Here is a 144179-nt window from a genome sequence, read left to right as displayed (position 1 = left end):
TAGCACTTCAGCAAAATGTGTGCAGCCTTTCACTGCGGAGTGAAGTAAATATCCAACATGGCTCCGAGCGCTCCCAGAATGCATTGCGTGCCCGCACCATTTTGAACCAAGCATAAATCAAGCAGAACAGCACCCGAGATTGAAAACTGTAAGGAATACTGGGGGGGGGGGACACCCGAGAGAAAACTGTAAATTTGCCTTGTTCCTGCGCTTTAAAGAGTGGTCAGAAGGAACTTGAACCCAGAGCCCACAGAGAGGCGGACGCTAGGCTAAGATGACGTTTAAAGACGTCATAAAGGGGTAGTTCAAATCCCATGATGGGGTAATAATTAGAAGGCAGGTATACGTTGATCAGCTAGTGTCTGTTTAGGCTGTCAAGCGTCTGTCCTACATATTCTGTGTATGCTGAATGTGGAATTATTGTGATATTAAATGATGACAATGCATTTTGGTTTTCGCAATTCTGTAAATGAGAGGGAATCGCCACTCAATTGATGTGTCTCGAGTAAAACTGTTGGTGTAAAAAGTTTGCGGAAAAGTTGGATTGGAGCTTGCGTATGTGGTGCTCGCTCATAATAGTGTAAAAAATTGAAACACTGTGTGATTATTGTTGGTGAAAAAAGTTAAGAATGGAAGAAGTTACCCCACTTGCACACTTGTGCAAGCAATTGCCAAAACATGCAGCAAAGCTGAAGAAATACAGCCAGGAGTGGGTTAAGGGCACCGCAAATAAAATGTTTATGCTGTGGCCCCAGTTTGGGTCATTGCCTGAGGCTGTCTTACAGCACATGACCAGGTTCCTACACGCCACATATAGCGGGAAGAAACTCGAGAAACGCCTTGACGTTCTCGAGCTTTGGAAAATGTTTGAACAAGTAAAGGAAGAAGAACCTCCCGCAGACTGGATATTAAATGTATGTACGGAGGGGGGTGAGACGCCTACTGCGCCACCTGCCCCGCCAGAACCAGTTGTCAGAAGGCCTTTACCCACTATGAGAACTTAAGGCAGCCACAGGTTATAGCAACTCTGCATACGAGTCACCTGCGTGTAGCAGTGACGAGACGAAAGAGAAGGAACAGGAAATTGACTCGGCCTCCACAATCCCGTGGGACAAAGAAAGGCGAGATAAGGAAAGGAAGGACCAGGCACAAACAAGTGCACCTCTCGATATAGAGAGAGAGGGAAAGAAGCGGAAAGGAACCGATGAGGTAACATTTGCAAAGGTAAAATGGATGGGAGGGTAGATACCATTGAAATTAGATGGAAAAGGAAGTGATGACGCAAGGCCGAGTGAACGGTCTGTTGAGGCGCAAAGTAAGGAAAAGAAGAAAGAAATGGCTATGAGAGACGAGAGGACAAGAAAAAAGGATAGGTTGAGGCAAGGCCAACTATATCGCGAAGAGCAGAGTATAACGCTCAGTTGCACGCAATATGCAGCCTATGAAAAGTACAGGCAGGACATGCTAAAGTTGGAGGAAGAAAGGAGGGTGCACGAAAGGAAAGTGAAGAAGAGAGAAGATGAGGAAAGTAGAAGGGCAAAAGAACGTAGAAACGAACGGATGAGGGAAGTAGATAAGGCTACAGAGGAGGCGAAGAAGCGAAGAGAAATGGATGAAGAAGCAGAGCGTAAGCGCAGGCAAACGGCACACGATTTAGAAAATTTGCAGCGGGAAGTGAAAAAACACAAGCCTGTTGTAGACTGGGAAGACATAGAAGAGTTCTTTCCAGCAAGTGATGCAGTACCAGGTACAAGCGGGACAATTATTGATGATGACTTCGACACCAGAAGCATCGGGGAAGCGATTGATAAAATATATGATGAAATGGGACTGGGACAAATCTCCCAAGAGGGAAGGGAAGATGAGCGCTTAGAGAGCACTCAGTTATATGACACTGAGGATGTCACCCAAAGTAGTGGGAGTAGGGGACGTTCCCTAGATAGACTCGAAGTAGAGCAGAACGAAGATGATACAAGAAGCTGTGTGAACTGGGAGTATTCAGGGTCTGACTCTGAAGGGGAAACGGAAAAAACTGTGTATGACGAAGGGAGGCGGTGCGAAAAGCAGCACCCAGGGACCCAAGAGGTACGATGGTCAGATGCTAGAGGGTCCACAAGTAGGACACCGAAGTCCGCTGGACAGTCCAGCCGACACAAAGAGACACACCACGGTCAAAGGGGGGCATCAGCCCCTGCCTATGCGGACAGGCTAAGAGCATTACCATGCAGGTGGCAAGGCGGAAACGCCACCCTGGCAAAAGACCAAAAAGATAGAGAGGGCTGCGCATTCCAATTCCCGCTATTAGAAAAGGGCGGGAGCAAGACCGCAATATATTCCATGGCCTCACATGGACCGAGAAAACTTAAAAAATAAGCTCCCAATGCTGACATCGGGGGCTGGAAAGTGGATACACGAATTAGAAAAGATGACCGGGGGAGTCACTTTGGCAATAGTGGATATTAAGGGATTCTTGATTGCCATACTTGGTGAAAGGGCTGATGATGTGTGGAAACGGGCAGAGTACCCAAGGGTAACCATTACCAACACAACCCATGATAGAGCCCCGTTTAATAATTGTAGAGCCGCAGTGTGGAAAGCGCTGCGAACACTATGCCATTATGACTCGGAAAATGAAGGAGTCGGAGGATCCGTTGCTTTATATCCAGAATTTTCAAGACGCGTGGGTGCTTGAAACGCATGAGTCTTGGACGCAATCTATCCCTGTATTCTATCATATATTGTGCCAAGGGTTACCAGAACCGGTGCAAAAACAACTCAAAACATTGGTAGGAATAGAACTTAAACCGTGGTCCGAAATCCAGTTGAAAATTGCCCATTATTGTAGGCTGTTGCAAGAAAAGAATCGAAAGAAAGAGGCAACGCGTAAGGGAGAAGAGGCGAAGTTAGTGCAAAAGAAGCTCTCGAAGTATGCGCTCGAGGGAGACATGCTAACAAGCCCAGCCGATTCGAGTGCGCAATGTGCCATTAACCCGCCGCAGAACAATCAGGGTAACGCAAGATATTATCCGAGAGGAAGGGGATTTGGAGCAAGAGGATGGCAGGGTAATCAGGGAGGCTTTAGAGGTAACCAAGGAGGTTTTCAAAATGTTCAAGGTGGTATCCAGAGCGCACTAATGGGTAGTCCAGCTCTGCCAGATGGACAGATGGCCCGACCACCACCAGTGTGTTGGCTGTGTGGAGTGACAGGACATGTGGCATGCATGTGCAGAAGCCAAGGCATGTGGCAGAACAACCAAGGCATGGGGGCAGGCACAGTGAATCAACCGGTAACCCCACAACAGGGCAATTCACAAAACTATACCTTGCAGCAGCAGGCAGCTGGCTTGCAGCAAGGTGCACAGCAAGTGGTCCAGCCACAGAACATGGCGAATGTACCACAGGGACAACCCCAGCAGGCACTGCCAAAAGTGCATGGGGAATGTACCACAGAACATGGGTAATGTACCACAGGGACAACCCCAGCAGGCACTGCCAAAAGTGGTTCAGGACACTCATTCCGGTGGGGGAAACCCACAGGCATACAGTGGACCGAACCTATATATGAAATAGCATGGCTCACAGGGATCTCTGATGTGCTCTATCCTATCGGTGACACCAGACCCTAAGAGGGAACTGAGGGTAAATGTCACCATAGGGGGAAAAGAGTATTCCTTCTTAGTTGACACAGGCGCGATGCGTTCGTACATAAGAGAAGGAAAGTTTTCCTTGTCCGGCGAGGCAATAGACACGCAGAGTTTCACTGGAGCTCATAGTAGAGTTCCCTTTACAGACACTCTCCCGGTCTCAGTGGAAGAGCATGAAATTAATGTGTCTTTACTGTACTCCCGTCAGTCCCCAGTAAACATCATGGGTCGAGATCTAATGACAAAGCTGAATATGTCAATCTCATTTACTGAGGATGGCATAGTGTGTTCCACGCCAGGAATGCATTATTCCAACGTATGCGAAATGATCAGAGCATACTCGGGACGTGCAGCTATGAGAGCTTTATCGCTGGAGCCAGAGGTCTTCGAATATGGCGTGCGAGTATTTATGGCGGGATTGCCGGGCCTCGCAGGCAAAACCATGAGGACCCCTGATGAGTTTCTTTTTAGACCAAGGATACCCATGCATGAAGAAGAGGGACAAATATTTCCTTTAGAGATACAGTTTGCCGCAGTAAAAGGGAAGGTGGTTTTAGTAGAAGGATATGATGACGAAGGAAGGCAATGGTGCGCTGTTATCGCCATTGAAGAAGGGTATCGAGTGACTGACGTCACAGATGATGATTTGTTCAAAGAGCACCCTGACTTAGAGGAGACACGGGTGGAAGTAAGTCTCATATTCTGGGTCAAAATGGTCAAAACAAGAAGTGCCACAGCAAATGATGCTAGTGATGGCACGACCAGAATACTTTGAGGAGGACATGGCCCAGGTGCCAGTCACAGTATGGACAAAAGGGCCTTATGACGTAGGACTCCTGAAGGGGGCAGGAGAGGTGAAGATTAAACTCAAGCCTGGAGTGATCCTACCAAGAGCGCGACAATACCCCATGTCCAGAGAAGTGGATGAGGGGATTGCAAAGACAATCTCTGCCATGATGGAACAGGGCATTCTGGTATCGTCAGAATCCCCTTGTAACACAGTGATCTATCCTGTCAAGAAATCGAAGGGAGGATCTTGGCGTTTAATCCAGGATTTACGAGCATTGAATGACATAGTCGAAGACGAGTTCCCTCTAGTCCCTAATCCATCCACCATTTTGTGCAACATACCCACGGAGGCAAAATATTTCACGGTAATCGATTTGAAGAATGCATTTTTCTCGATTCCATTGCACCATGACTCACAAGACCTGACGTCATTTACTTTCAGACAAATGCGCCTGAAAAGTACAAGGCTGCCACAGGGGTATTGCGAATCTCCGTCCATTTTTAACAGAGTCCTGCAAATGGACCTAAGCAACATTGCGGTAGACAGTGTTGTATTGCAGTATGTAGGTGACACTCTGATCTGCAGCACCACTGAAGAGCAATGCCGACACGACTCTGTTCAGCTATTGACCATATTAGCTGAGAAGGGATACAAGATGGACAAGGGCAAGTTGCAATACTGCCAACAGGAGGTGTTATACATAGGGCAACTATTCTCACATGAAGGGAAAAAGGTAACACCAGAGAGGGCTTAAGCTATCATGAACACGGCTAAGCCACTCACTGTAAAACAAATGCAGAGCTTCTTAGGCCTATGAAATTATGTCAGAGCATGGATCTTCGATTACAGCTCATATACCAAGCCCTTGCTCCAGGCCTTAAAGAAAGCCCAGGCAACAGAGGGAAAAATTGAATGGACTGAAGAAATGGAAAAGGGGTTTGCAGAGCTAAAGGGGGCAATTTGTAAGGCCCCAGTTCTCATGATCCCCAATTATGCAGAGGAATTCTATCTCTTCTCTCATACCGATGGCAATTTTATGACGGCAGTGCTCGCTCAGCGAGCATCGCTGGGCTACAAGCCCCTAGCGTACTACATTGGGAGCTTGGACCCGGTCATGAGGGGCCACTTCCCATGCGAGCAAAATTTAGCAGCCGCCGCGTTTGCCATCGAGAAAGCATCATCCATTGTGATGGGATGCTCTATGACATTATATGTTGAGCACTCATTATTTGCCATATTGGAGAAGCCAAAAGGCACCTTGACTTCACAGAGAGCATCCGCATATGAGGTGATTATCTGAAATCCATCGATCAAAATAGTGCGATGCAAAACTGTGAACCCTGCTATGTTTATTGCTGAGCCAGTCACAGATGGAGAACCTGTGCATGACTGCACCAACTATGAAGAGTTTTATGGTGAAATCCCCAGAGTAAGAGAGAATGCTCTGCCAGGCGAAGAAGTCATCTTCATTGACGGGTCATCGAGAATTGACCAAGAAGACAGGCAACGGTATACAGGCGTGGCTGTGATCAAACACATGGCAAATGAAGAGTTCCAAGTACTTGTCAGTGCACGAATATCATCCCACTATTCGGCACAGGCTGCAGAACTAGTGGCATTGATACTCGCCATTGAGAATCACGCAGACCAGGAAGTAACAGTGTACAGTGACTCCGCCTATGTGACGTCCACCGTGCACGCAGGCCTGGCACGATGGAAAAGGAGGGGCTACCTCCGAGCGGACGGCACGCCAGTGCAACATGCAGCCTTGTTGGACAGGCTGATAAAAGCACTACAGCTCCCAGTGTGCATAGCGGTCGTTAAGTGCGCTGCTCACACCAAGGGAACAGATTTCGTGTCATGTGGAAACCATGAAGCGGACATGGAAGCCAAACGCATGGCATCCAAGGGTGAGACAATCATGGGCGTGAAGGTGGCACGTACCCATGAACGAATAATGATAGCCCGAGCCACTCCAGAAGCCTATAGCAATATGGGGCAGACACAGTTAATGGAACTCCAGTGGGAGGCACCTCAGGATGAGAAGAATTTATGGAAGCATTGAGGGTGTTCTCTAAACCCCTCTGATGGGTTATGGAGGCAGGACAGCACTGGTAAACCAGTAATGCCTGTTACCCTTCTAAAGTTAGCGTTAGAACAGCTCCACTACCCTTTCCATATGTCAAAAGAAAATCTTGCGGCAATGCTTTCAGAAGAGTGGTTCACGCCGAATCTATCGGAGCATGTTGCATTCTTTATGGTCAATTGCATAATTTACCAGCAATTCACCTCTGGGCACACATTGAAGGTGATGAGAGGAATCATTCCCAGACCTGAAGGGCCTTTCCAACACCTGCATATCGACTATGTCGATATTATTCAGGTGTGTAATGGGTACAGGTATTTAACTGTTGTGGTGTGTCCATTCTCTAGATGGATAGAAGCAGGGCCCTGTACACACCCTGATGCTGCCTGTGCTGCAAAATTCCTGGTGAGGGAGGTTTTCCCCAGGTGGGGGGTGTGTGAGGTTATGAAGTCAGACAACGGGCCCCATTTTGTAAGCTCAGTATTTGAGCAGATTAACTTGTTGCTTGGTATAAAGCACAAGTTCTCGTCGGCGTATCACCCAGAAGGAAATGGCATATGTGAACGGCTCAACGGCCTGTTGAAAGAAAGGATAGCCAAATTCAAGCTCACATTAAAGAAGGGATGGCTGCACTGCCTACCACTGGCACTATATGCGCTACGGAACCAGCCAGGCTCCGACCATCACCTCAGGCTGCATGAAATTATCACTGGTGGAAGGATGAGAACCCCTCTTACCCCCCGGGATAGGGCTAGATGTGATGCCCAGCCTGCTAGGGAGGTTCTGGGAGAAGAAATGAAGAATTACCTTGACTGTCTTACCTCTAGTACATCTGTCATTTCAGGCCAGCTGCAGCGACGGCGTAAAGGGAACAGCACATCACAAACCGCAACAGACGGTGCTGAGACAGCATTTTGGTGAGGAACTTTACGAGGAAGAAATGGGACGAACCACGATTTAATGGCCAGTCAAGCCCTTTATAGGTGAAGGCACTCCTACTACATCTACTTCCGAGGAATCCGCAGACAACGGAGAAGAACCTCAGCACGTGCAGACAAGATCTATGGCAAGGAAGAAGGACGCATGAGCAGACAAGTTACAAGAGCGAGAAAAAAAATATAGAAAAGTGAGACTTTCAAAACAAGAGAGTTCTTCAAACCAAGTGAAAGGTGATAAAGGGACAATTAAATGAACATTCAATGTAGCCAACAAAGAACTTGTGTGAAAATCTTGTCCACACTGAACCTTTTCTATAGGCATAAAAAAGACAATAAAAAGGAAGCAAACACCCTGTGCAGCCAAAGGTGCAGGATACATGAAGAAAAACACGTATTCATATCAGCAAAAGCGTTAAGCTCATGAACATTTAAAAGCCACACAAAGCATTGAAAAACCTAAGACTCTGGTAAGCAACAGACCCAGACATTCCTGAGAACTGAAACTGTGCAAAGACTGCTCAAAGCAAAAGCAAGGCGTGTGATTGAGACCCTGCAAAATTAATAAATGTCCCTGTCCCCTGAGGACAGCCTACTAGCCCACAATGTCCTCTTCGGCTTAGTAAATGACTTTCCGGAAATGGTAGGGAGACCTGCCGAACACTCTTCTATAGCATACAGCTACGAATGGAACTGTCCAGCTTTCAAAGGGAGTTTCTGAGAGAATTCCAGTGAAACTATCCGGTGAGGGACAGATTGGGGAGGTAAAAAACAGATCGCACTGCATGGAAGACCTATGACCTAAGAGCCAAAGAGACAGAGCAAATGTCGTTAACACCCGAAGATAGCAGAATTGCCTTCACAGTCTTCTTTCACCTCATTGAGAACTGTCCAGAACTAGTGGGTAGACCCATCACTGTTGATGTGCTCACTTTTATTAATGATCCAGCAAAGAATTCCCAACTTAGCAGGCTCATAAGAGCTATTGCATCACAATTAAGAAGCAATTATGGAGATCCGCTGCTGAGGCAAGCCTTAGAAAGGACAGATCCAAGATAAAACCATTTAGAAGCCCCAGCCGGGGGCAGAGCAAGGAAACAAAGACACAGTTCTTCATGCTTCCAACGTAGAACGAATAGAAAGAGGATAACTACATCCTGAACTTCTTTTCCTATTTTTCTTATTTTTCTCTGTTTTTCATCATCATCCCGCAGTGGAGTAAATGGGGGAGAGAGAGACTTTGCAGCAACTCAACCTCGAAGAACCAAGCGAAAGGAGCATAGCAACGAACTTCACTGCCGTGTTTACTTTTTCAACCTTTTTCTTATTTTTTCCTAACTTCTCATATGTTCACTTTTATTTTTATTTTTGTTTTTATTTTTTCAATGGTTAATCTATGCGTGATGTGCAGCGAAGCCACCCTTTTATGGTGTCACTGCGAACAAATTCCTGCATGTCCTCAGGGCCAAGACGAATTGGGAAGGTGCCCTGGGAATGCGTTGTATACACAAATGCAAGAAGAATGTGATGTGCAAAAACCAGTAGTCTAACCTTTTTCCATAGTCTAGCAAAGGATCTGAACTCCATAACTAGAGACTTCCGTCATCACCCGCAAGAGGGGGGACATTATGCTGCATCCGCCACTTTAGTTTTTTCTGAACTTTTAAGTAACGAAATCAAGATAAGAGAAGTAATAAACTATTGACTATGGACTTGTTTGAGATGGGGGCCCAAAACAGTAATTTAGTTATGCCACCAGTGGATGGGCGCCCCGCGTTAATGGAAGGAGGTGCTGCAAACTGTCATTCAAGGCAATCATATGTATATGTATAGTGATTATTGCAATATTTTTGTTGTTAACGATCAGAACTGCATGTTTTATTGGTGCACGAAGCATCCCAATGTCCGTGCATCCACCAGGTAATGAGCGTCTGGGCCCCACAAAGGCGCACAGACCTTATATTGTCATCCCTGTACCACGAAAAACTGATGATAAAGCAAACGATTTACAGTTAAATGTAATTAGCAGTAATACGTACACACTTGAAGTAATGAATGGTGAGAAAAGCTGGAGACAGGGTCAGCACGAAATGAATGACAACATAGCACTGTCCACAGCACGCACCCACACACTGAGTGCACACGAGCAAGGGCAAGTGTCAATGGCTGTGAGACCCCAGGCCGAACCGACAGAAAACAAAAAGATACCTGTGAAATGAACAGCTCCAGAGAACAGAGAACCAAGCGAGCAACAGGACAGAGATGGCATGACAAAATCCCTCAAGAGAACAGAGGAAGCCACAAAAGAACTCATGGGGAAGACAAATGCGGTAGTCAAGTATGTGTTTCCGCTCCTACTAAGAGCAAAGAAGCTACACGAAGAGCTGAGCAAGAAAACTGCTGCAACTGTGATAACGAGCACACCTGCTCCAACACCAGAAGTAACTACCGAACACACGACACCGCCACGCGTTGGAAGGATGACTAGCCAATGGTGGTGGGAGGAGGTCTACAAGAGAATGTATGAGGGAAGGAAAAGAAACGCAAGACCTCCCCCTATTACTGCAGGTCAGGAAATGGAACCTGTCTCACCGAGGATAATACCAGAGAAGCTACCTGAGCAGAAAAGCAGCACAGACGCATTCAAAGACATAGTGATAGCTAATTACAGGAAAACATTGAGAATCAAGAGAAGCCCATATGAAGCCTACAATGAGCTTAATGACTATTTGGACAGCACAGCCCATCTTGGAAACAATATCTGGTACCAACACATGAAGGAAGTTGGAAGAAGACAATCAGAAGGAGAATGTTTCGTCTGTGCACTCCTGCTATACAACATGGGAAAGTCCAAGATCTTCGTGGCTGTAGAAGAAGATGTCCCCACAGCACACTGTATGTCACACGTAGCTATGTGCAACATCAGAGGACAATTCATGGGAAGAGATGCCTCACTGATATGGGCCAACGAAAAGGACTATCCTGATGAAGACGGGTTTGTCCAGGACATCAAAACAAGAAACAGGGCGCACACCAAGAATCACGTTATTAGATATGAAAACCCCGATGTCAAAGGATCAGGTATAAGGTGGGAAATAAACTCAAGACTGCACGTCCAAGGGAAAACGGCAGAAGAAGCTCAAATTCGGAAAAACCGAGGACAAATGCAGATCTGGGGATCAGTAGTTTCCCCTAACGGATGGAAGGAAGGAGTCGTAATATGCCGAGCTTGGATGGTCCTTGGAGCCCTCAAGGAAGCAGTAGAAAACACACAGAGGTTATGTAAACCTCTATGGCTGAAGTTGGTGAAGCTGTTAACATGGGTCGAAGACAGGAGAGGGCCCCTGCAAATAGTATCGTTGGAGAACCCGAAACTGTGCTTCAGAAGTAATGGTACAAGGAAAATGGGGAAAATCAAAACTGTGGGCGTATATATGTGGCACCAGGAATGGCACAAGGAACCGCAGTCCTGATGGACCGCTATTGGGCGTCTGGATCCAAAGCATACATAAGACTGCCAAGAAATTGGGGGGGCATATGTACATTGGTCACTGTCCATGTTCCCGCACTGGTGATTCCAAAAAACGATCTGAATCTGGACAGCTTCCCGAAAGCAGATGCTCATCTGAGAAGGAGGAGATCCGCAGAACTCATATCCAGAATGAAGAGAGAAAACTACTTTTCTGCCAAATCAGAAGAAGCATTCTATGCGATTCCATACGAACACAGGCTGTCAGCCTCACTTCAACAGTATTCACCACAATGCTCCTGCTACACATCCCAATTGGAGTGAATGCTAAATGGTTGCAGATAACCAGATGGGAGTTACTGTAGACCATCAACACCACAATAAAAGGATTCAATGCGATCAAAGAAGAGCTGAGAGCGGTTAGACTGATGACCCTCCAGAACAGATATGTGCTTGACATGATCAGAGCAATGGATGGAGGTGTTTGCACAAAGATTGGAGAATCATGTTACACGTTCATACCATCACACGATGAAGAAAATGGGACCCTCACAGAGGCCATAATCATGTTGACAACTTTAAAAAACCAGAGGACTGATGAAACGGACGAAGTGGATTATGATAGCTGGTTCGGAAACCTATTCTCATGGGTCCCGCAATGGATGGCAGACATATTCAAGTTTCTGGGAGCATTGCTAGCAATGGTGCTGCTAGGATTCTGTGTTATCAAGATAATCATCACACAGTGCCAGAAAACTGCAAAGAAGGCCATTGGGATGAAAGTAATGGTCGATGTCGAACCAGGCTGGAAGCCCAGAGACCTGACAGATGAGGAGATAAAGGACTTTGTGAAGGCCAGTGAATTTGCAGCAGATGGAACGAGATTCATTTATCCCAAGAAATGAAGAAGGTATAAAGGCAAATGGATTTACTGCAGTCCAAATGGACAATGCCAATTGATGACCTGGAACAAAGATGAGCATGTGAAAACATCAGGAAGCTTGAAAGGGGTGATAAAGATATGGACACCACGATTGCATACTTTCACGCCATCTTGTGTAAACCCAGGAGATGATGAGCAAGAAGCTGAGGAATCAAAGAAATTGAATATAAAGGAGGAAGTAGGAGTGGTCGATGAACCGACCAGAGGGGGGAGTGTAGAGGAGGTCCCAGATACGACCTGCACCCCTGTAAGTTGCCAGTAAGGTACTCGCCAAGGTATGTGACGTACGAGGAGCAGCTGAACCAGCAAAGGGCTGCAATGTGTACATTAGAAGATCAATACCTGTTGAAATGCCCATAACAGGCAACCCTGGGCAGCACGGTACCAATCAGACAACCAAACCTGCCATTGGTACGAAATGACGAGTATTTACTGACTGTCCACAAGGAAACCCTGAAGGCCTTAATGGAAGGCCAATCGAAATAGACTAAGGGCCTGGGCAGCCCCGAGAACGGTCAGAAGTGGCTACTGAAAGCTATCCATGCCAAGACCGACAACTGCGAGGATAATTATAATGGTCGAAGGGGAAAGACACTGTGAAAAACGTATGAGAATGGTGCCATGAGACAAGATGGAAGCAACCGCCTTATTGAACGTGTGTAAATAAGATTGAAACGCAGGATGCTAAGTAATCGAGTCTGCTTGCAATGCTTAGTAGAAGTTAGAGCAGCAAGCACCGACTGAATACATCTACCTCAATACAGCACAATGTACACATGCAACTCCATTTTGTATAAATAGAGGTACTCCCAGGCGGCCAAGGCCTGACTGGCCAAGTTTCATATTCAGGCCCAAGCGGAGGAAAAGAGCGGGATCGAAACTTAACAAAGGATGGCTCATGCCGGGGAAATCGAGGTCAACCAGAGAAGGGGAGATGAGCATGAGCTCACGAGGCTCCAACTTCAGAGCATGCCATCCCGCCCGTGAAGGTCAAGATAAGAGAGGCCCATGCAGGTGGCCAAGCGCATACAGAATTAAATGCACAAAAGGTTGGAAACTGAAGCAGATTCACGGTGGACCAACACGTGACCAGACAGGCGCGAAGATGTACCACTGCCTGATGTCATCCAGAACCAGAGGGTGCCATAACTTTTCCTGATAAGAGACTACAGATCCGAGGCCATACCCAGCCAACTCATTGACACATAGCCCTAAACCACTGATTGATGGAAGGGAGGCAGGGTGAATCTTGGGACACCAGGTACCAGGGTGTCTATTCTGCATGCTGCTAATTAAAGTGGAGATTTATGTTCAGGGGTGTAACTTGCCCAATCACAATGGACTATGTAATCTAGGGTCCTATAGAGACTGTAACCAATAGGACGTCATACTTTTAGTGACATCAATCACGTGTGTTGTAGAGGGATGGGCGTAGACGCCAACCCGATAAGAGTTATCCAATCCATATGCTTTATTTTCATATACAGATATAACACCTATACTTAAGTTACCTTTCCCAACCAATTATATTGCATGATGATTTTTTATAGAAGTGTACGTCATTGATGACGGAATTTGCCAATAAAAAAGGCTGTTTGACTGAAGTTCGGGGAAGTCGGGACGAGACAGGTGTTCGCGATGCTGCTGATATCCATAAGCTGATGTATGTATTATTAAACGGACTTCCCTTTGCCAACTTACTGAGTCCCTAGTATTTATTTCTGCTGGAGTATGTAACTCCTGCACCCTGTCCTCACACAGTGCAGCTATCTTGTATTACAAGTTTTTGAGGGTGAGTGCTGACCAATGGGCCCGTCAGTAATTACCTCTCCTCGTCAACACTAACATATCTTCCCTCAAATCTGGTATTCACAAAATTACGGGCTCAATCCCACCGACAAATGGCAGAGACCCACCAATCTGAAACAGCCGACCTTAAATCACAAAACTCTGCGAATCACGGCAAAAGACTTTAACGTGATGACGTCACATGTACACAAAAAAAAATAATAATATTTGTGAAAACCAAGATATATCTTTATTGGAAGTTAAACTGTATGGTAATTGTCCATTATAAATCTTTACTCTATGCATTAGGTTAAATTTTAGTTAACAGTTTAAAAATGATGCATGGAGCGCACATGTGTCACACAATTATAAGGCTACAAATTGCCTTGAAAAATCATCTTAGTAGTAATAGGGACAGCATCCTGATTATCAGTTGAGCGAGCGTTACCCCAAACAGGGATACATATGAATTGGAATGTGCACCTTTGAAATCTAACCCATTGAAGGAAATAGTAATGGATCTTCGTAACTTAATATCAGATTGGTATATTAAAGGCCACCTTACTGACAAATAGAAGACATTTCTAACTATTGCTAACCCGACAATGCCAACACTGTATTTTCTTCTGAAGATCCACAAACCCTTCGATAACTTGCCACAAGTAAGACCTATCATGAGTGACATTGGCTGGGTCACGGAAGGACTGCCTCAATATCTGGACGAGGCCCTCAAACCTTTTGTTCTCAAAATGAGATCACATATTAGAGACAACACTCATGTCCTGGAGTTCCTCAAGTCTCTCCAATGGGAACCTGACTATCTACTGTCCACCTTAGATGTTACTTCTCTGTACACTAGCATAAACCATTAACTGGCAATTGGCACTATTGATTATACCTTTCGTAACTCATCGGCATCTTATTTAAAACACATAGAGATGTTGAAAGGTTTTCTGCAATTTACCTTGATTAATAAAGGAGAGGCCATGGGTGCTAACTTTGAACCAACTTTGGCTAACTTATTCATGGCTCAATATGAGGAAACACATATTTATAATCAAGTGACTTTTGGTAACAATCTGATTGCTGGGAAAAGATTTATCGATGACATTTTGATTGTTTGGAAGGGGTCACAAGAATCTTTTGATCACTTTGTATTACACACCAATAACAATACCTTTGGCATACAACGGACTAGGCAATCCAACCCAACGCATATTGAAAACCCACAGAAGTGAACTCAGTTTTGTTAGCTGAAAGTAGTCATCGTATAAGCATAATTAGCAACATACCCAATGGTGAATTTTAGAGGGCTAGGAGAAACTGTAGTTTGGTTAATGACTTTGCAAATGAATGTAACACTCTTAAAGTTAGGTTTTAAGAATGGAGGTTATCGGCCAGAAGTAGTCAACGAAGCACATGATAAGTATGCTAATATGCAATAACTAGAACTATTGGGAGTAAAGAGTAAGATGCAAGAATATCCGCAACATATAGCAATTGTTACACAGTATTCTAGGGTATCAACAAAACTATACCAATTAGCCCAGAAACATTGGTATTTGCTGAAACCAGACAAAGACAAAGACAAAGTCTGACTGCCATTTTATCTCTGACAAACCTAAATTTACATTCACAAAAGCATCAACCATCAAACAGCAAATCAGTGCTTCATTTCTTGACCATACCAAACCCAAAACAGGAAATTGGCTAGATATGCAGAAAGGATTTTTCAAATGCGGAGTCCGGCATTGAGTCCAGTCTGCCCAGCCCACTGTGTTTTTCTTGAGAGGAGCTGCTGCTACTGCAACCCTTCAGTCCCATTTCTATTGCAACTGGCTTAGTGCTTAAAACCACCTTTCCCGCGTGGAATGCGGCGCGGAGTCCGGCCTTGAGTCCAGTCTGCCCAGTCTGCCCAAGTTCACCTGTGCTCTCGTGGCAGCATGACTGATTCTCCAAAAACTGGTTCCCTTCCTGGACCCCAGACCCGTCACAAGACTCTTCAACATCGACGGATGTTGAACCCATGGACAGCCGCTCCGCATAAAGGCATGTCCGGCTCGTCTGGCAGCAAGGTAAGCAAGCTAAGTAATCGGGTTGACACTCCGACACAAACCATTCTTGCTACGTCCCTGCCGATTGCCTTGTCTGTGCCACATGCCACACATGAAGCCGCTCCTCAGCCTGCTTCCCAGCCTGCACTGCCGGGGTCTCTGGTATCCACTGTCCCACTCTCTCCGAGTGTTGTTGTTTGCTTAGCGGACGTGTGTGACATTTCTCGGGCCGAGGTGATTGCACGCCCGACTGCGCTGTTGTCGCTGTCAACTCTTGTTTCTGTTCCAGTGTCGGAGACAGAGCTTACCTTGATTTCAAGAGACTCACCTTCGAATGTGGATTCATCAGACATTTACTTTCTCTGTTCGACATTACGGACGCCGAGATCATGAGAGTCTCACATGTTGTCCAGGAAGCTGTGCATGCTGATTCAGTTGAACACAATGGAGTTCCCTCGACTTCACTGGCCCCGAGCCGTGATGCAGTGAACTCAAACATTCGTTTGTTTGACTCTATTCCCGAAGCTGTTCACATTACCAAGGATAGGCCTCGGGTTGCCTGTGAATCAATGGAACCTGCTAACTCGGCATTGCTACCCGAGTTTTGAACTTGCAGGCATCCAACACCTTGCCTTTATTATCCCCTGTTAAAACTATCCCAAGCCTCTCGTCGCAACAATTTGTCAACCTTGCTTCGGGTGCCTCACTTGCTTCCACGCCTCAGCAAGCTTCTTCTCGCCGCTCTGTCGAGAAATCATTGGAAACACAGGAAATAGCAAGTCTGCCTCTACCCTCTAATGCCCGAACTACTTCCAAAAAACTGAGACTGATCCTTGATTCAGCCAATCTTTCACACATGCAAACTCCTCATAAAGATTCATCACGTCGAGCGGGTCTGAGTGCTGACTGTCCTATGACTCCTTCTGTAAAATGAAGTCTCTCAGTTGCTGCTGCAATCCAAATATACAATAACGTCCTCGGAGCATCATCACAAGCAATGATTCCTTTCGTTAAACTCTATGAATCAATGAACGAATCCATCCGTTATCAGACTGCCATCTTGATCACTTTAACCACCAAAATGGAACAAATTGATAACTTCATCCTATTTCTGAAACAACAAATGCAGGCCGAAGCCGAATCGACGATTCAATGGCAACTACGGCTTGCTGATCTAGCGGCACGTCATCACTGTCAAAATGACAGCCTGACTTCCGGCCTGCTAGATGCAGTCAAATGGATGAGGAAGAAGACAAACTCAGTGGATGACTCATGTGGATGCCAGCATAAAAAATCAGGCAAAGGAAACCTAGCAAACTTGGGTGCTCAAAACCCTGTGATATGAATCCATCAGTTACGAACACCCTTGAAACTCCCGTCTCAAGTGATGTATTGATCGCGCCACTAGGAGAACCTCTACCAATGCCAAGTATTGACTTAGTCGCTTCCAGGGGAGTTGCTGGGTCTGGAAAAGACCCGGGGCTACGCTGATGTCGGAACTGTTGGGACTGGGGGCTAGCTAGTCTTTTGGCTGTAGCTCCTGAGATTCTATCCGGGGCTACAACCAAAAGATCAGGGGCTATAGCCCCCTTAGCCCCCCCCTAGCAATGCCCCTGGTCGCTTCTGTCTTGCCAACACACTCCAATAGTGGTGTGGCTCAGTCCATACCCGAGGTTAAAAAAAATCTGGCCAAGTCAGGCTTACCGGTTTCCTCCACTGGACCTGAAAAGCCTCCCCAAAGTCAGCTCCAACTGGACCTGCAAGCACCGTAATGTGCCTCATTTGGCATTTTTGTTGGTCCTGCAAAATCGGGCAATGTCGGTATTTCACCGAAAGTAATGATTGCAGTTCCCTCAGTCAAACTGACGGCACCGTCCAAGAAGCAAAAGTGTGTACCGGCTACAAGGTCCTACAAAAATAAAGGGAGCACTTCTGGTCACTCTAACACAAAAAAATTCATAAGGAACTTGACGACTCCCCCAAGACTGGGGTTATTTGTGCGCAAAGCTGGTGCTGGTGGAGGCACCCGTTCCAAAGTGCTTGACGACACCGTGCCGCCTTCAAAACCACTCTCAAAAAGAAGGCGAATTAGCTCTAATGATTGTTCGTCAGTGACGTCTGTGGTGTCTGTTTTAACTGAGTTTTGTGACTTATCTACGTATCCTTGTTCTGATGAAGATGACAGTCCTCAGATTCCTGATGATAATCTAACTTCGGACACTACAGATACAAATCGTCAAGCAAAAGGTACCAATGGTCCTGCTTCCTCCAATGGCCATGTCAAGTTCCAACCTAAATCTGGAGCGGATATCGTAAGGTTGCTGACAACAAGTCCGATTGCCCCGAGTTTAAATACAAAACTTACTCTGAATCAATGTAAACAACTTACGCATTTCAAATCTCGTGTTCACGATTCTAAATCAACCCAACTGGCTGGGAATAATTGTAAGTTAAGGCTCCAGAACATTCACAGTGATGACAAAGAGCTGAATCTCAATAGAGGTAATGTGTTGAGGCCCCTCCGCTCGATAACTTCAGATGAGATTAAAATCGTTGAATATGTTACGGAGCGGTGCTCTGACTCAGTTTTGCTTCACATTGATTCAGTGGGGGTGCGTAATTCGATTCTTAAAGCTGCAGATGACCTATTGTTTTTTGGCTTTGACATTTCTTTAGAACCTGTGAAAGCCACTGGAACTCGTTCCTCTGACTCTGCTGATTACAAGCTGAAGGCCAGGAAGAGTTTGGATGTGTCTCATGTGCAGACTCTTCTGTGCACTGCTCCAACTCAGAGTCGCCTTGAAAGCTCAAATGCAAGCCATGAAAATCCTGACAGACTCTATGCACAGGCCTAGCCATGATTGATCCCCTTGGAAACGCAAAACTTTATTTTATTATGGAATACCCGTGGATTTAAACATTTATTTAATAACTTTGTGGTCTCCCTAGATCAAGTTTTCGCAATTTGCATGCAGGAGATGTGGTTATTAGACACTCCTTGGAGAGATGGCTACACTATAGGGCCTCATTACGACCCAGGCGGTAAGGGGTTTATGGCAGCGTAAACAGCGCCGACCCTTACCGCCTGAGTACGAGGTCCCTTAGCGCCATGGCGGATTTAAACCTGCTTTTAGCAGGTGTTAAAATCCATGGCGCTAAGGGACCATGGAGTTAATTACGCCACCGTAATTTACGGTGGCGTAATTAACGCCTTCCCCACTCCCATTATGCCCTATGGGGCAAAAATGGGAATGGGGAAGGGTAAATGGGGATTGGGGACTTACCGCCCCGCCAAGGTCGGAATGGGGCGGTAAGTCCGCAAACCACCATGGCGTAAACATAGTTTACGCCATCGTGGTAAAGTCACGGCCCAGGCGGTAACTTACCGCCTGGGTCGTAATGAGGCCCTATGTTAGTTAACCCTGCAGTTAAAAATGCCCAAGGAAGACCAAGTGCTGGGCCACTAATAATGATTCGCATTACTCAAAACTGGTCATCTCCGATATGTTCAAATCCTAAACTTTATGTATAAGTAATCATTATGCACACAACGAATTCCAATTTAGCGACGAGAAAATATCTTCTAATTGTCAACAGCTATTGGAACCCTGTAAAAATCAGTGCAAAGGTTTTTGTTAACACCGTATGTAAATTAATAGATGATGCAATGTTGTTATATAACAACGTAACAATTATTTGTTGTGAGGATTTTAACTGTTCTTGGTTCCAATCTGAGCAGTCAACCAACTGTTACAAGCGGCATCTATTGAGGGATGTGGTGGACAGAGGGCAAATGTGGGCTGACGCAATGAAATCGCATGACTGCGTTATTTTAAATGGTGCTGTCCGCGGCGACATTCCTGCCCAGCCAACCTGGCATCGTGAGCCCCACCACAGCATCATTTATTATTTTTGGGTCTCAAGGAATTTTGAGTTGAAGCTTTTAAGTCTTCAAATCCAAAATATGACCAATAGTGATCATAAGCTTTTGAAACTTAGCTGTCTTCTAGACACTACTATTTCTGGTCAAGTATATAATCCTCTAGTTGAATCTAATAATGTGGGTAATCATCTTCGAATAAATGCCTCACAGATCAGCAGCTTGACCTACAGATTTATCGCCTTATTGAATGGCGTTGATTATCCCACATTATTAACTGATCATCAAATCGCCATTAGGGTTCAGGGTCAAAAGCACACCCAACACAACCATGTGTTCAGCTTAGTTATGCACCAGAAAAAAAAAGTTTTGCGTCGAGATTTGCGCCTAATAAAAAAGAACTCACCAAAGAGCAAGGTACTAGATGCTGTGAGAGTTAGAAGAGCCATCTTTAGGAACTGGGTAACCTCACATAAAGCCATTATCGAACAAGATTGTGCCGAGTTGATGATGAATCTTATAATCACTAAAAATACTCGGGAAATTTGGCAGATATTAAATATGGGTACAGTCGACCGTTTAGCCACACCTCGAAATACCATCTCTGGTGACATATGGTCCAGACACTTCTCTGGTGGTTTTGCTAGCTCAACTACCCCCTTAGTGTGTCACTCGGTTGTAAGTCATGGTTCTTGGGATATAGAAATGTCGCTAGATGAAATTGAATCAGCAATCAAGCTTCTAAAGAACTCTTGTGCTGCTGGCCCTGACCTGATTAGCAATGTGATGCTTAAAGAGAATCTAACGGTCTGGGCCCTCTTTATTGAACGGTTATTTGCCAGTATTGCTTTGCAAACATGTCTACCTGTGTCATAGCTAACAGCCATTATAGTCACCGTCCACAAGAAAGGTAGCTGGGACCTTCCTGACAACTACCGACCTATTGCCCTCCTAGATTCAATCGGGAAGATCTTTGGCTCTCAGCTGCGACTGAAGCTTGTTCAATGGGCGCAGTTAGCCGGCATCCTTGACGTACAGCAAACTGGCTTCACAAAAGGCATGGGTGTCAATGTTAATCTTTTCATTCTCACAATCCTGAAACTTGAAGCTCAGAAAGCCAGGCATACCATCTACCTAGCATTTATTGACATGATGTTAAAACTGTAGATTTTTTCAATTTAAAAAAAACAAAAAGAAATGTGGAAATTGTATTTTTTGTAAATATGCACATGAGAATTGCCAATCATTTACTGACGATCATGGTATAACTGTAAAAATGTTGCATTTTATCAACTGCAGAACCTTTTATGTTGCCTATGCCATAATTTGTGTATGTGGCAAATTGTATATTGGCAGTACGATAAGACAACTGAGAGTCCGGATCAGGGAACACCTGGCGAGCCTCAGAAATACTGATCCTAAACTGCCATTAGCCATACATTGGCAACAGGAACATCAGTTTACCAACAAAGAGGACTTGAGGTTCATTGGACTTATGAAAACTAAGAGGGGTAAGAGAGGGGGGATACTCAACGGAAACTGAGACAGTGTGAATCCAAACTCATTTATTTTCTCAGAAGCACAACTAATAGTCTTAATAGTGACTATGAGATGAATGTGTTTTTATAACTAGTATTCTGTCTTTATAAATCCACCTCTTGTGTCATCTAATTCACTCTGACTTTGTGACCATTGACATGCCATGAGAATGTATAACCCAAGTGGACTTAGATTAAGTTATTTCACAATATTGACTATGGGGAGTTTCTCGCCGGGATCATGATTTGGCCTAACCTCTTGAGCTATTATTTGAGGTCATCACTGATGGATGGTTATATCTCACTTATATTTATAAGAAAAAATGTTTGGAACATCTATGACCCTCAATTGGATTATGACTTGGGGAACCTTCTTGGGCTACCAGCACCTGAGACAATTACTGAGGCTTTATTAGACATATAACATTATAGGGGAGGATTATGTTTCACATATGTTCACCAGACTTTTAGGATATCCATGACCTTTAATAGGTGTGAACCTTTGTGCTATCTGGTATAATTGGTATCATTCCCTAGTATAACTATACCGTTTATTGAAACAATATAACATACCCTTAACATATTGCATCGCACAGAGGGCTATGTTTTGTGCTCTAGTTATTTGTGCTATTTCACTATGTAATCTTGGGTAAAACTGAATTTTCCGATTCATATGTATCCCTGTTTGGGGTAACGCTCACTCAACTGATAATCAGGATGCTGTCCCTATTACTACTAGGACTCCGAACTTGTGCTAAGCTCACCTCCTGCCACCTCCTATCAAATAAGCTGCACATATCCATATAGCTTCCTAACATTTACACCAGGCAACACATTACTACTCCAACGTGCTCGCCAACTCACTCCACATCTAGCTTCACCACGGTTGTGCTCCGATTGCCCAACGGTAATAACCTACTATATTACCTGCACAACTCCTACACCAAATAGCTCCAAACACCATCCTCTCATGCTTCACTGCTCAGATCTGATTCCACTGACTCCATTCTTGCCGGCCCTCAGCATAAAAGAGAGATTCAAGTCACACTCCAAATCCACTCTACCTAAATCTCCAAATAACACCTTATGCAAGCCCACATCAATAGTTCAAATCCCCTTGCTCACGCCACCCGCACACTTAAGAAACTTAAGACTAGTAGCTTGCACATCCAAAGAACCTATCACTAATCACAAATACACTGCTAAAACCCACAGCACACCAGCGCACACAGCACAAAGACCCATGAACACATCACCATACACCCCACTAACATTGCCAAACCTAAACACAGCATAAATAAGACTACACAAATCCAACTTGCTCTCATTAATGCAAGATCAATGCAAACCCATGCCACAAAAATCCAAAACCTAATCTCTGACTTGGAGTTAGATGCACTAGCAAGCACAGAAACATGGTTACATGAAGCCTCCGGACCAGCCATATGCCAGTACCTACCCCTGGGTACATCATCCTCTGCCAGGTTAGACCCACACAAAAATGTTGGAGGGGTTGCCCTTATAGTCAAAGAAACACTCAAGGCTAGACAAATTAAATCTGCCACATCAGACAACTTTGACGCTCTATCTCTGAAGATCTCCTTCTCGCCCAATGCCACCATGACAATGCACCTCATCTACCATCCTCCAGGCCCTCTTCTGGACTTCCAAGCCAACCTTCTACACCTCATAGGTAATGAGCTCAAACCTAACACTAGAGCCATACTCTTAGGAGATGTCAATCTCGGCTACAGGGATGCAAAAGACAAACACAGTAAAGCGTTTGCTAAAGCTCTCCTAGACCTAGAATTCATTCAAAAAGTCGACTCCACCACTCATACCAATGGACGCATACTAGATTGGCTAGCCGACCACAATTGCCGTGTAGACATAAGTTCTAATACACCACAACCCTGGACAGACCACCATCTCATCCACTTCTATATCCCTACAAGTGCCGCATCCCCACAAAACCTTCCCACGCCAGCTGCCCTTGCTAGATCAAAAAGACTGATCACAAAAGAAAGAATCCTCCCTCTCCTAGAAGTCTGAGCACTAGCTTCACCACTTTCAAACAACCCCACGGAATCGGTCGATCTTTACAATACCACCATCAAAGAGGTGATCGATACAATCGCCCCACTAGAGAAAAAAAAAGCTAAAAGACACTTTCACGTCAATTCCTGGTATAACCAAGAGCTTCTTGACTTAAAAGTACTCAAAAGACACGCCCTCAACAAATGGAAATCCTGCCCATCCACCTCCACTCGTGACTCCTACCTGGCTATCGCTAAACAGTATAAAAATGCGGCAGCTTACAATACCAGAATCGACAATGCCAAATGACACTCAAAAGAATTATTCCCCATCTTCAACAAGCTTGTCATACCTCCCACGTCCAAACATCACACTGTTAAGGATGAGAAATTGTGTAATAACATCCAGAAGGCTATGCTGGACAAAATCGAGCTACAAAATCACAACTAACTATGACAACCTACCTCAGGTCACCCGCACAACAAATGTGGCATCTACTCTAAGCTCACTATCCCTCCTGAGAGCAAACCACATCCGCCATTTACCTTTAGGAATGTAAACATTCCTGAAGTCTCACTCATAATGAAAAACATAAAACCCTCACTATGTAAAGGTGACATTTGCCCAGCAAACATAATCAAAGGCTGTTCTGGAGCACTAGCACCCTTCATTACAACTTTTATTAACGCTTAATTTGCCTCTGGTTCACTACCCTCCACAAGGAAGCATGGGTTCGACCACTACTAAAAAAGCCACGTTAGACCCTGACTCTCCAAACAACTACAGGCCCATTACGACTGTGCCTTTTCTGCTGAAAATTCTGGACAGGGCTGCATATCTCCAGATACAAGCCTACCTAGAACTAAACAACATGCTAGGAAAGAGACAATTTGGATTTCGTCCATGGCATGGCACCGAATCAGCCTTGCTTGACTTAAAAAACCAACTCCTAAGAAATATAGACAAGGGCAAATCAGCTATCCTCCTACTTCTCGACCTGTCAGCAGCTTTCGACCTGGTTGACCACAAAATCCTAAAGACACACCTCACTGACACGGCTCACTTTTTCGCTGAGGCCACCACCGGGATCACATCCTTCCTGGAGGGCAGAGCCATGAGGGTGTTCTCAGATCAAGCATCAGCCACCCCATCGCCAATCAGCTGTGGAGTACCACAAGGTTCCTGCACCTCCCCTACGCTCTATAATCTATTTACCCTACCACTCTTTAACGACCTAGAAGAATTCAGCATAACCTTCACCAATTATGCTGATGATACACAAATTCTTATCCCACTATCTGGTGATTACGAACAAGACCTATAAACCCTACAAGACACCCATGCCATCATCCAGTCCTGGATGGCAGCTAATGACCTCTGTCTAAATGGGGACAAAACCGAGATCCTACTGGTTGGTCCAAAAGAAATCCTTAGGAAATTAGACAGCAAATACTGCAACTTCAAAATAGAGAATTCAGTAATTACAGTCTCCTTCTTTGTAAACACTCTGGGAGTGTACCTAGACACAACCCTGTCCATGGATAGACACGTAAGCTATATCTCCTCAGCAGCAGCACTCAGAACAAAAATAATCAATGCGGTAAAACCTCACCTATCCACTGAAAACTGCCTCAACATTGCCAGAGCCACTATAGGTGCTAAACTGCACTATTGCAACGTCCTCCTATTGGGCACCTCCGCCAAAAACATTAACAGATTACAAATGCACAGAATAACGCACTGAGAGCAGCACCCAGTATCCCCAGGAGGGAGCCCATCTACCAAGCAAGACAAAAAGCCCACTGGCTCCCAGTCAAAGAGCGCATCTTGTTTAAGACCCTCACCATCACCCACCGATGCCTAACCCAATTTGCTCCAATCTATCTGGTTGAACGAATACACCCAGTGCAGATGCTCAGACCAAAACGAGACATGTACACACGCACACTCTCAATTCCTACCTTCAACAGAACCAAAGCCGGTGGGTCGAGTTTTGAAGTCCTAGGACCAAAATCTTGGAACTCACTACCACCTGAATTGAGATCTGAAACATCGCTCCTGGCCTTCAGAAAGGCATTGAAGACCACTTTATTCAAATAGCTCTCCTTCCTGCTCCACGGTTCCGATGTAACCTTGGAACATGAGCAATGTCTTTAACTAATCCTGATGACTGTTTCTTCAATATTATACTTATGTCAACGTCAGTACTATGCCATGACAAGAGAGCTCTCTGTAAAAGCGTCACAATGACCTAGGGCAGTTGTGCGCTTTAAAAAGGAAAATAAATAAATAAATAGGACTATTTTTCAGGGCAATTTTTGGCATTATAATTGTGTGACACATGTGCACTCCATGCATCATTTTTAAACTGCTCACTAAAATGTAACCTCATGCATAGAGTACAGATTTATAATGGACAATTACAATACAGTTTAACTTCCAATAAAGATGGATCATGGTTTTCACCAATATTTTTTTTTTTTTTGTTTTCATGTGACGTCACAACCAATTATACGCATGACGTCATCACGTTAATGTCTTTTGCTGCGATTTGCAGAGTTTTGTGATTTAAGCTCGGCTGTTCCAGATTGGCGGGTCTCTGCCATTTGTCCGTGGGACTTAGCCCGTAATTTTGTGAATACCAGATTTGAGGTATGATATGTTAGTAATGGTATTGGTTTGGGACAATTGATCATTTTTATAGTTACAATTCGGTAGTGGATCATGCTTTTGAGAGCGCTTTTATAATACATGTTAATTGTTGGATATGGATCCAATATGCTAGTTTAGTGGCTGGGGTTAACTCTCTTGCATCTGTTGTGTGCTTGCTTTTGGATGCCCAAGTTAATGTTTGTGCTTCTGCACATAGGAAATCTGTCCCCATGTCTCCATTAGGTTGGATATTATGGAATGAGTCAGCCCCATCACTTATGGCTTAAAAGTTTGTGATATAGAGGAGTGTGCGCCTCTAATTATTGAGTATAACTTTAGGACATTGGGCCTCATTACGACCCTGGGGGTACGGGGTAAACGGCACCGTAAAAGGTGCCGGCGCCGTTTACCCCGTACCGCCTCATTACAAGGTCCCCTCACGGGACCCAGGAAGCAACGCCTGGTCAAACCAGGCGTGCTTACCGGGTCCCGCAAGGGGAAGAGGGAGCAAACAACGGGCCAACTCGTAATGGCCCGTTGTTTGCTCCCTCTCCCATTCCCATTCAGCCCTATGGGGGCTGAAATGGGAATGGGGAAGGACCAGGTCCGGGTCCTTGGAGGGAGGAATTACTGGGCCTTCCGAACTCGGAATGGCCCGGTAATTCCTCATTCTGAGGACCCGGACCCAGACGCAATTTCGGCAGCAGCCATGCCGCTAATAGCGGCATGGCTACCACCGAGGTCGTAATGAGGCCCATTGTCTTGTATCTTGTCTCTAGGCATAATTTGAATGAATTTTGCAGATACACATATGGAATCCAGTATTGAATTGTACTACTTAACATCTATATAAGTCAATATGACGCCATTCTACTACTTAACACCATCTAAGGTATGATTTATCCAGTATTCACTAATTTGATGACAAGGGCCTTACTAACTTTCAGATGCTAACAGCAATTTGCATCCATTTTTGCAGAGGTTGGACTAGTGAATTTGTCCCACGATAAATTACAACATATTAGCGCAACTATCTCTGAGAGACTACTTACCTTACCAGGGTATGTGATTTAGATCACACTGCCACTTTATCATTTGGTATATTTGCCACTTGATTGCCCTCGTTTTTGTCACCATGATGACACAGTAATCCTATTATGTTTCAGGGATACCCCATTGAACCAACAGAATAGGGTAAGCTTATCAATTGATAAACCACATATCACTGAGGCACACCACTTTCATAATTAATATTTGTAAACTCATTATTCACTATCTCCAGCTACCTTAATAATGCCTCATGGAACAGAATATCTTCCATCAGCAATGGGAAGATAAAATGACGGGTTTAACATAATATGCCTAATTTAAGAGATCATTGTATGGGCTCCACATCCGCATGACATGTCTAATCACGTTCGCAGGGAATGTCAATATAATTTGAACAACGCAGATGTGACTTGTTAAATATGGAAGGAAAAGTAGAAAGTTGAACTTGCAAAATAAAATTGGTTTCTCTTTTTTATATTAATTTCATACTTGAATCAACCACCTGTCTCCGTCCTGGAATGCAGTATGTTTGGGTGTTTTGGATAATTCTATTTTTCAATTGTGCAATTTGTTGTTCATGGTATTGACTGTTTCCGTATGAATTGTCATGGTATATCGTGGAATAACGTATTTGGCTATTGTCCAATTAGAACAACTGGATTGAACTTTATAATGTCACCATATTGCAAAGAGCCTTGAAAACGACCAGAAGGTTGAAACACGTGTCGGCTGTATCTATCCACTAAGGTGTGGAATAAACCAAATCAGAGACTTCATAGAACTGTGTCATATTATATTTTGTGTACAAATTAATCTTTAATCGGAGCGTAAATTGCCCTCCTAGAATTTCAGTCTCTCCTATACAAATTTTGTCTCAGATCATTGTGGGTGGTCTGTGGGGAGTGGGCTCTTGCAGCCGATTTAGAATCATATCTCTATTTTTCATTTTGAAGGTAGTGAATAGCCCACGGTGTCGGATATATCTGTTATATCCTCTTCCACTTGTGAAGAGTCTGATTCCCTGTCCTCCCCTTCCTCCTCACCTCTGATTTTCCGATGTTGTGCAAACTTCGGGTCATCCTGAGCTCGAGTCTTTCCCTTTTTTTTTTGCAGATAAGGACGACCGTGAAAGGACGCCACAGTGACACCCAATGGGTGAACTGTGGCTACCCTCCTCAGCCGTTGAACTGTGGGGAAAAAGCCAGAGGCATAAAAAACCCCAGAAAGGTATACTTCTGCTGAAGAGATGAGTGGATCAGGAAATTCCAGGGATGGTAAACTTGGGCGTAAAACCAGCAGTAGAATGACTGAGTACCACGGGTTAAGTGTTCCGGTAGCAACAATACAATTCAGGAAGAGGCAGGCAATCCGTTGGGCAGGCAGGAGTCGGTACACTAGAAGTACAAGAATACGCCAATAGGGAAGAGGCTAGGCAGTCCGTAGAACAGAAGGAGGTTGATACACAGAATGGCAAGGCTGTAGGAAAAGGGGAAAGAGGCGGAGAGGAAAAGAATGAAAGAAAGCAAGCCTGAGGGAAAATAACACAAGACGGGAGGAAGGGACCGGTGGAAGATGGGAGCGGAAAAGTAGAAGGAGGAAGGACGAGGATACGGAAGCGAGAGGAAAAGCTGGAGATTCAGAAAGGGAGGACGGGGAGACGGGAGACGGTAAGGAGACAAAACACTGAGGAGCGAAGTGTAAGGAGTACGGCAGCGCAGTCGATCAGCGATACTGTTCGATGCAACGCATCCGACACCGGAAGTGAGTGGCTAAAGTACCGGCGTCGGAATGCGTAGAAAAAAAAGACTAGACCCGTACTCTGCGCTTTGTCGTACGCGAAGGAACCAGCAATGGAGGACGCAGCTTCCATTTAGCCCAAAGCCGCCAGGTTCCCTGAGGTGTGACACACGGTTACCTATATCGATCCCACTACTCTTTATTCATTGTATATCTAAGACATGTTCACTATAACATAATCTGTATATACATTTACAATTAGTAGAAATAAATAGAGACACATGTTAAACCCTAATTATATACTATGTTTTAAAACAAACATATGTAAATACTTAATTGCTTTATTGCAAGAACGATTTGTACACATACCATTTTCTGATAGCACATGAGAAGTGCTTTAAAACAAGGAACAACTATGTATTTGGATATATTATAAGATTTCCATACATGGGTATTGAAAAAACTGATTATTAGTCTAAATTTATCTATATATAGAAAATAAATTAAGTTTTAAAATTTAACATTTGCTTGAAAACATCTACACAGATGTATATTTCTTTCTGTGTGTCTTACGTAATTGATTAGCATGTTAAAATACATACTGCACAAAGTAAAAGGAATCTTTAAATAGTATCCGATTTTTTAATACATTGACTTGTGTGTATATCACGGATGATGTCATTAGGGATGTCATCAATGATGTCATCTGTGATGTCTTCATTGTGGTCATAGGCTGTGCAACAAGGGGCAATGGGCAGTGATTTGTCACCACCAATGTCACTGTAGCTGTAAAAATATCTTTAAAAAAAAAATGATGTATAAAAGATTGCAGGCCTTGAGAACTCCAAGTGTGTTTAGGCAATGTGCTGTGAGATTACATTATTTGCCAAGGATCACACACTTTGGTTAAGCAGTGTGCTACAATCCCCTTGCTCAATGGCCGGTCTCTTGGTGACTGTTGTGATACATCACACAACCCTAACTAACTGCCTTGAAGCAGCACAGAAAAGGGAAATGATAGGAGTTGAGTTGTCGGAAGCGGCTGATGCGGGACTGGATCGCGTTACCAGACTCAGTGCGGCTTGACGACTCTTCCTGGTGTCTAATGCGTAACGCTCTACGTGACCAACACAGAGGGGCCTGGGTAGCTGGGTCCCTTTCTCGAAACCTGGAAGTCCGCATTGGGGCGTGAGGCGCAAGGCGGAAAGCTGAGAGTCCCTGAGAGCGGCTCTGAGGCTGAGAATAGGGGTGTCACCGGTAGCCGGTAGCCGAGGTGTACCTGACCCCGCCTTGGGCTCGGTGGCGAGGCTGGGGCTCAGCAGGCTCAGCTGTAAGATCGAACTTAACAGTGCCTAAAAGCGTGATATTAGGGATGCGATTGCAGTATCCTTTGCCCAGCCTGGCCCATTTTGAATATCTATTGTTTTGAAGAAAGGGTGGAGTAGAGATCTTGGCAGGACATCGCTTGAAGAGTCTCAGTCATCAATCTCTGAGAGGTGCTTTCTGATAAGTGAGCACTGCTTACCTGCTGGCTGGGAGGCGAAGAGGGTTTATGTAATCGCCCTCTGATAGGAAAGAACGCTAGGATAAAGCACCATTTGCCTATGTGCTTGTTTCGACGAGAAATATTGCTCAGCTAACAACTGCTTTTTTCTGACTTGCACATAAGGGAGTAATTGGAGTTGGGCAATCTAAGATTATTAACTGCTGCTAAGGCCAGCTAAAACCTGGGCTTCATTCAAGCAGGTACTTGTGAAAAGTTGTTGAGGCCCCCATATAGTGCAGCAGAAACCGTGTGAATTAAGCGTTAGTCCTTTGACTTAAGCAAGGAAGGAAACTTAGGCACCAGGTGTTGGGGCTAGTAACTGCGATAGCTGCAGAGACTGTAGGGCTTGTGCCCTTTGATCTGTATGCATAAGTAGTACTATTAACCATGTACACACCTGCAACTAACACGAGCAAAAGAACAACTGCTGCTGTAAGCAATTCCCACGAGTACTCTAACCAGGTTACTCACGGATAATAGGACCACTTTATTGGAAAGATGTCTGCTGGCAGGAAGGGTGCAGCCTCAAACTACAATCTTCGCAGAAAAAGTGGAAAAGAATGTGTGACGAATATAGGGAAAAAGGAGAAGGGGAAAAAAGCGTAGAAACCTATCCCAGTAGACGCAGGATCTATTACTTCCTTTTCCGCCCAAGCTTGGGAAATCTGGGAAAGGAAAAAAACTGTGTCTCTTTGGAGACGTGTAATGTAACTAGCACTAGTATCAACGATCTACAGGAGAAATTGAATGAGGAAGTCATTGATAATAATTCACTATTGGATTTATGTTTGTCCATGCAAAGATCAATGGCTACCCCTTTGGTTAGCGAGGAGGCACCTATAGATTCACCAGCCAAAGATAAGCAAGACCCTGTGGCGCAGGTGGAGCGGCTGTCTGTATCTCCAAATCTGGCTGCCCTGTTCGATCATACTAACATGGAAGTAACTGGTGAATCCTTCTCTTGTCCTGATGCATTGATGGAACTACAATCGTCGGTGGCCTCGCTTCAATTTGCCCTGAAAATCTTACTAAAGATGTGTGGCCGAATTTTGGAGAACACCATTAAATCTGCTCCCATAAATATCACTAATCAAAGTTCGGCTGCAGAGGTTGAGAGTAATTTATCTGAGGCATTAAGGCTGGTTGTTGAGCACGATAACATACAGAAGCCTGATAATAAAGTGGAGAATAACTCTGCCATATATTTCTCTCGCAAACAACGCAGGTTGGCTAAAAGAGCTGCTATGAAAGAAAGGCCATGTATGATCGCCTCTCCTTTACCGCCTACGCTACTGATGGAAAAGCACACGAAGAAAACAAGGAAAAGAGCCTCAAGGGCAAAGAAACGCAACCAAAAGGGTGAAGGCTGTCTCACGAGCTGGTTAATCTCCGAAAGGGACAAGATACCAGCAACAGTTGAAAAAATGGCAGATCTTTCACAGTTTTTACTGGAAGATGAAGACGATAAGATCTCATCAACTCCAATAAGTGGAAGGCAAATGGTGGCAACAAGAGATAATATGATTCCCATAGGGGAAGTCAAAGTTTTGGAGGCAGAAGGATGTAAGAAGAATATACTTTTTGTTAAGAATCTATACCAAAGAAATGATCATGATTGGCTTACTCGCACAGTCTTTATGACCAGACTTTATTCAATTCCACAACTGAGAGTACTGCAATCAGCTGATTTTGAATTTGTTGAACCTCTTAATTGTAAGAACACAAATGTATCAGCTATTCACTGTAAATTCCAGTCGATGGCACAATTGATCCAGTTATATAAAGATAATATGCTGGATGTGGAAGTGAATGCAGACCCCGATAAACTTGACTTGTCCTAGGGTGGAGAAGACTCTAACTGAGAGCAAGTCTAGCGTTCCCCTGATCAACAAGAGCAATGCAGCACAAGTTGAAGACATCCAAAATGTGCTTAAGTGGCTAGCCGAATCCCTCCCAGTGGTTTTGAATAAAGATTGATGAGATTATACGATATTATCGTCGAACTGCAGAGATTTTAGCCATTTATTTGCGTTAGATGGTTCTCTTTCTTACATTACTAAATTTTCGATGTTTTGCCTCCAGGAGACTTGGTTGACTACACAAATCGTACTTAATGGTTTCACTTTGTACCAGTCTTGTGCCAGAAAGGGCCTTCGTGGTAGACCATATGGAGGCTTAATTGTTGGGATACCTCACTGGGTCAACACACCCCGTATATCCACTAATTTGGAGGATTTGATTATAGCTGTAGAGTTGGAAATGCTTATGGAAGGTTTTACTGAGAACGTTTTATTAGTGAATGTGTATTGTGCACCTGGTGCGGGTCAGAATGAAGCAATGCAGGAAACATTGCATGGAATTATGATTGATTGGTCACTAAGAAAGGAAAACAAATGTATCATTATTTTAGGGGATTTTAATTGTCATATGACGGGGGGTACTGGCCTTTGACCAACTCTCACCTAAATTCAAAATGTAAAATGTCACACTCAAAGTATGATTATGTGGGCCTCCATTGGATGAGTTTTTTCAAACAGTGGGACATGGAAATGATCACTGTTCAGACGTGGGGAAATGGTATTGCCAAAAGCACCTTAGATTATATTTTTCTTACCCCTGATCTTGCGAACTATGTCAGGGATCTTGAGATTAGCCGTAACAGCTGGAGTGATCATGCGTCTCTCTCTCTCTTTCACTTACGATAAAAGAAATGGCAACTAATCAGATACTGAGGGGCAATATGATGACAAACCTGTTTGCTACGCATATTTGCTGGTCCGAGAAAAACATAATAAATGCGGCCAACGCGATAGAAGCTGAACAACATCCTGACATAATGCATTTTCAAGACATGTCTGCAGAGGAGATTGAAAATTGGATTTCCTTGTTCTCTCTGGCGTATGCCACTGTGGGGTCAGGGATGGAGATAGGAGGACCAATCAAGAGCAATAGTTATGACCGAGAGATCAGAGACGCTAAGAGAGCACTGAGAGTAGCACTTCGTAGGGCTAAAAAGGTGAGTCTCACGTATACTTCTTATCACTCCATCTCTAAGATGCTAAAAAATAAATATAGAGCATGGACAAAGGAAAGAAGATACTTGAGGACTCTAGGTCAATGGCAGGACATGGTACGGATACTTTGCACCAAGAACACCCGTAACATATGGGCCCTACTGGGTGACGCAAGGGGAAATAGGCAAACACCCATGATTAACCGCATAGGTGCACATACTTGGGAAAGTTTCTTGATGGACCGGAATATACCACCAGATGAACTTGATAAGAGCTCAGTAAATGCTAGTCCGCCGAGCCCTCCATTTAATGTAACTGTTGACCAATTGATCATTAGAATTAAAAAAATTAAAATCCTCTCGTGCCCCAGGTCCTAGCGGTCTAGCGAATATTGCTATGAAAACAAAACCGACTTTTTGGGCAGAGTTAATGAAGATACTATTTGACAGGGTTCTAGCTGAGGGGAGGATCCCGAGTTCCTGGCAGAAATCAATTCTTATCCCAATTCATAAAAAAGTTGATAAGCTCGATCCAGGTAATTATAGATTATTATCTATGCTGGATTGCTCTGGAAAAATATTCGCAGGTATTTCGTTAGAAGAACTCCAGGATTGGGTCGACAAAAATAGGATTCTAAACCGATTTCAGAGCGGATTCAGGAAGGGTTATTGTACCATCTATAATCTAATGATCCTGGACACTTTATGTACCAACGCCAGGAAGAAGGGTAAACCTCCTCTGTACGCCATGTTTATAGATTTTAAAGCTGCCTTCGATAGAGTTCGGAGAGAGTGGCTTTGGGTCAAACTGGAACATCTGAGATGCCCTAATGGTTTATTATATTATTTGAAACTCCTCCATGCAAATAATACCACTCTATTAAAGTTAGACTCACAAGGAAACACGACAGCAGAAGTTGATCAGAACCGAGGGGTTAAACAAGGGTGCGTCACGGCTCCTACGCTTTATAACTTGTTTGTTTACGATCTTCCAGATGCAATAAGCTCTGCCTATAATTGTCCTCCATTGATTGGTCAGGAGAAATGCCCAGTGCTTGCCTACGCTGATGACTTGGTCATTCTTGACCATACTATCAGCGGATTACGTAGATCAGCCGAGGCGCTGTGGCAGCATGCTAAACTTAATGACCTTAGTATTAATATGGACAAGACTCAAGTAATGTTGTTTACTAATAAAAGCACTGCCCGCACTAGAGTAAATATACAAGAACTGGAGATTCTATATACACCTAGCCATAGGTATCTTGGCATAGTTTTTGAAAAGGGCAATGGTTATCAACTATGTATACAAGCGAGGAAGGTTAGAGCTGTGCAGTTAACGGCCCTTGCATATCAATTTACTAAGTCGCATGGTGGCTTTACAATTTGGGCAGCCAGACTATTATATCTTCAAGTATTGGCGCCAATGATGGTGTATGGTCTAGAAGCCCTCCAGACAATTGATCTTAACTGGCTGCAGGTAGTTGAGGGCAAGTACTGGAGAAAGATCTTGGGCCTTCCTTCCTGCATACCCATGGCCGTTCTTAGATTGGAACTAGGGCTTACCTCACTGAAACCTATAGTTTTAAAAAGAAGGGCTGAATTATATCTAAAAATAATGTCCAATTCTAGAAACCAACTCTTACTATCTATGAGACAAGAAATCAGTAAGGAGCCTAAGAAGTCCCTCTTTAAGACTAATATCGAGAAGTATTTAGGTGAGATTAACTGGTCTTCGAGAGCAGGGGAATACTGTTCGGCGGTGAAATCTGCTTTAGCCAGGAAGGTCGATCTCGGTGACTGGATAGAGAATTATGATCGATTAGATAGATTAAAAAAATATCAATTTATAAAGTTTGTACTGTACACCTATAAAAAACCTCAGCCATACTTGAATTTATGTCCTGCCCCAAGACTAAGACGATTTATACTTCTAGTCAAGATCAACCAGCTCCCTGTATTGGCCACCACCGGTGTATTTGATAAGATTCCTAGGGCAGATCGTCATTGTCGATTGTGTAAGGACAATAAAGTGGTGGAGACCGGGAAACATCTATTGACTGGTTGTCCTAAGATGCTGAATGTATATAAGAGACACTATGACAAATATGTGCATGATATTAATCATATAGGAGTGGACATATTCTGGTGGCAAATGATCAACACATCCAACTTGAAAAAATGTATCGCAACGTATAATATATGGCTCACTCTGGACAGATTGCTGAAGGTATCAATTTAAATGGTTGTGAAAGGTATTTTCTGCTCTCTATACGCTGTTTATTTTTAGTAAAGAAATTATTTAACTCTGCTAAATATAATTGGATGTAAAAGTATTTTTTATTTTTTTTAGAAACTGTTTTATTTTAAATATGCTAAGTATTTTTATCTGGAATATTGTATTAATTCTGTAGATTTTCGATATCTGCACTTTTGTTGATGTAAAATGTATATATTATGTGAAAGGTTTATTTATAAACTAAAACACATTAATAATAAATTAATAAATAAATAAATAAATAAATAAATACATGGGAACAAATGACTGGCTGCAAGAATGACATATGCCCAGGTACTTTTGCCCCCATAACAAAAATCAAAACCTGGTACCCATGAATATACAAACAGAAAGTGAACATATATCTTAAAGTGAAATATATATATATATAGTATAATTGACCATCCCCTTAGAAGAAAGTGTGAAGAAAAATAACCTAAGAGGAAACGTTGCAATAAATATGTTGGCAAAGTATAAAAGGTGAAAGAGAAAAAGTTCCCAACATGGGAACTCCCGTCTCCTACACTCTATTTGTGGCCCAAAGAAAGTGCCAAAACATTCTGTATATGAATAAGAACAATGGTTTTGTAGGAGTCAGTATTTGAACAAAATAAAGGAATCATACAATATTAGAAAACAAAACTTATATAGTATCAAAATTGTTATTCGCAAAAATGTGCTAATCATTTAAAGCAAAAAACAGCTGAACCCAACACGTTTCTAGAAGCAATTCTCTTCATCAGGGGTGTGATCAATGTAATCATTAACAGGTTCTGAAAATAATCACAAAAAGATTATAAGTAAAAGACTCCTCCAAATAGTCAAATCTTTATATAGCACAAAATAGGCTTGGTAAATCATCTCTTGTGTTTAAAATTCTATCACATCATCCATCGAAACGGAGACAATCTTCCCCATAATATTTCACTGCTACTTGCTAGAAGGTGTAGCCAATCTGTTGGTACATGAAAAACCCTAGTTAAGGTTGTTGTCCACTATCCATGCAACCCATTAGTCTCCACGTGGTATTTTCAATGAGTGAAAACATTCTCACCTAATCATTGATCCTTGGACCATTCCTTGAAAAACAAAGGTCATCCCTTCAAACATGAAATTCTCCTTGGCTCTCAGCCCTAGAGTTTCGGGAAAAATATATACATATAACATACATTGCTAACTTACACAAAAAAATATGGTGTGCTATGGCTACCATATTTAAAGTCAATGGGCCTTATTACAAGGTTGCCGGTAAAAAAAGAAAATTACTGGCATGCCGCTGCTACCGTGACCGTGTAGCACTGCTGCTGGAATCTACGGTAGATTCTGGGTCAGCGTGCAAGCGCATTCCGGCATGCCGGAAACAGTAGCACCGGCATGCCAGTAACTGCCCCGAAACCCCATATACTGCATCCTCGATGCCGCAGCCACCGGCTCCGACACGGATGACGCTGTAATTACTGGTACCGGTATTACTGGTACCTGAAGCAACGTCATTGCAACGGGCGGCCACAATAAAATCACAATCCATTCCAATCCTCATCCTACATGAGTGCAACTGTCAATCCAAGTGCAGAGCTACACTGAGGAGAAAGACATCGACAAGAGGAACCGTCCGTCGCCGCAAACCCCGCTTTAGTGAGTAGGAGCTCAATATGCTTGCGGACACACTAATCGATCATGCTGACATGGTCTTTGGAGCAGATCTGCGGTGCTCAGCACAGTTAAGGAAGAAGGCGATATGGGAGGAAGTGGCCACCAAAGTGTCTGCGGTGGAGACAACACCCCGGACCGTCAGAGACTGCTGTAAGAGGTGGGGCGACTTACGTCTCCGGGTCCATAACCTCCTTGCCGCCGAGCACAGCCAGGGGCTGGCCGCAGGAGGTGGTGTGCCATCCCCCATAAAACTACAGCCATGGGAGGAGACCTGTAGCACCGTCATCCACATAGAGAGTATCGAGGGGGTAGGAGATGCGGAGACGGGAGCAGCATCATCCCGAGATGCCGTTGAGTGCACGTAACTTAAATCACACCCATGTATCCCCAATGCCAATGGTGAAGTCCAAATGACAAGTCAGTGGCACCAGATCCCTGCTGACTTGCCACCCAGCAACAGCCTCAGTGCACGCATGTATGTACCTGCCAGGAAGACAGGCAACAAACCCCACTGAGACACCCCACATGTCCAGGCCTGGACTGGCCCACCGGGACACCGGGAGTTTCCCCGGTGGGCCTGGGCACACAGGGCCTCTTTTCGTGGGCGAATGCATGGACGTCATTCAGGGGTCACCAGAGGTCGCGGAGACTCCCTTGCGACCGCTTATTTTTGGGGGTAAACAAGTTTTTTTTTTTAAACATAAAAAAAAAAATATTTTTTTTTTTAAACAGAAGCTCCTGTGGAGCTTCGCAGCACCCGCGGTGCGGGGGACACCAGGAGCTTCAAGCTCACCCCTCGCTCAGGCTTCTTCATTTGCAGTGCCAGCGCCAGTCCGACACTGGAAACATATACAAATGTAAACACCATAAATAAATGATACATGTGTAACAACAATCGAGTATAGGTTAATACCCTAGACATGTCTACATGTATCTGTACTAGCTATAGCTGTCAGCATTAAATCATGTCGCTTCTATAATAATGAACCGTCTGTACACATCCTCCCCTGCTCCATCAGCCCGTGTCTCTTGCTCACTTGGTGCCCACAGCTGAGTGTCTGGAATGTGGCACACTTAGTGACTGTAATATCACGCTTCAACCGGGTGCTTTAAAATGTGCACCTTCAAAACGTCATCAATGCTATCCATAGTCCAAAATAACCCTGGGTCATGTAGGTCGCTTCCTAGGTGTTCTCCGAGCTGCGATGTACATAATGTGTAAACTGTCATGAACATCTACTGTGTATAACATGTTCTCCTAATAGTGAATAAATGTTATTTACAACGATGTGGGAGTGATTCATATGTGGCGTTTTGGTTATGTGTTAGATACAGTGTACTGTGGGAATGTTTTTTTTTTGTTTACTTACCTACTGTTTGTATACCGTGCAAGGTTAATTTACTAAACAAATTCACTTAATAACATTTGTAAAAAAAAAAAAAACAAATGCACTGTACAATTGTGTTTTTTTCAGATTGTCCGTCCCCTCTCTCTGCTTATAATATTGGTCGGTTGTGAAAATGAATCTCTTACCCCGCATTCTTCCGGTTATGCTCTCCAAAGTGGTGTGCGTTCTATGCAACATCAACATGTGTCAAGTTTGTGGTGTCACGTGCACTGAAGCTGCTAAATCGGCCCGGGCGGGCGCCTCAGTGGTGAAGTGAAAGAGCAACGATAAGCCATGGGGGAAGTTATCTCCTATTTCAATTGTAGAGTTAACTTCTCCATGGCTTTATTGTTGGCCCTCTCATGCCAGATGCTTGGAGGGGTCACAGGGTCAGCGTTGCAGGTGCCATAAAGGCGGCAGCCAGAGCCGCTTGCAATCGCAAATGGTTTGTGTGATGAAGGGCGAGCTTTCAGTCAGTGTGTGTGTATTTTGAGGCTGGCTGTAATGGATTCACATTGCAGTGCTCGTGTTCCTTCTCGTGTGCGGGTCACAGTTGAGTAAGTAAGTGATGCCAGACGGGTTTAATATAGAAGTAACATGAGCAAACCATGGCTTATCATGACTCTTGTGGAGAAGGATTGTAGTGTGAGATATGTTTACATGTGTAATTAACTGTCAATCCGCGCTTCTGGAGCACATTCCCCACCTCAGGGCTTATAAAAAATATGGAGTGCCTTGAATATGGAGAGTTAGCGCTTGTGTTTACAGACAGCAAAATGTTGCAAAAGTCACTGGATTCAGCAACTGCTTTTTTTTTTGCTCTTGCACTTTTTCGTCCTTGTTTATTTTTTGTTGCTGTTAAATATGTTGCCATTTTCCGAGCATGTCCTATTTGTGAGTATGCAAAGCAAAATCGTATGCACATTTCAGCGATTCTTTCAAACCTGCCAACTGTGGGTAGCTTTTCAAGGATTTAAAAATAATCCCCCAAAAAAACCTTCTTTAAATATTTTAATACAACTGCTCGCTGTCGCCGCAGCCAGGCACGTGCATGAGGTTAGTACATTTTTGAAGGGCCGACCCAAGCTTTCGTCCTACAAAGTTGAATGAACCATGTAGTTCGGTTAATAATACATGTATTTGCAAATGTCCCAGATTATATTTGATTACAAAAGTTTTTTAGGTCATCTATGCTGTTTTCTGCTTTTTTCATTTCACAAGTAAATTGAGACAAACGGAAAGATCTTCTGATTATTGCAACTACAAAATCAACACGTCTGAATCAGGCCCAAGCACTCATTCCCAGACGGAAATGTTGCGCTGTTTTGTGAATGTAAAGTTTCCAACGCAGCAGCAATTTCCTTTTATTCAGCCCAGTCATGCTATTACATTAATAGCATGCAGCTGACTCTGATAGCATCTTACAAGGTCTTACATCGCACGTGCTTTACCATTTCAAGTGTTCGCATACAGCTGGGGTGCAACGCCCTCACTTCTACACCTCAAGACTGTTTTCATGTTTTTTAAACTGGCGGAGCAGTCTAATGCCTACCTGCCCACGTTTTCCAAAGGGTAGTTTGAAAGACCTCAAGCCTGCCACAGTAGTAGGAATGATTTCATTTTCTGGAAATGCAGACATCATATAGCCAGGCGAATTAACACTGCAGTGGTTTCTACCAGGCATATTTTGTGAAGTGGTATGATGAAGCAAGCATGATAAGTGTTCTTATGGGTCTTGACTGGCTTACGTTGGAACCAGTTTGCACATGTTTTCTTATTGTGACATGTCACCTTTAATGTCCAAACCAACGGGAGTATGTTCTTACATAGGAGTACTGGCATGTTTGCGGAGCCAGCTTTGTGCCTGGTGCCAGTAATGATACTATAAAACACATCTTAAAGCGAACATGAGTATGTTCTTATATGTGAATACTAGCATATGTTGATGGAACCAGCATGGAAACGTATGGGCACAGCCAGCATGAAAATATTTGTATACTGTACTGGCATATATTGCAAGAACCGGCATGACAATGCATTGGGAAATGCGCTTGTACACCTTTGGTGACTTGCATCTATTGTACTTTTTTCATGAGTATCCCTGCTCCCTACAAAACTGTTAGCATGCCAGGGGAAAGATTGGAAGAGTAGAGAGGGGCAGGAGACTGCTCATTCCCAAAGCAGCCCTTAAATTGGTGCTTTTAGACTTAAAGGAGAGAGTTAACTGCTTGTAACATTGACGCTGCACTAGAATAGTCTCATTAGAATGGGTAAAGAAGTTAGATGCCGCCCACACAAATAGGTTTGCCCCTCCCCAACATCTCTGTAGTTAGCAGCACTCCCAACATTTCAAGGGTTAGCTCCCCCACTCCAATTTTAGGTTTTGTTGCACCCCTAAGGCTGTTCAAGCATAAGCGAGAAAGGAGTTTCAGATTTCATAGCACGTGAGTGACTGACTGGTGTGAGCAATGAATGGAAAGGGAAATCCATATTGGAAGATAGCATAATGTGCCGGTGGAGGAATGGGAGGATAGGGCAGGGACTAAAGACTGATATGTTAAGATCTGGTCATTGGAGGACAGGCGTCTGCGACAGTAGCAGAAATTGTATTGCTCCGGTCGATCGCATCTTTGTCTGAGGCCCTGTGTTTCTGATGTGTTCAAAAATGCTGCCACTTCCTGTTTTGTCAAGGGGTGAAAGGTCATGTGCTATCACTTTTGGTGATGTCACTTGGGGGTAGGGGGGTTCAAATGATGCCACTTCCTGTGATGTCATCAGAGGTCAAGGGTGATGTAATGTCACTTCAGCTACCCCTGGAATTTTGGTGAAATGGCGTCCCGAACTGCTGCGAGTTAGAGCTCTCCTATCATCAGGCCGTCTCATGGAGAATCACGCTGCAAGGGGCAGCTCTGGGTGCCTGCAGCAGGTGGATGTGTGTCTCTGTTTCTCTTTACCTCAGTTAATCCTGTAATGTGTTTCATGCACTGCCTGCTTGCTTATTAATTGCAATCATGTCATTCTCTCTCTCCTGCTTCTGGGTCTCTTGCCTGACACTCTTCTTTTCCCATATGCGTGTATCTCCCTCTCTCTGTTTGCTCCTTCCTCTCCCTTAGTTTCTCTGTTATAGACCACCATCTATCTGTCTGAATGTCTGTATGCATCTGATTAGTCTATTTCTCTCACTAGTTCAGTATCTGCACCCGTGTCTTTATCCACTTAATTACACACATGTTAGGTCACTGTTACAGTCAGTGTTTTAGCAAAAGACCGTTTCTCACTATTTTCCGGGTATGACTACTCGCTGTAATGTCCAGTTCAGTATGAGTGAACATTTAACAAACGTTAGAATAGACATGCATTTGAAAGCATTTGAAAGTCACCAAAATGATACTTTATTTGTAAGGCTTGTACTCTTCCTATCTTCAACATGCAGTTTAAAAAAAAATACATTTGGTGATCAGCAACAGCATTTTTAAAATCAGGTTTGTCCTCTCTTAATATCATATTCCATGTCTTCTATGCCTATACTTGTAATGGGAATAACGAAACTACAGGTTCCAGAAAGCACAGCGTTTTACTGTGGGTGAAAGATCAGGAGTTGCTCAAGATGGCATGTTGCGATGTAAGCTACTTTTAGCAATCTTCTATTGGGGTACAATGCATACACTTTTGGAGTCCTAATGACTTCCTCAAACATTCAAGCATAAGCATCTGAATACTAGGACTACCATTCTGAAATAAGTATTGAAAAGACTGTAGTTCCACAAGACTCCAAAATAGGGTCAGATGTGCTCTCAATGAATGCTAAATATGGCATACCGAAATAGCTAATTCAGACCTTAGGCATGCAGAGGCAGATGAAACTTAGTAATAGCGCTTAGAAGCACGAAAAATGTGTCATAAAGCACAATATGAAATTGAAATATTATTGAGCTATACATGTAAACTAATACGTACAAATATTTATGAATGCGTAGGTATTTACACATTTTGTCGGTATTTTAAATATTTGTTGGTATTTTAATAATTTTCTAAATGATAAAATGGTGCTGTGTTTTGTAGTTTTGCGAGGATGCTGATATTCTTTGAAATGAGTTTAATTTTTTTATTTATTTTAAATGAATGTATAACTGGATTTAAACTTTAAACGTGCACAATCAAATCCCAAGAACATGTCATCATGCACGATCATATACCAAGAACATGTCATCATAGCGCTTTCATTATCCAGCAATCCAGTAGGTGCTTTCCAAGGAAAATAGTGAGGAAGTAGCAGTGCAAATCCAGTGTGCGGCGAATGCTTGAAGGAACGGGCAGATCTGGATGAACACAGCACACTTGAGGTCCATGTAGGATCTGGCAACTCATTCTGCTTTTAGACCACGGAGGTTGGCCTATTGTCATTCAGAGGGTGTAAAAACAATTAATATACAGAAAATGCTTGATCGCGAAACACTCATTTTAATTTGTCCCTGAAATGTATGACGCAAATGGCTCTCACGATGTGTCAGGATAATTTGGCATAAATTCCTCTTTCAGACATGTCTTCTGACTTGGATATATTGTTCTGCACTCAATAACTTGTAAGCAGTAAGAGCCTAGGATGTGCCCTGCCTTGTATCGGTTTGAGCGTTTATACGTTGGCAATCAGTGCCCACTACCAGTGGTGGACTGGCCTACAGGGAACTCTGGAGATCTTCTGGTGGGCCTCTTTTGAGTGGCATGAATACAGAATTGCTTACAAATCATTCAGTTCATGTTAATATGGGGCCACTTTGAAAAACATTTCCAGGGCCACTTTTGGTTCCCAGTCCAGCTCTGCACATGTCCCCTGTAATTCACACACAAGTAACATCTGTATGCACAGACACACATCATTGTCCAACAGCTGCCGTCACCGCTGTGCCACCACATGGCCCAATCCACCTCATGGCAAGATGCACACATCAATGACACCAGTCACCCAACTGTCACTCCCACCATGTGCCTTCCCGCAGACTCAACATCAATGCAGCAAGGTCCACAAGTGGACCACATCCATATCACAATCAAACTGTTCATGTCACAGAGCCCCAGCGGCATGGCCACAACACCCAAGCCACTACACACCAGTACCCCAGCCAACAGTCACAGCGCCCTACATATCCACATTACAAGAGGCTCTTGCTTTGCATCTGTCCCTCAATTTCTAAAAATCATTTTGGGTTGGGTATACTTCTACATCTGTGCACCTCGGTGCACGGATGTAGAGGTACACCCAACCCAAAGCGATTTTTAGAAATGGAGGAACAGATGCAAAGCATGCCTGTCCCTCAATTTCTAAAAATTGTTTGGGTTGGGTCTATTTGTACATCTGTGCACCCCTCTTCACAAGAGGGGTGCACAGATGAAGAGGTACACCGAACCTAAAACGATATTTAGAAATGGAGGCACAGATGCAAAGCAAGCCTGTCCCTCAATTTCTAAAAATCTTTTTGGGTTGGATGTATTTGTACATCTGTGCACCCCTCTTGGCAACAGGGCTTCTATAATTGTAATACTATGCTTTTGTTGAGGCAATGCTAGTTCATCTTAGTGGGGCTGCTATACTTTTGATGGGACAACATCAGCACTTCTCGGTTGAGCTGCTACACTCTTATTCACAAGGCCCCAGCTCTTCTCTGCATCTTTATCATCAGAATAACTCTGTCGTGGTTATACAAAAGCTAATATATTTAAAGGGATGGAATTACTCAGAATGTAGCAGCACTATTCAATAACCCAAAGTGCGTAGGCATAGTTAATGTGAAAATACTACACTTTCACCATTGGGACAGTATTGCCACTCCTCACAGAGGAGTCTACACCTTTTATGTGGCAGCACTGATTCAGCCTACTGGACAGCTTCACTTTTAATGGCACTTCTCAATAGGGCTGCTATACTTCAATAGGAAATGACCAACACTACCCGCAGGAAATTGTATACTCTTGATGCCACCGAAGCAGCACTTCCACCCACCACAGCTGCTTTATTTTTAATGGCACAGTGCGTGTACTTCTCAGCCACTCTGCTTTACATTTAAACAGACCAAATTATCATTTCTCAGCAGGACTGCAACACTATACCATTGTGTTCTGTATGTTGAGTGCTTCTTCACCACCAATGTGAGTTCATGGCACTCTCCCAGTGTCTAAATAGTAGATCTGGCTACATTCAATTGGCAACAGGCATGTCCCGAGCTGCCTGCTGTACATAAGCTGCTGCTCAGAATGTTGGAAGCCGTGATGGGACAAGGGATAGAAGGCTCGAGCTTTTAGGATAGCAGAATCAGCAGGGTCTTAAAACCTGCTCACTTATTCTGGAGTAAGGGACCATGGGGTAAAATGAGACTGATCCCACATACAGGGGGTTGTTACCCCTTTATCTCTCCTTAATGAAAGAATGAGCTCTCTCAGACACAAGTTATCACCCCTGCACACATAATGAATTAATATGGTATGAATCTATAGATCGAGAAAACTGGAGTGAGAATTCAGAGTGTTTTAACAGAAATATAATTGTCTTCCCAGATGGGAGACTGTCTCCATTAATATACATGGGGTCACTGAGATGACCAAGAGTGAAACTGTACGTTCAGTTGTGAGATTACCAGCAACGGGTATACTATGCTCCAAGGAGTGAGGTGCCCACTCAATATATCACACTGTTTAAAGGTGTGAGACCCATCCTGAATGCTTGCCCAGGTTTCACACTGAAGAAGTGAGCATGTGATCCGGGGTCTGCAGCCCACACATACGCATGGGATTCCCATGCACCCACCTGCGAGATTTGCACCAAATTAGTAAGATTGTGCTCCAAGGTAGGAGGCATACGCATAGTCTTTGCTCTGAGGTTTGACACAATCACAGGATGGGATGGCATTGCGTTCTCCCATCCTAGTTGTGTTGCTCTGCCTTTTGAGAGCTACTATAACCTGGATGATAATAGAGGGGTGGAGTAGGGGCAGTGTTGGCCTACTGGTATGCAACTGGAAGGCTGAAACCTCCTTCTTACTTAACTTTAGTATATGCAGTACATGCTAGCCAATGTTTCCACTGTTCAGCGCCCCCCCACCCCCCTCACACCAAGTTTGCGACAACGTGCAAAGGCGGTCATATAACCGCTGGTGATGTCACTTCCTACATTTGGGCACCCCCCGGGAATTTCATAAATCGGCTCCCCTGCTCCTCATTAATACAATCCTATGTTATGTTCCCATGCCCCTCATGGCCCACCCAGCAGACAGGTTGCCTATGCTGTTAACTGCCCCCCCATTCAACACCCCTCATGGCCCACCCAGCAGAAGACAGGTTGTCTGTGCTGTTAACTGCCCCCCCCCATTCAACACCCCTCATGGCCCACCCAGTACACCGGTTGCTTGTGCTGTTAACTGCCCCCCATTCAACACCCCTTGTGGCCCACCCAGCAGACCAGTTGCCTGTGCTGTTAACTGCCCCCATTCAACACCCCTCATGGCCCACCCAACAGACAGGTTGCCTGTGCTGTTAACTGCCCCCCCATTCAACACCCCTCATGGCCCACCCAGCAGACCGGTTGCCTGTGCTGTTAATTGCCCCCCATTCAACACCCCTCGTGGCCCACGCAGCAGACCAGTTGCCTGTGCTGTTAACTGCCCCCCATTCAACACCCCTCATGGCCCACCCAGCAGACAGGTTACATGTGCTGTTAACTGCCCCCCATTCAACACCCCTTGTGGCCCACCCAGCAGACCAGTTGCCTGTGCTGTTAACTGCCCCCATTCAACACCCCACATGGCCCACCCAACAGACAGGTTGTCTGTGCTGTTAACTGCCCCCCATTCAACACCCCTTGTGGCCCACCCAGCAGACCAGTTGCCTGTGCTGTTAACTGCCCCCCATTCAACACCCCTCATAGCCCACCCAGCAGACAGGTTGCCTGTGCTGTTAACTGCCCCCCCACCCCATTCAACACCCCTCATGGCCCTGTGGTTAGATTCACTCAACAGCAATGCGTGATTATTTTGCGTGCATCGCACACCATCTGTAAATTCAGGGAATGGTACAGCTTCCTGTTGCGGGACACTACCTCTACAGCATGCCGGACAACCAGCTCAACATGTGACATGTGTACAGTCGAGTGTACCTATGACGTTGGGCATGCCTGCAAGTCATGGAATGCTACTTTGGTGGTATTCACCTCCTCTGCAATCCGTGGCAGGCTTATGTGGTCGCGTACATGGGAAAGGGGTGCATCTAGCCCCTGGGTGAGCACACGGGAGAAGCAGGGGTGTGAAATTCCATGCAGCCGCCCCACTGTGTGCTGATAGGTGCCTATGGCCAGGAATTGAAGCACACATACTACCTCCAGCAAGGGGGGGTGGTTGTCAGGATGTTGAATACGCCCACCAGGTCATCATGTATGAGGTCCACTACTGTGATGATGGTGTCCCTGGCCAGCTGGTACAGGGTGTGGATCTGGGCAGGGGTTCGATTGAATGGGCTGGCCTATAGGTGGGGGATTGGTGGCTGCCTGTGGGGTACAACTGCTTGAACATTGGGTGTGTGCTGGCCCATTTGCTCCATCCTTCTCCTCCTGTGCATATGCTGCATGCTCTGGCTCCTCATGGAGTAGCTGTGCATGCATGTACTCCAGCTCCAGTACTGCTAGTGCTAATGGCTTGTGGCATTGTGGCTTTGGGAGGGGTGTGGTGTGTGGGAGTGCTCCTTTTGTGCTTTGCCAGACTCCATTGCCTCCACCTGTGCTGATTGTGGCCACTTGTGGCAGGTTTCTGCACACCAGATACCTATTAACAGCTGCACTGTGATGCTGTTGTTAACGGCATCATAGTATCCGTTATTACCGGCATATCTACGCCGGTAATAGCATGTCCGTGCACCTCTTAATGTGCACTTAACTGCAGCATGCCGGTGTCACTGGCACAGCTGTCGCGTGTCAACGCTGATACCAGAAAGGGTGAGGCCGGTCACAGCGGGTCCCTGCCGATGCCGGTGACACTAGCATTGCGGATCGTAATACTCCATTCTGGTAAACAATGCCGTACAGTAACACCGGCATCGATTTGACCAGACCGGCAACCTTGTAATGAGACCGAATGTCTCACCAGGAGTCTCTGTATGTGGAGAAAATCTGTACTGTCTGTATGGTGGGTGTAGGACTTGGGTCCTGAATTTATGTGCCAAATGCCTAAGAAGACAAAAACCAGAAAGAAATGCCAGTTTGTCAAAATAAGTGCCCAGCCTACTTATGCTAGTCAATGAATAGCGATAGTGTCAGTATCCAAAATTGATAAGAAATCTTCTTACCTTAGTAGCCTTAGTGTAGTGTATAATCATATGGTTCAATGGTTCAACAATAAGCTTCATCTTGGTGTCAACCAAAATTAGAAAAATATGCGTGTGTATAAGAACCATTTAAAGACACAAGAATCCCAATAATATTTCCAAAAAATGAAAGTCACCAAAAGACCCATTTCGTGGTCAAGAGCCTCTCTTACCAGAATAATTAAAGTAAAAGTGGCAGCATCTCCTAATGCGAGCATTTCCGTTAGAGTTGCACCGCTGAATGGTCGCCATTTTGTAATGGTGTGTTATGTGACGCAATGATGTAATCGCGTCACTTAGCACGCTCAATAATCAAGTAAATAAAGTTACAACAAACGGATGAGTAAATCATCCTAATATCATCCAGTTAATGCTAAGGCCATCTAAAAGATGTGGTGTGGCCTACGGATTTTGCAAAGATCAATAATCTTATGTAAAAATACATCAATAAACTGGAATCTTTCCCTATTACAAGTACCCGCATGGTGCTCCAAGGTACGTATGCAAACGTGTTATTGAGGGTGGATCTCCTGTTATAACAATTGCCTCCATACATAGTGCAACAATTGTCTATCAAACTGCTTCTTGTCGTCAAAGATTGTCCATGACAAGAAGTCAATGCTGGATCTAGACCACTTGCGCAAAAAGAAGTGGCCACAAGGGGCTAAATGTGGGGTGCCTAGATCGAATTAAAATGGAGTTGTTAGAATAGTGTATTTCCACGTTCCGAGGTCATTGATCAAGCCTGTAATCTCACAATAGTTAATAGTATGAATGTAAATCCATGTACATTCCCTAACACAGTCATCTCTATAGAAAACATTAGTACTCTAATATTAATGAATACTTATTTGAATTACAATCAACCTGTTATCACGTTTCCATATTCCTTACTGAATCCTGAAAGGTAAGACTGACAGTCAACCCAATATCACATGTGATTACAGTATAGATGTCTAATCATAAGAGTACATCTACATAGTCCATCCCACTTGTACAGAGAATGGAATTATGTATGCAAGTCTTATAAGGTGCAATGTGCAAGTCCAACCTTGTAGTCAATTAGATTTCGCAATTACATACAGAGTATAAATCATTGTGATTTCAAAGTCAATGTATACAACTACCACAATGGTAGTTACCAATTGGCTAAAGAGTGACAATGGATGTAATGACCAACTATGTCCACTTCTCTGTATTTCATAAGAATGGGCCCAAATAGAAGTCCTCGTTCATATTAAGGGGGTGAACTGGGTCAAGTTGGTGTATTCAAAACAACTCTGTGTGCCAAAGTTTTGAATGTCACCCCCGCATAGATGTGGATGAATTACCTCCAAAACCACACATCTCTTCTGTTCAATTGTGTGCTTCATTTTTGCAAAGTTATGCAGAGAACCACTTGAACCGTTAGATATCTTGATTGACATTTTCCACAGAGAGGTGTGCTTCATGCTTTTTTTCATTTAAAAAATATAAAAGGTGCCCAAGCAATCTGTCATGAAATATTTCTTGGAAAACAATCTCCCAATACAAAACAAGTGCTTGTGGTCTTGTGGGTGAGCGTCTGCACTAGGAACATGACAAGCTGAGTAAAATCCTGGAAGCCAAATACTTGAGCAAGCTTGCCAACCTAAAAAAACAAGGGGTTGTGTCCACCCTGTGAAAGAAGTTGCGCTGTCCACCTATATGTGTCCTTTACCTGTGCCCTGAAAATCAGTCACAATTAGGGGCAAATAACTACACCAGTGTCCAGGATTGCAAAATCTCTTGCCACATCAGGGGTAAATTCTCCTGATGTACTTGCCCTCTCATCATTTCCCCTCCTCACTGCCATGTCTGGCTTTCAACAATAATCTGCTTTATAAAGATAACTTGAATAATTTGACATACCATACTGTCACTGAAATATATCAATCCTTACAGAAATATGTTAGGCAAAAAGTGTACAATTTTGGAATTATTCCCCCCATTTTCACTCAGAGATTACAAATACCAGAATGTAATTCAGCAAAAGGCAAAAAATTGGTTCTGAGTGCAATACTTTCAAGGACTGACAGTCGCACAGTTTAAAAATAATCCCGATTCTGTGTGTTTTCTTAGTGTGTTATGAGATATTTAAAACTAAGAAAACAGACGGCATCCGGGACTGTGGACTATCTCCCATCCATGCAGTAAGCAGAATGACCCTGCTTAGCTTCAGAATGAAAAAGGTGCCAGCCCCAGCAGGCCATGTAGTTCTAAGTGGTGCCCATTTATTAGACAACACGGCCTGAGGAAGCTGGACACCTCCTTGCTCTGAGGCTAAGACGAATTGGTCCCGGTTACTGCATGGATGGGATACCTGGATGCTTATTGGGTCACTGGATACCTATCGGCCCTTTGGCCATGGCCAGTGATTTTTCACCCCAGATGTCACTGTAGCTGTAAAAATATATGTATATATTTTTTCTATACCCCCAGGTACAGAACTACAGATAACATTGGCTATCTGTAGTCATGCTATAGCCATGAATATCAGAAAAACGGCCAGAAAAAAAAATGCTTTCCTGCCTCCCACCAAGCGTCCCCATCCTCAGCGCCTGCTCCCTCCACTCCCCTGATGGCCTCCTCACCTCCCCTGCCCTCTCCCATTCCCCCCACAACACACAATGTTTCCATGCCGCAGTTTGCTTTCCAATGTCGGCTATTTATGGCTATTCTGTCCATAGCCAAGGCTACAAAAAACACTTGGTGTTGAAAACTCAGTCCCTAGACCCCCCCAACTCCCAAATTTCACTTAGTGTCCCTTTACCTCCACCCACCTCTAGACTACTGGCATTTGCATGTTATTTTTACCTGAAAATTGCTTTTTTACTGCGTTTCATTTTCTGATACCCTCGGCTATAGCCGCAGCTCTCTGCGATGGTAGCTGTTTAATTTTAAAAAAACACCCAGTTTTGAGGAGTAGAGTGGGGACACATACACTGTGTGGGGAGGGTACTGAGGTTCTGATAGGCGTTTTAAGGTACCAGACAACCAGAATGCAGGGCCTATACATGGGTAGTGAAGCTCAGTGGCAGTGCACTGCAACACAGGTTCGAATCCTGGGTTCACGCTTAGAACCCTCTTTGGTATTAAGCATGTTACAAATAACTAATTATATGATAATATGACTCTGCTTACTGTTTTCTATTTTTTGATAATCATTATTGTTTGTGAAGATTCAGCAGCGCTACCAACAATCAGTGGCCAGCATGCAGAATTAAGCATTCGTTTTTTTCTCACAGAGGAAGCAGATCATTGGTTTTAATCGGAATGCGACCTTTTCAAAGAAGGAAGGACCTTCTGGATGACTAAGTTGTGTATTTAAGATGCAAAAAAACCAATAAAAAAGTACATTATTTAATTGTACTAAAACTGTAAACTGGCTATTTTCCAAAAGTCACTATGTTCATTGCTAATGATCACTTCTAGTAGTCATTATAAAAGTGTTACATGTGCCTTACCTAGCAAGAACCTTGAAGAACCAGTTAATTACATTTTTGCTGTGTTATCATTTCAAAATGGTGTCATGCAGCCTGCTGAGTCGAAGAGACAAGACAAAGACAAGTGTCAGTGTTTACTCAAGGTTTAATCAGTTTTTACACGGAGTAATGCGATTTCTGCAGGTGTAGGTCATAACGCAAGGTGAGAGAGGGTGGCAATAAAGAAACTAAAAATCTGTTTGCTTCAGCAGAAACCCTTATGAGTCATCTTGGGTGTTTGGGCTTCACACCCATGATAATACAAGTTTTCTGTTCATGAAAAGGCGTGGGTTACTAAAGGGGTCTAAAATGGAAACTTAAAATGTTGCTAAAACTCTAGTTCCAGTCTCTCGGTGAAAGTCAAAGCAAGCAACAGAGCATTTTTGAAAATACCAGGGGCTGGCCTCAGTATGGCCCCAGTTGTATGTCCAGTCAATAACTCTAGTCTTTGTCGATGTCGGTTAAGTACGATGATCAGGGTCCGTTTCCATGGTCAACTCATTCCTGTCTAAGAAAAAATCCTAAAGATCTCCTCCCAGAGGTTGAAGTGAAGGGGGTATCTATTTAGTTCAGTTTGGTTTGGTGTCGCCAGGTCTCAGGGTTTGGATCAGGCAGTTCCCTGTTTACTGACCAGCTCCCTGCTCTACGGCCCTGGAACCCATGATATCTTCTTCCTGGCCATGCCTATGATATGCACTCTGAACCCCGGTGAAATTACATCATCTCGTATCTCCTCCCCCGGGCTCTAGATTATGTCCTGGACCGACCTGGTCTGCTGAAACCTTCCTAATCTTTATCTCTATGGGGGTACCTATTCCCCTCCCAGTTCTTCAGGTATACTAGACACAATTATGTCACTGACTTTAATGGCTCTCTCCTCCGTCCCCCGCCTGGCCTTTTATTCTCCCAACAGTGGTTCTCCTCTAACCTCCCCACAGTCTTTCTCTAGTTGGGATTAATTGTCCTCCATCCTTGTACCAACTCTTCTCCTCCGGATGCAACTCACCTTTTCCTTGATGTGAGCTTTTCCCTTGGAATGCCTTCATTTACTTCATACAACATCCTCAAATGTCTCTTTTTCTCTAATGGTCCCCTCCTCCACTCCACAAAAAAGTCTTCTCCTCTGATGGCAGCTCTCTCTTCCAGCAACCTCCTCAAGACTCTCCCACCAAGCTCTAGCTTTCTCCTACTTCTATAATCTCAGTACAATGTTCTCTTGCCACTTTCAGCCAAGTTACTTCCTCCAACTCCCACTCTTACTCCTCAGCCTGACAGACAGAAATGGCTTCTTTTTATAGTAGTCTCTCTGCTTCCCTTGGATGGTGTTTAATCATATTGAGGACAACTGTGTACTGAGGGTTGTGCTGTCATGTAATTGGTCTGTGTAATGTGAGCGTGTAGCTTGAAAGAGGGTTGGCCTGAGGTTATATAAAGGCTTGCTGCCATCTTGGATTCCAGAAGGGCAATAGATGGGTGTGGAGCCTTCTTCTCTCCCCCTGGAACTTCTGCTGCTGTTGCCTTGATTAGTATGGGTCCCTCTGCTCTCTGACCAAGTGAACCTGGAATTATAAAATATTCTGGTAAGCATGGGAAGCATTCTGTTACATTTAAATCTCCTTCATCACACTCAAGAAAGGGACGTTAGCAATCTCTGCAACACTGGTAGGCTGGCGTTCGTTTGTTTCCTTGCTCACACATGCCATGTAAATCATTTACTCATTATTCAAGCACAACCTTTTAACCACATGGCTTTCGTGGATTACACAAGTATGAGTCACAACTTAAAATGGTTCCTTCGGCATCAGTGCGGAAGAAGAACATGTATTTGCTTGGTTATCTACAACTTTGAAATGTTGTTCTCTTAAAGGTAGAGGTTTCCTTTCCAATGCTAGATGTTTGGGACTAGCTAGGAACTTGAATTGCCCTCTAAGTGTATTCACCTTATGGGAGGGCATCTCTCTAAGGAATATGGGCACTATCCTCTCTGTCAAAAGTAGGGTTAAAGGAATAGGGTTGTGCTGGGGTGTGAGGGCCCCCAAATTGACTCCCTTAGTGGTCCTGCATTTTAGCATTAGCATGGGGGTGGGAGTCCCTGTGACTACCCCCTTGGGGAGCCTGAAGGTCAACATCAGTGGTTTGCGGGGTTGAATGCCCCTACAACTATTCCACTGGGGCTCCTGCATATCTGTATAAGCAATGGGGGTGTGAAAGCTCTTGTGACTATAACCCAGGTGACTACAGGCATTTGTAGGGATGGTGAGATTGCAAAAGCTCCTGTGACCACTCATTAGGGATTCATGGGTGTCTCTAGGGCTGCGAAAGTATGCATAGATTCCTGCGACTGTCTCAAAAATACCTCCTCCAGATCCAGTATTCACTGGCTCGGGATGGACCTTCGCCCTTTTGGCCACCCATCTTTCAGTCCCTGAAGTTAGACAGTGAACTGTGACAATGAACAATCTGGGATTCTCCCATTCCACTATTATTTCAAAATACACCTATGACAAATAAGAATGGGGAAATAGCACCAATTAGTGTTTCTGACTGTTTTGCATGAAGTCAAACAGCCTTTTGATAACATATGAATGACCATATATATTTATATCTTTGACAATATGCCTGTGATAAAGGGGTTGCATGCTTGAATCGCTAAGTGCATAATGCACACTGGGTTTGGTACCCCTTTCTTTTTTCAAAATGCTCACCCTACCATTCAAGGTTTTGTAACCATGAACCATAAACACTATTTCGGACAGCGTCAGAATTTAGATTGTGAGGCAACTTCATTGGGGTCCAAGAGATCAATCAAAACAGAATCATAAAAGAGGGGCTGAGAGGGGAAGCCAGTGACAGACATTCTTAGAGAATCATAAATTAGAAAATCAGTGACAACGGCTCTGTAGCTATGGTTAAGTTGCACTGCCCTTATGAACACCCTTATTTTGGATGGCTTATAGCTGGAGCGTCTTTAGACAAAGCTGCACAAAACATTTCCCAAAAGAATATAGAGCAGACTCACACTTGTTAGGGAAACTTGCATACGGTTTTGTGAAGGGAGGGTAACATTCTTTGAAAAGTCATTGACTTGCATTTGAGAACATGTCTGTTGTGCCTACAGGCCAAAATGCTGGATTTTATTGCAGTAGATTTTCTTGAAAGTTAGCAGTCTGGTACCAAAAGTGTGCTTTTGTAAATTTGGTGTTAATCCATCGAGCGGTTTGTTTAAAAATTGTAAAAATATAGGTAAAAGAATAGTGATAACTCACTTCAGTCCACATAATTACTTCCAGGTTTTTGGAGTCCACTGACATATTCAACCAATCAAATGAGCCTATGCAGTCCATGAAGATCACAGAAGAAGCTGACTGGTCAATAAGGAAATGTGGGGATTGTTAAAATAATTTGAAATGGACGCCATGTTTGCTCATTGATATTCTGGGAACACAATGGCAGTGCACTGCAAATATTTTAAGAAGAGAGAACATTACAATAGCCCTAAACATGAATCCACCTCCAAAAGGATGTGCAGGGGTAGAATAGGGTTGAATATGCCTTCAAAAGGTCAAAGAAATGTCACCTGTTCTATTTTACTGAATTGTTTGCAGACGCAGGGCCTCATTACGACCCTGGTGCTAAGTGTTTAACGGCGCCATAAAAGGCTGCGGCGCCGTTAAACACTTAGCGCCTTACTACGAGGTCCCTTTGCGGGACCCGACCTGAACGGCTGGTCTAGACCAGCCGTTAAAGTAGGGACCCGGGGGGCGTGGCCAGCTGCGCGATGCAGTAGACGTGTCCTCCCGGAGCTCCCGCGACCGCGGCCCAACATCCTGCTACTTTCGACTATTTGCAGTGCTTGGGGGACCCCCAGGATACCCCCCCCAGTGTCCGACACCCTGGACAGTACCTGGGGCGAATTCCAGCCCGAAACGGTCAAGAACCACGGAGAACGCGGCGAAGAAGAGGAACGCCGAAGCGGCCCTGTGAGGGAAACAAGATGGCCGCCGGAGCGCGCTCTGGGTGAGAGGCGAGTCGTTTCTACACTCCCGGGGCCGGGGGGGACGGAGAGCTCGATGCCGCGAGGGAGGCTCGTGCACCCCTGAGGCGGCCCGCCGGTGAGTGCCCGCTGCTGCTACTGAGGGGCCCCTGCGCGGGACTTGCCCCGAACTGCTCGGGAGACTCCGAACCCGCTGGACCCGATCTCATCCTGTGAAGCCAATACGGCCTTCGGCCACAACTCCTCCCCGAGCAGACATCTTGGAACCTGCTGGTCCGCCGCGCGGGCGGAACTACCCGGTGAGTCCCGCGCCTCCGGGAGGGTCTGCTGGCCTCCCCTCCCCCGAGAGATACTGGCTGACATCGCAGTGGGGTGCGCGGCCAAGCGACGCTTCAGTGACGGTTGGGGGTTTCGGCTGCAAGCGAAGGGGCCACTCGGATCTCTCCTGGCCCCCCCCCCCCCTGGAACTACAAGTATTAAAGATTTAGCACTGGAGGGAAGGATAGACCGAGGGCCGACACCCGACTCTCTACGCCCTTCCCCTCCCCCCCTCCGTCCGGCCTGCGCCCCCAGGTGTGGGCAACGCGCATAAACCAGTGCAACCGTCGGGGTTGGCCTGAACCAGTGTGAGAGAAGGCGCCCCGAAAAGCAGGAACCATGGGAAAAGACAAAATTAGAAGGCCAGCCACGCAAAACAGAATCGACCAATATACGGTTCCCCCATCGCAATCTTCTGACACTCCACTGCTGCCGTCGGTCGAAGGGGACTCTACATCGGGGCTTTCCCTAAGGGATGTTATGGCAGCCATAGCGGACTCCCGTTCATCGATGGAGCAGAAGATGGACGGAATTAGTCTCGATGTGTCCCTCCTCCGGCATGACCTGCAGAAATTATCGGCACGCACTGGGGAGGCGGAGCAGCGCATCTCCAACACGGAGGACGGGCTGCAAGCAGTACAACAACGGCTCCAAGGGATCACTGCCAAACTCAAGACTCTGGAAGCCAAAGTCGAGGAGGGAGAGGGCAGATCCAGGCGTAACAATATCCGCATTCTCGGCATCCCCGAGAAAGCAGAGGGCCCCTGTATGGAGCTTTTCTTGGAGCAATGGCTGACAGACCTGTTTGATCAACGATCCTTCTCTAAATTCTTCTCCGTGGAGAGGGCACATCGAATACCCACGGGCAGACCGGTGCCTGGTGCTCCACCGCGAACGGTGATAGCAAAACTACTGAACTACCGGGACCGAGACGCGCTGCTACACCTCGCACGGACCAAGGGCACGACCACATTCAATGGGTCCAAGATCGCCTTCTTCCCGGACTATACTCGAGAGGTCCAGAAAGCGAGGCAGTCCTTTGAGAAGCTGAAACGACAGCTGCAAGCGATGGGAGTCAAATACGGCCTGCTCTTCCCGGCCCAGCTGAAAATATATCACAAGGGCACAACAGTTCACTTTAACGACCCAAGGGAGGCATGGCGCTGGGCAGAACAGCATATAGAAGGGAACTGGTCGACGCCCCGGCCTAACAGGGACAGAAATCCTAGACCACCACCAGCACACCCTCCGGACCCGGGCCAGCCACCCTCACCAAACCAACCGGCGGTGGCCGGAGACTGAACAAGATTGCTGTCACAGCAGGACTTCCCCCCCCCACAAGTGGGAGCCCGCCCGAATTGGTGTAGGAGAAGATGTGGGAAGTACCACAGCACTGCTATAAGTTGTCTATGTTATCAATAATGCGGCCCGCGGGGGCATCTCTTCCGCCCCTCTATCTGTTAATTTGTTCAAATGTTAATTGTATAAGGGTTTGTAAGGCTGTCACCTTACAGTGGGTAAGGATCAGCAATGTTGAGGCGACAGGTACTTCGTGTTGGGGTGGAGTATGGGGTGGGGGTGGGAAAGGAAAGTTTCATTGGGTTTATTGTTATCCCGGGAGCAACGCGTCACTGCCAGCTCCGGAGTTTTGTTGAAGTTGAAGATCATGGTAATGAGAGGCTACGAATAACTCAGGCAGCACATCACTCAATATTCACGGTACATATTGCAACACACCACTGTAGTCGAGGACGCCCTCCTCGGAATACACCTGATAAACCTCATGTGTGGGTCCTTGAATGGCAACCTTGCAACCCCGGTTGACCCCGACTGAACGTCCCAAGTCCTTCAAGGTGCTCACCTGGAATGTAAATGGGATGGGTTCGGCGATCAAGAGGCGCCTGATCAAACAACTTCTCAGTAGGCACTCCCCCGACGTGGCTCTGCTATCCGAAACCCACTTGGCGGGTTCAAATTGCCTATATTTCCAACGTACAAACTATAGAACGGCCTTCCATGCGGGATATACAATGGGATCCAGGGGCACCCTCATCCTCATACATAAACGTGTCCCTTTCACCATCCAAAACCTAGAACAAGACCCGCGGGGCCGCTATGTGATGATCCTAGGTACGCTTTTGAACATAAGGGTTGCCTTCGTCTCGGTGTACTCCCCGCCCGGTCTAGGACGGGAGCTAATGGACGAATTGACTGCCCTCTTAGGCAAACACCAGCCTGATGAGCTATTTCTGGGTGGGGACTTTAATGATGTCATGTACAACTCCGCTGATCGCACACACCTCAGACATCGTAACCCGGACGCCCCCACAAGACTCTTCAATTTTGCCTCTGCCTTGGGCCTGGGTGATGTGTGGCGGGAGTTGCATCCGGATACCAGGGGGTACTCCTTCCATTCTGGTGCCCATGGCTCACTCTCCAGAATTGATTATCTCTTTATCCCGAATGCGGATCTCTATAAGGTAGTGGCGGCGGAGTTCCTCCCCCGGGGCATCTCAGACCACTCGCCTCTGCTGGTGGAGATCCGTACGAGGGGTGTTTTCCCCCCTAGGACGTGGAGATTGAATACTTACTATTTGGGCTCCCCCGAACTTGTTGATCACCTTACTGAAGTCTCCACTGAGTACTTCGAAATTAACGACAACGGTGAACAGGACCCGGTGGTGATCTGGGAGGCCTATAAGACCGTTCTGCGAGGTGCCTTGATCTCTTGGGTGGCAAATAAAGGACGTGAGAGACTCCGGGAGGTGACAGAGGCAGAGGGTGACCTGGCTCGGTGTGAGAATAAACACACTCTGGACCCATCCCCGCAGACCCAGCTCTCCCTTAAACGAGCCACCGAACGGCTCCGAAACCTCCTACTAGATAATGCTAAACACGCCCATTGGGACTCCAGAGCCAGAATCTATGAGCAAGGAGATAGGGCTGGCCGAATGCTAGCCTGGTTGGAAAGGAGAGATGAGGGACAACGATGTGTGCGAGAGATTGCCAATTCTCGGGGTGAAAGGTTTCAGTCGGACGCAGAGATAGCCGAGGCTTTCGCCCAATTTTATGAAACACTCTATCGGGCTCCAACCTCGCGGCTGGACCCATCCCTCCTAAACGAAATACCACTCCCGGTCCTCTCAGTTCAACAAAGGGCGAGACTAGACTCCGATCTCTCGGAGACCGAGGTGGCAGATGCACTGGCTCAGCTGCAGACCGGGAAAACGCCGGGCCCGAACGGGTTCCCGGTGGAGACATGGCAGAAACTGGGAAGGGTCGACATAACGTCATCTCTCCATAAAATGTTATTGTCAGCCCGGGAGCAAGGTGCTCTCCCGCAGGACCTACGTAAGGCCACCATCGTGGTCATACCCAAACCGAACAAGCCCCAGGAGCACTGTGCCTCTTATAGGCCGATCTCGTTGATTAATGGTGAGGCTAAGATCCTTGCCAAGATCCTGGCCAATAGGCTACAATCTGTGACCGATACCCTGATACATCCGGACCAATGTGGCTTTATGCCACACAAATCGACCCGAATGAACCTGCACCGACTCCATTTAGCACTAGAAAGAGCTCCCGCCATTGACACTTCGCTTGCCCTTTTGGCAATCGACTTTGAGAAAGCTTTCGATTCGGTCCGATGGGATGGCCTCTGGGAGATCATGACACGTATGGGCTTTGGGGTGGAGTTCATGAGATGGGTGAAATTACTGTATACAAATATATTGGCGGAAGTCAAGGTAAACGGGTGGACCTCTCGCTCCTTTCGGCTGGGGCGGGGCACACGGCAGGGGTGTCCCCTCTCTCCCCTTCTCTTCGCCCTGGTGATAGAACCATTAGCCATATGGCTTCGCCAGAGTACATCCTGGATGGGATTCGGATGGCCGGAGGGACATGAGGACCGGATTTCCTTATATGCGGACGACCTCCTGCTATACCTGGGAGACCCCGCCCGAGCTTGCCCTATAGTAACCCAGATTCTTGTCCAATATGGGAGATTTAGCGGTTTAAGGATCAACTGGAAGAAATCTGTTTTCTTCCCAGTGAAAGGTGGGGGACAGCCCGACCCACAGGAATGCCCTTATCAAATAGAACACCTTGGTTTCCGATACCTTGGGATCTGGATCACATCGGACCTAACTGACTACTGCAGACATAACCTCAAGCCAATCCTAGATCGCTTCTCTGCCGATGTACAGCATTGGAAGCTTCTCCCCCTGACCCTCATGGGTAGAGCTGCGCTCTTCAAAATGCTGGCTCTTCCGCGATTTCTCTACGTCCTCCAGAACGCCCCTCTGCAGATCTCGAGGGCTGAATTTGACCGGGTGGATACTCTCCTCAGGGAGCTCCTGTGGGGTGGTGGTCAAGCGCGCATAGCTCTGGCCACACTTCAGAGGTCGGTCTGGGAGGGTGGGATTGGAGTGCCCCGCCTTCAGACCTACTATTGGGCCTCACAATTGGTGGTGGTCAATGACCTACTGCACGGGGATCGGGAACTACCCCACATTAAGGCCGAGGTGGCAACCATGCACGACACCGATCCACTACAGCTATTGTATGACACCCCCCCTAGACCCTCCCCACTAACGATGAGGGCGCAGATCACTACTATTTGGAGGCAAGTGCATAACTTTGTGGGATGGGGGACAAAGATATCAGCGGCGCAACCCCTATGGAGGAATACCAACCTGAAAGAAATGGCGAGGCTCGGACCTTGGCCGTGCTGGGAGAGCGCAGGGATACAAAAGGTGGGAGATGTTCTTAGTGGTGACAACCTTGCCCCGTTTGCCGACCTGCAACACCGGTTTCGACTCCCCGACACTGAAAGATACCACCATATGCAAATGTCCCATGCCCTAAGAGTCCACATAGCGTCAGACGTCAGCATACCGGAGTATTCACCTGTAGAACGTAACATTTTACCTGAATATATTCCCTCCAAATGCACATCCATTCTTTATAACGCCATCACATCCTTTGCGACCCCTGAATTGATTGGCTTAAAGACCAAGTGGGAGGCGGATGTAGGGGACATTGACCCGGAGGACTGGATACGGGTACTGATGCACCCCAGGGAAATTGCTATCTCCACGAGACTCAGGCTAGTGCAACTTAAAATATTACATAGAGTGTATTATCCCAGAACTGCACTGTTTGGGTGGAGACGGGCAACGAATCCAAATTGTCTTAGATGTGGGAGCGAGGAGGGGACCTTTTTCCACATTCTGTGGTCCTGTCCTCGCATCCGATCTTTCTGGGGGGCCTGTTGTAGTGAACTGTCCCGGACACTGTCCACCTCAGTAGAGCTTGACCCGAAAGTCCTAATCCTGGGAGCACCGGGGGAGAATGAACTGAATAAATGGGGAGAACTCTTATTGCACACAGCTGCAGCCCTGATGAAGCGGAACATTGCACAAAAATGGGGGGTCCCCGAACCCCCAACGATGGAGCAGTGGGCACTAGACATGGACACGTGCGCTATGTTTGAGAGACGAGTCTATAGGGCAAGAGGCTGTCCCAACAAAGCCTCTAAAATATGGGAGGCATGGGAGGAGAGAGGGCCTTGAGACACGTGATCCTGAGAAACGTCCTTTTGTTCATTATGTTGTGAATTGTGAATTGCAGATGTGCTCTATGTGAACGGGGATGATATAACACTACTGTTGTATGGGACATGCTGGCCCCACCTGATGTAGCTGCCTCTTTTCTCCTTTCTCCTTTTTTTTTTTTTCTTTTTTTTTTTTTTATTGTTTTTTTTTTTTTCTTTTCTCCTTTCTTTCTTGTGCCTCTCTTTCGGTTATGGTTTACCATGTCTATGTTATGATTAAATGAAAATAAAATATTTTATCAAAAAAAAAAAAGTAGGGACCCGCAAAGGGACCTTGGTGCTAAGTACGGTACCGCAATTTGCGGTACCATACTTAGCGCCTTCCCCATTCCCATAGAGCCCTAGGAGGCAAAAATGGGAATGGGGAAGGGCCATGGTTCAATGGGGAATTACTGCCCCGACAACCTTGGAATGGGGTGGTAATTCCCCATTGAACCATGGCGGACCCGTTACAACACCGGCACCAACCATGGTGCTAATAGCGCCATTGTTTAGCGCCGGTGTTGTAATGAGGGCCGCAGTCTTTGGACGCTGGCAGCACACTAAAAATATTTTCTAAAAGAGAAGGTTAGGCCAGTCTTGCACACAAGATAACCTCAGAGAGGGCGTAGGGTGCTCAGAATGGAGTGGACTATGTGTTAAAAAGGACACCATTTGTTTTGCTTTCTTCAAACATGAAACAATTTCCTCAGACATTTTGGGTGTACAGAAAACATTCAGGAATGCTTTCTGTCCCCAGAACCTTAATTAAGTGCATTAGTAATTATCGGGGATCTTCTTGAGTTCGTACGGTGAACTTAACGATTTCTGACCAGGTATCCACTAAATCTCTTAGGGTGTAAAAAATACTGTGATTTGAATCAGGATTTTTTGTTGCAAATCTGTTCAGGTAGGCCAGCACACCGCATAGCTATTGTGAGTCAGGCCAGTATAAACTATTTACAAGCATTGATAATTGACACAGCAGACTGACAGCAATATTGGCATAACAGTGGACCCCAGTGCTTTTGTCAAATTTAATTGGAAAAGTAGATGTTGAGGCTGACTCTGATAAGGTTTTTAGTACTTCTTTTAATGGGCACAAAGAGGAGTTCTGGTGTGGGTTCATATTTTATTTTTGTGTCTGTTTTAGGGTTTAGATTTTTGAGGTACTGGATGTATCTGCAAGTGTGGTATACCAACTATAAAGTATGCTATATAGTATTATCCAGAACGTAAAGGATGGCTGCATTTGATTTCCTTGCATCAGCATTTAGTCAAAACAGACCTAGGAGTGTATGAACAAATGAGAATTCCACGTAACTCATATCCTGTTTAAAGAATGTATGCCCTATATGTACAAGTGCAAGGTCGAGCCTTAGACATTGAGATTTGTGAACTGTAAATGTGTATGCAAGACAAAGAGAGAATAGTTCTCTTCTTAACTACATATCTTTGAGAAGAAGGAAATGTGCTAATGTTCATGAAATTTCTTGGGTTTCTTTTAGTTTGTCAAATTTGACAATGCCAAACAGGGATATCATCTTTATTGGAAATCGGTTGAAAATCAACGAGTGTACCCGTTTACTAAACATGGTCCATTTCCAGGTTGTGTTGTAGAAACACTATGTAGTTGAGGCAGAAAGTCAATACTCTTTCTAATCCGGCATTGTTTGATACAGATATTTGTAGTTGGTTTAGATGTGCACTGACTTGTTGATGCATAGGGGGTGTCATTCCATGTATTGTGGGTGTCACATGCAAATTACATGCACGTTTGTCAGATAAGAGACATTCAACGCATATCCACGTGTCTGGATCATTAAGGCAATACAGTAGACATGTTTTATATTGGATACAAATATATTTTTTTACTGAAACTGATGAGTGAGTATGACCGACTCTCAGTGCGCTCTAGTCCTAATGGACAGTTAGGCGTGCAGCGTAACTAGAACCTTACGGCTCCACTCTCAACCTCAAAAATATGCACAAGTAATAACAGATTGGTGCTAATTGTTCGCGCTCACCTCGGTAATTGATTATAGGTACGTTAATCGTATTGCTTTTCAACACGAGTTTTGCTTTATTATAGTAATAGAACACTTTACAAAAAGATTCAGCCAACACGTGTTTCGACACTGGGTCTTTCTCAAGGCTGATGGTTGCACAATAATCGACTAGGATCAGTTGGACGAATGTTTGTTAACAGTAACATTTGTATACACAAAATGGTTTTAAATACATTTCATGGTCATGGTTGGGGACAAGAAAAGGGCAGACAGAGACATGGGAAAAACTAAAATTAGAAACTAAAAAAACAGCATTGCTTTGCTAATTGTAAAGCTTGACTCTGAAATATTCATTAGCCCCTTTGTCTAGTGCCATGGGTGGTCATTAACAATGAAGTGTTAGTGGAAGGATGGATTTGGACGGAGCACCCAACATTTCTGGGAAAAGGTTTACAAAGTGGTTGTGAGATTATTAGATTATCAATACACCCATGCATTGTGTCAAGGGTGCCTTGCTGGAAAATAATGCAAGTTATGGTGGTAAATATGTTAGTGTATTAGGAAGACAACGTCAACATGTCGAGTTTTCGAGCATGTGACTTAAATAGTGCTCTCTAGAGGGTGTTTGGTGAGATATCATAAATGAAACTCACCAGTAGCAACAAATTAAACTGTCCTGTAGATCCAATTGAGAAAGACAATTTTGTCAATGAAACGGCAACTATGTCTAGTTTATCATGATCCTGGTTTGGTAATCTTCTATGCAACGTTTCACAATTTCTGTGCTCGGATTACGAAGCAGACGTCCGGGATTCATTTAAGAAACTTGAGAAAAAATCGCCGATGTAAGCTTCCTAAAGCAGGCGCGAGCCGAGGTTTATAAACAGTTCCAAAGCTTCGTTAAGTAGCACCGATGCAAGTTTTGCCAGCAGTTGCCTGGAAGAGGTGTTCCCTGATTGTGAAGTCCCGCCCCCTCATAGAGTGCCGCCCGCTACTTTTCTTTAAGTAGCTTTACCAGCTTTTACTATGTAAAAATCAATTTTCCCCCAAAGAACTCATTATAAGAAGATCTGAAGGATATGTTGGATTCATCCTTCTCATCCTCCTTTCTGCAATACCATTGCAAAATGCAGCAATTATTAAATTCTTTAAACATATCTTTAAACAGATGTATACCAGCGTCCTGGTTATGCAAAAAAGAGGCTCTTTGAAAATAATTGGAGGATGACTGTAGAAAATATTTCGACTTACAAACTGTACAAGGAATACGGTAATTTTGTAAAGCGACGTACACCAAGATATGATCATATTGTTTTATTCCCTTGTAATCATACTAGGAATACTTATATATGTTATAGGATGAACTTATTCCATACTAGGGAAAGAACTGCAAATTGGAAACAAGAAGAGGAGAGCAAATTAACTCAATGTCGTTTTCCATCATGCAATGAGCCCATGGAAACTATGAAGCATTTGATTCTTGAATGCCCTCATTTTAAAATAATCAGAACTAATCGTTTAATGAAATTTGTGAATATTGATTTTGAGGAGTGCTTGGAATTTCTTTGGGCTCTTATGATGCAGGGTCTTCATAAACCGCTCATTTTTGAGCTGGTTAGTTTCTGCAAGCATATAGAAAAAGAAATGCTTAATTTTAATTAGTTCCGCGTTCTCAATTGGACAGGATTTCTTTTTATCTTTGTATTGTAAATAGATGAAAACCTTTTTTTTTTAAATGTGAATGTAAACTGTAAATTTTATGTTTTTAAAGCTCTTTATATTTTGTAAAGGTTATACTTCTATGTAATTGAACCAACAACAAATAAACAATTATATATTCTAATCTTCTATGCACTTACTCTTGATATCGTGGGCCATGCTCGGATAAGGCTTGTACGTGGCTCGAAATAGTGTGCTCATTACTTCTTTAGTAGCTATGGTAGCCTGGTTAGGGAGTATAATTAAGCTTACACCTACTTGGTAGGAGTGATTCATCTTGAACTTACCTCGGGAAGTTGAGGTGTTCATTGGATGCAGCAATGCAGGTTACCATTATCTATTGATGTCCCAATATATGTTCCTGCAAGAAGCAGGAACATCATTTAATTACATTCATAATGGCTGGTTTCCAGAGTCATCCATAAATGCCCAACAGTCTGATCTTATACTGCTCACAATTTGACATGGAGGGTACATATCACATAGAATGGGTTCATATTGTAAACCCCTCACAAGCTTAAGTAGGTAGAATCTTAGTAGTGGTGACAGACAGTGCTGTAACCAAGCATCTTAGTAATTGCAAGCAGAGGTGCTTTCTTACCTATTAGAAGAGGGGTGTCCTGTCTTCTGGAATTATCCCTGGCATCCCACGTGTGATCAGCGCGCAGCCACCATTCCGCGTGTGGTCAACGCGCGGCTGCCATTCCACACCATTGATTATAATCAGAGTAGACGTGTGACGTCACATGCACGGTGCATGTTACATCACGGTGCGCTGATGTCAATATTGACATCAGCGTGCATGGCCACTAAGAGCATGTGTTGCTCATGTTGCCGCTTAAGCACTGAAAGTGATGACTAATTACGTCATGCTGAATGTGGGGGAAAAGTCATTTTTAGTATTAGTAGTAATTCATAGCCATCCATCGAAAGAAAATTTTGCCTTAGCTACCCCTTTAGGTTGATTTAATTAGCCTGTGTGAAAGGCGAAGGCAGATGAGGAACAAACAATGTTGGTAGAGCGAGAAGGGCCAGATGCCTGTTTTTCCGAATACAGTGACAGTCTGGTGTGTTATGTTACTATGCTTTGACTTTCATCTTAAGGCTAGGAGACACCTTGTTTCCTCTACAGTGCTTTAGACCACATCATAGGACAGAACACTAGTGGCCCATAGATCAGTGCTGAGGGGGTTCCAAGCTAGTTAGCCAACAGGCCAAGGTGGAGATAAGGGGCATGCCACGGAAGTGACTGTGCTCCAGAATGGACTCTCAGGCTAGTGTAACAGTAATCTGTGCCATGTGTACACCTGGGAATCCTTTGAATAAAAGGAGGGGTTGTATGTCAGAAATGCAAATTTGCCATGTTTGCAACCCCCACAAACATTTGCAATATTTACCCTGTTGGTTCGACTAAATGGTACAGGGTTTTTACTGTTTGTGCAAAATGTTTAAGGACACTCAGCACTGTCCTCGCCTTTGGGATCCTGTTGAAACCATGCTCAATAAAAAAAGGAGGGCACAGACCTTCTGCTTACATCCCTAAGCCGCAGAGCAGCCATGAACATCCAGGTTATTTTCATTTCTAACTCCTTCTAGAGCCAGGTTTCTAAGTATTTGTTTGATTTCCAAGGATTCGCCTAGAGTTGCAAAAGTTCAAGAAGGGTTTGAAGATCTCTGGGGATTAGGATTCATAAACAGGGGCATGAGGCATATTTACTTTACGGTCTGGATCAGTAATTTGAAGAATTTCTGAATTTTTATTTAGGACACAATTGGAAGCGCCTACTTTCTGCTTAAGGCTGTCTAGCACTATCATTCAAGAAATAGAATAAGCTTTCAGTTTCATTGATTAAAACATTTGCCTCCTCCACCGGTTTTGTAATTCTGCAAGATCTTTTAGATAGATTGCAGGGTAATAAAATGAAAGTTGCTTTTCCCTTCATCATTTTACGATTTAAAAGAAAATATTCCAAATATTACTGAAATAAACTCTAAAAATGTAAATCTAATTCTAATAAATAAATCACTAACAGTATACATTTAAAGTACAAAACACATGCAATAAGACTAGAATCAATCAAAAATCTAAAACAGTATCATAGATAAAGATACGCCTGTGACAAGTCAAATGCCTCCCTGAAGAAACCCCCATCCCCTTGTTACAGATCCTCAAGTCCAAACACCTGCCATTCACATCATATCCAATGTCGCGGACAGTAGGTAAATGTTATATATTATTTATTCTCGTAATCAATACAGGCTCATTGTGTAACTCCACCAGGTGCACCAGGTGCCCCAGCTACACCAGGGTGCCGAACGGCTGACAGCGTGAGGGGCTGCCAGAGTCCAAAACCCCCACCACTAGTAGGTTCACAGGCCAAGTAAAAGACTTTGCTGCACCATCTCTTCGTCAAGAGATGCAGCAGTTAGATGGCCAGGGAAGGCAGAAGGGGAAAATGGAGAAGTACTACTCGTCTGGCCAAGGCGGTTCAAGCAAATTGGACAGTTTTGAAAGACTTCCGTGGTAGAGGATCAACAGGGATCTGCTAATTAATCTAACAGAAAAGAGATGAAGACAGTTGATTTTTACTTTTATGCCACCAACTCATCACCAAACAGCAGACCTTAGTGCAGCCTTTGCTGCTGGCTTCACCCAGGCGTCTGATGTAGTTTCCAGGTTGTTAGGTTGCTGCACTCTGTGCTGCACTCCATGCCTCAGGGTATTAAAAACTGGGTCTGCCAAACCACTGGTCCTCTGCTTCTCCCAGCATAAACAGCAGATGCGCTCTTCGATCATATTTATTTTCTGCTGTGATGTACAAGGCCTATTATTTCATTTTGGTCCAAAATGCATTGGCAATTATTTGCATCTGCAATTACTATTTTTGATTAAATACACAGAGTTTTTTTAGCATTCGGCTTTCAAAGGATCTATTTATTTATTTGTGCAAAATACTGTTACAATATGATCTCAAACGTCACATACGGAATCAAAGTTACACAACCAATAAATGGCTAATGGGGTGTGCAGCCCACACCGAAGGCTAATAAGCCTAGGTCGCTTGTTCGTTGATGCTATTTGTGAGAAACCAATGGGTGTCTCACTGCTCAGTCCCTTGGGAACTGTCATCTAGGTGGCCTGGACACGGCCATCGCCTTTGGATCCAGTTCATGGGGGTGGACCAGTGGGGGAGGATAACCTGGATGAGAGGTCCCTGCGGAGTGCAAGTGGGGCACCCGGAGGAGAGACACGGTATCCCCTTTCCCATCTCCCTATAAACCCTCCATGTTCCAGGTACTAGCTAGGAACCCCCCCCCTTCCCACACACACTCTGCTGCATGGACAAAGTGCTTCAGGGAAAGACAGACTCACACACAGCCAGTCCATTTGACATGTCCCAACATCAGGGCAGGCAGAGTCAGGCACTTAATCTTAATGAGTCGTACCTGAATCCTTCTACCTTTCCACACTGGGATAAAAGGCAGAGCATGAGAGCGCCCGGAGAGCAAGGTGAGAAGGCAACTGAAGTGGGCAAGACCAGCAGAAAGGAAGGGCAGGAAATCCGGTGAAGGCGTTGAAACCATGGAAACAGAGCAGACGGGACCAGGAGGCAAATTAAAGGCTGTGGTCCTACCAGCTGCGTGGTGAAAATCGCTGCAGAATCCCAAAGGGGAAGCTCCCTGCTACTGCAGAAGGTCACGGCGGTACCTCCTTCATGTGCAGTGTGAGGAATTGAAAGGAGGCGAGCCGTGCTGGGCCAAAAGCCTTGACTAGACGGAAGGTCTTTATAAACTGTATCTGCCGCTGCCAGTGAGTGAAATAGGAGACCGGCTTGTGTTGATAAATAAAAAGGACATTAATGTTTCAAGTGCTCGTTGGGTTGCCGAGAAACCGCGAGCAAAAGCAGATTGTAGCAAGAATGAAGATTGCCAAGATTGTACCTGCGAGAAAAGCCACAAAAGAAATCTGAAGCACTTGAGAGTGTAACCAAGAGAGGAGGAGTATAGTCAAAGTGGTCATATGAGGGTAAAGAAAAGGGTACAAGCCCCCCCCACAGTCGAAAGTCTTTGACAAAAAGTGAAATGAAGTATAAAGCTAACCTAAGGAATTATTAGCCCTGTGAAGCTAACTAAGGACAGCAGATACCAAAAGGCCTCAGGAGAGGAGGCCGGTATAAACCTATGAACTGTATCCAGTATTGTGGGTTGTGAATAGGACGGCAGCTGTGAGAAAGAGAAGCCTGATTGTTGAAAATAAATGCACTTACTACAATATAACAGAGTGACCCGGCGAGTCGCGATCGCCTATTGGAAGTCTCTGTATTGATACGGCAAGTGCTTTGAAAGCGTGAAAGATTGCAAAGTAACAGGTGTGATGCTAACGCTTTGAAGGCTCACACTCAATCGATGGAAGCCAGAACTGCCTACAGACGAAGTTCTGAACCCAGAGGAGGGGGACCTGAGTGAATCGGTGAAAGTGCTCCAAACTTTTGTTTAAAAAGAAATTAAGCACTCCAGAGTGTTATAAGATAGTACAACTGGTAAAGTTAACTGAACTGTGATTTGAAGGCTACAGTGAACCCGACAGAGGGATGCCAAGTGAAAGCAAGGGAAAGTGAATCCTGCATTTTGATAAAGCGACTGAACAGTGGTGTAAAGACGAAGGTGAACCCAACAAAGGGATATCACGAAAAAGGGAGTGCACTAGTTCAGCAGTCCTGAACTACCGAAACCCTTTTGGACAGTTCAGTTTTCACTACACTCTTTTGTTATACACATCATTGTCCCACACCCTTTTGTTATATAGAGTAAAGATTTGGCAATAGGTTTATTAGTGTAGGCCATTTTGTTTTGACACACCACTAGTATAGGGTTTTCTTTACTTTGATGATCGCAGTTTGCTCCCATCTTAGATTTAGCTTTAGATTAAGCGTTTTTCTCACCCGTATACTGTTCAATAAACACCCTTGGATTGTACTCCTTGTGTCTGTCGTATTTCTGATAACCATGCCTCCCTTACATATTTTTGTGTGCCCTGCAAAGAGGCACGATACAGTGGGTTGCACCCCACTCACAATTTTATAGAGATTAATTGAAACTCTTTCTTTAATTATTGAGTTCAAGAAGAAACAAAGTAATAGTGGTACCCACTCACGTAAGCAATTACAAGGCCTATTAAAACCATTCAGATTAGTCACTGTCCTCAGTTTTCAAACAGGTGCCTGCTGATTGTCTAAGCAGAGACATACTTTATTGGGAATTTCAGGATAGGTGTTTTCAAACTTTGCTATTTCTTTTTCACATGCAGTGCAAAGCATCTTATTGCTTAGAAATTCCTGTGTGATGGTGAAAAGTTGCCTTCCTCTTTTTCAGTACCAAGGTACATATTATGAAGGTCATTGATGTGTCTAAGGACTTTTTTTTGCTGAGCCTGTCTGCAAAGTTTGGTTTTCTTTAAGTAATTCTAGAGTAGAATGTTTGGCACTGTACAGTTTATGCACAGGATTGTACATTGTAGAGTGGTGTGCTGCCAGAATCGTTATATGATGAAGGGTGCTTTTAAAAACTGCTTCTGAAACACGACCCAAGGAGTGTGCACGCAGGCCAGTGCGGTGTGAACAAAACAAGAGTCCATGTTCTGCCGAGTTTTGCTTTTACTTTTATCTTTTCCCTTTACATATTATGTCAAAAACAGCCTATACTTTGAGCTACATGGGTGCATTTGCACACTGCAAGTGGTGCTTGTTGAGAAGGGTTGAATGTCTGTTAGATAGGCTTGTGGAATTACATTTTCTTTTTCATAATTTCTCCAATGGCCATATCCTTTCGCCTGTCATTAAAATCTATTGAAATTGGAGTTTTTTTGTTCTTGGTAGCAGGCTTCCTAATTGAAAAAAAGTTTCACCATTGCTAGTATGAAATCAATCGCCCTCACAAATGTTACCAACATTATCATTGACCTTGCGCATGTTTCTAATTTTTATTTTCTAGTTTTGTTACTAATTTTGTGAATTGCTTCCTTCTGTACAGGATGAAAATGGACAGCATACTTTTTGGTTTGAGTGGGCTGTCAATTAGTGTTTCTAAAAGCAGCTTACATTGATATTTGACAAGTGAGTTTTCTTTGGGGTTGTGCTTCTGTTGGTATTTCTTTATCAATTGCAACTGTATGGGGTGGTCTCAGTAAAATATATGTAAATACTATGTCATATGTTAAATTAACTTATTTTAAAATAATTGCAATGACTGTAATTCAACAACAATCGCTTTTGAGTGCATTGTGATCATTTGGATTTTCGAAGAACAGATGGATAAATCATGTTCTCTAGCAAACACAATGTCATATTCTATGAAGTTTGGTTGTAATAAGAAATTCTAGTTTGAATGGGGCAGAAAACATTTTATATAGAAAACTGAAATCTAAAATAAATCACTTTTTGATTTTTTGTGGCAGGATTTGTTTAAATGTGCCTCCTTATACTTAAATAGTGAGTTAGAACCTTTATTGAAACTTTAAATAGCACACAGACCTGCTTCCAAATTATTAGCTGAGGTGAATCAGAAGGGAATAAATTGAGCAGGGTTATTAACCAAAGTGATAATAATACTTCAGAAAATCTATAAGGGTATTTGCATATGTATTATCACATGTAGACAACAAAAACATAGACAAAAAAGACTGACAAAAGTAAAAGAAATGTGGAAGGATGTCATTCAAAGATGCACAATCTGGTGCAGTGTTATAGTATGTGTTCGTGGTGCCTCTATGACAGAGGTAGATGGATAAATGTGTAAAATGTAAAGAGTATTGTGGGAAACAAGAATGACTGCCAAGGGTGTGTCGGGGGAGAGACAAGGAACAGAATATTGGCAAGGGAATTGTGTACAAGATCACACAGGGAGTACATACATATTAAACAACACATTCAGGAAATGGAAGAGTTAAACACTAGCACACAAGTTGTACAAGTAGGCTGTGATATACATATATGAAAGCTCTTTATGATTCTAATGAAAGTCATCACGTTACTCACCCACAATTGATATTACAGGTACTGTTAGAGCTAAGTTCATATATAAAACAAGCAATGGCAGAGTTTGTAAGCTGACATTGTTTATGGTATTATGTAAGGTAAATTAAACTAAATACTCAAAACAACTAGAAAAACCACTGAGTATGCCAGCAAATCCCACAAACCCTTGCAATCAAATTGTCCCCAAAAGGCTACAACACAAAAGGGAGGATAACTAAATGGATAAGACCCTTGATAAGAGATATGCAGGAATAGTGCTTATAGGATGGACAGGAAAACATAGGAATTTAAATAATACAGGAAGCCGCAAACTACAACTAACCATCATTTGGAAACCAAGGAAGTCAAGCTGGGGGGAAGCCAGACACTGTCTCCAACAGGGAGTCAGACATGGAACAGGAGCCGGAAAAACACAAACTCCCCCTCAACTACACTCAGCGAAGCAAAGGAAAAGAGAGAAGAAAACAAGTACCTCCCAACGAGTACATCTCAGGGATCAAGGTGAGACTGTAGAACACAGCAAGATCAAGGAACTAAAGAACACAGACTAGCTGTGTTGCTCAGGAACAGGAAGGTTCTGAAAAGTGCAGTTTGAAAACAGGGGAATACTAGAAAGTTAATCCAGGAAGCAGGAATTACTAATAAGCAAACCCAATCGAAATCCAATGATTCAGGAACCAGTGCCTAAAAACTAGAAAATAGGAATAAAGAATCAGGAAGAGGAAGAATGGTCACAAAAGGTACACTGCAATGGGACTGAATTAAACTGAGGATTTTAAAGTGGACAAATGATCACATGCCTCAGGGGAGATCAATGATAGCACCTGCCAGCAACAGGTGTTCCTCATCCTCCACCCAACCTTGCTGTGAGCGGTCAGAAATGTGAGGCAGACAACTTTGTGAAGGTCTTCTAAAAGATGCCATTTTATTAACTCAAAAGGTTGGATAAAAGTGTCACTATACCTACGTGTGACTATCCCTACCCTGACAAGGATTTCCCTGCCTAAAATAAACTAAAGAAAACACTCTAACAAAAGGTTTCTTTCCCTCACGCTTGCACATACATAAAATCAACAAGGAAGTACACGGCAGTTCAGTAACATCAAATATAACAGTAGCATTCACACCAAAGTTTCTGCTTCTTCTGATAACCTGGGTGAATTCGCCTTCCCCAGATTCAAACAGGTTTTTAACTGTTCAAAAAGGATAAGGAAATCCTGCATTAAAAAGTTCCACGTCAGTTCTCTTTTTGATCCAATTAGATAACACAAAGTTCCAACTTGTATTCCAAGGATCAGCCACAATGGATTCAACAAAGTTTTTCTCTTTCAATGTGTAGCCGAGGTCTTGATACAGGTTTTAGTCATCAACAATATATATTTCAGTATAGGCCTTGACGTAGTTTCTTGTCATCAACAAAGAAGATTTCAGTAAAGATCTTGAAACAGTCTTTTGTTATCAACAAAGTATATTTTAGTACTTAATTAACTTCAAAACAAATGTCTTTGTTAGGATATTTTGGCACCACTTTTAGTTTCAGTATTACTTCACCAAAACACTGCAGTGATTCTTCAACTGCTTCATAACTCTGCAACACCACAGTCCTTCTTGAACTTCCACCTAGTCTACTCTCATGCCAGGTGTACTAATCCTACAAATCTCCACTCCGGTATACTCTCCTGTCAAAACAGAACCAATTGTCACAAAAATACGTGAACCTGGTATGCTCCCCTGCCAGCCAAGAAAAACTACTGCAGTTCTCTGTTCAGGTATACTCTCCTGCCCGAACAGATCCAATTGGTACAAAGTGTTATGACCAGGTATACTCCCTTGCCAGGCCAAACTACTAACTCCAAGCACTTCTGTGGTAAGGGTCAACTTCAAATAGTTTCAACACTGTCTTCTGCTTCACACAATTTAGGTTTTAGAATTTCTTGAATGGTAACAAGAATCACACTGGTGCTATTCACTGCACCTATGTGTTTGCCACGCAAGAGACAGGCAATGCTTTCCTCCTTGTGAGCCTCTCTTGTCAAAAGAGCAGCCGTCCTGCCAATCTTGTTCCACCTATGTCTTATTAACCAAGTGTTTATAATACCTCTTTTCCTCCTTCACACGTCAAAGGCTTTGGCAATGTAGGTTTAAGCTATCTCTTAATATAACATCCTCTATACATGGGAAATATTCTTCACAAACACTTAAATGCTCAACGATCTTCTTTTGGCTTGGGTACACTGGTTGTTTATCACTTACCTTAGTATGAGTCTTTGTTGGCTTTGGCAATAGTGGTTTACACTCTTTTTGTGAGGTATTGCCCCTTTAAATGTTTGGCTTCTACTATCACCTGATATATAATAGTCACAGCCTTCAGATTGAATGTTTAAGTTTATATCAGGCCAACTGCCTAGGTTTTAATCAGCTTGGTATGCATCACGATCATTAATAGGTTTTACACTGGTTCAGAATAAAAAATTAGATCTGGACTCGGCCAGCGGACAGTCACGGAGCACTCTGGGCTCACAATACAACATTGAACTCACTGGGTCTGGTGGGCGCGTCTGTTTGCCTCGCTGCCTCCAGCTCTTCTTCTTCTGTTTTATTTCACGGACTAGCAGTCTAGTCTCTGTGGTTTCCCACGTCTCACGTCCTTCATTTCCAGAGCCCTCGAGGCTCCCCCTGCAATGCAGTGTTCACCTTCCACCGACGAACGCTCGACAATGGGGAAAGTTACAGAAAGGTGCGCTTTCCGCTGCGTAACCCCTGCAGGTGAAATCTCAAGCACACATGACCCTCTCAGGACCGGCATCAACTTTGCTTGCCACAATGATACCGGCATCCTGGCTCTTCGACGATTTCTTACTCTGCTGCTTTGTGGAGAGTTCAAATCACATCCACCCACTACTACTACCCTCCTGCTGCTGCTACTGCTGCAGCTGCTACTCCTTCCTCCAACTTGATCTAATGGTCTGCACTTGAGGGGGCATTTTAATCCTCTCAGCCACCCTCAAGTGTGGGCCACTAACCGTAATGAGCTGCATTTTTCAACATTGTGCCGCTGCAGCCCTCTTCTTCACCACAGTACTCTGGGAATTCTGGGACTTCAGGTCACTAACATACAAATCAATTTTTCAATGGAATTTCTATTACCAGGTTCTTTTCTCTCTCTTTGCATATTCCATAAAGGAGTATCATAAGGATTAAAAGATATATTTGGTTTTACAGAGTAATGAGGAGTGTAAGGATTTAAATTGGTAGCCTTTAAAGATTTCACTGCATGATTTTCTTGGGACTCATATGGTTTCCTATTTTCAAGAGTGTTCGAAGTTTTACAAGAGTTGCTCTCACTCTTAATACATGACCGGTTTGGATTGTCTTCACTCATCTCTGACACTTAACTCTAGGGAATAAAAGCTATTTTTGACAAAATGCCATTACATGTGTCAGAATAAATGATATTCCCTTCCTTAATGGAGACAAATACTGCGTCTCATCCCACAAAGTCCTCCTGTCACCCTGGAGCCCTTCTCCGCCCAGGTGATCATCCTGGCTAACAGTGCCCTCATGGTTAAGAACAGGAAGCCTATGCTTTCCCTGGCCACCCGAGAGGAGACTTTAAGTAGGGCTTTCGCAATGCTTCCGTAGGATTCATCACATTACCTGCTAAGGATGGATATTAAACAGTGGGCAAGGATACAGATGAGATGTCAAGTAGGAAATGTGGTCTTAGTACTCCCACATCACACCAGTATTGTGTTACAGGGTTCAGAAGGAAAGTTTAATACTGAACAGATCTCAACGCATGACCAGATGCATTGGGAGCAAGAGCGTATGGAGCAAATCATGGCAAAGACTACAGATCTTCATATTTAACAAATTAGTCTGCAATAAAAGGGTTATATTCTTGAATGAGCAAGTACTTGGTGTACCCCAGATTTAATTGGTTCTCTTTTTATTTTTTACAAAAAGTAAAGCATATGAAAACATTGACCATATAAACGGATTTGGACAACTTATGTATTCAATTATGGGGATGAACAGGCCAATGAAGATGGCCTTTTGTTTTCCTTTGTGTAGACCCTTTTGTGTGTATTTCCACCTTTTAAAATCAGTAAGCCGTTTGTGGGATGTGAAGTCATCATGAACTAAGACACAGACAAGAGACAAAGTTAAAAATAAAAAACTTTACTAAATCGAACGTCAGGATGATAGAAGGCCTAACTTGCCTTATGCTAAGTTGGAATTTCCCTACCTGAATGAAACTAAGGAAAGTCTGAATCAAAGAGTTCAACTTAAAAGTCTGTCTGTGTCCAAAACCTATGCTTGCCCTGACAACTAAAGCTAAACAGTGTGTAGGGATATCAATAATATCAATAATAAAAGAAATAGTGTCCAACTAAAGGTTCTGAGCTTCTTTCAGCTCTCAGCTTCTTTCAGCTCTCCTTCACCAAGTGTAACAAAGTTCCACAAAAGTCTCAAGATTACCTTGTTCTAGTTCAAAGCAATACAGTTTCAAACAATCTTCTGGTTCCCTTCCCCAATGCCCAAGCAACACAGTTCAAACTCAGAAGGCCTTGAGGCTCGGTTTTCAAAACAACATGTGTGGTTTCTCAAGTCCCAGGGTTCCCTTTTCCCAAGACTTTATCTTCAGCACTTATACTTGCTTTAGTCTTTTAAAAAGGTTTTTGCACACATCCAGGTCCACTTGACCCTCCTTCTGGTGTGCCTCACCAGTTCACTTACATTGCCATTATTGGTTTGTTTCACAATGTCTTTGATTTTCAGTCTAGGTGCAGTTGTCAGACCACACGGTCCACCCATCAAAGGTCACACAACCAGGATCCCTGGGCTCTTCAGCCCACACAGCTTTTTTTGCACTGGCTGCTGTATACCAAATCAACTTCACTTGGTTCTGCTTTACTGGCCCCCTGACTTTATGTGCTGTATTACGCTCTTCTGGCTTCACTTTATCATCCTCATGTCTCTGCCATCACGTGTCACACACCATTCCTAAAAGTTCACTGTGGGGCTGTTATTCAATATGCACTCATGTTGTTTAATTTTAAATTTCAGAATTCAATGTACATTTGTTTTGCTTAACTTAAAGTTTCCATTCAGTTCGGAATTCAATGTCTATTTCTTATTTCTTTTGCTTAATTTTAAAGTGTCTATTCAGTTCGGCTCGGCATTCAATATGTGTTTGTTTTATTTCATTTAAGGTTTCCAATCAGTTCGGCATTTAATATGCATTTGTTTTGTTTAATTGGAAGTTCCATTTAGTTCGGTATTCAATATGCATCTGTGTTACGTAATATCACGGACCGTTACTTAATTCCAGTCTAATAGAAGTACCCTGGTGTTCGAGTGCCCTCCTGACACTCACCGGCTTCAGGCGTCTTCTCTCAGCGGCTCCCACTGCTTCCTCTGCACTTCTCTGAAGCCGGGAAGTCCACTGCCACAAGCCCAGCTTGTCTGCCGGATGCTTCTCTCTGCATGCCAGCAATCGGAACGCTGCTTCACGGATGCGGACCGCTTCCTTTCTTCTACTGGTTTTTCTGCAGCTCCTGCTGCTCGCTCAGTGTCACAGAGGCTCCCAGAATTGCAGCAAGGATATGGCCCACTCTTCCTGGGTCCCACAAGACCTCTGGGATATGTGCTGGCGTGCTGGTTCCTTTTACAGTCCCACCATGGCTGCCTCCTTGTTTCAAGAATCCCCTGCAGGTCTCTCCTGCACAGGCCTCCCTGTTGCTTTCTTTGGTGGTCTCTGTCTCTCATTGTATACACCTGCAACCACCTAACAGGTTGCAGGTGTACTCTTTCAAGTCGGTCTGCAGGCATCTTCTTTGTCTCAGTACTAGAGTGGTGAAATGGTATTGTGTTCACTACTCTTAGTCGCCCCTTCTTTGTCTCTGTACTGTCAAGTGTCACATGTGTGGAAATGAAGGGAACAGCTTTATAGTAGCCCATAAAGGTTGAGGGAGGGTTAGGTTGGTCTTCAACAGGTAAAGGGGGATACCATATCTCATCTGTGTGTACCCCACTCCCAATCCGCAAGGACCTTCCACCCAGGTGATCCTCCCTCGCTTCTCCACCTCCAGGGTGGGGAACCAGGAGAAATGCCCTTTCCCTGGCCACCTGAGCAGAGGATCCAAGGTGAGAAGGAGTGAGAGTACCCTGAGGTTCTCACAGTGAGCACTTTAGAATGATTTTAGAAGCAAGAAGCTGTTTGTGGGAATAGTTAAGAATATTATATCTGGTAGTTTATGCTTAGCAATTGTCTAAAGACGGGGAAACATACACACCCTCAATTAAAACCAGAAAAAGTGTATGCTCTAACCATCTACAAAATGTGGCATTCTACCCTTCACCTTTCTTTGTTTCACTGTTTCCATTTCTCTAGCACAAAAGGAAAATTGGTTTTGGGTTAGGATAGCAAATGCAAAGAGAAATGACAGTGGCAAATGGAAATTCGTTTAGCAGGGCACAATTTAAACACAGGGACAAATTTGTTTCTCAGATCACCATGGGATACATTTTTTTGTGCAACACTTTGGGCCTCATTACAAGTCCGGTGGCGGATTACGACCCCAGTGTTTCTGGAAATCAGGAGCCGGAAAATCGTTAATCCCCATTCCCATTTGTGTCCTATAGGACTCAAATGGGAATGGGGATGACGGAAGCACCGGCACCATTAATAACGGTGCCAGTGCTTCCGTGAAAGTTTGCGTGCGGCTGCTGTCCCGCTCGCCAAGTCAGTGCTGGCAGGCGGGACGGCAGCCGCCCGCAGACTTTGAGTTTGCCAGTCCGGTAACAATAGTGATGGTAGGTTTACTGGCACCGTTGTTACCAGACTGGCACATTCCCAATGAGGCCCTTTAAAACTATACCAATTCACAAGGCAGTGGGATGAGATGGTGGGTTTTGAATTCCCACCATACAAATCCTGTGAAATAAACGTGGAAATTAATTGATTTGCTTCCAAAAATACACTAAGGATTTACACAGACAAATGAGGGGTTTTTCAATGGGGATAGGCTAACATACACAGGCAAACAAGAGATTCTTCAGTGGGGAGATGACTGAAATACACGGGCAAACAAAGGATTCTTCAATGGGGAGATTACTAAAATGAACTGGCAATTGGGGTTTTCAATGGGGAATTTTCAATGGGGGAAATATTGGATGCAATGCTACAAAAATCAAGGGTGTATGCAGCTTAGGGCAAGGGTTATTGCTACTTACAGGGGAGGGCTGGACTGGGCACCAGGGGACATCAAAGCACCATTGCTGGGACAGCCAATGGGGTCAGTCAAGCATTTCCTCCTTCCTCAAAGGGGTCCCGAGGCAGCTACTAGGACTTCTGGTTTCTCTGCAAAATGTAGGCCTCACTGCTTGGATGTTGCTCCAGATTTTGGCATGTAGATCACCTGCGGGGTTAGTGACAAGAGTCATGATTTGAGGTGGAGTTACCTAGTTATAGGGTAAATGACATCACAAATGTGTCAGAGTCCCCGCAGAAGGGATTGGTGGAGTGTCACTAGTCCACTCCCATCTGTGTGCTGATAAGTTCAGAAATTGTAGGAGTGTTTTGGAACACTAAGGAAGAGAACCACTCCCTCATCTTCCTTCGACAGGGGTGCTGGGTCTGGTTCAGGGACATAAAAATCTCACTGCATGACAAGTGAACTTAATCTCCATATTTTGACACACATGACAGCATTTTTTAATGCTATATTTTTTTCGGTGTATCGCATAAGCTCCGTCAGGTGTCTGTGCAATATACTTGTGCAAAGATACAGTTTTTCTGCATTTACTCCATAATTATACTAGTGAAAAATGTGTCCCTTGTTGAGCGGCATATGAATCACGTGGTACATGTTTTATCAAATGTGTATGGTTCTCACATTCATACGGAGACCGCATTACGTTTTTTATTAATAACTTTTGATATGTTGGACCAACAAAAATCGTTTTGGGGTGACCAGAAGCACCTCACTCACAGCTTTTCAGAAATCCTACCATGACTAATGTGGGTTAAATATTCTTGATGTTATGTGATAAAAACATATCTCCCATTTTACACATTGGGAAACCAACTCACTCCTCAAACCTGGCCCCCACCCTGGCCATGTGTTTGGTGCTGGCTGTGAAGTTAAGAGGGGTCCTGTGTTGAAATTAGCTGGCACATTCCAAGAGCTAATTGCCAGCTAAGGCAAGGTTTATTGGCAGCCAAAGAGGCCTCGGGTCATAAAAATGGAGAGCACAACTATTCTTATCTCGCCCCACTGCAAAGGAGATCTCTGATGGATTTCAAGTTTGTAATTTTCAAAGAAACCCTCCTGTTTGAGGTTTGCAGGCTCCTCTTCGTCCCCAGGAAAGACTTCAGTTTCACTTCTGGGGAAATCTCAAGCAAGGAGAGAGAAACGAAACCATGGCCTGAACCCAACTTAGCCAGAATTGCCTTTTAACTCCATTTCACTTTAAAATGAACTTTTGGAAATGCACACAATTTTAACATGTAAAACCCCTTGCAAAGTAGTTCCCTGCACACAATGGTTTAAGAAGGGTGGCATAATTACATTTTTAAAGGTTTTAGCACACATTTGGCTGGACATAGTGTCACTTTAGAGGTAAAACTCAAAATGTCATTGTTAGTTTCAGCCATGGAAAATCCTTCATTTTACTGTAGTTCAACATCACCTTCTGGATTCTGTACACTGTTGTTTCCTCCGTGATGGGCTCATAATAGACAAAAACAGAGTTCATATCTTAAAAAGGTGCACACATTTTGATGAGTACTACTTTAGTTTAAAGGAAAAAATGGAATGTATTCATGTTATTAAATGTTCATGACAGACGACAATCTGCTTCTCTGAAACTGCAGCACACAATGCTGACATCCCATTGAGGGGTCTGTGGTCTGCGGTTTCTTAGACTGTTATTTCAGCACTCCACTACCTTTGGCAAACTTTTTCTCCTGTCTTTCCCTCATGGCAGGCTCTTGGCATTCTTAAATGATATGAGGTTTTGAGGTTCAATTTCACTCCTTCTCGTTCGGACTTCATAGCCTCATTTTCCACTTTATTCCAGCACAGGTCTTTTACCTAGGGGCATGTCCCCCACTGACTTGGCCTTTTATGTATGGTACCCAGGGCTCATTTCACCCCACAAGAGGCCCTCGTCTTCATTTCAGAAACAGTAAGTTGGGGGGTGGTTGTGGAGTACAAAAATGATCCCTCTTGTGTGGTTTAATTAAATTATAGATTTACTTGCAGTAGAAGAAAGAGAATGTTGTTCCTGAAGTGGCATCTGTGGCTGGTTCAGGATTCTGGTTACGTATTCTGTGGATATTAGAAAAGAGGTGTAATGTGAAGTAAAAGTGAAATGTATTATATTTATATTTTTTTGAGTGATACAAATGGTAGTTGAGTACAAGTGGGGCATGCTGAATATGTTGCATTTTAAATAAGTTTTGAAAATGTATATACAAATGTACAGCGTATATAAATACATCAAAGTTCAATTGCATATGCAATATATACTACCTATGCCCCATTCACACCTCACCAGCAACAAAACTGACAAACATCCGTCTGCATACATATACAAATATGTCACAAAACAATAAAATGTGCAAACAAACTATTTGTGCAATTTACAAATCCGACTGGTACCTAATACCATCTGGCACACTACAACAAGATAAACCATATGCCACCAACTTGGAAAGCCAAGCGACAATTAATTCAATGGATACGGCTGACCAAGTGAAAGAAAACATAATAGACAATTAATTTGAAGTCAACATCGGGGTTCTGTATTTCTTACTCGATTTTCGGCTTGAAAGGTTTTCAATTTTTCAAAAACCCAGCCTACTTCAGGGCTAATCACTTTGAAACTTGAAGTGGGACTTGACATGAAAATTGCATAAAATATGAAACCAAAAGAAACAATTACTGCTCATTCATTTAACTGCCGCCCAATATACATGCTGACATTACCTTCAAACAAATAAATGCAGACTGACCTTGAAATTTCATGTGGTAAGAACCACTTTGAGATTTGGAAAAACATCCAATTATATAGTGGATTCAACACCCGTGACCCCCGGGAGTGCCATTGCCAAAAGAACAACACAACACGAGAAACACTGTGCCCAGTCTGAACACACCCCCAAACAATGACATCACAAAAAAGAGGAAAATTCTCATTTCGGGAGATTCTAAAAATTAGTCCCAACTCTAAAACACGGGCACACTCTTACCAGTGGCACAGCATCACCACAGCCGGCTTGAACCAGGTCTCCCACTGTTCTGGAAACAAGAATTCATGATGTGGCAAAGGGCTCTAATAAATTGGCTACACGCCGCAGACCGCCATCATACACCAGGCGTAACGTAGGATCGAATTAAACCCTTTAGTGTCAAACAGGTCAAAACATTGGTCACTATTGAACACTAAATCCAACAACCCTCTCTCCTACCAAGGACTATAGACATTTATGGATAAGATGGCTGCCATTTTGTGCTGTTTGATTAGCCACTTGAGTCAGTCTGCACACAGGTTGACAGCAGTGTGACCATAGAATTTTTAGCTGTATAGCTAGTAGACGGAATAAGCAATACAGCGATCTGCTATGCTGTGAGAGTCGTGTCTGTAAGTAACACGTTTCATCGTGTATGGCACCTGAATCGCAAGATTTTGGGTGGTGCAAAGCAACAGATGCATTGCAGTAGGTACATGTCTTTTGTCCGCAGTAAAATAGATGGTCGCTGGGATACCTTGCTGAAGACGTCTCTAGTGATGTTCTGCCATAAGAGTGTGCCTGTGTTTCAGAGAATTTTTGGAATCTGCCAAAAATGAAAATTGAAATGTTCCTCTTTTTTGTGATGTCATTCCTGGAGGATGTGCTCTGACTGGTCGTTTTGTGTTGGTTTTTGGCAGTGGAAATCCTGAGGGTCACGGGTGTTGAATCTGCTTTATGATTTATGGCTCAGAAAGTAAATCATCCTGCCTTGCCCCAATGGGATATAATGCTGAAAAGTGTGTCCTGTGTTTCATATCCCTAAACGAATTATCAGATATGGTGACTATGTTTATAAAACGTGCTTTGCTGTCTGTCCCTAGGTAGCTGCTGCTGTGCCAACTGCTCTCTGCATGCCAATGCTGCTGTGCTCCTGGCTCTGTCTGTCAGATAATGGATATGCCTCACATGCAATGGCTGCCCTGTGCTGACTGCAACATTTCCGCTGCTTGCAGCTGGAGCAAAAAATAGGTTTACTTGACTACATTAACAGTAATCTGAATGCACCTGTGATCGGATTTCAAAAAGGAGCCATACCTTTTGTTTTGTCAATTCTTGTTTTCAAATGCACGTGAAACATTTCAAATATGCTCTTTTGTTTGAAGAAACTCTGAAAGGTTTTTGCGAGAATGCAGCGTGAGAGAATGTGAGAAGGTTTATGGGTGTATGGGTGAGTGATTAATGGGTGAATGGGTATGCATGTGACTGAATTATCTGGGTGGGTGCATGTGTAGACAATGCAGTGTGAGAGAAGGTGTATGGGTAAGTGATTGGTGGTCAATGGGTATGAATGGGTTTGCGTGTGAATGTTCTGGGTGGGTGCCCATGTGAAGAATGCAGTGTGAATGTTCTAGCATGTTAGTGCAGTCAGTCTAGCTATTTGTACTGCAAGATGCCATTTTTTACTGGCAAACTATGATAAAGAAAGCATGATAAATCTTCTTGTGTGTCTAGACTGGCCTACATTGTAGCTAGTTTGGACATGTTTGCTTATTATGGCATTGTATTTTTAATGGCAAAGCCAACAGGAGTATGTTATGTGGGGATACTGGCATACTGACAGAGCCAACTTGGTTATGTGTTCTTATACTATCATTATTGGCATTAAAGCCAAGATGAGTATGTTCTTATAAGGGAACACAGCACATATCCGTGCACCCACCATGGACCACACACAACTGCTAGTGATGGAGGCGAGCTTGTGGCAGGCATTGGCTCATTATGTTGGCTCAGTCTCCATGTGGCCTGGAGCCAAAGAGGAGGAAAGGAATGAGGGTCTCCCTCTCTGCGTTCCTTGCCACACTCAATGTGTGAGAACTGTCTAACAAATTAAAATGCTTCAGAAAAGTTCCAACAGCTGTAAATATAATCTGCTACAATCTATTTTTTGTGCCTATCTCAACTGGGGATGACTGTAGATTTGCTTGGTTCTGGCTCAGTTACGAAGGGTTGAATTTGTTGACACACCTTTCATTTCATGCAACAGCCAAGTGTATTTGCTTTCCATTGCATGGCATCATTTGGCCTTGGATGTCTGCTTACATTCACAGTACTGTGCTGATATTAAGGCTACATATGGTCATCCATTCTTGTATGAATTGTATATTATATTACAGTGATATTTTTAACCATACTTTTCTTGTACTGAGTAACAATGCTATGTGATGCCACTTCCTGTTTTGTCAAGGGGTGAAAGGTTGTGGTCGTGCGCCATCAGTTCCTGTGATGTCTCTTGAGAAGTGGGGTCAAATGACATCACTTCCTGTGATGTCATCAGAGGTCAAGGGTCGTGTAATGTCATTTCCGCTACCCCAGGCATTTTGGTGAAATGACGTCCCTGACGTTCCTGTGTTTTTGAGCATGTGAAGTATGCCTTATGATTCCAACATGAGGATTGTGCTTGACTAAGTTTTAACTCGTGTACACTAGCTTGTGTAGATTGTCTCATTTATCTTGAGTTTTGGCATGCTTAAGTAGTGCAACCTTTCATATTCAAGAGTGCATGCTCACCCTAGTGGTTGGGCTTTTGCTCGGTTGCTACTTACTTGCTGCCCGGTATATGTTTTATGTTGTTTGTTGTGCTGTTTCTTGTTTGTTAGCGCTTTGATGCTTTCGGGCTTGCTTCGCTATATAATGATACACTGAACTAAACCATAGAGCTGTACAAATATAAAAAGGTAATCCCAACCCTATCATATATTTAAAGTGCCCAGTGCCAATTCCAATGTGTGCAAATAATTAAAACAGTGCAACTGTTACATGTGCTAGAACATCTCATTGCTTGTGCCTGCCCATCAATCAATTTCAAACTCAAGCCAAATTCTGCATATTTCATACTGCATACTGTATTTTGAAACACAACACAGTTGAAAACACAGCAACACGTATCATCCCCCTTCACATCTTTGGCGCTACCATAGAGCTGTAAAAATAACATTACAGAAGGTCATTGATAACCGTTTCACTTCTTTAAAGTGTGCCCTACTAATGCACACAAAGTGTTCGCAATAAATGCAAATGTCAACAATTATTACATGCACTAGCACTTGTTATCATTTGTCCTTTCCAATGTGTCATCTTTCCACATTTTAAAAATCATGTACATTTGAAACTGTTTCCTGATTTTAAAAACTTGATACACAAAAAGTCAGTACAAAGAAATATGTTTTCACTGTGCACCTCTTTACCAAAGACACAATGGTGTATTGAAGTATGAGATGGTCATTCCCAAGCCTGACATACTTTTTATCCGGTTTGCCTCAATAGCAATAAGAATTACAATTATTGAAGTTCCTTTTGTATTCTTTAAGTACAGATGGCAATGCATTCTGCGTGTTCGTAGTATTTTACAATAACAGCATTGACACACTCTCACTGTGATTTACCTCATAGACGAGCAAGTGGATGATTGGAACTAGTCAAACATTTTTGTAAGCAGGACAATATGAAGCACAATACCTGCAAATAATGAACAATACAATGTTTACAAGCGTTAGCACCTCCATAAGTTATCAGTATTTTAATTGGAAAGATAGAATTAAAGGAAAACACAGAGTTTACAATTTTTATCAGATTTGTGTGGGCTAGAGCAAAAAAATATACTGTTAGTCTCATGTACAGATTATGAAATACAAATTCAGAAAGCCAGGCATGTCAATAAAACCACTTTTGCATTTCTTTACGACCAATGCATGCCATCTGTTGAAAATGCCAATATTCGGGTGCTGGAATTAACATTTCCTGAAGGGGTGGTGTTCATCGAATTGAACATGTCAATGAGCTTCCCATATGTAATATTGAGCATGCACTAAGTCAATTTTGTTTTAGAAAAAAGACTCTTTTAAGAGTCGTTGTTGTTTTAAAAATACATTTAGTTTTTCTTCTGTTTTGGGGCATTGCATTCACTATTTTTTGACAATGTGGTGCAGGACATTCATGCTTGCCTGCGCACTGCTGTCAGAGCAGATAACACTTATTGTAGTAAATTGGAGAAGGGGGTTCACTGTAAGATTTCTTTTTAGTACTGTTATTTTGTAGGTGAATTTGCAGAAGCCAGAATATTTCTTATCCAATACCACGTGTGTGTTATTTTTTCACATAAGTGAAAACAGTGAAAGTATGATTTTGATGACAGAGTGATGGTTGTTCAAATGACCGAGGTGCACTGGAGGGTATGTTGTGAATACTTAACACCTGGAAGACTGCTCCTCAAACGTTGTAGGCCTTAGTTTAGAAAATGGTTAAAGAGGGATCATTGTGATTGTGGAAGATTGAAGTGTTCAGAAGATACGAAAGAAGAATATTTCAAAGATCCACTTCAATGTGTGTCTGTGGCGATTGCGTCATTTACAGAGGCGAACAATGTTCTTTGGTAAAGAAGGTGCTTCACAGACTGTGGGTGCAGTTTCCTAAAAAAGATGACAGTGTTCCCAAGGAGACATTGGTTTCAGTATATGGGAAGGTGACATTGAAACAAGTTGTTTATAAAGTGCAGCAGGAAAGGACTGTAGTTTGTCTTTTAAATAAAGGTTTGTTAGGACAAGAATAACAAAAAATAAAAAAAGTAATGTAGTGGTGACGTCTAAATTTCGCATAGCAAGAGAACTCATAGAGAAAGAAGCAGCCGCTCCCCCTCGAATTCCCTTGGTGCCCAATACGCCCCCAGCCTCCCGCTTGTGCCCTATTATCACCCCCCCACTCCACCATCCCCTCCCACGGCACCAAAAGCTGCCTCCGCTACTGAAGTGATCCGTTCTAGGAAAAGATCTGCCATGTGAAATTACGAATAGGTGTGTATTTGGAAAGATTAGAAATAGAAAAAAAAACATGTTTATGATCCATTTAATATAATTTTAGTATAAAACATCACTCTAAAAATGTTGAATCTTTGAAAAGTGAAATGACACGTAGTGATGGTGTCTACATGGTGATAGGTTTCATTAGGCATAGTGAGTACTCAGCATCATATACTTTTGGCATGGATGGGGAGAACACAGGACTAGCTGGAGGAGACCTTTCACTCTGATGACGTCCTACTACCGGAAGAGTATTGAATTGGTAAGTAAACATGGGCTTTTTGTTAGAGAATTGTTGAGTGGCTTTATTATTAAGTTAAAAGTTAGCCTCAAATTTAGTTTAGAGTGTAGGCATTACACAATATCTGAAGATGGTATGGTTTAAGTAGACTTTGTTTTCCAAGTGATTTCTCATGAATGCATGTGCATATGGGTAGTTAGTAAATGTTGGTACAAATTTCAAGTTTGTTAGGCGTAGTGGTAGTGTTATGTTATGTTAAAGGTTTTTTATACCGCGCACTATCACCAACTGCGGAGTCCCCTGGCGCTCTGGCGGATCTGCAAAGTAAGAGGATAGGGTGTGAGAGGTAAGTTAGTAGGACTGAGCGGGAAGAAAGAGCAAGAGTGCTGTGATGTGCTGTTAGCAGCTTCAGTTCGGTTCACACCGTTCGCTGAGCATAGGTGTCAGTTTCCGGTCGGTAGCCATCATGTGCTGTTGAGCTATGTGTGGGTTGTTTCGTTGTTGCGGTGAAGTGAAGGGCATGCGGTTTGTTGCGCTGTAGAGGTATGGTTGTGTTTAGTTCAGAGTTTGAGAGGCACATATCCCTTCCAATGCTGTACACTGTGGTGTGCTTCATGTTAGAGAGTTAGAGATTGATACGTGTATACTGAGCTTTTGACATGGGATGGATGACCTGGTACTGTAGATAAGCCACTTTGTGAAGTGCCAAGGACGAGTGTGCTCGTCCTTTTTGCATAAACGTGTATAATAGCCTGGCATTTAAGGGGTTAAGTTGCCCTGCAATGTTAGCTAGAAATCATTGACGAAACCTGACATGTTTCAGTTGCATTTTATTCGACCCTGTTTATTAGTTTGCCCGTGCACTGTCACAGTTCCTTAATAAAACAAGTAAGTGTTATGTGTGTCTGGTCCTTGGTCCCCATAACTTCTGTGAAGCTTTGTTAAATTCCACCCCTATTCTATTTGCGTATTGTGCTTACGTACATAGAGTGTACTGCATGCGCCTATGCGCACGGTGTGCACATGCTAGCTAGATCTCTTATGCACGTATGCACGAGTGTGACGCCTGAATGTGTGCATTCCAAACGTAATACATTTGCATATTACATCTGCATTGTGTGCGAAATGTGCTTACATGTGTTCACAGAACAAGGTGTGCATGTGCAAAGTCGGAGGGATAATTGCGTGAGCCGTGTATGCGTTGGTCGCTGGGCCTGTGTGTAGGAAGTGTTACAGTATGTGTGCGGGGGGGAGGTTGTGGAAAGGTGTTTGTGTCGGCTCTGCGTGTTTACGTGTATTGCTTTAGAGGGTGTAAATGCACAGTCATGCCACGCATCGTTTGTTCGTGTTCTCAGTGTCTGGTCTGCTGCTGCAACACTGTGATATAGTCAGGGTTGCATGAGCGTGGATGCTGCGTGGACTGGAGGCTGTGTGTGTCATGCGTGCATATGTGCAACGCCCAGGTTCCAACCGCAGTAGGTGCTGTGCTGTCAGCGCTCATTGTCTTTGCCGAACAGACATGCTAAGTTTGGGCTGTGATGCCATCCAAGCACTCTGCCCACGGCCTTGCATCCACAGCTGTGCCAAGCAGCCCCGCGCCAACTCCAGTGATTAAAGAAAACAAAGCTGCCGCCCCCGACGCCTTGGCACAGCAGACAAAGATAGCATCTGCTGGAGCTGAGAGGCGGGCAGCAAAACATCTGGGCACTGACGAAAGCCAAGAAGTCAGAGGCATCCTACATATTGATGACAGCTGTGCAGGTGGCCACGGAGTCTGAGCCGCCCCACGGGCAAATAAGCGAAGGTGGGCACACTGGCTGCACCAAGAGCTGCACCAGGCAGTCCGAAACCCACCAAGTCTCACTGGACTTGAGGGAGCCTCCCTGGGTGATGTGCGTCTCCTTGATCATGTGCACAGACCAGAGTCTGCCTTCGAAAGATAATGTTATTTCCTTAGCTGGAAAATCCATTAAAATACTCTAAAGCCCCCCGAAAGAGATACAAAAAACCAGACTCCTACGAAAGCGAAAGAAACCCAAACGTTCAAAGAAGGGAGAGCTATTTCAGAAAGTCTCCGAAATTTCTTAAAATACATAGTCAAATCACCATAATTGCTCTCTTGGACCCAGTCTACCAAATCATTACTTTAAAAGTTCCAAAAAGGTCTGCGATTTAGTGTTTGCAGACGTAACCAGTGCTCAAGGTATACCAAAACGGTGTTCTGTTCGCCGCTGTGATCTAAAGTGCTGTAAAACTGACTTGCTCACGTTTGACCTCATCAGCCGCTGACAGATGGGTGTTGGGTTCCATTGTTGGAGAGGCTGCACGTGGATGGACGCGGAGTAGCACGCTCCCACCATCAAATAACCATCCCAGATCACCCAAGCACCCCGCCCCTACCATTGCTCACCCTAGCACTAACCAGAATATGCCCAACCATCTACAACCACACCACCATCTCATCCTAGCTGCCAAGCACCCACCAACCAGCTGTGGGGTAAGAGTTGTGGCTTGGTAGTCCAGAAACGTGATGGGTTCGCCGGAGAGAGCCAGGGTGGGGGTGTTAATGGCAAAGGGCCGGGTTGATTGGTTAGGGGGGTTTTCATGGGAGAGAGCCGGATAGGGGGCGGGGGTTCACCGCCGGAGAGAGCTACAGCTGATGGGGGTCACAGGAGAGAGCTGGGGTGAGTCGGTGGGGGAATCGGTCCATGAGAGAGAGAAGGGCCATTTCGCTGCAGACAGCTGGGATGGGTGGGTGGTGGATGGTATTCACGGGATAGAGCCAGGGGTGGTTCATGGGAGAGAAACAGAATTTTCACTGGAGAGATCTGGGGCTGGCGGGTGTCATGGGGGTTTCACGGGAGAGAGCTGGTGACAGGGGTAGTTTTCACTGCATGGGTGGGTCTCATGGGGGGTTTCACAGGAGAGAGCTGGGGCAGGTGGGTTTCATGGGCGAGAGCTGGGCGGTTGGGTCTCATGGGAGGGTTTCACAGGAGAGCGCTGGGGTGGGTGGGTGTGAGGAATTCAACCATTGGTATATGGTAGATCAACTTCCAGAAAATGTGTGGGGCTAATCCACACACATTTTCCTTTGCTCACCGCACGATATACACATAGACTTGTGTACTCTGGGTGGAAACAGCCTACAGGTGCAGTCCCCCCTGTCATATTTAGTTGGAATATGACAGCCAAGAGTACATCAAGGCATCTTAGAAGGGGGAGGCAAAAGCTTCCTCCTGGCTTGGCTAGCCTAATTAACTAACACAGGGTCCATGGATCCACCCCTCCCTTTGTTGGCTGCTGGTGGCAGCTTAGCATACTAATCAGAGTTAATTCAAACAGGTCCATGGGAGTCAGAACTAACAAAGGACAGGAAACCCCAAAAACCTTTGAAATGCACTGTGCCAATCTGAAGCCAGCTCCTGCCTCTCGGTATCAAGGGCAGTGACCCGTCATGTCTGAGCCGAGGTGTTTACAGTAGGCAACCCCCAGAGGGGGACCCCATTCAGAAGGTAGGAGAATGTGGCTTGCAGGAGACAGAAAGTCTGTTTTCTCCACAGCTTCAAGGGAGACCTGCCACTTTAATCAGGAACCACAGAGATCTCAATTAACCAGAGAAACCCTTTCATCCACAACAGACAGGAAAATGGGTGGGAATTAGTATTACACATTTTCCCTCCTTTACCTTTTCTGTTGCAAAGCACTATGGTTATGACCTCATGCATATAGGAGATTATTGGTGGAGACCCAGGATTGGTTCATTAAGGTAGGCTTAGCCTACAGCAATCCCTGTAGCCCAGTTGGCTTTGAAAGAGGGCTGAGCACCTCTTTTGGGGAGACCATCTGAAGACTTTGCAAGGAGTAACAAGAAGAATTCAGCATTGGACCCTGGCTGAAGGCACAGTCTGCCTTACAGCTTCTGCCAGTGAAGGAAGGCCAGGATTTCCAAGAGGGAAGCAAGATCCCACCCCTAAATATCTCACATGGAACAGAGGGAAATGGTGAATTCAGGGGATCCTCCACCAGCTCTAGAACCAGTACTCAGCAAGCACACAGCGTGCACTGTTAGGCTCTACAGCAAGATTCCTAGGTGGGAAGTGCCAGAGAGTCTCTGAACCAAACTAAGGACAAGGCAGCTGCCGGCAACACTCCCCTCAGCTTTGGGAGATCTGCCTTAAAGGATGACACAAGCCCAGTGAAGAAGCTAGGAGGAGTGCATCAACAAGCATCTACCAACGTCCACCTTAAAGGACATTTTCGAACCAGTCGAGCCCATCTAGCTGCAACTGGCTGCACCGCTGACTGGTGTTACGCTGCAGTCACTCACACTGCCCGAAATGCCTCGACCAGTCCTTCAGACCCACCAACTAGCACTGAGACAACGATTCCTGACACAGAGCCGCCATGTAGACCAGCCTGCAGCCATCCGTCTAGCCTCAACTGCCGAACTGCCTGCTGCCAGATACCCGCATCTGTCTCCAGTCTTGAACTCTGTGGCAGAAGCTTCGAGGTGCCCTGAAAGCGACTCAACCCTGTCGAGCAACAAGAACTTGTACAAGCACAAGGTACATTGTGGTTCTGTCCCCCTGGACCTTCTCTGAAGGCCCCTAGTGACATTTCACAACCCATTGCTCCCTTTATGTTGAGACCAAGTATCCTTGCGGTATTGAGATTACATTACCGACTACCCAGTTTCACGGGAGAGAGCTGGGGTGGGTGGGTCTCATTGGAGGGTTTCGCGGGAGAGAGCTGGGGGCGGGTGGTTCTTACGGGAGGGTTTCACAGGAGAGAGCTGGGGCAGGTGGGTCTTATGGGAGGGTTTCACACAGAGAGCTGGGGCGGGTGGGTTTTGGTTGAGAGCTGGGTGGGTGGGTCTCATGCTAGGGTTTCACAGTAGAGAGCTGATGCAGGTGGATCTCACGGGAGGGTCTTACAGGAGAGGGCTGGGACAGGTGGGTCTCATGGGAGGATTTCACAGGCGAGGGATTGGGCAGGTGGGTCTCATGGAAGGGTTTCACGGAGAGAGCTAGGGTGGGTGGCTCTCATGGGAGGGTTTCACAGGAGAGAGCTGGCATGGGTGGTTCTCATGGATGTTTCACAGGAGAGAACTGCAGTGTGTCGGCTGAGGTGAGGGGCTGATTGATAGTTTAGAAACCAATATTCATACCTCATGGTAGGGTTTCATGAGAGAGAGCTGGGGTGGGTGGGTCTCATGGGAGGGTTTCATGGGAGAGAGCTGGGGTGGGTGGGTCTCATTGGAGGGTTTCACGGTAGAGAACTGGGGGCGGGTGGTTCTTATGGGAGGGTTTCACAGGAGACAGCTGGGGTCAGGTGGGTCTTATGGGCGGGTTTCACAGAGAGAGCTGGGGTGGGTGGGTTTCGGGAGAGATCTGGGTGGGTGGGTGTTATTGGAGGGTTTTACGGGATAGAGCTGGGGTGGGTATGTCTCATGGGAGAGTTTCACAGGAGAGAGCTGGTGCGGGTGGATCAGATTCTCATGGGAGGGTTTTACGAGAGAGAGCTCGGGCGGGTGAGTCTCATGGGAGGGTTTCACGAGAGAGAGCTGGGGCAGGTGGGTCTCATGGTAGGGTTTCACAGTAGAGAGCTGGGGCGGTTGGATCTCATGCAAGGGTTTTACAGGAGGGATCTGGGGCAGGTGGGTCTAATGGGAGTGTTTCACGCGAGAGAGCTGGGACAGGTGGGTCTCATGGGAGGGTTTCACAGAGAGAGCTGGGGCACGTTGGTCTTATGCAGTGTTGGAAAAGGAAAACATTTATTGGGGAACCGTCACTTCTTAGGAGGGGAAAGATTGTGGGAAGGAGGGGCGGGGCCAAGGGGGGTGGCCCCAGTCAGGTTGCGCAACACAATATCTCTATATAGAACCCAATCCTGGTGAGTTGCATAGAAGCAAACAGCATTATGGAAGCAACAAAATGTCCACAGTTTAAAATCTTGAACATGTCTTAAAGTGATTCATTAAGAACACTTGTTAAGCGAATAATGGACTCTTCTGTTTCAATTGGTCACAATATTCACCCTACTAAAGGAATGTTAATGAATGGGTTATGCAGCCTGCGCCACAATGAGCAGACTGCTTTCAGAAGGATCATCACAAACACTGAGTCTTTTGAAAGTGGTCTGCTTGATGAGGCACAGGATCTGCAAGAGTCTTGTCTGGGACCCCCTGGGTCTGGAGGACAGAGCGGGTTCAGTCGAGACACTTTTTACTGGAACGCTGCTCCGTCTTGTTCCGGCCCATTTCCTGCACTGGAAGGATTTAACAGGAGAGAGCTGAGGTGGGTGGGTCTCATGGGAGGGTTTCACCAGAGAGAACTGGGGGCAAGGGTGGTTTTCACTGTGGTTCGGCAGATCTCATGGAGGGTTTCACAGGAGAGAGCTGGGTGGACGTGTCTCATGGGAGGGTTTCACATGAGAGAGCTGGGGTGGGTTGGTCTTATAGGAGTGTTTTCCGGGGAGAGAGCTGAGGTGGGTGGGTCTCATGGGAGGGTTTCAAGAGACACAGCAGGGATTGGTGGGATTAATGGGAGAGAGTCAGGGTGGGTGTCTGGATTCATGAGAGAGCGCTAGTGTGGGTGGGATTCACGGCAGAGAGCTTGTTGGTTGCCGGGCATTACAGGAGAAAGATGGGGGTGGGATTCACTGGGGATAGCTGTTGTGAGTTGGTGGGGGGTTGAGGTTAGAGAACTGGTGTGGGTAGGTGGGGGCTCAAGGGAGTGAACTAGGGTGGGTGGGTGTGGGGGTTCATGGGAGCGAGCCAGGGTATGAAGGTTGGGGGATACAAGAGGGAGCTTGGGAGGGTGGGTCGCAGGAATACAGAAGTGAGCTGGCGGATACAAGTTTGAACTGGTGGCTGAGGGGGTATCAGAGTGAGTTGATGGTGTGGTTGAGAGGATACCAGACTGAATTGGTGAGTTAGGGATACCAGAGTGAGTGGGGGAGGTGGGGGATACCAGAGTAAAATGGTGGGAGTGGGCGACGAGGATACCAGGGTTAGCTGGAATAGTGGGTGTGTGGGGGATACCAGAGTCAGCTGCTATGGTGGGTGGGAGGGCACATACCAGTGCGAGCTGTGGGGGGATACTAGAGTGAGCTGGGTGGGTGGGTAGTTGGGGGATACCAGACTGAGCTGGGGGTAGAATACCAGAGTGATCTGGGATTTGGGGAACAACAGAGGGATCTGGGTGGGGTGAGTGGAATACCAGAGGGCTCTCAGGCCAGAGTGCTGAGTTGGGGATACCAGAGTGAGCTGGGGTGGGGTCTGGTAAGGGGTGGGATACCAGAGTGTTGAGTGGAGGATATCAGAGTGAGCTGTGGTTGGGGGTTTGAATGTGGGGGATAATATAATGAGCTGGGTGAGTGGGGTATACCAGAGCGAAGTTGGGTTCGTGGGTGGATACCAGAGTGAACTTGTAGAGTGGGTCGGTGGCAGAATACCATAGTGGGTTGGGGGTACCCTAGTGAGATGGGAGTGTGAATTGGGGGATAACAGAGAGTGCTGGGGTTGGGTGTTGGGGATTCCAGTGTGAGCTGGGGGTGATATACCATTGCAGAGTGGGTGAATGTCAGAGAGCTGGGAGCGCGAGTCAGGATTATTGTAGTGAGCTGGTGTGGGCTGGTGGACAGTGGGTGGAGATTACTGATGAAAGCTTGTGTGTGTGGGGTGAGCTTGCTGAAACAAGCTAGAGGTGACGTGGTGGGCTTGATTGGCAGCCTAGGCTGGGCAGGGTGAGCAGGTGGTGTGTGACATGAGCTACAGTGGACAGCTAGAATGCTGGGGGAGCTATGCTTGGCGGGTGGAGAGGTGGGATGGGACAGAGTGAGCGTGTGGGGTGATGGGGTGAGCTAGGGTTGGTAGGTGATTCGCTAGAACCAGCTAGAGTGGGTGGGGTGGTGTTGTGATGGGGTAAGCTAGGTTGGGTGGATGAGGTGCTGAGATGAGTGAGGTGCTGGGATGAGCATGTTTGATAGCTGGGCTTTGAGGTCGAGCAAGGGTGGGGTCTTTAGGGTGCTGGAGTGACCAGAGAAGAGGTGTGGGGCATTAAGATGAGTCAGCTAGCGTTGATGGGGTGTTGGGTTGTGCTATGGAAGGTGCTGTGAGCTATGGCGGGTGTGTGCATATAACTGGGTGGGCATGGTGCTGGGGTGAGCCAGATTACAGGGTGGGGTGGCAGGGTTAGCCAGGGTGGGTGCTGTGAGCTTGCTGTTGGGAGATATTGTGGTGGGAGGGGAAGCAGGTGGTAGTTTGACAGCTGTGGTGATCTAGAGGATACTGGGTCAAACTATTCTGGATCTATCTAGTGTGGGTCAGTGTGGTGATGGGATGTGCGAGAGTGGGTGGGTATTAGGCTGGTATGAACTAATGTTGTGGGTGGTGTAACTAGGGTTGGCTTTTGGGACCAAGTGAGGTGGTAGGATGAGGTTTGGTGGGATGCAGCAGTGGGGAAGGTTGGTGGTCGGTGTAGGTTGGGTGGGTGGGCTTGATGGTGTTAGATGATGGGGTGGGGTTGGGTGATATGCTAGACTTAGTGGGTGTTACACGGTTGGGTATGTAGGGTGAGGAGGTGGTGGGAAATGCTGATTTGAGGTTGGGTGATGAAAGGGTGGATTAATGTTGGTTTGTCGGTGAGAGGTGGTGGGATGAGGTTGTGTGGGGTTATGTTGTAGGAATATGTTGGATAGGGGAGTTTATCTCCACATGGTGAGGTGTTGTGGGTGTGATCAGAGAGTGGGGTTGGATATGTTTGGTGTGGTGAAGGTGGTTGGTTTGGCTATGGGTGTGTTTGGAATGGGATATGCGAGTGCAATGAGGGTGAGGGTGGGTCTTGTTGAGTCTTGGTTTGGTGGGGTGAGGCTGGATAGGAGAAGTTATGGGGAGACTTTAGGTGGGTGTGATGAAGTGTTGGGTGATGGGATGAGATTAGGTGGTGGGGAGATTTTGCATGGGTGGCGTGTTGTGATGAGAGAATGGGTGGGGTGGTAATGTGGTGAGTGGTAGAGTGCTTCAGTGAGTTAGGGTGGATCTGGTGCTGAGGTAAATTTGGTTGAGTGGGGTGAGGGTAGGCGGGGGACCTGAGGTTGTGGGGTGAGGTGGGGTTGTCAGGTGTGGTGTTAGGTTGGAGTTGGTTGGGTGGCTGAAGTGAGGTAAAATGGTGGGGTGCGGTTGCTACAAAGTGGGATGAATACATACACTTTTGCTAATATACTGAAACCAAGATTTTGCTATTAAGAAACAGGAACGTCCTCTATTCTTGCAACCTTTTAATGATAACCCTGCCACAGCACCTATTCACAATGTTAATGTTAATGTTTATGTTAAAGGATATTTGTACCGCGCACTATCACCACCGGAGTTGTCCCCTGGCGCTATGGCTGCTTTGAAACAGGAAGTGAGGGTGGGTTAGTGAGAGTAAGTGGGAAAGTTGCAAGAGAGCAGTGGTGTGCTGTTGGCAGCCTCAACAGGGTTAACACCGTTTGCTGGGCTTGGGGTGTTTTCCGGTCGGTAGACGTGGTGTGCTGTTGAGGGTGTCTATGTGAGGTTTGTTTTGTTGTTGTGGTGTAGTGAAGTTTGTGTGGTTTGTTGTGCTATAGGGTTGGGGTTGTGTCTGGTTAGAGTTTGAGAGGTGTAGGCGGAGGGTGAAATTGTTAGTGGATTGGTTATTAACATCACTGTCTATAAGTAATGTTTTGGATTTCCACGTTTTTTCTAGGTGTGGTGCGCGAACATCACTGCATGTCAATCTAGCTCCAGCCGATATTCACTATCCCTTCCATAATTGACGCTCGCCAATATTCACAACTGTGCCCAAATTCGGCCCTTGCCCACCATTGGAACTTGTCTATGTGTGCGGCTAGCTGGTATTTGCGATTCAATCCTAATCCGGCCTCTGTAGTATTCCGATGCAGTCCCGACGTGGCTTCGATCAACAACTGCTACTCTATCCAGATGTGGCAATTGTCAGCATTCACAATCCTAGCCAGTTGCTCATGCTATCGCTCACAACCCTGTTATCTGACCGAGGTACGTACCAACATTCATAGCTACGTCTAAGCCCGGCATCTGCCATCATTCACAACTCCATCCAGGCTCTGTGCATGCTAACATCCATGGTTCCATCCAAAATGGCAGCTGTTAACATTCATAATTGGCACTTGCTAGCGTTCATGGAGTGGGTGAGGTTGTAGGATGGAATCGGCATGGGTGCTAATTCTGTCTTCATGGGGTTGTCACTTGTGTCCAATTCAACCTAGCGTTGTCTCACTCATTATTGTAGGGCTTTCCCTTAGTCGTTTCTCATGGTGCAGCTGGGTGTCTGCTCTGTGATCCTGCAGGCATATTTTCAAAGGAAACAATAACTGTTTTTTTTCTGCTTGAGCAGCTGGAGGTCATTGTATCCCTGATACCTGAAGATGACGGGCCAACAGTTGCTGGTGCTCTGGTAACCCTCCTCTCTATTGTGACAGGGTTGCCTTCCATCACCATAGGCACATTCCCATTGGCTCAAAATGGTACCACTGTCAGGATGGTAATGGGTTGGATGTGAAACGGTATAAATCATGTATCTTCTTCTCAATCTTTGGGGCATCGTACTAGGATAGGTAAGTAAGTACATTTGTGGCTATTGATCCAGCAGCGCCCTCAGATTTACGGTAATGCTGCACTGGTGGCGATCGTCGCTTTTCCGGACGGGGCCGAAAATGTTAAAAATGTTCAATATTCCATCACTTCCTCTCAGCATTGACCCTCTCCATCTCCACTTTCAGGGCTCGTCCAAATCCCATTTTTCTCACAGCTCACAGTGTATAGCATAAGGCTTCCTCTGTAGTGCTGTGTGCTGTGAAGTATCTACCCTGTGTGCAAGCGTTGTTAAGGATTTCAATCAGGCGACACACACTTTGGTCTCGGCCTAGTATGGAGCGCACAACTGAGATGCTTTACTCCTTATTTTATGCAGATTCAAATTGAGATGGTACACAACTCGTATCACACCCTTTTTTCAAATACCCCCGGGTCACAATGGACCATGAACCAGGGTGGTTGGTGAAATGCAATATTCATTTATTTATTTATTTTAAAATTCAAAAGAAATCATATAATATATAATGTGGGGCAGCAATCACCAATGGGGTTATATTTACAATGAAATTGTGAGCAATTCACTTGGTTAACCTTCCCCTAGAACATATATACAGCAGAATGGAATGGGAGCACTTTTTGATTTAGGAAAGATAGCCCCCAAGTTAAGGTTTCCCACTGCAATGTTCCCTCAACCCACATATAATTGAATTCTGGATAGAAAGAAGCAGCAGGTAATCAGGAATAAGAGGCATAATAAAAATCCGACCTTCCCTCACAGAATAAGAGGCAAAAACAAACTTTAAACCCTTAACAAAGGCCTAAAATAGCAATCAGAAAGGGCAAATAATGAATTAGTGTGTGGTTAAATTATAATATACATATGTTTTATCACAAAAGCATGTAGTTCTATCACTGGCAATCAAAAGGCATACATTTTGAAATGAGTGGAAACTTTAGAACATATTGCAGCCAAATGACACGTGTAAAAGTTGCATTTCTTTTCAATTCCCCCTTTAATTTACCCAAACAGGTTTTAAACAAAACAGGTGAAATACTCTGAATTTGGGTTGGGGGATAGATCTATATCACAGGGACACTCTAGAGTTGAAAATGGGTCTCTAGCTATGAAACTGGATGAGTTATGCAAGATATAAAAAGGTGCGCTTTGAGCAAAATGAAGCCATAAAATAGAAAAGAAATCAGTTGTGATAAGAACAGTTTTAGTTAAAACTAGAGTATTCAGACTAGACTACCAAAGATGGACACAGTAATATCCAAGGCTGATTTGCGAATTCAACACTGTCACCCGAACACCCAACCCTGGCAGAAACCAGTCCGATCACTCGAAATCTGACTATGGGTTTAGGATTACACAAGACAAAATGGAAAAGATATGGCGCTAGCACTTTAAGAAGTCACGGGCAGGGTGTACAGATAATTCTAACAGTTTTAACAAGTTATCAGGATAAGGATAGGATGGCTTAGAGAGTGGGATAAGGACAAAGGCAAGACAAGATAGGTTATGGGTTTCTATGGGGTAAGGATTATACTCACAGTCCACTTTTAGTTTTGGGATTTTTGAACCGTCAAAAGGTTCTGGTCACCACACTGCTGCGCGCCTGGCAAAAGAAAACAGCTGGGCCGTTCTGGTCACCGGATGGCAAGGACAGCGGAATGGCAATTCTGGTCACTGGATACTAAAGGTCGGCTGGATGGCAGGATTGCAGCGTGCATGCAGTTAGTGAGCAGCAAGCCAGGCTGATTTCAGGATACAAAAGGTACCACAGCTTTCCCCTTTGGTTATTTGGGATTTTTCTGGATCAATAATCTTGCTGGGAATAGGAATCAGCTATGCATGGGTTTTTGCAGTGGGCTCTGGAGTAGGGTCAGAAATGCTTTGGCCTTGTAGTGGGGTCTGGAATCTGGATGGAGCAGATCAGGAACACAGCGTAGGAACTTCAGGAAGAGGGTCTGCCTGGAGTCTTGTCAGGGACTCTTAATTATGATGCATAGTGACATCATCAAAGTATATGGCTGGGCAGGTTTAGCTAAGCACTGGCTTGGCCAGGGGTGCTAGTTCCCGCCTCGCTCTAAGCTGGTTGGATTTCACAGGAATGATGTCAGATTTATGATGTAAGTTTTACAATGTCCAAAACCTCCCACAATTACTTTAACTAAAATCCAGTTTTGCCCAAAATGGCACCTTTATACAGTGGACACATCTAAACAAATTACATAAACAGGTTACATATTTTATGCAGCAAATAGCAGTCCAATCCTCCAGTCTGTGAGACATTGTTTCACCCTTCTACCAGTTTTTGGCACTTTTTAGTGTGAAATGTTTGGCCTAAAAGTTCCTAACTTTATAAATATGTGTGGATTATCATAAGGGATGTAAACATGAAAATTCACAATGGCATCATAGATACTTTCCTTGTAATCCCTGATTCTTTGCTATTTCTATTTCCCAGGGGTCTTTGAATTCTACAATGTCTCAAATTATAAACCACAAAATCACTTTTAAACTGCGAAATTTCTACATTTTTACAAAGTCCTGCTGCAGAGATAAAAGTATTTTCATTTTCATTCATAAATAGTCTCTGGAAACAAATGACAGTCCTTTGTCCCCATATTTGGAAATAGCTTCCAAGTAACCCCCCTGAAGGGCAGGGCCGTTATGGAGATCTCCTCTGAAGCCTCCTGTAGAAATCACAAAGACGTGTAACTTTCTTTTCACATATCCGTGTCCTGGAAATTCCATTGTCAGTGGGTTCAGCCTAGACTAGATTCTGTCTAACCTAGTAATTAACACAAAGGTGTTAGTATCTACTGAGAGGCCCTTTTGGTTCTGTCATCCTCTCAGCAGAAACCTATTTTTTTTAGCTGACATCCCCCCAGCAGCCACTGAAGTTTGAATTAATTGTATTTATTTTGGCTCTAAATTGTAAGAATATCTGCTAAATAGAACCATTTCCTTCATTGTATTTTCACATCAAAATCCCCTTCACATTGCTAGATAAGGGCAGGACCTTATCCAACATGCCCGTTTAAAACAGATATTTTCCTTTATTTTGCAATAGTACATTTCCCATGTGATGACTGAAAGCTGCAATTTTCTTGCAAATTCGGTTTTTCTATCTAGATTCCCACATTGTTTTGCAGCATAGTTATTTCCTGGTACACAACAGTCTGTACAAGGCAAAGGTTTCCTGGAATTGACATGTGCACCAACCTATGATTTATTTTGCAGGGTTCATTCCTTTGACACTTTGTAGCACAAAATAAAGCGTTTCCCGTGCACGGCAGAAAGTGAAGTTTCTTGGGCCTTTTTTCCCAGATTTTGCTTAACAGAGCCTGTCATTCAGGGGTCATGCTTGGTTTTGCTGGAGCACAATGGGGATATGAATGTGCATGGCAATGCCTTATAAATCACAGTTGTTTAAGGAAGAACAGATGGAAATAGTGTCAGAACAGCATTTTTTAAAGATGAAAAGGTTTCCTTTTAAATGGGGACTTTGGTCTGGCAGCAAAACAGTGCTGCTTTTTCACTCTGTTTCATATGTATATGTAAGAACACACCGGAAAGCTCCATCAGTGGGCCCCCCTGTTCCATCCTGCCCAATATGAGCTTGGCAAGATGGTGCAGGCATCTTTTTGTTGCTGCACAACGTGGTTTTGAGGCCATGGTGCTCACTGGAACCAGCGCAACCATTTTGCTGTTTCTGTTGAAGCGCAGCTTGGTTTTGGAGAAATTCTGTTAAGTGGGTCAACATAGTCCACAGATTCCCCCCCCCCCACTCTTCCGAGATCCTTGTCGAGGGAGAATAGAGCAAGGTGGACTTGATCAGTTAGGAGTCCTTCTTCCATCAGAGAGCGGAACGTCCTGATCCTCTCGCTTTCTCTTGTTGGAGAGTGGAACGACACCCACAGCTTTCTCTTGGATCTTCCTTTATGGTGTTGAGTGACACCCCCAGATTTTCTTTGATTTCTCCCTTCCAGGTCAGTGGGGAGGTCGTCCTTGGTCTTTAAATGGGCGCAACCAGTACGAATCTATTAAATAAATAAGAACTGGTTACTTAATTTTCCCACTAACTGCCTTCCAATAGGGTTGACAGCAGTGATAAACGCATACATTCAATAATGACAATTGATACTGCAGAAAATACTCCCTGTTACAGCATTATATTCATAAATCCATTGTTCCCTTCTGATTCTTCTTTTTCTTATTCTCATGCTTCAGATGTCTCCTCTATTTGATTCTCTCTTGGCTCCTCAATTTGCTGCAAAGTGTACAGAGGGTGACAACTCTTTAGCTGATTAATATGGACCCATTTCTCTTCTGTCAGTTCTCCTTTGGGGATGCAGAGTCTGTAGGCGACAGGTGAAATTTTATCTACAATTTCAAAAGGTCCTCGCCAGCTTGGTAAAAATGTACTCTCTTTGGTCTGGTTCCTTTGGAAATTGTACAAGTAGACCCTGTCTCCTACTTGGTATTCCTTTTTGGTTGTTTTTAGATCATATTGAGTCTTCATCACCTCTGCAGATCTTTCTAGATTCCGCTGAGCGTACGCAAAAGCGAGTTGAAGGTGTTTTCTTAGATTTTCAACATACTTATGAGTTGTGGAGGCGTCTATCAGTGTCTGCTCTTGTGTTCTATAGAGCAGATGCTGAGGTAACACCATCCTTCATCCAGTCATCAGCTCAAACAGAGGCATCTTAGTTGCAGAAGAAGGTGTAGATCTGATAGCCAGCAGGACAAGCGCTAATCGGATGTCCCAACTTGTCCCAGAGTCTGCCACAATTTTTTTTATAATGCTCACACTGGTTTTATTGTGCCTCTCAACTCTACCACTAAAGGACAGCGGTATGCAATGTGAAGTTTCCTTTTTACCCCAAGTATCTCCCACATCTTTGTCATCACTTTGCTGGTGGAGTGACTACCTTGAATTTGTGAATCAACCTTGGATCTTACTGTGTCCATCTTTGGTGGTCTAGTCTGAATACTCTAGTTTAAATTAAAACTGTTCTTGTCACAACTAGGTCTGACTCAATCCTTTGGGGTAGGCCAAAACATCAGAAGATTTGATTGATCATCTGGCCTGCTTCTGTTTCTGCCTTGCAATTTGGGGCCGGAAGACATTCCACCCATTTGGTAAACAAGCATGTTACTGTTAACATGTACTTGTTTCCCTTAGAGGAGCGAATCACGGGCCCGATGAAGTCTACTTGTAAATCTGACCAAGGCAGTGTCATCCCCCTCTTCTGGAGTGGATCTCGGTGTGTGAGTGATGTCGGTTCAAATTGTGCCCACGCAAGACACCCCTTCAAGTATTGGTCGAGGTCCTGCCCCATGTGTGGTTAGTATGCAACCTTTCGCAAGATTTATAAAGTAGTGTGAAACCCCCAATGACCGGCTGTGGCCGCATCATGGGTGTGACTTAGCATCAGGCTTCAGAATGAGGTAGGGACCACCCACTGGTCACATCCAGATATGGATCTCCTTACCAACAAACCGTCTTGGATTCGGAACATTTTTGGACTTTTCATCACCACCCTGAGGTCCTCTTTCCCAATGTAATCGGTATCCGTCAGAGGAAAGTCCTCAGGGTCCTGAATGTGTTGATAAAATTTACCAATAATCAGATCCCCATTTTGTGTTGTGATTAAATCAACATCTGGGGTCTCCTTACGCCACTGGGCAGTTGAGAGTTCATTGTGAGCATTTGTATGGGACCTAGTGATGGCAGTGACCTGGATTTCTCCCAACAGGGACTCGATCCGAAGGAGATGGTTTCATGTCATTTCATCGCGGGATGCATTTTCGCTGGGTTTTGTACCACAATTCTTTTTTAGAAAAAAACCCATCAAATTTTTTTTTAATTGTTTTTGGGGGGTTCCCACCCCAACCCCCCATTTTCTAAAAAATTTGATGGGTTATTTTGAAAAAAAAATCTCAGTAAAAAACACCACAAAAAAACATCCCACGACGAAAGGATGTCGTACCAAGGAGATCACCCTGGATGGCTCTGGGTTTGGCCAGCTGATCAGCTAGTATATTTCCAGTTTTGTCTGGCCCCTCTATCCTGGAATGACCTTTGATCTTCTTCCAATAGATGGTCATCCCACTAGAGGTGACCAGATCATCAATATTTTGTATTAGCTTGCCATGTTTCAGCGTTTTATTATTAGCACATAGTATGCCTCTGGTTTTCCAATTTACCAGGTGCTCCACAAACTCAATCCAAACATAATCTGAATCAGTGATTATGACCAATTTGTGGAGTTGGTGTTTCAGTCGGCAGTGAGGATGGCCTGATGAAATGCCATCAACTCTTCCACCTGTTTACTCCCGAGACCGATTTTGTATCCAGCGGAGGGTTGCAGGGCATCATTTACCCAGGCATTTCCAACGCCAGCCACCATTTCCTTATCGCTGTTGTTGTCAACATGGTAGGAGCACCCGTACACATAAACTGTGGGCATTCCCTCACACTTCTCCTCTTCATAGACTTTGTGCAAGTGTACTCCGAGACCCCCAACAAGCCCATAGAGTCGGAGTTTGCTCAGAACCACTTTGAGACAAGATAGCAGCACCCATGAGATGGATGGGGGTGCAGATTTATACTTCAACACCAATCAATAAGGACAACTCAAACGGTTTGGCAAAGGGAGTCCATTTAATGACAAGTATAGAAAATGGGGAGTTTATGGATATCAGCAATGATGTGATCTTCCTTCTCGCTCCAACTCCAACGAACTTCATAAAATGTGTAACATTAATACTAAAAACTCATCATCATTGACGTTTAACACTCAAAAGTTGGCATGCAATTCTATTGGCTAGGAACAGGTAACTTTAATATAGGGACTATATCTGTATATGGTAACGGAGTGAGGGGATTGGGTAAACATTGTCAGGTGGGCATCTAAGCCCTTCCTTCAAGATTGACTACTGTAGACGTCACTAAAAGTATGACGTTTCATTGGTTCTACTAACTATAGGACCCTAGATTATTTGGTCCATTCTGATTGGGTTGGCACCAACCCCATGCATACTTTTCCACTTTGCTTAGCAGCACGCAGAATGGTCAGCCAGGTGAGAGGTGCCCCTTAGTTACCCGGCTGTCTTCCAGTCCTTGCTACAATCAATCATAACTTTAGTAGCCATGTGTCAATTATTTCACTGTGGTTGGCCTCGAGACTGCATCTTCTGTCTGGAAAAGGTTCTGATATCTTCATCTGGCCTGGTGCCATGCGTAGGTGTGAACGCTCGCTTCCCCTTGCTCGGCTGGTCACATGGTTCAGACACCGTGAATTTGCCTCTTTTCCATCCATTTGTGTATTTGATTTTCGTTTCACCCACCACCTGCCTTCGCTTTCTTGTCTCAACCATTCAGAGGCAGGATATTCTGTTCTTAGTTTCAATTAGATGTAGCTACTGTTCGTCTGTTCTATTGGTATAACCTTGGCTGTTCTGGCACAAGCTGCCTCTGCTGAGTTTCGTTTCAGCCGTCTCTTTTCGTTTTGCTAAATGTGAAGCTTTCCTCGCGTGGCTTTTAGTAACCTGGGTTGATTCTGCTTCTTGTGCAAAGTGGAAATTCACTTATAATAATATGTTTCTTTTGAGGTAGATTATGTATAGTGGCGCTTGCCGCACTATTCTTCTACTAAGCATAGCAAGCCGCACTGTTTTCTAAGCTTCCTTGCGGTTCCAAGCATATTTACAGGCGTAACCTTGGTCAATATCTTCATTTTTGCTTAAAACCTAGGTTTCTTGTATTTTGACATCGTCCTTTCACTTTAGGTTCACAATATCTTGTTCATGGCGTTTCGTCTCTTTGCATCATTCTTTGGTCATCATTTCTTCTATCTGTGAGTCAGTCCAGGTTCTTGTGACGTCACCATTCGTCTTACATTAAGACCTTTTTGGTTTCTTCAGGGACTGTGCTTAAACTGTCTTCATTTCGCTTCATTTGTTGATATGGTTTTCTCAATGGGTACATTACTGTCCATGGTTTCCTTGGTATTGGTACGTCAATAGGTGCTGTTCTTTTAATAGGTACTGGGCAGAGCCATACAGCGGCTCGCTGCTGGTTTATTTGCTCATCATATGTCACCAATCTCGGTGTGAATGTTTCTGGTATTTCAAAATGGGCGATTGGAGTGCAGGCTTTATTTGGGACCTCCTCTACACTCCCCCCTCTAGGCAATTCATTGACCACTTTCACCTCCTTCTTTGTATCCATTTTACTCGGTTCTTCTTCATTCATCTTCACTTCGTTGTCTGGGTTCATTCCTTCTTCATCTTCTGGGTCTACACATGATGGTCTGAAGAAGTGTCTCTTTGGAGTCCATATCTTTATGACTCCTTTCAGACTTCCTGCTGTCCTTACATGCTCGTCTTTATTCCATGTCATCAGTTGACATTGTCCATTTGGGCTGCAGTAAACCCATCTTCCCACATAGTTTCGATGCTTCCTGGGATAGAGAAACTTTGTTCCCTCAGGTGCAAGAATACTAGCTTTCACAAAGTCTCTTATTTCTTCATCAGTCAGGTCTTTGGGCTTCCATCCTGGCTTGAAGTCAATCATGATCTTCATCCCTATGGCTTTCTTCGCAGTTTTCTGGCACTGAGAGATTATTATCTTGATAACACAGAATCCTAGCAATACTATCAATAATGCGGCTCCCAGGAACTTGAATGCATCTGCCATCCATTGTTGAACCCATGAGAACAGTGATCCAAACCAACTGTCATCATCAACTTCATCAGTTTAATCATCTGATTCTGAAGTTTTGTCAGCATACCTATGGCTTCTGTTAAGGTTCCATTCTCCTCGTCGTGAGATGGTATAAATGTGCAACATGATTCCCCGATTTTTGCACAAACGCCTCCATCCATAGCTGTGATCATGTCAACAGCATATCTGTTCTGGACAGTCATAAGTCGGATGGCTCTTAACTTCTTTGATTGCGTTGAATCCCTTTATGGTTGTGGTGATGGTCTGCAGTAACTCCCATCTGGTTATTTGCGACCATTTAGTATTTGCTTCGACTTGAAACCTTGGCATGAAGATTGTTGTGAACACTGATGAGGTGAGGCTAAACAGCCTGTGTTCATATGGGATTGCATGAAAAGCTTCTTCAGATTTTGCAGAAAAGTAATTTTCCCTCTTCATTCAGGTCATCAGTTCCACAGATCTCTTCTTCCGCAGGTGAAACTATCAATATTTAAGTCGCTTTTTGGGAGCACCAATGCTGGAACGTGGACATTTACTTTTGTGCATATACCTCCCCAGTTTCTCGGCAGTCTGATGTATGCTTTGCATCCACATGCCCAATAATGATCCATAATTACTGCAGTTCCATGCACCATTCCTGGGGCATCAAAGATTCGTCCACAGTTCTGATTCTCTCCCATTTTTCTTGTGCCATTATTCCTGAAGCAAAATTGTGAGTGTTCCAGTGGTACTATCTGCAAGGGTCTGCCTCTGTCTTCGACCCATGTCAGCAGTTTTGCAAGCTTTGGCCATAATGGCTTGCATACCCTCTGGGCGTTTTCAATGATGCCTTGGTAGAGGTCAGTGACCATCCAGGCTCTGCAAATTACTACTCCTTTCTCCCATCCATCTGGCGAAAGCACTGTTCCTCAGATCTGCATTTGACCTCTGTTTTTCCAATTTCGAGCCTCTTCTGGAGTTTTTCCCTGGACGTCCAGTCTCTGATTTGCTTTTCATCTAATCTCTGCTCCTTTAACTCCAAGCTTCTCATATCTAATCACAATGTGTTTTGTTTTACCACTGTTTCTTGTCTTTATGTCCTGGACATAATCATCTTCATTTGGATCGGTTTCTTCAGTTGTCCATTTTAGTGAGGCATCACTATCCATGAACTGGCCTCTGGCTTTGCACATGGCTACGTGTGACAGACAGTGTGCTGTCTGGACATCAATTTCTACAGCTAAATAAATCTTGGACTTTCCCATGCTGGAAGGTAGGAGTGCACAAACAAAGCATTCTCCTTCTGAACTTCGTCTTCCAACATCTTTCATGTGTTGGTACCAAATGTTGTTTCCCAAATGTGTTGTGCTATCCAGGTAATCGGCTAGTTCACTGTTATCTCCATGCATGCTTCTTTTGATTCTTAATGTCTTCATGTAATTTGCTATATTTACATCCCTGAATGCATCTGTATGGCTCCTTCTTGCTGGAGGATTCTCAGGCATCCAAGTCCATGGTGCAGGCCTTCTCATCTGCACCATTTCAGTATCCCAAAGTCTGGCAGCTCTTTCCTTGTCCTCATGTATCTTTTTCTTTCTGGTTAGAAATGCTCCTATCATCCATTTTGACATTGGTCCAGTATATGGCTGTATTATAGAACTTGTACTAGTCCCTTTTACTGCAACATATATGCTCGGCAGTGTTGTCTCTGAGGGTTTATTCTTCAACTCCTCTTGTCTTTTTCGTGCTCTGGCTATGAACAGCCGTAATGAATCTGCTATCAGTTGTGCTTGTGCAGAGATCTTCTGTGGGTTTGCTCTTGCCTTTCCTGGTGTTGGATCAAGTAGTTCTGATACTGCGGTTTCTGTTGGCTTTCTTTCTGACTCTTCTTGTCTCTCAATGACATCCGCTTTCTTCATTTGGCTCTTTATTTTGCTTATAGTAGGATTTCTCATAGTGGGCAGCCTTTTCTTTTCCCATGGTTTGGATTTTGGTTCTGCAGTCATTGACACTAGGCCTGGTACATGTGTATTCAATGGTTGCATGCGTGTGGTTGTCAGTAACCTTTTCGCATTCATACTTTGCCGACCCTATCTCCGGCTTTTTTCGATTTGTTGGTCACCACAAGTGTGTGTGTATCATTGCTAACCACATCCATCTCAAGTTCACGTATTCCACCATCAGATCTTCTAGGGACTGGAATGACTATGTAAGGTTTGGGTGTTTTTGTGGGCTTCATGTGTGCATCATTAGGTGGGTGCACTGGGATAGGAACGCTTTGTGCATCAATAATGAATGCAGTTATGATCGTCAATGACAGTAAAACAATGATGAATATAATACATAAATACATTATGCCTCTGTAGGTCAGGCGGCAGCATTTACTTCCAGAAAAACGTGGATGTCTTTCCTCGTAAGAGAGGACTAGATTACTGCTCTGGATCGCCATCTCGATCATTCGCCAAGCTGTTAGTTTGTCTATTATCTTAGGATGCAGTTCCCTTACTAGGCCATGGGGTGGGTCAAAACTAAGCAATAATCCAGCAAGTCTCTTTACTGTGCATGTTCAAAATAGATCAGCTCCCAGTCTATGCCTCTTATCTGCTTCATTCCTGAAGACATGTTGTGTTCTGGTCAATATAAGAATAAGAAATTGAGTCTTTGGCAATGCTCTCTCGATCTGTCCCTCGGCGGAAAGTTTAAAATCTTCTCAAATAATTCTGCTGATATTTGGAGAGTTCCACTTGCATCACTATTCCATGAAAGAGCATGCCCATCTACAGGTCTTCCCACTAGCTCTGGAAAATCAGGGATTAAATGAAAGAAAACTTTGCTGGCCAACCTACTGTCTTCTGGTGACAGGGACATTTGTCCTGTCTTGCTGAGGTTCAGGACTGTATGCTTTTGCTTCACTTATGAACAATGTCTGCACTTACCATTTGAATGGAGTGCAACAAAGATCACAATGTTAGTGTGCTCAGACATTCTGTATTCGCTGTATTCGCTGGATCTAGAAGGAACTTGAGTACGTCTGTCGTTCTTCAAGATTTGGACAGTCTTCGATTAGGCGAAAGAACAATACGTTGACAAGCTCATCGACTTCCCTCTTTGTTTGGGACATTTGTCTTTTCCTCGCTGCACTCTGGAAGTAGGAGGAACTGCTTGGCAATCACAGTAAGCAATCATTTTATAGTCTTTTCATTTTCAGGATCTTGAAGAAAGTCAGTGACACTTGTGAGTCTCCCCACCAGTGACGGGTATGATCCTAACACTAGATTGAAGTATGTCACCACGTCTTTGGTGATGCTGCTACTGTGGGACACCATAAGTGATTCCGAACAAAGTCTCTGTGTGGGAGGAATCGGGTACTGTATTTTCTTCCAATTTATGTGTCTTCGATCAAAATTTGGCATAATATTTTTTAGTCAAGGCTTCAATGTGCCTCAGTCCAAAGTTCGAAGTCAGCAGACTATGTTGTGGCTTATAAATGCAATTTTCTTCTTCACCCTGCAACTAGGATGCACAGAGTGTCTGTTCTATATGTCCTTATCCTCTTTTTTTTTTTGCTCAGAAGAATGTCCAAAGTGGAACCACAACTATCTCACAAAAGTTATTTGTCTTTACTTTGCTGCTGCTCATGCGTCCTTCTTCCTCGTCATGGATCTTGTCTGCACGTGCTGTGGTTCTTCCCCATCACTCGTAGTCTCCTCATGCTGGGGTGCAGGCAGGGGGCCTTCTCCGATGTATGGTTTGATATCGCCCAGAAAAATCCAAGCTCTTCTGCCTTGTAGTTTTCCTGCGGACGGAGTGCAGTCTTCCACTGTAAAGAGACCGTTAAACCTTGGTTCATCCCACGTTTTCCTCGTATGGTTCTTCACAAGGACGGTATCACCAGGGAACACGGATGGTACACAAAGTCCTTGAGCTGTGCCTGTAATAGTATCTCCTTCTGTGTTCTGTGCTGCCCTGCACTCTTTTTGTCGTCGCTGCAGCTGGTCTGAAATTACTGTAAGGCAAGATGTCATACAATTCAGATAATTTTGCATTTCAGACCCTAAGATTTCTCCTGTTGACTGGGCATCACATCTAGCTCTGTCTCGGGGTGTCAGGGGATTGCGCATTCTTCTTCCTGTAGTTATTTCGTGCAGCGTAAGATGATGGTCAGACCCAGGTTGGTTTCTGAGTGCATAGAGTGCCAAAGGAAGGTAGTGCAACCATCCCTTTCTTAGAGTAAGCTTCAACTTGGCTATCCTTTCCTTTAATAAGCCGTTGAGCTTCTCACGGATCCCGTTACCTTGTAGATGATACGCAGATGAGAACTTGTGCTTTATACCAAGCAGCAAGCTAATCTGTTTGAAAACCTCATTCACAAAGTGAGCCCTATTATCGGATCTCATGACTTCACATGCCCCCCACCTGGGAAATACCTCTCTCACTAAAAATGTGGCCACACAGGTAGAGTCTGGGTGTGTACATGGAACTGCCTCTATCTATCTAGAAAATTGACACACTACAACAATTAGATATCTGTACCCGTTACATACTTGAATCATGTTGACGTAATCGACATGCAAGTGCTGAAAAGGCCCATTTGGCTTTGGGATGACTCCTCTCATTACCTTTAATGTGTGCCCAGCAGTGAACTGCTGAAAGATTACACAGGTCACCATAAGAAATGCAATGTGCTTGGTTAAGTTCGGTATGAACCAGTCTTCTGCGAGTGTTGCTGCTAGATTCTCTTTTGTCATGTGGGATGTGTAGTGTAACTGTTCCAGCGCTAATTTTAACAGGGCTATAGGCATTACTGGTTTACCAGTGCTGTCTTGTCACCACAGACTGTCAGAGGGGTTTAAAGAACACCCTTGCAGCTTCCAAAGATTTTTCTCTTCCTGCAGTGCCTCCCCTTGGAGTGCCATCAACTGTGTTTGCCCCAAATTACTGGAACTTTCAGGTGCAATCCGTGCAAACATCATTCTCTCATTTGTGTGGGCGACTTCCACTTCTATGATCATCTCATTCTTGGATGCCATGCGTTTGGCTTCCGTGTCTGCTGCTTAATTTCCGTGTGAGATAAAGTCTGTCTGTTTCGTGTGGGCAGCGCATTCAACAACCGCTATGCCCACTGGGAGCTGTAGTGCCTTGATCACCCTGTCCAATAAGGTTGCATGCTATACTGGTATGCCGTTTGCTCGGAGGTAGCCCCTCCTTTTCCAGCGCGCTAGGCCTGCGTGCACTCTCAACATCACATAGGCGGAGTCACTGTACACAGTTACTTCCTGGTCTGCGTGATTCTCAATGGCAAGTATCAACGCCAATAATTCTGCAGCCTGTGCTGAATAATGAGATGGTATTCGCTCACTAAGGAGTACTCAAAATTCTCCATTTGCGGTGTGTTTCATTACAGCAACACCTGTATATCTTTGCCCAACATTTTGATCGATTCTTGAACAACGTCAATAAAGACACACTCTCCTTCTGCCAAGGCATTTTCTTTTACTCTGGGGATTTCATCATAGAATTCTTCATAATTTGCACAGTCATGTATTGGCTCTCCTTCAGTGACTGGCTCTGTAATAAACATGGCTGGGTTCACTATCTTGCATCAGACTATTTTAATCGATGGATTTGATATGATCACTTCATAAGCAGAAGCTCTCTGAGATGTTAGTGTGCCATTTGGTTTCTCTAAGATAGCAAATAATGAGTGTTCGACGTACAACGTCATGGAGCATCCCATTACAATGGTAGTAGCTGTTTCAATGGCGAATGCTGCGGTAGCCAAACTTTGTACGCACAGGAAATGGCCTCTCATTACAGGGTCCAAATTTCCACTGTAGTATGCCAGGGGCTTGTACCCCAATGCGGTTCTCTGAGTGAGCACTTGTCATGATGCCTAACCCAAGGCATCAGGACCAAGCCCATCAGCCCTGGGAGCAGGCATCCAGATACTTATTAAAAGCCCAACAGCCCTGGCTAGGGGCTATCTGGCTACAGTCCTGGCACCATAGGCACCAGGCTCATAAAAGGAATCAGTCCTGGCGCCATAGGCGCCAGGCTCATATGCTTTACTTACCTCATGCAGACCATGCTGCAAATGAATCCAAGCCAACGTGAGGCTTGAATGGGACTACTTTACTTCAGAGACTATTTTTCCACTCGGTGTGGTCTTGGAGGGACTTCTTACCTGGGACTACTTTGAAGGCTATTTAAACCACGCCCGAACAGCAGCACACGCTTCGTTGAGTCCGGAGCTCCTAGGAAAAGAGGAAAGAAGAAGCAAAGGTTAGAATACGAACATTACTTTAATTTCTCACCTGATTCCGGATCCATCGCGCCTTCGAACTTGTAAAAGGACATTATTTTCACACGCGTCGCATCGCCAACTGCAGCGCCGCACTGTACTCACCAGCCTTCACAGCATCTCTACGATCCGGTGCAGTCTCCATCATTTCTTTGCAGAATCCCGGCACCTAGGGGACAAAGACATTACAAGGTGAGCCGAGAGAGCTAACAAAGACAATCTCTTTTACCACCATAGCCTAACCTGAGTTTACCGCCGGAGGCATTAATCTTCTACGTGCCACATCTTCTTACGTCGCACCTGCAAGAAGAGAGAAAGCAACAGGTTAAGCACTGGCATCTTTTACCGGACAGTTTTGGGTAATACAGACTCTTACCTGAACGCCATCAGCGGCCGCAAGACAATCTTCTTTTGGATCAAGCTGCAAGATAGGAGGGGAATCAGACAAGAGTGAATATCAGACATATTGAACTCTTTTTGAACTTTATACTTACAGCTCCTTGTCAGAACCTCAGAGTCAATATTCATCTGGAACTGAATTAACTGGTATCTACACATCCCTGCATTCCACGCAGGATGGAGAGCTCATCATTCAAAACGATAAGGTGAGACTAATGAAAGCCGACATCGGAGGTGTTTAGTGGAGAGAACAGTGAGGTGTCATCACTTAAATCCACGGGAGGCTAATACCCTTTCTCCATTTCAGGAGAATACTTCTACAGGTCAAGCAGACGAAATTAGGCGGGCCAGTCCAGTCAGTCATCTCTGCACTACGCGTCACGCTGGTGGAGGCCGCAGCTATCCAGTTCCGATCGATGCCCCTGTGGGAGCCAGGTGAGCGTAACAGCACTGGCGTCATAATGCTGCCATTCGCGTGCGAGAACAAGAAAAATTCCTCTGCATAATTGGGGATTCCTAAAACTGGTGCTGTGCAAATTGCTCTTTTGAGTTCAGCAAATCCTTTTTCCATGGCCTCAGACCATTCAATTTTTTCTTTCGTCACCTGGCCTTCTTTAAGGCCTGAAGCAAAGGCTTGGTGTAAGAGCTGTAGTCGAAGACCCATGCCCTGACATAATTACACAGGCCTAAGAAACTCTGCATTTGCTTTACCGTGTGTTGCTTGGTTGTGTTTAGTATGGCTTCAGCTCTTTCTGGGGTAACTCTTTTCCCCTCAAGCGAGATCAGCTGGACTATGTACAACACTTCTTGTTGACAATATTGTCATTTTTCCTTGTCAACCTTATATCCTTTCTCAGCCAGTATAGTCAATAGCTGAACAGAATCGTGTCTGCAATGCTCCTCTGCTGTGCTGCAAATAAGATGTCATCCACATATTGCAGGACAACACTTTCTAATGCAATATTGCTTAGGTCCATCTGCAGGACTCTGTTAAAGATAGAAGGAGACTCACAGTACCCCTGGGGTAACCTCGTGCTTTTCAGACGCATCTGTCAGAATGTGAATGATGTCAGATCTTGGGAGTCTTGGTGCCACGGGATTGAGAAAAATGCATTTTTCAAGTCAATCACTGTGAAATATTTTGCCTCAACAGGTATATTACATAAAATTGTAGCCAGGTTCGGGACTAAAGGGAACCTGGCCTCAACAATATCATTTATCGGCCTCAGATCTTGAATTATCCTCCAAGACCCTCCCTTTGATTTATTTATCAGATAAACCACAGTGTTGCATGACGATTCTGACGTCACTAAGATGCCCTGTTCCATCATAGCCGAAATTGTCTTAAAAATTCCTTCATCTGCCTCCCTGGACATGGGATATTGTCGTACTTTCAGAAGAATTGCTCCTGGCTTCAGTTTGATTCTCACCTCTCCGACTCCTTTCAGTAAGCCTACATCATAGGGGCCTGTAGTCCACATTGAGACAGGCACTTGGGCCATGTCGTCAGCAAAATATTCAGGACGGTTCTGTGTCAACATCATTCTTTGAGGCACCTCTCTTTTGATCATTCTCACCCAAAAGGTGAGACTCACCTCCACTGTTGTCTCTCCCATATCTGCTTGCTCATCAAACAGATCGTCATCAGTGACGTCAGTCAATCAGTATCCTTCTTCAATGGCGATTACTGTGCACCATTGCCAGCATTCATTGTCATAATGTCAATTAAAACCATTTTCCCACGTACTGCAGCTGTGTGTATCATCAAGGGAAATACTTGTCCCTTTTCCTCGTGCATAGGTATTATTGGTCTAAATAGAAATTCATCTGGGGTCCTCATGGTTTTCTCAGCAAGGCCTGGCAGCCCTGCCATTAGTACACCTATTCCATACGTGAATACCTTGGGCTCCAACGGTACAGCCCTCATAGCTGTGTGTCCTGTGTATGCTCTAATCATTTCAAATACGTTTGAATAATGCATTCCTGGAGTTGAACATATTATGCCCTCCTCCGTGAACGAGAATGTCATGTTTAACTTCGTCATTATGTCTTGACCCAAAATATTTACTGGGGTCTGTCGTGAGTATAATAAAGGCACATTCATTTCACATTCTCCTAAAGAGACTGGAAGTGTGTTTGTGAAGGGAACACGGCTTGTAGCTCCTGTGAAATTCTGAGTATTTATGGCATCGCCTGACAAAGAAAACTTGCCTTCACGTATGCACAAACGTGTTGCAACCATGTCAACTAAGAAGGAATATTCTTTATCCCCTATAACAACATCCACCCTAGGTTCCCGGTGAGGGTCTGGTGTCACTGATAGGATAGAACACATCAGGGCTCCCAGTGAGCTGTCCTAGTCCATACATAGTTTTGGCCCATCTTGTGCTGAGGAATTTCCCCCATTCCCAGTGCTACCTCCCATTCCAGAGTTCACGGTCTGCCCTGTGCTCGTTGTTTGTGACAATTGCATCGTGTCTGTTGGGACTGCCCTTGTGGAAAACGTACTACATTTTGAGGTTGTGGGCTTTGCTGTGCTCCTGGCGTTTGCTGTTGCACCGTGTGATTTTGTGCAACTCCCTGTTGTAAAACCGCAGGTGGATTCACCATGCCTGCTCCTATTCCTTGGCCGTTTTGTATCATGCCTTGATGTTTGCATGTGCGCGCTAAATGCCCTGTCATCCCACACAACCAACATACTGGCGGTGGTCGGATCAGTTGTCCATTTGACATATCTTGATTGCCATTTTGCATATTTTGAAAACCTCCTTTATTCGTTTGGAAACCTCCCTGGTTACTCTGCCATCCTCTTCCTCTAAATCCTCTCCCTCTGGGGTAAAACCCATTACTGCCCTGATTACTCTGTTGTGGAGTATTGACCTGCTGCATGCTCGACCCGTCTGTGCTAGTTATCATTGCTCCTTCAAGAACATATTTTGATAACTTCTTCTGCACTCATTTTGCTTCTTCACCCTTCCGTGCAGCTTCTTTTTGCGATTCTTTTCTTGCAGTAACCTGCAATAGTGTGCGATGGTTAGCTGTATTTCTGACCACGGCTTGGCCTCGATCCCTACCAATTTCTTGAGCTGTTTCTGTACTGGCTCTGGCAGCCCTCTGCACAATATATAGTAGAATACAGGTACAGATAGATTTCCCCCAAGATTCATGAGTCTCGAGTACTCAATGCGTCTTGAAAATTCTGTATATAAAGTAACAGATCTTCTGACTCCTTCATTTTACGTGACATGATAGCTCCCATGTCTGAAGTATCCGGATATAGCAATTATGATGCTTTCCATACCGCAGTTCTGCAATTGTTAAATGGAGCTCCATCATGCGCGGTATTAACTGTGGTCATGCCAGGGTAACCTGCCCGTGTCCACACATACACATTGTCTACTCTTAGTATGGCGATTAAGAGACCCTTGATATCCTCTATAGCTAACGTGTTCCCTCCCGTCATTTTTTCTAGCTCGTATATCCATTTTCCGGATCCCGATGTCAGCATTGGAAGCTTGTTTTTCAAATTTTCTCGATCCATGTGTGGCCATGGAATATACTGTGGTCTCGCCCCTCCTTTCTCGAGCAACGGAAATTGGGATGTATAGCCCTCTCTTTCTTCACTCATTGTTCTCCTGTCTATTGCAGTGGTAATATTATCCCATCACCGCCTGCCTGACAATGTCCTGCGCCTACTCACATAGGGTGGTGGTTACCCCCCCCCCCTCTGACCGTGAGATACTTCCTTGTATCAGTCTGACTGTGTGGCTAACTCTGATGCCCTCGGTGCAGATTCACTAGTGTCTGACCATCTTATCCCTTTTCCCCTTGGAAATCGTCTTTCGCACCTTCTCTCTTCCTCCTTTTCCTCGCGCTCCTCCCTTTCTGTGTCAGACATTGTCTGTCCCCATCTCGTGCAACTTCTTGTGTGTGTCTTCCTTGTTCCTACATATTTCTAATCTATCCAGGTATAGTTCTCTATTCCCACTACTTCAGGAGACCTCCTTAATGTCGTAAAGCTGAGTGCTCTCTAGGCGTTCGTCTTCTCTCTCTCCTTGGGGTATTTGTTCTAGCCCCATTTCGTCATATATTCTATCGATCGTTTCTCCTATGCTTCTGGTGTCGAAGTCAAATTCAATATTCACCCTAGACTTGCCAGGTACTGAATCGTACTCAGGCAAGAATTCTTCTATGTCTTCCCAATCTACTACTGGCTCAGGTTTTTTAACCTCTCTTTCCAGATATTCAAGATCACATGCTCTCTGTCTTCGCTTACGTTCCATATCGTCATCGAATTCTCTTTGCTTCCTCACCTCTTCTCTGACCCTATCTTCTTCCTCTTTCTTTGTGTGTCTACGTTCATTTGCCCTTCGGATTTCCTCATCCCTTCGTCTCTTTATTCTTTTCTCTCGTATTCTTTGCTCTTCTTCTAACCTTCACTGCTCCTGTCTGTCTTGATCATTGGCTGCTCTCTGTTTACGATCAAGCTGTCTTTCTTGCTCTGTTCATGATACAACTGTTCTCGTCTCTGTCTATCTTTTTTCCTTATTCTTTCATCTCTCAATCCTTTTTCTTTCTCCTTCTCCTTTCTCTGTACACCGTCCAATCTCTCTTTTTGTTTTGCATCGTCAATACCTTTTCCATCGAATTTCAATAAGGTCTGCCCTCCCATCCTTTCGTTCTTTGCGAATGCCATCTCATCAGTTCTATCTCACTTCCTTTCCATCTTTTACCTTCTCTCTCCTTATCGAGAGATGCACTTGTCTATGTCTGGTCCCTTCTTTCGTCATCGCGTCTCTCCTTGTCCCTTAGGACTGTGGAGGTGATATCCCTATCTTTATCTTTACTTTGATTTTCGTCACTACTTTGCGTAGGTGACTCATAAACTGGGTTACTATACCCCATAGCTGCTTTAAGTTCTCTCAGTGGATATAACCCTTTGTCCTCATTGTACTCAATCTTTGTTTCAGATGGGGCGGGTGGTGCTGTGGGCGTCTCACCCCCCTCTGTACATACATTAAGTATCCAATCTGATGGCGGCTCTTCTTCCTTCTCCTGTTCATACATTTTCCAAAGCTCTAGAATAGCTAGGCATTTATCCAACTTTTTGCCTGTATATGTGGCCTGCAAATATGTCGTCATATGCTGCAAAACAGCTTTAGATAAGCCACAGGGAATGTTTATACCCTGTGGTCACGGCATAAACATCTTGTGGGCGGTTCCTTTGACCCATTCTGTACTGTATTTTTTCAGCTTGGGTGCATGTTTTGGCAACTGTTTGCAAAAGTGCGCTAAGGGGGTTATGCCTTCCATATTAAAAAAATGTGTTCACTTTCGCTTTACTGTGATACTTGTTAATGTCTTTGTATTATTTAAATAATTCCAACAATATGAGCGAGTCCCACCACCGCAAGCTCCAATCCTGTGTTTTCCACAAAAAATGTTTATATCTCTATTTTTACTCAGTAAACATCAATTCGTATACCACAATATCTCAGTAACTTAATTGCCCAAATCTTGTGTCGGATCCTTAAAAAGAAAAAAACAACACATAAAATAGACGTTAACAGACTAGACGAACTCCAACTGGCCACATGTATCTCTGCCTCTAGTGTTACACCGACATGGAGTTTAAACGTATCCCTTTCACAGCGTCTTTAAACGCTGTGGTAGCCTATTTGTTCCCCTTTATTGTGAAATCTAGCCGCTTGTATTAAAAGCGTAGGAATAAGACGAATCCTCTCTCTTCTCGGGTGTCTTTCCCGGTATCCTCTCTCTTCTCAGGTGTCTTCCTCGGCATCCTCTCTCTTCTACTTAATTATTCTTGGGTCATTATTTCCTTCCCCTATATATATATATACATTCTTCTCTGCTTTTGACTATATTTTGTTTTCCCGCCTCCTTCCTTTACCTTTTCCTTTACTTGTTTCTAAGGCATGCACTTTTGCCAAAGCATTAGTCTTTTTCACTCACCATTCAAATGTTTCCTCGCTGGATCCTCGGGATCATCGCCTTCGTCACCGCCTTCATCGGCTTTTCTCCCGCTCAGCTACCTGTAGGAGTGGGTAGGGGTTGTGTGGGGAAGCACAGGTCCCTTCAGACCTTGTTCTGCAGATTCCATTTTTTACACTACCACTATCTACGGGGAGCTTCACAGTCTACTCAGCCGAATGGCAAATGACTCGTGATATTGCCGAGGACCTAGAGTTACTTTATGTTGATCGTCAATGGTTGTCTTATTCTAATCGATAGTCGATAACAATCCGATCTCTGCTACCAAGTGTACTCCGAGACCCCCAACCGGGCCATAGAGTCAGGGTTTGCTTAGAAGCACTTTAAGACAAGATAGCAGCAACCGTGAGATGGATCGGGGTGCAGATTTATACTTCAACACCAATCAATAAGGACAACTCAAACGGTTTGGCAAAGGGAGTCTGTTTAATGACAAGTACAGAAAAAGGGGAGTTTATGGATATCAGCAATGATGTGATCTTCCTTCTCACTTCAACTCCAACTAACTTCATAAAATTTGTAAGATTTGTACTAAAAACTCATCATCATTGACGTTTAACACTCAAAAGTTAGCATGCAATTCTATTGGCTAGGAAAAGGTAACTTTAATATAGGTACTATATCTGTATATGGTAACGAGTGAGGGGATTGGGTAAACACTGTCAGGTGGGCATCTAAGCCCTTCCTTCAAGATTGGCTACTGTAGACGTCACTAAAAGTACGACGCCTCATTGGTTCTACTAACTAAAGGGCCCTAGATTATTTGGCCCATTGTGATTGGGTTGGCACCAACCCCATGCATACTTTTCCACTTTGCTTAGCAGCACGCAGAATGGTTGGCCAGGTGTGAGGTGCCCCTTAGTTACCTGGCCATCCTCCAGTCCTTGCTACAATCAATCATAACTTTAGTAGCCATGTGTCAATTATTTCACTTTGGTTGGCCTCGAGACTGCATCTTCTGACTGAAAAAGGTTTTGATATCTTCATCAGGCCTGGTGCCATGCGTAGGTGTGAACTCTCGCTTCTTCTTGCTCAGCTGGTCACATGGATCAGACACCATGAATTTGCCTCTTTTCCATCCATTTGTGTATTTGATTTTCGTTTCACCCACCACCTGTCTTCGCTTTCTTATCTCGACCTTTCAGAGGCAGGGTATTCTGTTCTTAGTTTCAATTAGATGTAGCTACTGTTCGTCTCTTCTATCAGTATGACCTTGGCTCTTCTGGCATGAGTTGCCTCTGCTGAGTTTCGTTTCAGCCGTCTCTTTTCGTTTTGGTAAATGTGAACTTTTTCTCTTGTGGCCTTTAGTAACCTTGGTTGATTCTGCTTCTTGTGCAAAGTGGAAATTCACTTATAATAATATGTTTCGTTTGAGGTAGATTATGTAAAGTGGTGCTTGCCGTACTACTCTTCTACTAAGCATAGCAAGCCGCACTGATTTCTTAGTTTCCTTGCAGTTCCAAGCATATTTACAGGCAATATCTTCATTTTTGCTTAAAACTTAAGTTTCTTGTATTTTGACATCGTCCTTTCAATTTCGGTTCACGATATCTTGTTCATGGCGTTTAGTCTCTTTGCATCATTCTTTGGTCGTCATTTCTTCTATCTGTGAGTTAGTCCAGGTTCTTGTGACGTCACCATTCGTCTTCCATTAAGACCTTTTTGGTTTCTTCAGGGACTGTGCTTAGACGGTCTTCATTTCGCTTCATTTGTTGATATGGTTTTCTCAATGGGTACTTAACTGTCCATGGTTTCCTTGATATTGGTACGTCAATAAGTGCTGTTCTTCTAATAGGTACTGGGCAGAGCCCTACTGTGGCTCTCTGCTGGTTTATTTGCTCATCATATGTGACATATCTCGGTGTGAACGTTCCTGGTACTTCAAAATGGGTGATTAGAGTGCAGGCTTTGTTTGGGACCTCCTCTACACGGGGAATTCAGGTACGCCTCCATGTTGTCCTGGGTTTTAAGACTTGTCCTCGAGACAGTTTTCTCTGGCACAATCATGCAAGTCAGCCAGACCTTGCACGAGGTGACTCTTCTTGTTTTGGCCATATCTGACCTCCACAGAAAAAGCCTTGCATTGACATAATCCAGGAAGTAATTCTGGAATTACTCACATTCCTGGCCAGGATTCTGTCACTTTGAAGGTATTGCAAAGGCTGCTGTGGAGTCTCCACTATGATGTGTTCCCCCTGGATGAACGGGCAGTAATTTTTCAATGCCCACACCGTTGCCAGGAGTGTCTTCTCACAATCGTTGAATTTTTCCTCCACAGAGGATAAAGTCTTGCTTGCATAGGAGATGACTTTATTGACCTTGTCATGCTGTTGATATAATACTGCTGGCAAGCATTTATTCGAGAACCCTGTCTTCAAGAAGAACTCCTTGTTTTTGACAGGGTAAGCTAGACAAGGCACTTGTGAGAGGCTTCTTTTGAGTTGTTTCACTGCTTCAGCTTGTTCTGGACCCCACTCCCACTTGACCCACCCTTCAACAGATGGATCAGGGGTCTTGTGATCTCTGCATAATCCTCAATGAACTTCCTACTGTAATTAGTCAGTCCAAGGATGCTTCTTAGCTCCCGCAGAGTTGTGGGGTCTTTAAGTTTTAGGAGTGCTTCCACTTTCTTCTCCTGGGGACAGAGGCCCTCAGGAGTTATTTCATGTCCCAAGAAGCTGACACGGGTTCTGCACCACTGCGCCTTTTGGAAGCATAGTTTTGCTCCGGCAACCCTCAACTGTGTCAGAACATAATGGATTTCCGCTATGTGTTTTGCCACAGTTGAGCTTTTTATTAGGAATCATCCACATAGGCCAGGTTACCCTTTTCACCCAAGTTGGGCATGGCCTTATGCAGGAAGATGTTGAATTTGTTGCCGTGGTTGATGTATCCGAAGGGAGTCCGTGTCCATGTGTACTGCTGCCCCCCTAAGGTAAAGGCCAGCATGTATTGGTCCTCCCTACTGACAGGCACGGTCCAGTACCCATTGGTCAGGTAAATGGCAGTGTATACCTTTGACCCCTCAATCTGGGCCAGTCCTTGGTCAATATATGGGAGAGGCCATCGGGACATATGGACCCATTTATTTAGCTCCCTAAGGTCAACACAGAGTCTCCACTGACCGTTCGGTTTTAAAATCCCCAGCACCAGATTGTTAAAGGTGCTGTGGACTGGACGAATTATCCCACAGGACTCAAGGTTTTCAATTATTTCCATCAGGGACTCCATGGATGGGAGAGGCAAACGGTATTGCTTCACAAACACTGGAGTCATTCCAGGGTCCATGGGAATTGTTGTAGTGTGGATTTCAGGGCGACCACCGTCATATGAGTTCACCGCAAAGAGATCTTGAAAATCTAAGAACACCTGTTTCAACTTTTGCTTTTGCTCCAGAGTCTCACAGGCATCAGCTAGGTTGACTCGCTCTTCAAGCATTTGCCTGAAGCCTGGAAAGACTACCGGTTTTGCTATCTCAGCGTCCTCCTCCAGCTGGGTGGAGAGGTCCCTGGTTAGAGTATTGAACTGGACAGAGGGTTTCATGTAGGAGAGGCTGTCGTTGTGGGCCTGGAAAATCACCTCATCCTGCCTGATGACACAGGTCACCTCTTCTTCACCATAAGGGCAGGAAGAGTACACCAGAAAATTACCCCCTTGCCGGGTGAAGATCCTGTCTGGTGGTAAGTCATTGTTACTATCATTATCAAAACAGTCATTGGGGATTGGTCCTATCCTATCAGTTCATTTCCTAGATCCATGGAAAAATGTTGGTCATCAACCACCATTCCAATAATGGTGCCTGCGCCCAGAGTGATACTCCTAGGGTCGCTGTTATCCATTAATATTGGAATGGTGTTGTGTTCTGTATTGACTAATGGTGTTGGGTTCAACCCCAACCCCTGCTGTTGGAGATGGGCATTGAGGTGTACATATGAGTCAGGATTTTGCAGTTTCTGTCCTCTTTTAATTTTTAATTCAAGTGGGAATAGTCGGGTCCGTCCTGGGATCGTGACCTCTTCTCCAATTTGAACTTCAACTGCATACGGCAGCAATTGGGCTGACGGAAATGCTTTTTCTGAATCATCAAAGACCATGGGATTTCCCCCTAGTTGGGACCAGGGTTTGTAATTTATCAGGTCCAAATTAATTGCAAAACGATTGGGAATGTCACTGCCTAAATAAAATGCAGCAGCGACATCTCGCACAACTCAACAATTGTGTTCTAGGCTTTTGTGACCTAATGAAATTTTGAGCATACACCTGCTAAGCAGGAGATGTTTGGAATTGGGAGTTTCCAGGCCCATTTCCCACTTATTGATCAATTTAAATTTGGGAAATGCTGGATCTTTTGGGAGCTGCCTGAACGTGGCTTCGCTGATGAAGCTCTTACCATTGTTCACGCACACTCGGGCGAGAACAAACTCCTTCCCCTCATTTAACTGAATAGGGATGAACAACTGTTCTCTAATTTTCTGAATAACAGCTAAACTTTGAGCTGATTTCTCATCACTTTTGACTATGGAATTGGGATTTTCAGATTGTGACTTTAAACCCTTAACAAAGGCCTAAAATAGCAATTGGAAATGGCAAATAATGAACTAATGTGTGGTTAAATTATAATATGCATATGTTTTATCACAATAGCATATAGTTCTATCACTGGTAATCACAAGGCAATGGATCAGCAAAAGGCATACAATTCAAAATGAGTGGAAACTTTACAACAGATTGCAGCCAAATGACACGTGTAAAAGTTGCATTTCTTTTCAATTCCCGCTTTGAATTACCCAAACGGGTTTTAATAAAAACGGGTAACATACTCTGATTTTGGGTTGGCGGATAGATCTATATCACAGGGACACTATAGAGATGAAAATAGGTCTCTAGCTATGAAACTGGATGAGTTACATAAGATATGAAAAGGTGCGCTTTGAGCAAAATGAAGCTGTGAAATAGCAAAGGAAATCAGTTGTGACAAGAACGGGCGAGAACAAACTCCTTCCCCTCATTTAACTGAATAGGGATGAACAACTGTTCTCTAATTTTCTGAATAACAGCTAAACTTTGAGCTGATTTCTCATCACTTTTGACTATGGAATTGGGATTTTCAGATTGTGACTTTAAACCCTTAACAAAGGCCTAAAATAGCAATTGGAAATGGCAAATAATGAATTAATGTGTGGTTAAATTATAATATGCATACGTTTTATCACAATAGCATATAGTTCTATCACTGGTAATCACAAGGCAATGGATCAGCAAAAGGCATTCAATTCAAAATGAGTGGAAACTTTACAACAGATTGCAGCCAAATGACACGTGTAAAAGTTGCATTTCTTTTCAATTCCCGCTTTAAATTACCCAAACGGGTTTTAATAAAAACGGGTAACATACTCTGATTTTGGGTTGGCGGATAGATCTATATCACAGGGACACTATAGAGATGAAAATAGGTCTCTAGCTATGAAACTGGATGAGTTACGTAAAATATGAAAAGGTGCGCTTTGAGCAAAATGAAGCTGTGAAATAGCAAAGGAAATCAGTTGTGACAAGAACAGTTTTACTTTAAACTAGAGTATTCAGACTAGACCACCAAAAAGGGACACAGTAAGATCCAAGGTTGATTCGTGAATTCAACCCTGTCACTCCAGTGCCTAACCCTGGTGGAAACCAGTCCGATCACTGGAAATCTGACTACAGGTTTAGGATTACACAAGACAAAATGAAAAAGAGATGGCACTAGCACTTTAGGAAGTCACGGGCAGGGTGCACAGATAATTCTAACAGTTTTAACAAGTTATCAGGATAAGGATACGATGGATTAGAGAGTTGGATAAGGACAAAGGCAAGACAAGATAGGTTATGGGTTTCTATGGGGTAGGGATTATACTCACAGGCCACTTTTAGTTTTGGGGCCGACAAAAGGTTCTGGTCACCACACGGCTGCGCGCCTGGCAAAAGAAAACAGCTGGGCTGTTTGGGTTACTGGATGGCAAGGAGAGTGGAATGGCAATTCTGGTCACTGGACACTAAAGGTCGTCTGGATGGCAGGATTGCAGCAGGCATTCAGTTAGTGTGCAGCAGGCCAGGCTGATTTCAGGATGCAAAAGGTACCACAGCTTTCCCCTTTGGTTATTTGGGATTTTAGTGGATCTTTCTGGATCAGTAATCTTGCTGGGAATAGGAATCAGCTATGCTTGGGTTTTGCAGTGGGCTCTGGAGTAGGGTCAGCAATGATTTGGCCTTGTAGTGGGGTCTGGAATCTGGTTGGAGCAGATCAGGAACGCAGCGCAGAAACTTCAGGAAGAGGGTCTGTCTAGAGTCTTGTCAGGGACTCTTATTTATAATGCATAGTGACATCATCAAAGTATATGGCTGGGCAGGTTTAGCTAAGCACACCTCTAAACTACTGGATTGGCCATTGGCCAGGGGGGCTAGTCCCCGCCTTGCTCTAAGCTAGTTAGATTTCACAGGAATGATGTCAGATTTATGATGTAAGTTTTAAAATGTCCAAAAGCTCCCACAATTACTTTAACTAAAATCCAGTTTTGCCCTAAATGGCACCTTTATACAGTGGACACATCTAAACAAATTACATAAACAGGTTACATATTGTATGCAGCGCATAGCAGTCCAATCCTCCAGTTTGTGAGACATTGTTTCACCCTTCTAACAGTTTTTCACGCTTTTCTTTGTGAAATGATCAGCCTAAAATTCCCTAACTTTATACATATGCGTGGATCATCATAAGAGATGTAAATATGAAAATTCGCAATGGCATCATGGATACTTTCCTTGTAATCCCTCATTCTTTGCCATTTCTATTCCCCAGGGGTCAGTGAATTCTACAATGTCTCAAATTATAAACCACAAAATCACTTTTAAAATGCAAAATATTTACATTTTTACAGTCCTGCTGCGAAAGTCTTTACATTTTTATTCATAAATAGTCTTTGGAAACAAATGGCAGTCCTTTGTCCCCCATATTTGGGAATAGCTTCCAAGCTACCCCCTGAAAGGCAGGGCCGTCATGGAGATCTCCTCTGAAGCCTCCTGTAGAAATCACAAAGACTTGTGACTTTCCTTTCACGTATCCTTGTCCTGGAAATTCCATTGTTGGTGGGTTCAGCCTAGACTAGATTCTGTCCAACCTAGTAAATATCACAGAGGTGTGAGTATCTACTGAGAGGCCCTTTTGTTTCTGTCATCCTCTCAGCAGAATACACTATTTAAAGTTTGGCTGATTTTCAGCATTTAAGTGTGCAGGCGATGGAGAGTCCATAGATTGGACTCTTTATTTTCACAATTAGTATTTCGATCTCGTGCCAGGGTCATTATTCCTCCCTGCACCTAAACTTTATATAACTGGAACTGAATATACCATCTTGTTCACATACAGAGTGCACTGATGACTAGGTTTACTTAGTAGGAAGTGCTTGCTCACCACCACAGTCTCATCCCACTAACAGCTGGGGAAAGAAAAGAAGCCACATGTAGATTAATAAAGGGGACACAACCCAGACCAGCATGGAGGGAATTACATCCACGCCTGAGCCACGTACGCCATCCAGGATCGCAGCCAATTTCAGCCCAGGCCTTGCAACTTGAGGCCAAGGTGGCCTAGGAACAGTGCTGGGCCCTTTTGACCCATACACAGACCCATCCTCCATGGAACCCAGTAGGCTATATGGATCCAGAAATTTGAGATGGCCATGGACTGTAGGTACGTAACACCTCCCAAGAAGGTGAGATCTCACCTATTGTTGAAGGAGGGAGATGCCATGCTTCAAATCTTCAACTCACTGGCCATCGAGATGTGTACAAATCAGCGAAAGACACATTAACAGCCCATTTCATGCCCCAATTGAATCCACACTACAAAATCTTTAATTTCAGCACCACAGTACAAACCGGCAATGAAACCCTAAATGCAAACCACATCAGACTATGACGACTATCCCTATCATGCATTTTCGAGGACGTTGAGTTCAGGTGCCAAATAATCAATGGCATGCAGTCTGAAAAGCTGGGGTGCATAATACTGAGCCAGAAGGGCATCGGCTAGCAAAGATCCTAGAGTACGGATGACAAAGAGAAGTCTCCCACGCCAGGGTGGCTCATATGAACAACACATTGCAGAAGCTCCACGCGCCCAACACCTACAATTGCTCAAATCGCCAGCCACCCACAACCCAAAAGAGAGTACAGAGTGCCGATCAAGGCCCCTGGATGGTGGCGAAGAATGCCAGGCCCGAATGACTGCTGTTGGTGCAGCGGGCAATGCCACAGCAAGTGGATCTTAACAGCACAAGGGACCAGATGCAGCGAATGTGGCCGCCTTGACCACTATGCAAGGGTTTGCTGGTCATTGGGCCCATCAACGCAGAACTGGGCTCCAGCGACAGCACACGCTGTCAAGAAAAAGAAACAGGCCAAAGCCCATGAGGTTGAGGCCGAAGACAACTCCTCCCCATATAAGTCAGAAGATGAAGGAGACAGAACAGCAGCAAAGGTTGAGGTGAAGCACACAAACAGAAGGGAGGAAGTTCCACCTGATTTCACCATTGGAGCAAGGGACAAGACAATCGAAGAAAAAGAGGAGGAGCCTTGGCAAACATCATGCCGGTAGGCACATTCAAGCAGATCCGGCCCCAGCCAGCGCTGAAAAACACAGACACACTATTACACTCCTACGGCTGCAAGACACCTCTTCCGGTCGTAGGGCAGTTTCGGATGAGTCTTGGCAGAGGAGACACGAAGATCCAATCCAAAATCTATGTTGTTGACGCCGGCATAGAGTGTCTACGCAGCAGGAACTCTGCAGAAGACCTAGTGTTGATTCAGTTCATCTGCAATGTCACCGACACAGATGATATACAAAACGTACTAACGAAGCACCCCAACCTACTCCATGGGATAGGGTGCCGGAAGGGAAAACTCATCAAGCTGCATATCGTCACAACTGTGCAACCAAAAGCAGTAACACAGGAGAACACCATTGCAAATGCAAGACCTGGTCATGAAGGAATTGCAAGAACTAGACAAGGCAGACAAAAGGTGACAGGACCCATGCCGTGGGTCTCCCCCATGGTAGTCACCAAAAAACCAAAGCAGCCAGAAAAAAAACACACATGCATCGACATGGGCCTGCCGGACGCTACAAACATCCACAAAAGAAACATAACCGCTAACCTGGGCAAGATCATATGAGACCTGACAACAGGAAATCTAAGTGACTATGGGGGTCATTACAAGGTTGGAGGTAGCCATGCCGCTAATAACTGGGTACCGGGTCCGGGTTCCTAAAATGAGGAATTACCGGGCCATTCCAACCTTGGAGGATCCAGTAATTCCTCACTTAAGGAACCAGGACCCGGTCCATCCCCATTCCCATTCGAGACCCCATAGGGCTCAATGGGGAGGGTGCTCACGGGACCAGGCGCCCTTATCGTGTCCCCCGAGCAAACCTCGTAATGCAGTGGTAAGTGTTTAACGGGGCCGGCAGCTCTACCGGCCCTATTAAACCCCTACCGCCAAACTTGTAATGACCCCCTATGTATGTTAAAATGGACAACAGTCAAGGTTAAGCCGGCTAGACTGTAAATAGTTTGTTCAATGAAAAAAGGAGAGGAATGCTATGTACGTTGCCACGTCACTGCATAGGGCGGTACCTGGCAAGGAAGAGAGGCGACGGAAGAGGTAATAAAGAAAGGACGTCACTTCCACACCGAAACCACAGCAGGGCTAATGTGTGTTTCTTTGCATGTGAGCTTGTGTTCCAGCCCCCACATAGCAGATTGGCCCCATCGCCATCTAACAACGGGCATTCAGGGATCGTAACATTCTGTTGCCTTGGGGGGGGTCTGAGTAGGATTACTTATGGCGCAGCCCCCCAGGGGCTCTCAGCACCAATGCATTACACGGCAGAGGGAGCGGGCTCCCCCCGACCTGCCTGCTGCCGCAAGAGCTAGGCGCAGGAAGTTGGGCCATAAAGATGGTCCCTATAACTAAAGACCACGCAGGGGGAGCAGCCTATTTGTTTGCCCACTCCCCCTGGAGCAAGTCAGCTTTGTCAGCCGGCAACTCAAGTTCCAGCAAGGAAGTACCACTATGGGACAGTAAAACATTAAGCTGATCTTACCATTGGACAGCAGGGGCTGGCAGCATTGCAGAGATAGCAAGGATCACCTGGGAGCAGCTGAGACTCCTCCGACCTCTTCGATTGGATGCCCCCAGCAAGGAAAGCAGGACATGCCCGTCGGGAGGCCCTGACGGAGCAGCAACGCTCTCAAACGGAGCGCCTGTCTGGATCTTCTAAGCGGAAGGTTGCGGTGGATGGCTCGGTGTACACACAGCAAGCCGGAGGTGTGACCTCAGACGACTGTTACCCTACACTGGATTTAGAAGTAACGTTCTCAAATGGCTGTACACTAATGATTTGTAACCTGCTCCTGATATGCCTATGTTAAGTTCGCCTTCTAATGCTGACCTAATATGACCCTGTATGTATTGTTTCACTTATTGTAATCTACTTCTGCTTGTAATAGCCTATATCAGGCACTGTAACTAAGCTTTGAACTTTCCTGTACTGTTGCGCCCAGTTGCCCAAGGGCTTGGCGCGCATTACCAAAGAAAGAAAGAAACAAACAAACAAACAAACAAACAAAAGGCAACAACAGAGGGAGCAGAAGCCAGAGGGCATGTGGGCAAAGCATCCTTATGCAGGAAGAGTGGGCAGCGGGGGATGCGCATGCCTGGTGAGTGAAGGCGAGGCCCAGCCAGGAGATGGAGCATCACAGCGAATTCTGGGTAACCAAGCTTGTAAAACATGTGGGCTTAGAGGAAAGGACCTAAAACGCAGCAGCCATTTTGGAGAAAGTAAAAATCAAGGATGAACAAAATAAAAGAAGCACACAGGACACCTGGCCATCTTGGAAGAGGCTGGTGAGCAGGCCCACTATACAAGGGCAGCAGAAAGAAAAGAACGACAGTACTGGGAGGAGAATGGATGGTGGCCATCTTAGATGAGGAACAAGACAATAGACAAGCACATTCATCTTCCTCGTTGCAGTGCTTTGGGGGAAAAGAAAAGATAAGCAATGGATAGAAGCACGCTTGGAGTCGGAGTGGAGCGCAAAGCAACAGATCAAAGGCCCCAGCATACAGGGGTTTGAAAATAAGAGGAGGAACATACATACACATTCGGGGAAAATTGACTGTTAAAGTGTTAAGGCCGAAGAAGAAAAAAGGGAATGGAAACCCTGGAGGAGATGGCAGACCTTGTGAGAAGAATCAGAGCAGCCACAAAGGACAGAGGGGTGGACTAGCACGACTAGCGAAGGAGAATGAGCAAGAGACATTGGTGGTTTTGGGAGACACTGAGGGTGAGGATTACGCACCACACACACCATGGAGAGTGGGCGTACAGAGCCCAAGGAGACAGAGAGCGAGACACTGGACGGGTATTCTGAAGTGCCAGAGGGAATGGACGCAGTGCTTAAAAGGAAAGGATGGAAGAGGGGAACGATCCATGAGCAGCAAAAAGACCACATAGAGCCAGGAAGGCATTGTGGAAGGTGGCAGAGGCTAGTGGAGAGACGGACACACCAAAGCAGAAGCAGCAGGTGAATGCCAGGACTAAGAAGCCACTAGGGGCCTTAATGATGGCAGCGGCAGACCAGGACACATTGGGTGAGAGGATCGCAAAAATGGTAGAGATGCATGTAGAGAGAGCGCTGAAAAGCTTGCATGACAGCAGGCGGGTCGAGAATGTGAATTCTTGCAGGGATAACTATAGGTTGCAGACTGGGGCAAATGTGGGAGGCGGCAGAAGCACAGCACTGGGGGAGAGAAGCAGGCCCACAGCAGGGGGAGATGATGGAGCCATTGCGGTTGGGGGTGTGTCAGCAGGGAGCACACCAGCACCAAGCAGGTGAGGACACTCCCAAGCTAAGCGGGGGGGGGTAGCAGGAAGAGTGGTAGCAGGGCCCCTCCCAGTTGGCTTTCTGGGGGAAGAGTGGGGCTCAAAAAAGGGGCATCCAGGGGGCAGTAGTAATAGCCGACATGGGCACATCGACGGTGGGGGACAGGAGGGGCCCAGAGTGCATGCTATTGACCACCAGGACTGCAGGCTTAGTTTGGCACGTGCCCTTGGAAATCAAGGAAAATATTTGGAGCAAGGTCTTCATAGACATATTCACTCTGCACACGCTAGAGCAGGTGGGGCTGGACATAGTAAATGAGGCCAAGAAATGGGATGCCAGGAGGGATAGCAGGAAGAGAGTGAGGAAAGAAAGGAACATCATGAATTGGCTACTTGCCTTCAGGAAGTAAACTGGCATCAAGGTGGAGAGTTCCTAGGTGATGCTGCTGCGCTCATCACATACAAGCAGCGCATACATGAGGCTCATGAAGAGTATAGGGTTGATGCCTGGCTCGAGTATGAAGAAGGGTTCAGGTTGAAGATGCAGATGTTTCCGAGCATGAACAGTGATGATGAGGACGTGTCAGGGTTCATCCATAAGATGATAATTAGCAACGGGGGAAAGTCTTGCCATTGGGAGAGCAGCAGAAACCAGGGGAGATGAAAGACCAGGGCTGGCGGGGCAGGTCCTACTAGGGTAACGATAGAGGAAGGCAGCCCTTTTGTGACGTGGGTGGTGCCTGGTCCAAGAGCGGCAAATTGGGAGGGACACCACCTGCTGGAAGTTTGAGAAAGGGAACTGCATGTGGGAGGCAAACTTCAAGTTCAAGCACACGTGCAGCATATGCGGAGACCACACAGCCGTCTGGTGCGAAATTAAGGAACAACATGTTCCCAAGCAGAGGGAGCAGGGTAAGCAGAAGAGGGTACCTAGCGTGGGTGTAATAGCCCCTACCCCAATCAAGCTAGAGACAATGCGGCCACTGCTGAATTCCTATCACAACAGGGTAGCCGCTGCTGCGCTTTTGGGGGGTTTCTATGTGGGTTTTAGGATACCCAGTATCAACGTGCACAGTGGAGTGGTCCCAAAAAACCTGAAGTCGGCAGCTAGCAAACCGAGAGAGTGGAGATGAAACTTAGCAAGGAGATAGCGTTAGGGAGGATAGAGGGGCCATCCACAGAGCCCCCATTCAAATAATTGATGGTGTCCCCACTAGGGTGGTCCCAGAGAAAGAAGAGGGGCAGATCAGGCTCATACACCATCTCTCCTACCCAAAGGGGGCATCAGTGAACAGTGGGCTCGATCCGGACCAGTCTTCGGTGGATTATACCTCCTTCAACGAGGCACTAGACCTGGTGAAGGAGGCAGGCAGAGGTGGGCTGCTGGCAAAGGCAGACATTGAGTCAGCATTCCGGATGTTGCCGGTCCACCCAGACAGCTTTAGGTTGCTGGAGCTCCAGTTCCAGGACAAGCTCTACTTATACAAGTACATGCCAATGGGCTGCGCTATCTTGTGCCATTATGTCAAGCTGTTCAGCACTTTCCTTGAGTGGGCAGTTTGAAGTAGGTGCGCAGGGACAAGAGTAGCGCACTACCTGGATGACTTCCTATTTGTGGGTAGGAGCGGCAAGGAAGGTTGTGGGTTGGCGCTAAGGGCTTTTGAGCAGCTGTGCAAGGAATTGGGTGTCCCACTAGCCGGGGAGAAAACCTTTACACCAACCACGAACCTGACTTTCCTGGGTATTGAGATCTACACCATTGAGGGACTTTGCAGGTTACCAGCAGCGAAAGTAGAGCAGTTCAGGAAAGCTGTCTGAGAATTGGGTAGAAAAGAGAAGGCAACCCTAGTGGAATTGCAGAAGCTGATGGGGGAGCTCAACTTTTCAGGCAGGGTGATCCCAGTGGGAAGGGTTTTTGCAAGACGACTGGCCCTAAGACTATCGGGCTGGCACAGGGTCACCACTGCATGCGGCTGGGGGCACGGGTGAAGAAAGAACTCAGAATGTGGGAGAGCTTCCTGGATTCTTACCATGGGGTGTCTGTATGGAGGGAGCCATGGTGGTCCAGCCAAGAGATTGAGTTGTTCACAGATGCCTCAGGTGGCATGGGGTTTGTAGCATACTAGGCAGGGAGCTAGTGCGCGAGAGCATGGCCAGGGGCATGAATTGAGGAAGGGCTGACAGGGAACATAACGTTCCTAGAGTTGTTCCCCATCGCCATCAGCTTCCACATATGGCAAGAGAGGTTGGTCAATAAGAAGATCACTTTGTGGTGCGACAACCTGGCAGTGGTTCAGGTAGTTTTTAACTCTGACATGGCTGAGACTGAACACAGAGGTGAGGGCGAGGCATATCCCGGGGGTGCATAACAGCATTGCTGACACTTTGTCTCGTTTACAGAGGCAGAGATTCAGGCAGCTCGCGCCAGGTGCAGAAGAGGAGTTGTCAGTGGCACTGGAGTGGCTCTGGGGGAAAGCGATGAGGTTCTAATGACACTTGTGGACAGTTCGGTGGCCCCAGGTACGTTGCAACGGTACAAGGGGCATTGGAAGAGCTTTCTGGAAATAGCAAATCACACTGTGTCTATTGGGGAGCAGGAGGTACTGAAGTTCATAACAGGGGCCCGCATGGCCAGCAGAATCACGGCATGGGCAGCCACCACACTAGCGGCAGTGGCTTTCTTTACCAGGACCAGAGGGGAGTCTGATCCCATTAACAGCGAGGTCATTAAGGCAGCCATGAAGGGCTAGGGGAGGATGAAAGGAAGGGAGCCGGACCACAGGCTGCCCATCACCTTCCTAGATCTAGCAGCCATTATGAACAAGGCCATGGACATATCCACAGGATCTTACAAGACCAGCCTCTTTAGAGTGGCTTTCAGCTTGGCTTTCTTTGGGGCTTTCAGTGTTAGCGAGCTGGCAGCGTCTAACAAAGCAGAGGATTGCCAGGGCAGCCTCAGGGAGGTGGATGTGGTGCTACAGGAACAAGAAGTGGCCATGCTGCTGAGGAGATCAAAGACAGACCAGGCTGGCAAAGGGCAATGGGTCCAGCTACACTACATAAGTGAGGTCAGCTGCTGCCCAGTATGTCTGCTGCAAGCTTTCCTGGCGACAAGGCCCAGGGATGCAACAAATCTTTTCATGCACACGGACGGTCTGCCACTGGCAGTTTTTCACTTCAGGGCAGTGTTGGGCATGGTATTGTAGAGAGTGGGCAGAGACCCAAAGCAGTATGGCACCCACTCGTTCAGAATAGGGGTGGCCTCCACGGCAGCGGTGGTAGGGGCCAGCATTCAGAGGATGAAGGAGATTCCGGGTTGGAAATCAGGGGCCTACAAAAAGTACATCAGAACTGACAGAATGTAGAGCTAGCCACTGACGGTTTGTATATATGTCTCTTACCCCGTGCTAGGGGATGCCACGCAAGTTGGAAAGGTAGGAATGAATGATTGGCCACTCGTTCATAACGAGAGCGGCAGAGTGGTTGGACACCAGGAGGCACGGAAAAGACAGTGCCCTGAACAACATGGTCATACTACGGTTTGGTAAGGAAGGAATGAGATGGGAGGAGCTGGAGGAAACAGTGGCAGCATTATTGGAGGAGAGAGGCCCTCGCAACATATTGGTTATCCATTTAGGGGGGAATGTTCTGGCCCAGTTGGGGTGAGGGGTCCTGGTGCGCGAAATGTGCCGCACTATGTGGGCATTGAGTAAGACCCTGGGGGCGTGCAAACTGATGTGGTCAGAAAGTACCCCTAGGTTTATATGGATTGAGGCCAAGTCAATTGCAGCAGTTGAAAAGTCCAGAAAAAACCTGAACGTGCTATGTTAAAAGTTTGCAAGGGGGCTGGCTTCTTAACAATCAGGCACTGGCTAATTATCTAGGAGTACCCGCGTATTATCAAGAAGATGGGGTGCAACTATCGGATATGGGCTGGTACCTTTTTCTGCTGAAATTGGAGGACACCCTGAGAGGGCGAGGGTGTGAATAAGAGGCCAGTTTTGGCAGGGATGGGGGCGGCAAAGGGGCCGAAACCCCTTTTTTGCTGTAGCAGTAATTCAGGCGATCAAGCAGTGCCTAAACTAACCTCCTCCTCGTTAACCTTATACAGCGCGGGCCTGTACGGTATAAAGAGGAGGGGCACCCCCTGTGGGCGTCAGCTTCCAGCTTGGGCTGGTGGAAAAAGAAAAGCATAACAACACTCCCTGCAGCCCATCAGCAGCGGATGCCAATGTGTTACGCCCAGACCAACAGGCTCTGGGAGGCTCGGGAGTGGTGGCCTAAGTATGCTGGAAACAAATGGAAAAGTAAAAAAGATCTAAAGATCTGGCTGCAAATAAAATTAATAAGGGGACAGAGGAAGAGGTAAGGGGGGTGTGAAGGAATGCCTAAACAAAAAGGTTCTGCTGATCGTCTGGGATTGTAATAAAGTATTGAATATGTTATTGTCTGGTTTGCAATGACAGTGTGAGGATAAAACTGCGGCCTTGTTATGCCACAAATGGAGAAGTTGGTCAGACCTCGGTTATTGAGACACGGTGGGCTTCCACAGGATGGTAGGTAGCTCGCCGGTTAGGAGGGTCGCGAGCGGTACTTGACTGCCCATGTTATGATTGGAAGCGAGCAGGGAAGCGACCATGAACGCAGAAGAGTTACAGAGATTTATGTTTGACAGCGGATACAGCAATCGTGTGGAAAGGTAAGAATGAAAAAAGTGTTTGTGTGCCTGTGTTGTGAATTCAAACTGTCTTTGGGCCTCATTACGACCCGGGTGGTAAGGAATTACCGGTACCGGTAAGGGCACTGGTGCTGGTAATCCCTTACTGCCCAGTTCCGAGGTCCCTTTGCGGGTCCTCCCTTTTAACAGCCGTTAAGGAGACCTGCAAAGGGACCTTGGGGGTAATTACGGTACCGCAATTTGCGGTACTGTAATGACCACCTTCCCCATTTCCATTGAGCCCTATGGGGCAAAAATGGGGATGGGGAAGGGCCAATGGTGAATGGGGAATTACTGCCCCGCCAACCTTGGAATGGGGTGGTAATTCCGCCATTCACCATGGCGGAATCGGTAAGGTACCGGCGTCAACCATGTCTGTAAGTGTGAGTGTGAGAGAGGGAAAGTGTCTATGTGCAACAGGTGCTTTTTTTGTTGGGGGGAGGTCGTACATGCATACCAGAAAATAGCATTAAAATGCGGCTACTGTAATGGCTTCACTCCCCACACCCTAGGGTGCTTGGCATTCCCTTCACTGGATGATGTCTCTTTATTCCTTTCAGTGTAACTTTTACATGTTTTAGATTAGTTCATCTCTACTATTAATTCTGAAGCATTTCTTTTGATATGTATTTATTTTTTTGTTTACGTTTTTCAAACACCTGCAATGATTGGGACTGAGGTCAGTAGTATTTGTAAATATATTCTGACTGAAATATCATTTTAAGTCAAAATGAATGGGAGGAAAAACGTAGAAATGACGTAATAGTTTGTCAAATAGTGTAACTACTGATGATGGCTGGCTGCCTGCCCAAAACCAACCTGTTAGGCCTAGACATGTGATGAAGTGGATGTCCCCTCGCATGTGTATTGTTCTGTCCAGCAACCATGCGTTACATTTTTAACCACCTGTTCTTCAGTGCTGTGACATGCCCTTGAATCACGGAGGCTAGAGGCGGGCATGTCTGTGCATGCAGCGCTTCCAGCCCAAGTGGCGGCGGATGATCTGAAAAATACAAACCAAAGCATACTATTCCGTCTTCAGTGACTGCATTGATGAGAACCAAATGCATGTCTGTAGGCAGAGCCATCATCTGTATGTTTCACTTTGACATTCTCTGGCATTTGTTACTGTATTACTGCTACTAAAAGCCCAGTGAGTACAGCTGTACAAAAGAGTTGCAGTCCTGATCTACTGCTGACTCCATCTTCTCAAGCTCAAAGGCGCCTGAGAGGATATCTTTTGCTTGGCATTCATTTACTCCATTGTACTCTGAAAGGCCTCCTCCGCACTTATACCCTGGTGCTTGAAAAGTGCTGTTTTATGCTTGATTTTTCGAGAAATATAGTATTAGATTTTATTTATTCACTTCACATTGATCTAGGGTAAAAAATACTCTTCCACCATCAAAATACTGACTTGAAAACATTAAAATACCATTACCTTTATTAAAACCAGAAGAAAAAAACACACCTAATCCTTAATTAGCACTCTACCCAATGCAAAGATGTTGCCTGACAGCTGAAGCTGGAGCCCGAGACCGGCAGGAGAGGGAAAACGTGTGTGATGTGGATGTGATGCATGTGTCATTTATGTGTGTGACTAAGTGTGTATGTGTTTCTGCATGTGTGCTTTGCTTGCATGTGTGTGTCGTACTTGCAGCATTAATGTGGCATGCTGGGTTATGTTTAATGCATTGCACCGACAACATATGTGTACATAGGGCAATGTTAGCACAAATCGGGCACAGCTCGTATGTAAAAACTTCATACAGTGGTATGCTTGCATGTACTGGGCACAACCAGCATGAAAGAGTTTGCTTACAGTGGCAATATAGGCACATTTAGGGCACAGCCAGCATGCAAATGTTTTTTTTTGTTGCAACACTGGCATAAATTGAGCAGTGTGTGTGATAAAATGACTACTGCCCTACATGGGCACACGGGTTAGTAGTGGTTAAACCGCCTACTCGACCCTTACACTACTGCGAACCAACAGTGATTTCAATCACCTCCTTCACCTTTTGTGGTAACGTGGGCCGAGAGCAGGCTATACTCCTCATAAGAGTGTGAATGTGATAACAGGAGCAACCCAAACAGAAATAGCACACCAGTCCAAAATAAAAGAATGTCCAATCAAGATTCTATAAAAATATAAGCATTGTAATTAAACACACCAATATTCAATAACTACCATAAAAACATTAACAAAAACCCACCCTGTGGAAAGAACACAGAATATGCAGTAGTAGATGATACAAGAAAGATTAATGTAACAGAGGTCAAAGGCAAATCAATTACAAACATTGGGACTCATTCGGAGTTTGGCGCAAAGGGATACCGGGCACCGGTAAGGACAACGGTGCCTGTAATCCCTTTGCGCCCTATTCTGAGTTCCCTTACCGGGTCCCTACCTTAACGCCTGGTTTTACCAGGCGTTAAGGACGGGACCCGTTAAGGGACTTTAGAGCAAATAACAGTACCGCAATTTACGGTACTGTTATTAGCGCCTTCCCTCTTCCCATTGAGCCCTATGGGGGCTCAAATGGGAATGGGGAATGGCTTTTTCAATGGGGATTTACCCATCCCACAAAGGTCGGAATAGACCAGTAAGTCCCCATTGAACGAGGGCGGACTCGGTACCGGTATTGGAGGTGGTTATGGCGCTCGCCATGATTACCTCCAAACTCGGAATGAGGCCCATTGTCACTAAAAAAATGTTAGGGGCCTCATTACACGGATGGCGGTAAGGATTTACCGGTACCGGTAAAATACTGGTACCGGTAAATCCTTACCGCCTTACTACGAGGTCCCTTTGCGGGTTGGGGGATTTAACGCCTGCTTTTTGCAGGCGTTAAAATCCAACCCGCAAAGGGACCTCAGAGCTAATTACGGCACCGCAAAATTGCGGTGCCGTAATTAGCACCTTCCCCATTCCCATAGAGCCCTATGGGGCAGAAATGGGAATGGGGAAGGGCAATGGTGGAAGGGGGATTTACCGCCCCTCCAACCTTGGAATGAGTCAGTAAATCCCCTTTCCACCAAGGCAGTGCCGGTATTTTACCGGCATGAGCCATGGCGCTAATAGCGCCATGGCTCACCGCCTACCGTGTAATGAGGCCCACAGTCTTGTTGAATGAGGTACAAATGGGTGGCTTTGCAGTTTCTATCATCACCAAAGTGCACAAAGGGAGCTGGGGCCTCTCAACAATGAAGGGAGGCTAGCTCTGTGGCAATGTGCGGGTCTTGAAAGCAAGACCACGCTGAGCAAAACAAGTTTGAATCCCAGATCCGCGCTTGTAACCAATCTCTGGATTAAGCACGTTATAAATGACCTGCACTTGCATGATACGAATATACAAGGCCTAGGAGGATCGTTTCTCTCCCCTACCCCCTTGCCGTGTTGTGCCATGAGACACACGGATATAGCTGCATAATAAATGATCAATATATAACTCAAAACAGTACCTTTTTCAGGTCTTGGTGGTTTGAGAGCATTAAACCAGGCTTCTCAACAATGTGTGAGCCGGTGGAACCGATTCGGATGCAGCAAATCTTGGTGATCCAGACAGGGAGTCGGCATCAAGTTGGCTTTGAGAACATTCTCTGTGCAGTTCGATGTGCCATTCAAAGTATGAGGGTTGATGAGGCCACCAGGGTTGGCTTGACGGTCGAGTTTGGGTTGATGAAGAAGAAGCTGGTTTTTCTAGGTGCATTTTGAGTTCAAACACTTCCTCAACGGCGAGCGTTTTGTTTAAGCCGGTTTAGGCAACATACTCATCTTGAGCAATTCGGTAGCAACTGGTTCGATGAGTGTTCCAACACCAGTTTGCTGAGTTTTCGAAGTAGTTCCGAAGGCAGCAGCATGAGCTCTGAAGGTTCATAGATGTGCGAACGCAGTTGAAGATAGTTTAATGGTGGTTTTATGATGTTCAATTCAGGAAACCAGATGCTTTGCTTCTCATGGTGCTTTGAGTCCCAATCCAAGAGCTCACAAACAAGGTTGATCCTTGCTCTGTTCACTCCCAACCCGGGTGAGACTAGCTGGTAACTGCAGGAGTCCTTCACCTCCAGCGAGAAGCCTGTCTACCAGTGCATCTGGCAGAGCGAGACTGGTCTTGCGCCAAACAACCGTTCACCCTAAAGTACCGTGCCAACGGGCAAGGAGCAGAACATCCCTCTGCCTTTGAACACTCCATCCTCACTTCACTGGGGGTGGACTCTGGAAAGGACTGATCCCCCAATAGAGGTCCAAATGAAATCTTCTTGAAGTCCTTGAAGGTCCAACATGTCAAAATAGACCAAGGAAGGAATGGAGACCACTTCCTAATAAAGGCAGAAAGGCCACCCAGGATTGGGTAAAAGGGTCCAATGGTAAGAAATCACTTTTGCCTAGTTACATCATGCCCAAAGGATTGTTCTGTGCAGGAAGTGTAGGAGACATGAATGAAAAGAGAAGCCCAAAAAAAAACCTTGGAGTAATCCTTCCTTTCTCCTGTTCTTCTGGTTGACGGTCTTATCCTGCCCCCTACCAAAGTCTGCACTTCAAAGGCCCCTTGGAATGCAGCACCCTGCTGTGAGGCGGGTCCTTTTGTTTCAGGTGTGCCACTTGAAGCTAGTTTCCCCAGGAGGTGCCTGCTCGAGCTGCCTTGCTGGAGACAGGTTTTACACAACCTCACAAAGGATCAAAGAGAGGCAAAGTATTCCTGCCAATTGTTCTGCTGGCTGAGTAGCGACCGGCAGTCTGACTGCCTGGACTCACAGTGCTGACAAGTGTGTACTACAAATCAGATGTGGCTTTAATATTTATGTGAACCACCAGTTGCCGTATCAACACCTAGGTATGGCTTTTTTATGTACAAACACACCGGGCCATGTTCATATATTTTTATGAGTCTTTATTACTGAGAGCCCCCAGGTGGGTGCACTCTCCACTAAGCTTCTCTCTCACTGCCTTCATTATTCTGGAACCAGTGAGGTTCCAGAACCATACTGACACAAAACTCTATGTGATGCTACAACATGACTAAGGAAAACAACACAACATAGTATCAGCATAACATCTCCCTCCCTACATAACATAACCCAAAAAGACAAAGAGCAGGAGGAAGGGACAAGTGGCAGGGGCTGGAAGGGAAAGAAAGGTGGAGGGAGTAACTGGAGAGAAGAAAAAAAGAAGGTAATTCAAATAACCTCAATAAAGGATACAGGTGCGGGAACACAGTCTGCGCCACTGAAGCACAAAAGGTTCAAGTTAGAACACCAGCTTGTCGGAAGACAATGGTGGTCTAATAATAAAGTCTTTCTTGAAGGTCTGTATGATTCTTCTGTTTTTAGATGACATGCTTCTGGATGACACGCCGTCCCCAATACCAGAGTCATTTGATCTCCTGATGACCACTTCTGTTCCATTGCAGTCATCACTTGATGATAAGTCTTTCTCCGAGAAAACTACATTATTGCATGACCATCTTTTACCATCATCTAATATTACACATTTCCCTGATGATTTCATTACTCTTTGAGGAACTCTAAATTTGGACAGACCTTTCAAAACTTTCTTCGGTTCTCTCACCAGAATCCAATCTCCTACTTTAATCTCACTGTCTGACACGTGTTTGCTGGAGTCATAATATTCCTTATATTTATCCTGTCTTTCTTTTACTCTTCTGACCACATCTTCCATATCAATTTGTCTGTGGCACTTTGCTACCAACCAGGAAACCCTCAGCCTATTGGATGCTGTCCTCCCCCTCATCATTATGAAAGGCACCTCCTGTTACTGAGTGTGGGGTCATTCTGTATGCATTCAAAGCTTCCTTCAAAGTGTCTTTCCATGACAGAGCATTTGCAATCGCTAACTGAATAATGCTCTTCACAAAACCATTCATCCTCTCAACTAGGCCATTGCCCATTTGGTGATACAATGAGGTTGTTCTGTGTTCAATTGCTCTTTCCTTCATAAAGGATTCCACTTCTGTTGACACAAATTGAACACCGTTCTCTGAAACAACTTCTAACGGGTCCCCTTCCTTGTTAAATACATCCTCCATAAACCTCATAATCTTCTTGGTTGTGACAGCTCCTTCTACAATATCCCATTCCACCCATTTGGATGTGTAGTCCAACAATACTATGATATAAATCTTCTGGGCATCTAAAGTCTCATAGGGTCCTGTAATATCTAGGCTGGAGCTGCGTAACAACCACCCTCTTCCCTTTGTCACTAACAGCACATGCCGTGCAGTCTCCAACGAATTCTTCCATTTATCTCCACATGCCCGGCCACCAGTAATTCTCCCTCACTCTTCCCCTGGTGAGTTTTCTCCCTAAATGGCCTTCATGTGCTAAATCTATTATCCTTTTCCTTAATGCTACAGGGGGAATGATGCGATCACCTCTGTAAATACATGCAGTATCTCTCGAAATTTCATCTTTTATCTGAATATACTTTTCCACACTTTTATCAATGTTCATCCATCTAAATTAGCTTGACTCAAATGACTTTGTTAACATTTCTCAGCTACTGCTTTAACCCATTCCTCTTTCAATATGCCTGAACTTATATGAGCAATAATACATTACGTACTATGCTAATCGCAAAATGCATCTTTGGATTCACCACAATCCCAGGGCAATCTTGAAAAGCAGTCTGCAACCATGTTGGATCTTCCTGGGGTGTAAACCACATTTACATTGTATTGCATGATGTCTGATATCCATCTATGAATCCTGGGTGACACGAGATGTGGGCTCTTCGAATTCAGCAAATGGATCAAAGGTTTGTGATCAGTCATCAACTCGATTGGGCTCCTAAAATGTTCTAATATCCATCTTACTCCGAGCGTCTCTCTTTCAATGGTGGAGTAGTTTCACTCTGCCCCCTTTCGTATTTTGATGCAAATGCAATGGGTACCATTATGCCTCCTTGTATCTGTTCCAACACATCTCCTAAACCAATGTTACTGGCATCTGCAGACACTACACTGCGAGAGTTACAGTCAAACATCTTCAGTGTTGGTGCCTTGTTTATGCAGACTTTTATTTGTTGAAATTCAGATTTGCGGTCATTTTACCATGTAAACCTCACTAATGTATCTCTAATGTGCTTCATTTTATCAGTGTACTGATATATAAAATTCGAGTAATACTCAGTTAAACCTAGGAAACATCTCAATTGTTCCTTATCAGTTGGTTCATGAATATTCAAGATGGTGTCCTCTAAGGTCTTCTTTGGTCTTATCCCCTCAGCATTTATAACGTGTCCTAAGTATGTTACGTCATTCCTTTTGATCTTGCATTTCTCTATTTTCAAAGTGAGTCCTGTTTGTTGTATCACTTGAAGCACTCCCAATAACTCTGCATTATGCTCTTCATCTGTCAATGCCAAAATCAAAATGTCATTTTGGAAATAATAAACACCCTTGAGTCTGCTGAACAACTGATGCATTAGTCTTTGGAATACCGGCACTGCTGATGCTAACCCAAATGGCATCCTCTTATACCTAAAGGCTCCCAAGGGTGCAACAAACGATGTGAGATGTATTGATTCTTCATCAACATAACTTGGTGATACGCTGTAGACAAATCAAGGGTTGTAAAGAATTTTGCTGGACTCATGGTTGATAAGATCTCTCCGATGTTAGGTAGAGGATGCCTGTCCACCAATAAGTTAGCATTCAGATCTCTTAGGTCTACGCACATCCTAATAGAATCATCAGGTTTGCGCACATTACAATCGGGGAAAGCCACTCTGAACTTTCAATTGGCTCAATGATGACTTGTTCACACAGCTTCGTCAGTTCTTTTTGTAAGGCCTCTCTCGTGCCAATGGGAATGTTCCTTACTCTATGTGCAACTGGTTTGCCACCTCTTTTTAATATGATTCTGTGCTTGAAGCCTTTTAATACCCCAATACTGTCATTAAACCATTAAACACTCGAGGAAAACTTCTTGCTAAATGTTCACTTGTGTCACAGCTATTCACAAATATGCTCAGTATGGGAATACTCTCTCCAGGAAGTATCTGAATCTGTAATGTAGCCTGTTCCCTCCAGCCTACCACAGGTGAACAGTCTCTGCAACATATAGTTTGCAGTATGTCTCTTTTCCTTCAAAAGATAGGCGTACCCACTTCCACCCCATGATATTAAAGGAGTCTTGCCATACACTGTGGCCTTCAC

Source organism: Ambystoma mexicanum, chromosome 11, assembly GCF_040938575.1.
Source record: "Ambystoma mexicanum isolate Mex_15411 chromosome 11, UKY_AmexF1_1, whole genome shotgun sequence".
Taxonomy (NCBI): Eukaryota; Metazoa; Chordata; class Amphibia; order Caudata; family Ambystomatidae; genus Ambystoma; species Ambystoma mexicanum.
This window is presented reverse-complemented; position numbering follows the sequence as displayed.